Source organism: Scophthalmus maximus, chromosome 15 (assembly GCF_022379125.1).
Source record: "Scophthalmus maximus strain ysfricsl-2021 chromosome 15, ASM2237912v1, whole genome shotgun sequence".
NCBI lineage: Eukaryota > Metazoa > Chordata > Actinopteri > Pleuronectiformes > Scophthalmidae > Scophthalmus > Scophthalmus maximus.
The window spans coordinates 19,737,879-19,882,057 of record NC_061529.1 but is presented as its reverse complement, the minus strand read 5'-3'; the positions used below and the strand labels follow the sequence as shown (position 1 = coordinate 19,882,057).

Below are 144,179 nucleotides of genomic sequence, written 5' to 3'. Positions count from 1 at the left end.
ATGTAAACATGTATGTTATTGTGTATATAAAAAGCATAGTTCAGACATTAGGTCAAAGTTATTATGACAGTCAGTTGATCTTTGTTTTTGTAATGCTCATGGATTTTACTTGGGTGAGTTGAGTAGTCTGATGGCCTGAAGAAAATAGCTGTTCTTAAATCTGTTGGTTTTGCTCAGCATGCTGCGGTCGGCTTGCAGGATGGTAGGAGGGTGAACAGTTTGATTGCTGGGTGGGTGGGGTCTTTGATGATATTGGTAGATCTCTTGCGACAGCGGGATGCGTATAAGTCCTGGATTGCCGATTGGGGTGACTTGATGATCTTCTCTGCTGTCCTCACCACTCTCTGCAGGGCCTTCTGGTCAGCAGCAGAGCAACTGCCATACCACACTGAAAAACTGCTGGTGAGAATGCTCTCAATGGCACCCCTGTAAAAAGTGGTGAGGGCAGAAGGGGGGAGGTTGGCTCTCCTCATCCGGCGAAGGAAGTGGAGGCGTTGCTGTGCCTTTTGACGAGGGAGGTGGTGTTGCAGGACCATGTCAGGTCAACTGTGATGTGTATTCCCAGGAACTTGGTGTTTTGCACAGACTCCACTGCACTGCCATTGATGGTGAGTGGGGTGTGTGGTGTCTGTTTCTTCCTGAAGTCCACAGAAATTTATTTTGTTTTGTTGACCATGAGTTGTTGTACCTCCTCTCTGTAGGCTGAGTCGTCATCATGGCTGATGAGGCCCACCACTGTTGTGTCATCTGCGAACTTGATGATATGGTTCGAATTGTGTTTGGCACAACAGTCATGTGACATCAGCGTGAACAACAGAGGGCTCAGCACACATCCCTGGGGGACCCCGGTGTTCATGATGGTGGTTTGCGAGGAGTTTTTGCCAACTCTTACTGTCTGTGGTCTGTCTGTGAGGAAGTCCAGTAACCAGTTGCATAGTGGGGTGCTGATGCCTTTTTCGCCGAGTTTATTCACCAGGTGTTGTGGGATGACTGTATTGAATGCGGAGCTGAAGTCGATGAACAGCATTCGTAACTGTTATAGTTTTCCAGATGAGCCAGGCTTAGGTGGAGTGCTGTTGCTATGGCATCATCAATGGAACGTTTGGGACGGTATGCAAACTGGAATGGGTCAAGTGTAGAGGGGAGACAGGATGTTATGTGGCCCTGACCAACCTTTCAAAGCATTTCATCATGATGGGCGTGAGTGCTATGGGCCGGTAGTCGTTCAGTGTTGAGGCTGGGGATTTCTTGGGGAGCGGTATGATGGTGGTGGCTTTGAAGCATGCTGGTATGATGGCTTGGCTCAGAGAAGTGTTGTAGATGTGAGAACATCTGTGAGTTGGTCAGCACAGTCTCTGAGCACACGCCCCGGTATGTTGTCAGGACCTGCAGCTTTTCTGGGGTTCACCTTGAGTAGGGTCCTACGCACATCAGCTGGGTCCAGGTGAAGTGCTTCATGGTCTGGGCAGGGAGGGGCTTTTGTTGGTGTGGTGGTGTTGTCTTTCTCAAACCGGCTGAAGAAGTTATTAAGTGTGTTGAGGAAGTCTGTGTTGTCCTGGCACGGTGGGGGTGGTGGCCTGTAGTCGGTGATGGACGGGATGCCTTGCCACAGGCGCTTGGGGTCCTTAGTGTCTGTGAAGTGTCCTTGAATTTTCTGTCCATAAGCACGCTTGGCTGTTCTCACGCCCCGGTTCAACTTGGCCCTAGCAGTTCTGAGGGTGTCTTTGTCCCCGGACTTGAAAGCAGTGTTCCGTGGTCTCAGGAGCTCACGTACCGCCCTGGTGAACCAGGGTTTGTTGTTGGCCCTCGTGGTGATGTTTTTGATGACGGTCACATCTTCCATGCATTTGTTTATGTATCCAGTCACAGATTCAGTTTATTCCGTTAAGTTGACATGCTGGTTGGTAGTGGCAGCCTCCCTAAAAACAGTCCAGTCTGTGCAGTCGAAGCAGTCTCTGAGAGCTGAGGTAGCTCCCTCTGGCCATGCTCTGATCTGCTTCACAGATGGCTTGTTCCTGGTCAATAGAGGTCTGTAAGCTGGAATTAGCATAACAGAGAGATGGTCTGAGTTCCCCAGGTGTGGGTGAGGAGCAGCTCGGAATGCCTGTCTGATGTTGCTGTAGACTTGGTCGAGTATGTTATTTCCTCTGGTTGCAAAGTGCACATGTTTGTAATAATGTGGTAGTACTGTCTTCAGTTTTGCCTGATTGAAATCGCCAGCGATTATGTAGACAGAGTCCGGGTTAGAGTTCTGCAATGAGCTGATAGACTGATACAATGTACACAGTGCTTCTTTTGTGTTCGCACTGGGTGGAATGTACACAGCTGTGATGTTGATGGCTGTGAATTCCCTTGGCATATAGAATGGTCGGCATTTAATTGTCAGAAATTCTATGTCCTCAGAACAATGGCTTGAGACAATTACTGCGTTTGTACACCAGTTGTTTTTGATGAAAATGCATACACCACCTCCCTGAGATTTACCGCTGAGAGCATGACTCCTGTCCGCCCGGAATGTTGTTAGTCCGTCCAGCTGAATGGCGTTGTCCGAAACGGAGTTATTGAGCCACGTCTCTGCGAGGATGATGGCGTTGCAGTCTCTGACATTTCTTTGTGTAGTTAAATCCAGTCTCAGGTAGTCCATTTTGTTTTCCAGCGAGCGGACGTTGGATAGCAGAATAGAAGGAAGTGCAGGTCTGTAGGGGTTAGCTTTTAGCCTGGCGCTGATACCCGCACGGCTGCCTCGCTTGCTAGGTCTAGCACACCGCTTGCAACGCATGCTAGGTCTCTCACTCCGCGTGCGCCGCCTCCAGTGTCGGCCGGTGATGGTAGGGATGTCCGCTGCCCTTGGGTCTTGCCGGTGTAGGATACCTAGCTCGCAGAGTGCCAAAGCCAGTGTAAATCCAGAAGGGTTCTCGGAAAAGTTTCTTAGTCCAGGTATTGTAGTTCTGTTATAAACTATTCTCGCACATGGCTGTGGCGGAACAAACAACAAATTAAACATAAAACGCACATCGCTATTGGGAGCTGGGGTAGCCGCTGCCGTACAGGGCGCCGCCATGTTGAATCCTCATTACTTTTGCAATGCTTCACAAAATGGAGGAGCTGATCATTTGGTCCTTTGTTCCAAAGACAAAGGAACAGACTGGAAAACTCTGATGCCCAGAATGCTTCACTTATCACACCTTGGTGTAAACTCTCCTCCAAGCTCCAGCTACCATTGTTCACTGTGTGCCCCAGACCCCAGGGGGTCATCAGGCCCATAAAATCCCAGCGCACCCATCTTTTCACTCTCTTCCTGCCTCTAACTTCAAGGAGACAATTCAATTCAATTCAATTCAATTTTATTTGTATAGCGCCATATCACAACATACATTGTCTCAAGGCACTTTGCATAGTGAGGTCAATATTACAATATTACAGGGAAAACCCAACAAATCCCACAATGAGCAAAGCACTTGGCGACGGTGGAGAGAAAAAAAAAACTCCCTTTTAACAGGAAGAAATCTCTGACAGAACCAGACTCAGTTGTGGGCGGTCATCTGTCTCGACCGGTTGGGGTGAGGAGAGAGAGGAGGAAGAGAGGAGAGGTGGGCAGAAAGAGGGTGGGAGGAGAGACAGTAGGAGAGAAGAGAGAGAGAGGACAGTTGTACAACCGCCGCTGTAATCTCTACCAGACTGATACTTATAATTAAAAAATACAATTATGTTGTTGTCATTATATAGTGATGATATTAATATTAATATTAATAATAGCAATAATAATAATGACGGGTTTGGGTCCTGCAGCTCTGGGGTCAGAGATACACTAGGAGAGATAGAAAACACAAACAGGGTTAGTGACATGTACTGTAAACATATCGGGGGATGGGGGGGTAGTATAACAGTTGCTTTAATTTCTACCAGACTGATACTTATAATTAGTGAAAACTGATACTTATAAATACAATGATGTTATTAATAATAATGATAGTAATAATAATAATGACGGGTTTGGATCCTGCAGATCTGGGGTCAGATCTACTAGGGGAGAGAGAAAACAGAGTTAGTGACATGTAATGTAGATACATGGGGGCAGAGAGAGAGAGAGAGAGAGAGAGATTGAAAAGGTGGGAGAAGGAGAGAGATATAAAGGGAGAGAAAGAGGGAGAAGGAGAGAACGGGAGAGGGAGAAAGATGCTCATGATATAAGTTCCCCCAGCAGTCTAGGCTTATAACAGCATAATAAAGAAATGGTTTATTAAACACCTGAGCAGTTCTAACTATAAGCTTTATCAAAAAGGAAGGTTTTAAGTTTAACTTTAAATGTAGACAGGGTATCTGCATCCCTGACACAAACTGGGAGCTGGTTCCAGAGGAGAGGAGCCTGGTGGCTGAAGGCTCTGCCTCCCATTCTACTTTTACAGACTCTGGGAACCACAAGTAATCCTGCATTTACAGAGCGAAGTGATCTATTGGGATAATATGAAACTAGGAGCTCTGTAAGATATGATGGAGCTTGATTATTAAGGGCTTTGTATGTTAGGAGCAGTATTTTGAATTCTATTCTAAATTTTACAGGAAGCCAATGCAGAGATTCTAACACTGGAGAAATATGATCTCTTTTTCTAGTTCTTGTCAGAACTCGAGCTGCGGCATTTTGGATTAGCTGGAGGCTTTTCACAGACTTATTGGGGCATCCTAGCAGTAATGAATTACAGTAGTCCAGTCTAGAAGTAACAAAAGCATGGACTAGTTTTTCAGCATCCTTTTGAGAGAGGATGTTTCTAATGTTCTTGATATTGCGCAGGTGAAAGAAGGCTGTCCTAGAGACTTGTTTTATGTGTGAGTCAAAGGACATGTCCTGGTCAAAGGTAACTCCAAGGTTTCTCACAGTAGAGCTGGAGGCCAAGGTAATGCCATCCAAAGTAACTATATGATCAGATAATGTTTCTCTGAGGTGTTTAGGGCCGAGTATAATGACCTCAGTTTTTTCTGAGTTTAGAAGTAAAAAATTATAAGTCATCCAGGCCTTTATGTCTTTAAGACAATCCAGAAGTTTGTCGACCCGATTAGTTTCTTCTGGCTTTATAGATAAATACAGCTGGGTATCATCAGCGTAGCAATGGAAATTGATGCGGCGTTTTCTTAAAGACAACACTCTCTTCTCCAACCTCTCAACGGAGAGCAAAGACCTCTCTTTCTCCTCTTGGAGAAACCACTGCTCTTGGACCCTTACTGCCATGCAGGCCTGCAAAAGCAGACTGCTGCAACTTCCACAGACAGCGATGCGAGAGCCTGCCAACGGACCAACCAAGGCTGGAAAGTCTGGTTTTACATCAGTGGCAGACACAAAGTCTGGTCAACTGATCAAGCTCAGAACCACCAAGCAGAGTTAGTGTTGAGCATCTAACTCTGTGGAGGACACAAAAAGGACACTGAAACCACACCGTACGACTCCTGCATCTTTCTGGACACACAAACAGCATCCCAATAGTAGAGAGAGTAAGTAGTAAGAAACTATTCTTCTTAATAATAATACATTTTATTTGTATTGCACTTTACATTACAGCAGTAATGCAATTAGAAAAAATCAAGGCCAATAAATTAAAATTAAAAAAGATCAAGGTCAATAAATAGTTAAAAGGAAAACCTATAAAATACATTTAGCTGGTGGAGGAGGGTGTTGTGGTCTACTGTATCAAAACCAGCTGTTAGGTCCAGGAGGATGAGTAGAGATGGGGAACCAGTATCTGCTGCCATCAGGAGGTCATTGGTGACCCTGGCCAAGGCTGTTTCTGTGCTATGGCCAGGGCGGAAACCAGACTGAAACTTTTCAAACAGGTTATTGTGTTTGAGGTAATCGTGAAGTTGTGCTGCAACTGTTTTTTCCAGAACCTTTGATAGGAATGGAAGATTTGAAATGGGCTTGTAGTGGTTTTTTTCAGTAGAGGTCTGATGACAGCAGTTTTTAACGCAGATCGGATATGGCCGACCAGGAGAGAGTAGTTTATGATCTTGGTGATGAATGGAGAGATGGCAGAGATGTTGGCCTTCAGCAGGGCTGTAGGGAAAGGGTCCAGGGCACAGGTAGACAGCTTGATTTTTTTTGATGATGTCCTCCACTTCTTCCTGAGTGGCATCGGAGAAAGAGCAGAGGGGCTGGACAATCTCAAACGGTGGGTCGGCAGTTGGGAGAGGCAGGACAGCAGTGGCGAAGAGGTGTGAGCAGATATTATTAACTTTTTGTTTGAAAAAAGTTATGTGCATGTTGCACCTCTCCTCTGTGGTCTCAGAGTGGGAGAGTGAGGGGGGTGTGAAGGTGGTTTATTGTTGAAAAAATTTGTTTGGAGTTACCGGGGCTGTTGTTGATGATGGTGGAATAAAACCTGGACCGTGCATCCCTCAGAGCTTCTGCATACGCCCTCTTGTGTTCCCTGTATGCCTGTTTGTGAACAGTCCAGAGGCCTTGAGCCGTCGCTCAAGGACATGCCCAGCCGCGTTCATCATGTAGCTCGCAGGTGTACCAGGGTGCTGAGCGCGTGAATGAGACTGACCTGTATGTTAAGGGGGCATGGAGGTCCAGGAGACTGCTCAGGAACTGGTTGTAGAAATCCACAGAGTCAGCAACAGAAAGGAAGTCAGTAGAGCCGGAGGAGAGACGTTGAAGGTCCAGGGCCAGGGCTTTCGCATTGATGTTTTTCAGCTTTCTGAAGTGGATCTGTCGTTTTGGTTTTTGTGTGGGGGGAAGGAGTGTGTGTCCCCTGGAATCTGTGTGGACATCAACATGTTGTTGTAAGTTGAGGGAGTCTAGCAGCTGAAGGAAATCCACAGCGGGATGACATGAGGGGTTGTCGACATGAATATTTATATCTCCCAGGATTATGGTATTGGCAGAGGTAGTACAAAGTATTGTGAGGAGATCAGACATTTCCGTGATGAAAGCAGATTTGGGTTTAGGGGGCCGGTAGATAAGGAGAACAGTCATGGGAAAGGGGGGCTTACTTTTAAATGCAAGACACTTGCAGGAAGATGTTGCAGGCAGCGAGATGGGGGACAACTCCAGGTCCTGTTGGTGAATGACAGCTAGGCCACCACCGCGGCCAGTGCTGCGTACTGCCTCCACGTAACTGTAACCGGGGGGACAGGCTTCATTTAGGGCAGAGTTAACCTCTGGCTGGTGCCAGGTTTCTGTCAGACACATGAAGTCACGTCCTTTCTCTCTGATGTGTTCTTCAATCAGTGTGGATTTATTTTTGATGGATTGAGTGTTGAAAAGTTTGACTTTTACCAATGACTGTGGGGTGAATCTCTGTACAGGTCGCAAAACATTAAAATCCACTCCGCGCAGACTGGAATCCACTCTTCTCCATGGACACGGCTAAGCATAGGAATGTTTTAACCTTATAAGCCGACACCTCTGATGCCGCCATTTTGTAGTTTCTTTGTTCACCGCCATCTTGTTTGTAGTACTTCTTAGACCTTTGACTTTTATGGCCACCTAGTCTGTGTACTTGCACACACACACACACACACACACACACACATTCAGACTTAAATATATTTTGTTTGTTAGATTAGATATTGTTGTTTCAACTTGTCTTTTAAATAAATGTTATTAAATATGCAGTCTGGCCTATTAAAGTTGCATAAGTGTGAGTATTGCCAACCTCTGACCGGTAGAACTCCAAATCCTTCAACCTCTTCTAATTACCAAGGTGGTTATTCTGGTGGTAATTATTAATTTAATTATCAATCAGAATTCCAAATTGATAGTTAGCATATTGTTAATGAGACTGAATAACTTGTTTGGCAATCATTTCCCTTCCTTTGAAGGGTAGTGCCACGAGTAACTTTGATATTAATTAAAGTTATTATTTAATATTAACATTTTTAATATTAATATGTTATTATTTTGATAGCCATAACTGATCAATTATATTGCTTAGACAAACGGTACTTTCACCAATGTCCAGGCACAACACTTGTATATATTCAGGCTATCACACCATTTTTTATTGTGTTTTATAAAACTGGAAAGGTTGATTGACCTGTATCATTGTAAACCACTGTTACTGTGAAAACAAGTGTTACCAAAGGAGTTCTGCTTTAGACACATGCTGCCTATGAGCATAAGAAAAGCCTTCTTGAAAAGTTTTTGATGTAAATAACTGTAGAGTGTTATCTTGTCTGTTCCATTTCTGTTTTCTAAAGTTACTGTTGACACATTTCTCCACTGCCCGTTTTGGGTCAAAGAGACCTCTGTGTTGTAGTTTAATTTGGTGATTTCTATTAAAATGGGTTACTTTGGCATCGATTGTTGTTTAAATGCAGTTGTTCAAACATTGCCGTAGTGTTGTTCTTGCACAGTTCCTTTCTCACATCACTTCCTTCTATAAATATTTTGAATTGTTGCCTAAGATTTCCCGAAGCATTTCTCTTGTGATTTTTTGTACAAACGGCACCTATATGCTTTTATAAAGTCAAGAAAGTGTTTAGTATTTTGTGATATTTTAATTTACAACACTGCTGTCAGCGTAGAGGCACTGTTTTGAAGTTCCACCAACCCGTCACAGCAGGAAACGTGAAACGTGGTCAAATGATGAATAACAGGAGTATTTGGGCTGGAACAACCCCCCAACCCCCTGGTGAATGGATGACCCACTCTACCTCCTGTTGGTCTGTGGTGCTTCAGTGAATCTGTGATAGCACAGATTATTTGAGGTTTTTCACAATGATGAGTGCTTTATTTCATCAAGGTAAATGTAACTGAGCACTCACAGCTCACAATGCACTCAGAATGGGCTGGGGGCTTCAGAGGGAACACTGCTCATTCACTTTCAATGAGGTGACATCATCCGTTGTGGTTACGTTGTGAGTGGGAGAAGTTGAGAAAAACAGGATAGCACAGGCATCAGCCAATCAGATCATGTTCAAGCGAATGCAGGTTGCGTCTGACATCAAATGTCCTAATGTGCCTGGAGAGAGAGGAGGCAGCTGGTGAACCTGGTGTTAAGCAACCTGTAAGTGCTCTGTAACTCTACTGGTCTACAATACAACGCATGTGTTAAAACTAGATTACTGAGTAACTTTAACACAACTCAAACTATTTCATCACAACAGCAGTGGTGTGAGCCGTGAGACTCTCTGCATCATCCCCAACAGTTTAGAGAACATGTTTTAGCCTCAGCAGGCTGAACATAAGGTGGATTCCTTTAGGGTTGAATTCAGAATCAGCTCAGCAAATACCTGACACAATACAAAGGTATATCATTTATAACCTTTAAAGGGCCTAAAAACTTATTTCCTCTTGGATTTTAGGATTATTGATGGGATCTTTCTGTGAAAGATTATTTAAAATTTGATTTGTTTCTTTATGTTCACTCAAGTTGGCCACATTTGAATCAGAATGTGATGGAAAACTGGTGGGTCACTGGGTCTGTGTCTGTCAAATCTGATGAAAGCGCGCCCAAAGTCCTGACAATTTTGAGTTTAAACTAAACTTAAATAAACACTGATATTTTTTTTTATAGTTTAATTATGGCTCACTTACACATTAAATTTTACTTTAAATGCTCTCAAAAGTCCACACACACACACCAGTAGGTCCTGGGATGAAATTTCACAGGCAGTTTGGTCTGTCTATTCTCCCCTTTTTGCTCTTGCCACACAAACACACACACACACACACACACACACACACACACACACATAAACACACACAAGGAAAGCTGATGCTCTGTGCGATTCATTACTCACACACAAAGTCACAGACATAGTCCACATATGACAAACATGCAATACTGCATGGTGACGATCCACACGACACACTGCACAAGCAGCACACCACAACACAGAGACCTTCTTACAGTATTAAGTACACAATGTTATCACAAGTGCAGAGCAGATAAGTGCAGAGCAGATAATAATAATAAAATAAAAAGAACTGAGTAATAAACAGCACCATCTAAAGTATTAATACATTTGAATTGTTGAAATAAAAATACAGTGCAGTACTTACATTTTTATGTTGTACATTTGAAATACTGTAAGTCTATATGAGTCTTTTTAATATCTAAAATGCAGCAATTTAACACTAATATCATTACAACAATATTATAATGTAAATTATTCCAATTACCTGCAATATATGCATCCATATAGTATTCTTGAAAAAAATTGACATTTTTAATATTTTCTAATTTCATGCTCAATTTAATTATAGAAACATTTGAAGAGGCAAGAACTGGCTGAGGCTAAGGTGAGAGTATTACTTTGATATATGGGTAAATTGGGAGGGCACACAATTTGCCTGGAAAACTCTTATTACCAGCTGCAGCTAGTGTAGAGCAGGCTTTTGACTTTAATGGCCGTTTTCCACTGGAGAAGTGTATGTCTGGTTTAAGAGAAGGACTAGCTTCAAGCTGCTGTTTCCATAGCAATGCATGGTTTCTATAAATCCCAGTGCTTCCTTCAACAACAATTTGACATTCTCTGTTGTATCACACACACAGACAGATAGATCCTGGACGACAGTCTGTTGAGCTGAATTAGAACCAACCATCAGTAGCTCCTGACACTCAGCAGATTCCTCTGGTTTTTAAAGGAGGAAAAGAAAATATACAAAAGGTAAATCCATCAATCTGGTAAACTTTGATATACATTTAGGAGTTTAGATTCATAATAACTTTATACTGTACCAGGAAACAATTGTGTGATATAGTAAAGAAATAATCATAAACACAACTATGAGTGTGAATGATGATCACCACCATTAATATCCTAACAACCTATATATGTGTAATTTGGACACAGACCACCACCCACATACTATTACAATAACAGGGGAAAGTAGCTATTTTGAAAATATCATTCGTTGCATAATTCTGTCTGTATTATGATTTTCATTTAATATATTCCATGTCTCGAGAACAGTTCATGTCATGTGTGTTTTTAAAGGTCCAAGAAAGTGCAGTGTTGAGTTAGGACATGTGTTACATTCAGTATGATACATTTAAAATAAACAGCTGATCAGCGATGTGGAGCTGAGACTCGTCAATGTAAGACACACTATCCATCACGACTACAGCGCGTTTATGCAACGGTGACAACAGCTGATTCTCCGGTTGAGGGTTCCGTGAAGTCGAGCTTCACCGAACTTTGTTATTCACGCGTGACAGAGAGAGAGCGAGAGAGAGGTGAGGTTGAGACAGAGATGCACTTTCTCCTACATTGTAAATCACTCAATGATATGAGGAAGATCTATTTTAACAAGTTAGACTCAGTGATGTTAGATTTCAAAGAGCCGAATGACATCTCAAAACTAAAAATACTCATGGGAGAAGGAGACAGAGCATGTTGCTGCACAATATGTATCAACATGCCACAACCTGAGGGACAGTGAATGACCGACACACACACCGTACATATAATTAATATACGTTCATGTTACTGTTTATTGTGTTTTGTTTTCTTTTTGTTGTTTAAACTTTCATGCCAATAAAGCTCTTTGAATTGAAAACATTGATAGAGTGAGAGAGAGAAAAGAGAGAGAGAGCTGCTTTGCGGAACCAACGGTGCAAAACACACATTACGGATTGTTCTATTGTTATGAGAAGTGTAAACATGTTTTCGTTTTTTTATGATATAGAAGATTATTAAGGCCCATAGTGAATCAATCAAGAGAATCTAACATGAAGAGAGTCTAAACGAGTACTTTCACTGCAAACAAATTTACCATTGCCCAACTCAAGCCCACCCTGACTGCCTGGCAAAGTTCAACTAACGTGATGTTATTGTTAGAGGGGGAAGTAAAACAGATTGACAAAAACAAACAAACAATATAAAGAAAAGAAAACTAGTCTAAAAACTAACTAATCTTAAAACACCTGGTACTGTGAGCTACTTCCGTACCGTGTATTTGCTGGGTGTCTTCACTGTAGTTATGAGCAAATGTTGTTTGATTTTTTATCTATATTAGCTTTGAACGGGACTTAGCGTTACGTGTGTGTGTGTGTGTGTGTGGAGCAGGAGTAGTGAGAATGGCGGTGTGCGTGGCTAGAGGCTTGTAGTAGCTGGTAATGTGCATGTCGCAGTCTATATGCAATAATAAATGCTGCAACGCCTCAAGTTCCAGCAAGAAGTGTGGTTTTCATAACGCTGTCGGGCAGGTCCCAAGGGCGTCAGCCCTATGTTCCCACAGCCCAATGGTCCCACAGCCATATGTTCCGACAGCCCTATGTTCCCACATTTCTAGAACATTTTCAAAATTAGGGTTAGGGTTAGGGCTTCTGGATAATAGGTTGGGTGTAATTGGCTACCAAATTGTCAGCAGTCAGCAGATTTGTCACTCATTCACAAACATATTAGTGGCAATTTGCATGTCACATCTCATATCTACTGCGGCGAATATGATTTTATAAGTAAGCACAAATTTTCAGTCAAGGTCGTACTATAGAAATAATATCATAATAACAAATCATTACCCACCAACATTGCTGTCAAAGACTGACAACACTACAACTTTGGCAGCATTTCATGCAGTGACAAACATTTATAAGAGTTTTCTGTCACCTTTTGTGGAAGCCAAGAATAATTGTTTTAGTGATTTGTTAGTGCATTTTTGTTGGCAGACAAGACACACTTTCATATGACTGTGCTATGACTTTCTTTAGATAACTATTGTAGATCATAACGAGTAGATCAGAGGTTAAGAATCTGTAAAATATAAAAAAACATCATCTGGCCGAAATGTTAGCATGTTAACAAGTCTTTACAACATAGCCATATGGATTTTAAACTTACTTTTGTACACAAGTTACCACTTCATCTCAACCTACAGTCTCGTAAGCTGATTCACCTAGTCCTTTGCTGACTTGCTTCTCCAACAGCTCCTGGATGGGGGAGGGACACCTGACAGAACCCCATGTTGACGGGGATTGACTGGCCTCATTGCTCTGGTCCATGGCACCCTCGTCATAGCAGGCAACTTTCAGTATTTATAACCTTAAGGTCCTTGACTTCTTCATGCACAACTTGTCGTACCTGGCATGAGAGAACTGAGGTCAACCTTAGTGAAATGTTAATATTACCTTACATTGAACGGTACTTTGCATTTCCACATGAAATGCCATCAGCACACTAAATCTAATGCCTGTCTTTCTCAAATCAATGTAAATTATTGCCTTGACTCAAATGATAGGATTATTGGAATTGAGCCATCATCCTTTCTCTTGGCTGGTCTGGGTATGTGATGATTGTAATCCAGGCCAGCGAACATGGACCTGTGTCAACTTTCCTGGTTTCATCCTCCTCCAACATGACACAGACTCAGTCTCCTGATCAGGCTGCCATGTATCATCTTCCCAGTCAATACTGGGTAAGAAAGAATACTTTCAGTATTATTGAAGTAGTATTTTTTACACAACATAATAATTTCCCCAAAAAGGAAAGTAAAATCAGATGACGTTAGTTAGATTACATACAAGGTATTGATCCCTACGTCCCTTTCAAAGCTAATATAGATAAGCCATCAAACCACATGCTCACAACTATAATGAAGACATCTGGTGAACACTGTTAGCTATAAATTATTCACAAGCTAACGTAACGTTGGCTAACGTTACTGTTACGTCCCAATATGGATTAAGGAGTAACCATTGATGTTAGGTAGAAGGAAGGATGGGAGACATTTGTTGGACAATTTATTAATAAATTGTAACACAGAAACAACAAGGGTCACTGCTCTGCAGAACCTTGAACAAAAAGCGAGCTTGCCACGAACAGGCAGAGGCCGATCTATAATGAGAATACAAACAAAAGGTTAAATAATTAGAGTACAATGTCAATAAGACCTGCAAAACTTAATCACCCTCCTTTTTAGGCAAAAAAGGATTAAAACCAAAAGGTCCACAAACCACACAGGTTTTCACGCAGCACTGTCAGCTGCCAGTCTGCACACCATGCAGGAGAGGAGAGAGGTGAGAGAGATCTCAGGGTGTCCTCCATGCCATTTCTCCAGGAACAGAGTTAGCACACCTGTGCTCACTTAATTAATCACTGGTGCAGCAACCTGGAGAAAGACAGGGAGGAGACACACAACAAAAACATGTACCCCTACGTAACACCCCCCCCCCCCCCCCCCACAAGTACAAACACCTAGTATTTTGTGATAAGCACCACACCGGATGGCTCACATCACCCTCACCGTCCTGCAACAGTACAGCACCGGCCCCAGAGGCGCTAGCATCCACTTGTATTCTGCATTCTGTAGGAGTAAGATACACTTTTCCCCCAAAAATATCATTACCCATTATGAAGTCTACGCCATTGACAGGAAAACGAGACAGAACTGTTACATGGAAGAAACCAGTCTTTATCTTAGAGCTTATGTGCAACCGCTGGAGAGGGGCAGGCACAACTCTCATCCCAATACTTCTGATTAATGTCCTGTAACACAGTGATAGGATGCTGGTCCTCAGGCCTACCTGTAAGAGACACAGAAGCAGAAAAAATAAAAGGTTTGAAAGACTCATCTGGTTCTTCATCAGCAGAACTAGTCCCCTGACTAATAGGGGACACTATCTTAATGATCCCCACACCTTTTGGCTGCTGTGAGGCAGTCACTTGCTTTCGCTTTAAAATCTGACAATCCAATACCACATGCCCAGGCTTGTGGTAATAAAAACACAGCCTTTCATTTTTACAACCTGGCGAGTGTACAGGAGCAAGGTCAACAGGCATATCACCATTTTTTGGAGGAGTGAAAGAGGAAGGCACGTCCTGCTTGGTGAACACCATTCTATGTGTGAGAGCAAACTTATCGGCCAAGTAGGCAGCCTGCTGCAGAGTGGCCCTGAAGTGCAAATCACAACGCCAAAAGAGAAAACACAACGCCAAAAGAGTAAACACTACGCCGAAAGAGTAAACACTATGCCATCAATGTCTACCGGAAAGGTAGTGGTCTGTATCACATGGTTCTCGCCGATTGGACGGGTCTTTCCTGGTGAGGCTGTGTTCACGCTGGTGGAGTTAATGCTCTCTGTAAAACCCGGCTTTTTAGCACAAATGGTCGGTGGTCTTTCCACTGTTGATAAAAGCCCAGGGGCCGTAATGGAGACTCAGAGCTATATCTGTTTTACAACTGGCCTCCTTCAAAGACGAGGCGTAAGATGTGACCCTGGTTGAAATGGCTAATGTTATTAGCAGCACTGCTAACAGGAGCAGCAACCACCGTTCAAGTTACTGGAGAGTGGAGACATAGAAGGTGGACCTCGTAAGTTAAAGTGCGGTAATGTTTTTCCATTTTATTACTGACATTCAAGTTATTCAGATATACAGTGTGCATGTCACTCTCCTTCTGTCTGACTATACTTTTGTGTTTTTTACAGCGTACAGTGGACAGACCAGACCTGATGGTGCTGGACATCCCCTTTGATCCACATCTGTGTTCACTCCGGACTTAGTGGTAGGACCCTGCACAACACATGATAAGATGACCCAGTGTGATCAGATTTGCTACTCCAAGCTCCAAAACATTGCAGATGCTTTGCTTTACACTGGTATTCACACCTTGGACTCTACTTGTCTACCCCAGAAGTTCTGTTTATGGCCTTCAAAACTCATATTTGAATAGTCCGTGGGCCCTTTTGTTTAGACTAAAATGCTATTGAATAGTAACTGAAATCACTTTCTGGCAGACGATCACTTTTTGGCACCACAACTGTGCCACTAGGAGGATCTCGGTGTCAGTCTGGAAAATCGTCTCTGGTGAAAACATGAGTAGGCTTACTTCCAAAGATACACTCGCTGTTATCAAACATTATTTCGATGCAGGTCGTACTTATGACGTGATTGTTGATGTGTTGTCCACCCAAGACGTGCCATCTTGACAGAGCTGCGTGGACCCGGGCAACTGTTCGGTTATCGGACTTTGTGGCAAGTGCTACAGCAAAAACACAAGATACGTGTTAGACGTCATACAGTAATGAGATTGCTGAAACAACTTAATCTGCAAGGGACGGATTTCAGAACACGCCAGAGGTTTGTGAGGCGTACCAACCATTCCATGGGTCCAAACTATATATGGCATGTAGATGGATATGACAAACTGAAACCCCTTTGGCTTGGCCCTCTCAGGATGTATTCATGGCTTTTCAAGGAGGATAATGTTGCTTGTGTGTGGGGCTACCAACAACAACCCATCAGTCATCGCCCACAATTACATTAATTGTGTCAAGAGTGTTGATGTGATCCCACTGAGACTACAAACAGACCTTGGAACAGAAATGGCACAATGGCAGCAATACAGTGTACCCTGAGACATGAGCATACAGACTACTATGCAGGCTTATCAAGCCACAATTATGGCTCATCGGTATGCAATCAAGGCATCGAGGCATGGTGGTCCATTTTCAGGAAAGGAAGGTCGGTAGCCTTTTCTTTGTGATGGATTAAAGATACTGCGTTGTAGCTCTGGACACTGCAGGCAAGTCATGCATTAATTTATGGCCAGTGTCTTTTGTTGAAGACATTGTTTTCAGCTTTATAACTTCTATGTATGCATCCTGGTCAAATTCCTGTCTTATCACATTATCTAATATTTTGTAAAAAAAATAGTAGGCTAACTTTGCATTATAATCCTAGAGCTCAATTTTGGATGGACCTGTTTGGAGACCTGAGAGACTCTGGCGAATTCACTGGCAGTGATGAAAATCAGGGCTTATTGAGATTCTGCAGAAAGACCTGGATGAATGCACCGACCTCTGGAACAAGCACAAGATCAGACCATCCAGACTTGCATCATGTCCTGGGGGCATTCCAAACGAACTGTATCTCTTGCCTCACAGGTAATATAAATCAACTCAAAATTAATAGACCATATTTTCTAAAAATGCAGTGTTATAACATACATTGCACCACACTCATGGGAAAGACATTTTGATTTAGGGACATTTTTTCCTTTGGTGTAAAATGTTTGTGTCATTATGCAGGTTTGGTTCAAGGGACTGTTGGTTTCCTGTTGAAGAGGGCGAACTGGATACAGTCCCCGAGTCAAGGCTAACTCTTCATCAATGCGGTGATACAGACATTCAGGATTATCTTCGACAGGCTGTTGAGCAAAATGGATTACAGCAGCCACATGATTGGGAAATGCATCAGAACTGTACATCACTTTGAAAGCAATAGCTGGGTTCTAAATATGGCCTAACACAATTGTGGTCCAAAGAACCAGAAACAACTTAATTTCATTTATTCATTAATTTAAGACTTTTCTTTTCAAGGAGTGTTTATTTTGCAAAAAAATAATGTTTGGGCTGGGCACTTTAACTCATTATTATAGCGTTATTAATTAATGCCAACAATTATTTTATCGCGCATTAACGCAGGTTTTATTATTTCTTTTATTATTTTAAAAGCCTGTTGCTCACAGGCTTTTATTTTTTAAAAGTCTGTTGCTGACTGCTGTGGAAACGGAAAAGAAAATAATTGGCGGATAAAAAAACATGGAGAAGGGTACGGAACTTTTACATGGCCATTTTCATTTTAAAGTTCTTCCAGACGGCGGAGTCGACAGAACCAAAGTTATTTGTAACCACTGCCAAGTTGAATTTTCTTATCACCGGAGTACTTCCAGTCTGAAGTATCACGTAAATGCAAAACACACAGTTGATACCAGCAAACCATTCAACAAAACGGACAGTGGAGCGAGGCTTCGGCAGACTACGTTAGATGCAGCGTGTGGGACAAGTTTAGACAAACAAAAGCAAGAGAAGCTAACGAATGCCATAGCGAAGTGGATAGCTACAGACTGCAGGCCGATAAGTGTAGTGGAAGACGTCGGTCTGAGAAACACTCTGAGAATCGCAACAAATGACGGCAGGTATGAGATCCCCTCAAGACGCACCATCACACGAAGAATACACAAGTTGTATGAAAAGGAGAGGACTGCAAAAGCGACAACTTTACAACGTGCACCCACTGTGGCTCTCACTGGGGACTACTGGACATCACTCGGTAACCATAACTACCTCGGAGTTACAGCGCATCATATTGATGAAAAGTGGGCGCTGCATTCACATGCTCTGCCTGTAATGAAAACGGACGAGAGACATTATGCTGAAACGTGCGCGGGACACTTTATTGAAGTTGCACAGCAGTGGAATGTGTCAAATAAAGTCACCACACTTAGCGCAGATAGTGCACGAAATATGATCGCTGCTGCGAGAGATCTGCCTTTTGATCATGTCCCCTACTTTGCGCACAGTCTCCAGCGTTCTGTCACAGTATCTCTGCATTACAGTGCGTTTGACAATGTCCTGGCCAAGTGCAGAAAAAATGTGGGGCATTTTAAACACAGTCCTGCAAGTGCAGCAGAATTAGAGCAACAACAAGTTGAACATGGACAGAAGAAGGAGTCGCTTATTCAAGACGTTCCAACAAGATGTAATTCAACTCTGGACATGATAAAAAGCATCCGCAGAAACGAACAGCCACTGAGGGACGTCCTCACCACAAACATCAAGATTGCCATGCCAACTACAGCTGAAATAACTGCAGAGGTTGGAAACGCTACTGGAGCCTTGCAGGTATGTTTTACATCATATTTCTCACTATCCTGTCTGAGTGCATGTAAGAGAGAAATGGTGTAAATGTTTAAATGCAGCAAGAATATGTAGAGGATATTTTTTGTGCATAAGTGAATGCAATTTATTTTTGACTGAAGTGGAGTTGATTTTTCTGTTGCAGGTATTTGACTGAACTTTTGGGAGGAGACAAGTATGTCTCATGCTCTGTGGCCCTGCCTGCTTTTTGTCATCTCTCTCGGTTGATGGAGAGCTCAGATGATGACCCTGCCTACGTGACCACGTTCAAGTCTACATTCAGAAAAGACCTGGAGACACGCAAGGGAAATGCCAACATTGCATATCTGATGATTGCTACTGCATTGGACCGTAGATTCAAGGACCTCAAGTGCATACCCAGAGCTGAGAGAAGTGAGGTGTGGGCCTCAGTCACCAACTTAGTCAAGGAACAGAGAGTTATTGCAGAGAAACCTATGGAAGAAAACACATCAGAGCCACCAAAGAAAAAGGTAACCCTATTGGCTGCTTCATCTGAGTCTGATTCTGAACAGGAAGAAGACTCAATTGAGAACAGTGTGCGTCGATACAGAGCAGAGCCCGCCATCAGTTCAGATTCCTGTCCATTTTAGTGGTGGTCCAAACATGCAGGCACACACAGCCGGCTGGCCTCCTATGCACAGAAGTACTTGGCCACACCTGCAACCTCCGTCCCCTGTGAAAGGTTGTTTTCTCTTGCTGATCATATTGTACAGAAGAAGAGAGCATCTTTATCATCTGAAAATGTAAATAATCTTGTGTGCCTTAGCAACTGGCTTAGTGCAGAGGAGTAAAAAAACATAAAGTTTTAGGAATCTACAAACTGCACTGAAAGGGTTTTCTGGTTCTTTTTTAACCAAAGGAAATCCAGTGTAAACATGGACTTTTCAGACTAGTCCCCTGCAAGTAAATCCCAGCAGTGAACTTCTTTGTGCTTCACCTCACTCTAACAGGGATATTTGGTACTGAACATAGGCTGGTTATGCTGCTCCCTGATAAAAGAAAAATATTTCTGCTGTTACCTCAGAAATTGACTATTTAATGTTATGAATGTGGCTCAGGATTTTGTGGGCAGTTTTTTTTCTGCTACCGTTTAAAATATGCTGATATGTTGTGTGTTTAAAAAGTGTTTGCACAACAAATGTTATGGCACTTTCGTTCATATGGCAGAACATTTAAAATAAAAGTGCGCTATACACTACTTTTGAATTCATTATTGGATTTTGTGTATAAAAATGTGATTAATCGTGATTAATCAGGGAAATAATGTGATTAATCGCGATTAAAAATTTTAATCGTTGCCCAGCTCTAGTTTTTTTTTTTACATTTCCCTATTATTGTAAGGGGGGGGGGGGATTGAACCCAAGAGCAGTACACCACGGGGAGAGTTGGCAGCAGACCAGCAGGTTGGCAGAGAAAACAGGCTAAAGGAAGCTTGTAGCGTATACTAGGTGGAAGAGCAGGCACCCAGGAGCAGTCCAGACGACCGGGGTGTAACACTGCTTACAGTCTGTAAGATGAGGCAACCCACAGCATTGATGGCTGGAAACTCACAACGAAGAGCAGGTGCGGGGAGAAGCCAGGCTGCCGAGCAGACAGGCAGACTGTGCTCCAGAAACACACTGACAAAGCTTGTAGTCGGGGGCAGAAGGCAGAGGTGTTTACCGTGGCAGAGACGAGGGAGGGAAGTCTGGGTGAAGCAGGGTCAAAGCAGGGAAATCAGTCCAAACGCTGGAAAGTCTGTCATTGATGCATAGAACAATCTGGAACTGAGTCTTCTTCTTCTTCTACTTTGAGTTTTCTGGCGGATTGCAATGCCAACTTTAAAGGTGCATACCGCCACCTACTGAACCGGAGTATGAAGGACAGGATTTAGTTTTCCATTAAATTATATTATAGAATAATAATAATGAAACAAAACAAAACAAATACAAAAAAAAACAAAAAAACAACAACCCTCAACCGCTATATTCTGTAAAACAAACCAGTGTTACCTAGGAACTCTATTACCCCTCTCTGCGTCTCCCACACCTTATCTCCCTTAGTTCCCAGTATCCCTGCCAAATTCCAATCTCGTCCTGCCTTTATCACCCTTTGTTGCAACCTTGCCCTTTCTTCGCTATATTTAATACAGTGCATAATTACATGTTCAGCATTTTTTCTATTTTACTACAAACTGTACAAACTTCTGAGTTTACTTTTCCCAATAAAAATAATGTCTAATTTAAACCAGTGTGATCGGACCTTAATCTTGATAAAACTACCTCCTCTCTTCTACTTCGTCCCTTAATACTCTGTGCTCTGAATGTGTTTTGTATTCCATAATAAGTTCTACCCGTACTGTCCTCATCCCACTTCTTCTGCCAAAATTAAGATATTTTCTGTTTGATTAGTGCTTTGCCTTCACCTTTTCCAAATGGAATATCAGTGATACGTCTAGTACTTAGTGCTGTTTTTGCCACTATCTGCACATTCATTACCTTTTATTCCCGCATGAACAGGTACCCAGCAAAATTCTACCTCTATCCCCATTCTATCTCTCCTAGTGTATCTCTGACCCCAGAGCTGCAGGACCCAAACCCGTCATTATTATTGTTATTATTAATATTAATATTAATATCATCACTAATAATAACAACAACATAATTGTATTTTTTAATTATAAGTATCAGTCTGGTAGAGATTACAGCGGCGGTTGTACAACTGTCCTCTCTCTCTCTTCTCTCCTACTGTCTCTCCTCCCACCCTCTTTTCCTCCCACCTCTCCTCTCTTCCTCATTTCTCTCCTCACCCCAACCGGTCGAGACAGATGATCGCCCACAACTGAGTCTGGTTCTGTCAGAGATTTCTTCCTGTTAAAAGGGAGTTTTTTCTCTCCACCGTCGCCAAGTGCTTTACTCATTGTGGGATTTGTTGGGTTTTCCCTGTAATATTGTAATATTGACCTCACTATGTAAAGTGCCTTGAGACAATGTATGTTCATCCATCAAATCTTCCGTGACTGACTTCATAGTCTGTAAGCTCAATACCACTGCTGCAGAGTCAACACACATCACCACCCTGTCTGGTCTGACTTCCTCCACCCACTGAAGCCCAAAAATAACTGCCATCATCTCTGCCGAATAAACTGATAGTTGATCTGTTATCCTATTGCTCAGTTGAATTTGAAAAAGCGGGATGTAAACTCCTGTACCAACACGATCGTTTTGATCTTTTGACCCATCAGTAAATATCTGTAAATACCTGTAAAAATGATTCTTTATGTACTTATTTGCATATTGTCCTATTTCCCTTTCCACCCAATCCTTCTTTAGGTTCATAATACTAAAATCAACTTTAACCTTAGGGAAAAGCCATGGTGGAACATTACTTAATGGCAAAGAGGAATTAAAACAAATTTCTTTAATACCATATTTTTCAATTTTATCTTTTATCTTCCATCCAAAACCATTTCCCTTAAAACTGTTATATTCCCAACATTTGTTTATGACACTTTTGGTGTTTTCATCCCCACATCCTCTTAATCGAATCCAGTGCTAATGAAAGTTTGGCCCTTCTGCGCTCTAGTGGGCTTTCACCTGATTCCACCAGCACAGCATTAGTTGGAGTTGTCCTCATTGCACCAATACAGAGTCTCAAGGCTTTATTTTGCATCCTTTCAATTTTGTTTAAGTGTGATTTATCTTCTGCTCCATAAACAAAACATCCATAATCTATTGCTGATCTCATCAATGACTTATATATATATTATATTAATGCCTGCTTATCTGCTCCCCAGTTATATCCAGATATAGCTCTCATTAAATTCACTACTTTTTTGCATTTTGTTTCTAGTTTTTCAACATGCAACTCCCATGTACACCTTTCATCAAACCAGATCCCCAAGTACTTAAATTCCTTTACTTTTTCTATTGGTTGCCCATATAAATTAAGACTCTGTTCACCTATCTTTCTCTTCCTGGTGAAGTACATATAACAACACTTAGCAGGTGAAAGTTTGAATCCCCAATTGTATGACCATTGTTCTACTTTTAGAATAGCCTCCTTTATCTTTTTCAAAACATTTGTATCATCTCTCCCCCTAATCCCAATAGCTCCATCATCTGCATATAAGGATGAGCAAATCCTTCTATCTAGATTTATAAAAAATATCATTAATCATTATATTAAATAAAACTGGCTCTTCCTTGGGGAATTCCATTAACTATGTCATATTCTTCAGATATCTCCAGCACTACTTTAACTCTAAACTTTCTTTCAGAAAGGAAGTCTAGTACCCAGTTAAACAATCTTCCACTGATACCCATTCTATTCATTTGGATTAACAGTCTTTCTTTCCACATGGAATCACAGGCTTTTTCAATGTCAAAGAATACAATCACCATCAGTTCTTTCATCTTGAATGTCATGAAAGAATGACATTTCATTGCTAACTTTCACAACAGCATCCATAGTTGATCTCCCTTTCCTGAAACCATTCTGATATGATGTTATTAGACTTCTCTGCTCTAGTATATAATTAAGTCTCCGGACCAAGATCTTTTCCATCCATTTACACATATGAGAGGTCGAGGCAATTGGTCTGTAGTTTCCAGGCTTATTTGGATCTTTACCGAGTTTACTAAAAGGCAAAAAAAGTGCAGTCTTCCAACTTTTTGGCATGACCCCTTCTCTCCATATCTTATTAAATAATTCCAGGACAAGTCTTGATACTCGATCAGGCAATTTACGAAACATCACATAACTTAGTTGGTCCTGACCTGTTGCTGTATCCCCAGTGCCATGCAACACTATTTCTAACTCACTCATAGTCAGCTCGGCATCGAGATTTGAGTATACATTATCCTTTTCCTAATTATATTCCGGTTTTCACTTAGTATTTCCTCTTTCCTTGTCTTATGCAGTTCATCCAATTGATTTCCATTATGTACACTGGCCAAACTCTTACCCAGCAAATTAGTCTTTTCTTTGTCATTTATAGCTATTGTTTCTCCATCCTCTAATATTGGTATTTTAGTGTATTACTTTTGCCACTCATCTTCTTTAACATATTCCAAACATCACCTTATTTCACTTATTTGCCTATAGTACCACAGTACTCCCTCCATGTGTCATTTTTACGAGTTTTAATAATCCTACGAGTCAGAGCTTTTTTCCTTTGGTAGTCTATTAAGTTTCCTTGATTCAAGTTACTCCTCAGTACTCGTAAAGCTCTATTTCTTTCTCTAACAGCTTTAGTACATTCTTCATTCCACCATGGCACTACTTTTCTATTCCCAGTTATACTGCTTATGGGTATGCTCTTCAATGCAGCATTCAGAATCAGATTAGTCACTACAGAAGCACATTCTTCTATATTACCATCCATTGAAATCGAACTAGCTTGCTCTATACAGTATTCTCGAAATGTATCCCAATCAGCTTTTTCAAAGCACCATTCCTTTAGCTTGTATCTTTCCTGGGCAAAAACGTTGAGATTTATAGAATACAGAATTGGAAAATGATCACTTCCTATGCTAGAGTTATCATCAACATTCCATTCAGATGAACATACAAAATTTCTGGATACTAATGTTAAATACAGAGAAGATAAGCTATGTATATCTAGTCTTGTTCCTTTGCCATCATTGAGACAGACTAGTGATATTTCTTCCAATAATTCCTGCACCACATTTCCATTATTATCCGTGTGTTTACTCTCCCAGAGACTGTTATGTGCATTAAAATCCGTGCACCATATTTCTTTTCTATTATCATGCTTGATTGTATTAAGCATTTCAACACTCAACTTCTTGCATGGGTTATAAAAGTTGATTATTTTAATGTTGGCATCTGCATTACACACTTCAATAATTACACTTTACATGTCTGATGGTGATGATAAGCTTCGAAACACTATTATCTTTAACAAATGTAACACAGCCACCTCCTTGATTGTCTACTCTGTCATGTCGAGGTATATCCTGGTTAGACAAAATCAAGGTGAAGCCTTAACCATGTTTCTTGCATAGATATGATATCCAGTCGAGATTCTAATTCTGATGCATATCTTTTAAATTCTTGCCCATTAGCAATAATTCAATTCAATTCAATTTTATTTGGATAGCGCCATATCACAACATACATTGTCTCAAGGCACTTTACATAGTGAGATCAATATTGCAATATTACAGGGAAAACCCAATAAATCCCACAATGAGCAAAGCACTTGGTGACGGTGGAGAGAAAAAAAACTCCCTTTTAACAGGAAGAAATCTCTGACAGAACCAGACTCAGTTGTGGGCGGTCATCTGTCTCGACCGGTTGGGGTGAGGAGAGAAATGGTGAAGAGAGGAGACGTGGGCAGAAAGAGGGTGGTAGGAGAGACAGTAGGAGAGAAGAGAGAGAGAGGACAGTTGCACAACCGCCGCTTTAATCTCTGCCGGACTGATACTTATAATTAAAAAATAAAATACAATTATGTTGTTGTTATTATTAGTGATGATATTAATATTAATAATAATATTTATAATAATAACAATAATAATGACGGGTTTGGGTCCTGCAGCTCTGGGGTCAGAGATACACTAGGAGAGATAGAAAACACAAACAGGGTTAGTTACATGTACTGTAAACATATCGGGGGATAGGGGGGTTGTATAACAGTTGCTTTAATTTCTACCAGACTGATACTTATAATTAGTGAAAACTGACACTGATAAATACAATGATGTTATTAATAATAATAATGATGGGTTTGGATCCAGCAGCTCTGGGGTCAGATCTACTAGGAGAGAGAGAAAACAGAGTTAGTGACATGTAATGTAGATACATGGGGGCAGAGAGAGAGATAGAGAGAATGAAAAAGTGTGAGAAGGAGAGAGAAATAAAGAGAGAGAGAGAGGGAGAATGAGAAAATGGGAGAGGGAGAAAGATGCTCATGATATAAGTTCCCCCAGCAGTCTAGGCCTATAGCACCATAATAAAGAAATGGTTTATTAAACACCTGAGCAGCTATAACTATAGCACAACTATATGACACAAACTGGGAGCTGGTTCCAGAGGAGAGGAGCCTGGTGGCTGAAGGCTCTGCCTCCCATTCTACTTTTACAGACTCTGGGAACCACAAGTAGTCCTGCATTTACAGAGCGAAGTGATCTATTGGGATAATATGCAACTATGAGCTCTGTAAAATATGATGGAGCTTGATTATTAAGGGCTTTGTAGGTTAGGACTAGTTTTTCAGCATCCTTTTGAGATAGGATGTTTCTAATGTTCTTGATATTGCGCAGGTGAAAGAAGGCTGTCCTAGAGACTTGTTTTATGTGTGAGTCAAAGGACTAGTCCTAAGGTTTCTCACAGTAGAGCTGGAGGCCAAGGTAATGCATTCCAAGCTAACTATATGATCAGATAATGTTTCTCTGAGGTGCTTAGGGCCGAGTATAATGACCTCAGTTTTTTCTGAATTTAGAAGTAAAAAATTATAAGTCATCCAGGCCTTTATGTCTTTAATACAGTCCTGAAGTTTGTCTACCTGATTAGTTTCATCTGGCTTTATAGATAAATACAGCTGGGTATCATCAGCATAGCAATGGAAATTGATGTGGTTTTTTCTTATAAAATTGCCTAAAGGAAGCATATATTAAGTGAAAAGTATCGGCCCCAGTACAGAACCTTGTGGTACTCCATGTCTCACTTTTGCATGAATGGAAGATTTGTTATTAACGTTAACAAACTGAAATCTATCAGATAAGTAGGACTTAAACCATTCTAGTGCTGTTCCTTTAATCCCAATGTGTTCTCGTCTCTGTAACAGAATTTTGTGATCGATGGTATCAAATGCAGCACTAAGATCTAAAAGGAATAGAATAGAAACATGTCCACTGTCTGAGGCCATGAGAAGGTCGTTGGTAACCTTCTGTTTCTGTACTATGTTTTCTAAACCCTGACTGAAAGTCTTCAAGCAGACTATTCCTGTGTAAATAGTCACATAACTGGTTAGCAACAGTTTTTTTCAAGGATTTTAGAGATAAAGGGGAGGTTTGATATGGGTCTATAGTTAGCTAAGATATCTTGGTCTAGAGTCGGTTTTTTGAGCAGAGGTTTAACTACTGCCACCTTAAAGGCCTTTGGTACATAGCCTGTTAATATAGATAAATTGATCTGATCTGATATGGAATTATTAATTAAAGGTAATACATCCTTAAATAGCCTTGATGGAATAGGATCTAAAAGACAGGTTGATGGCTTGGATGAAGTGACAAGTGAAGTCAGCTCAGCCAGATCTATAGGGGAGAAGCATTCTAAATATAAATTAGGCGATACTATTGGTTCAGAAGCTACTGTACTTGACAGTGTGTCTGTGCTATTAGTGGGAAGAAGCTGGTCAATTTTTTTCTCTGATGGTAATAATCATAATAAAGAAACTCATGAAATCATTGCTACTTAGTGTCAAGGTTGAGCAGGAACTGGACCCAAATGCAGAGGTGGTCGGAAAAAAAAGGATATCTAATAATAAAAGAAAACAGACTTACAATGTCAAGAACAAAATGCAACTGAAGGTGTCCACGAGATTTAGCAAAAAGAGGTAATCCAAATACTGGAGCCAGGGGGAAAAGCACAGAAACAGACCGGGGAAAACTGCAGAAACAGACCAGGGGGGAAACAGACCGGGGAAGACGACCAGGAAAACAACAGGAACAGACGTCGCAGGACAGACTGGGGAAACACAACAGATGACCCAACACAGACAAAGGGAAGCACAGAGACTAAATACACACAAGGAGGGCGGGGCAAATAGAACACAAGTGAGACACATTAGGAACAGGTGCAGACAATCACAGGGGCAGGAGGCACAGGAAAAATAAGACACCAGAAACAAGACACAGGATAGGAAGTGAATCAACACGTGGGAAGGGACTTCAGAATAAAACAGGAAACCAAAACACGGAATCATGACACAGGAGCTCTGGGGGACGGCCCGGAGGCCGGGCATGCAGGCGTAGCAGTTCTGGGGGAAGGCCCGGTGGCCTTGCAGGCAGGCACGACAGTTCTGGGGGAAGGCCCGGTGGCCTTGCAAGCAGGCACGACAGTTCTTGGGGAAGGCCCGGAGGCCTTGCAGGCAGGCACGACAGTTCTGGGGGAAGGCCCGGAGGCCTTGCAGGCAGGCACGACAGTTCTGGGGGAAGGCCCGGAGGCCTTGCAGGCAGGCACTACAGTTATGGGGGAAGGCCGGGAGGCCTTGCAGGCAGGCATGGCAGTTCTGGGGGACGGCCAGGAGGCCTGGCAGGCAGGCATAGCAGTTCCGGGGGACCACCGACGAGGGACGCGTTGATCGCCCCACCAACTGGCGAGAAGGAGCATAGTTCGGCTGGACCACCAACGAGCGACGCGTCGATCGGCCCACCAACTGGCAAGAAGGAGCAGAGTTTGGCCCGACCACCGACGACGTAGAGCAGAGCTTGGCTGGACCACCGACGAGCGGCGCGTCGCTCGGCCCACCGACTGGCGACATGGAGGGGCAGATGTCGACCGGACCACCGACGAGCGGCGCATCGATCGGTCCTCCGACTGGAGACGAGGAGGGGCAGATGTCGACCGGACCACCGACGAGGAACGTGTCGATCGGTCCATCGACTGGCGACAAGGAGGAGCAGATGTCGACCGGACCACCGACGAAGAACCTGTCGATCGGTCCATCGACTGAAGACGAGGAGGATCAGACACTGGCCAGACCACCGACGGGGAACATGTCGATCGGTCCTCCGACTGAAGATGTGGAACAGGCGTCGGCCGGACCAGCGATGACGGACGTGTCGATCGGTCCTGCGACGGGCGACGAGGAGGAGTAGATGTCGACCGGACCACCGACGAAGAACGTGTCGATCGGTCCATCGACTGGCGACGAGGAGGAGCAGATGTCGACCGGACCACCGACGAAGAACGTGTCGATCAGCCCACCGACTGGGGACGAGGACGGTTCGGCTGGACCACTGATGAATGACGTGTTGATCGGCCCCCCGACTGGAGAAGCAGGCGTCGGTCGGACCACCGACGGAGAACGTGTCGATCGGCCCACCGACTGGAGACATGGAGGACAGCTGGAGGCTGCCGACGTTGTTGACCTGTTCGTAGCCCGAGCCGAATAATCCAAAAATCCCTGGAGTTGTCGTATCACGTCATAAAGCTCCTCAACCGAAACGCCACTCTTTGCCCTACCCACTGAGGACGAGGAGGAGCAGACGTCGGCCGAAACAACGACAGGGAATGTGTCGATTGGTCCTCCGACTGGCGCCGTGGAGACCGGCTGTACACTCGAAACCATGATGCTAGCAGGCCTGACGCTAGCCACCTGGGATGCTGGCTGGATGGCACACTGGGAGGATGGCTGGATGCAAGCAGGCCTGATGCTAGCCAACTGGGGTGCTGGCTGGATGGCACACTGGGAGGCTGGCTGGATGCTAGCAGGCCTGATGCTAGCCAACTGGGCTGCTGGCTGGCTGGATGCTAGCAGGCCTGATGCGTATTCAAAAAGTCCTTGAGCCAGCCGGGCAACGAACTCCTCAACCAGGGCCTCAGGGAAACTTCCCTGAGTCCCATGCGCAGAGCCCCCTCCTTGTATTCCCATCCTAAGTGTCTTTTAAATTGTCTATGAATACAAGTAAGGGTGTAAATTAACTCATGAAGATCCAAATCAAAAAAAATCACCTGCTGGGTCCATTTTGTGGTTGGGTCGTTTTGTCAAGGTTGAGCAGGAACTGAACCCAAATGCAAAGGTGGTCGGAAAAAAAAAAGGATATTTAATAATAAAAGAAAGCAGACTTACAACGTCAAGAACAAAATACAACTGAAGGTGTCCACGAGATGTAGCAAAAAGAGGTAATCCAAATACTGGAGCCAGGGGGAAAAGCACAGAGACAGAATGGGGCAAATAGCAGAAACAGACCGCGGGAAAAATGCAGAAACAGGTGAGACACATTAGGAACAGGTGCAGACAATCACAGGGGCAGGAGACACAGGAAAAATAAGACAACAGAAACAAGACACAGGAAAGGAAGTGAATCAACACGTGGGAAGGGACTTCAGAATAAAACAGGAAACCAAAACACGGAATCATGACAGGGGCACGAGACACGAGCAAAGTAAAAAGGAACCGACAAAGGACCGGGAAACAGGAAGTGCAAAACTAATTCAAAATAAAACAGGAAATCAAAACATGAGATCATGACAGAGTTGGAGGAATAGACTGTTCAGTAGAGCTTTTACTCTCTGTCAGCCTGGCTACAGTGCTGAAGAGGAACCTGGGGTTGTTTTTTATTTTCCTCTATTAGTGAAGAATAATAATTGGTTCGGGCATTTCGGAGGGCTTTCTTAAATGTAATTTAACTATTTTTCCATTATAGGTGAGAATCATCTAGACTATTGGAACGCCACTTCCTTTCTAACCTACGTGACGTCTGTTTTAAAGCACGTGTCTGTGCATGGATTACACCATGGAGCTATCCTCTTTTGTTTGACTCTCTTCATTTTCAGAGGGGCGACAGTATCAAGTGTGGAACGTAGTGAGGCTGCTGCACTATCAACAACTTCATCAATTTGTGTGGGAGTAAAGTTTTGATAACTATACTGCACTGTATCGACACATGGCAGTGGAGTAAATAACGAAGGAACTTTTTCTTTGAATTTACTAACAGAGTTTTCTGATAGACACCTGCTGTAATATAACTTTTCACCAAATTCAGTAAAGTTAATAATGGAGAATTCAAATGTAACTAAGTAGTGATCGGACAGAGGGTTTTGAGGAAATACTATTAGATTGTCAATGTCTATGCCATATGTCAGAACGAGGTCGAGGGTGTGATTAAAACAGTGAGTGGGTTTGTTTACATGTTGAGTAAAACCAATTGAGTCTATTAGCGAATTAAAGGCAGAACTAAGACTGTCGTTGGAAACATCCACATGAATGTTGAAATAACTTTATCTGTGCTAAGCACCAACTCAGATAAAAAGTCTGAAAATTAAGATAAAAATTCAGAGTAAGGGCCTGGTGGTCGATATACAACGACTACAAAAACTGTTTGACATATCCAGCTTGGGTGAAAGAGGCTAAGAGTTAGGCTTTGAAATGAGTTAAAACTATGTTTAGGTCGAGGGTTAAGCAATAAGTCTGATTGGTAGATTGCTGCTACAATCTCATATTCTATACTCATATATTCAATACTCGTATTCCTCGGACCACAGGCCGAGGAATATGATTATTGAATATACATGAGTCCTCGGCCTGTGGTCCGAGGAATATGAGTATTATTATAAGAGGGAGGTGTTGATTCATTTAAAGTAACATATTCTTCTGGCTGTAGCCAGGTTTCAGTCATACAGAATAAATCAACGCGCTGATCAGTTATCAGATCATTCACTAACAAAGATTTAGATGGGAGTGACCTAATATTAAATGATCCACATTTTATTGTTCTATTCTTAGGTTCATTAATAGGCTTTGTGTTGATCTTTATTAGATTTGTGTGAATTACACCTCTTTTATTTACCTTTGGTTTAGATAGTTGAAGTGGTCGTGGGGCATAAATAGTTTCTATGGGGTTTTGTGGGGGTGACTGCTGTAATAGAAGCGCAGATAAGTGTGTAAGACTGCAACTCTGCTTCCTGGTCCCAACTCTGAAATGTCACGGGTTTGACAGTCTAGGTAACCGAGTCAGGTTTCTACAAATGAAAGCTGCACCATCCAAAGTTGGATGAATGCCTTCTCTCCGCATCAGACCAGGAATTCTCCAAAAGGTGTGCCAGTTATCTATGAAGCCCACATTGTTATCTGGACACCACCCCGACAACCAGCGGTTTAGTGATGATGTACGGCTATACATGTCACCGCTCAAGCTGGGCAGGGGTCCAGAGAAATCTACAGAGTCCGACATTGCTCTTGCATAAGTACACACCGAACCAATATTCATCTTCATGACCTCCGATTGGCGTAATCGGGTGTCGTTACTGCCGACGTGAATAATAATTTTACCATATCTACGTTTATCCTTAGCCAGCAGTTTTAGGTGGGATTCAACGTCGCCTGCTCTGCCCCCTGGGATACAGACTGTGGTCGCTGGTTTCGCTAACTTCACATTCCTCAAAAAAGAGTCACCAATGATCAGAGTTGTTTCCTCAGCGGGTGTGTCGAGAGGGGAGAATTCATTAGAAACGTGAAGTGGTTGGTGGTAAACCATGAGCTTCAGTTTAGGACTATGCCTCTTATTGCGGACAGTCACCCAGCGGCCCTGTCCTCCCGGCTGCTCGGGAGCTGCTGAGGGAGCTGAAGGAGCTAAACAAGCTACACTGGAGCGGCTCGCACCGGCTAGCGGGGACTGGCTAACAGTATCAGCTAACGACTTACTCTCCATGGTGCGCTTCTAACAGACTGAACCTCGCCTCCATCCTAGCAAACAAACTACACTTACTACAAGTATCATTATCGCTAAAGGTAGCAGAGGAGTAACTAAACATGGAGCAAACAAAGCAGGAGAGGAAGAAGCCATTGTTAGCTGCTAAAGCTAACTAGCTAAGCTACGGTGCGGAGCGCAGATAAGAGAGTGTCAACCGCTGTGAGTTATCGAACGAGCCGCTAAAAGAGGAAGAGAGCTGTGAGTGTTTAGACTAAACAAGGGAGAGTGGAGCGGATAGTTGTCCCAATAGTTAGAGGAAACCGCAGTGTTAAAGAGAGACAAGGAGGAGCGTTGGATAAACACAGTTCACAGAAGCAACAACAACCGGAAGTGACACAATACGTTACCGCGAGAGTTCGCTCTGAAATAAGACTTCTCGCGTTCCATTGTAGCAAATGGATCGCCATAAGAATAATATTAATCATTAACCTCGGACCCTCAATCAGTATTTGTTCTCAGTATTTCATGAATATCCTCTGCTCTTCAGTCTTGAATATCCAGGAACTCTTCTGCTGCATTCAAAAAAAGTGATAGGATTAAGACAGTCTTAATCCTATCACTTTTTTTCTCTTGCTTGGTAGCCACATTAAATATTTTACAGATGAAGGCAACAAACCTTGTCTGATCCACCACCAGTGAATCCTCTTTAACTTTACATGTATGGGAGCACTGCACCAGCTGTGTCATTGGAGCCTTAGCTACTCTGTCTTCTTGCCTTCTAGGCCTGCTTGCTCTCTGTGGTAGAGACCTCAGGGCGCCACTTATTCCTCCTACTTTGCCGCTCATTACTTCTACATATGTTTCTGAAGGCCTACTTAGCATTTCATCATTTACTTTCTTTAACGCTTCTGCATAGGATATGTTATTGCTTACCTTACATTTTTGCACCTCTTGTGCTTTAATCTGTACAGATCAGCCTCCATATGCTGCACTATGTTCTCCTCCACAGTTACATTTCAACTTAGCATCTTTCGCACATTTCCCATATTCATGTTCCCCTCCACATTTTGCACATCTTTGTCTACCGTGGCACTATTGGGCTACATGCCCCATTCTTTGGCATTTAAAACATCTTATCGGCTTTGGGATATATTCTCTTACTCTCCCATTCTGATCTCTTTGGGAAGCGTGCTCTCAAATTGTACCAGCATTGATAAGCTTTCTTTCTTCACCCAATCTTTGTTTGTCTGAAGTCTCTTGACGTCTAGTACTTTCCCTCCTCTTATTTCTTTCTTTCTTGACTTCCTCCTCAGACATTTCTAGCGGCACATTTGCAATTACACCTCTCAGTTAAGCCACTATTCCAGGGATGTGAGATGTAATCTTTACTCCGTCAAGTGTGTTTATGTTGAGAATTCTATCCTTTTGCTGCTTGTTCATAGCAGAAATAAGAACTCTGCGGTTGTTAACAAATCTTATCTTTCCAATTTCTTTTTCAATTGCTTTGGTCATTCGAACTGGATGAAAGTGCCCCGTCTCTTTCCCAAACAAAATAATTGTTTTCCATTCTTTCTCACGTTGCGCTGTGTCTTCCCAATAAGATCTTAATTTTTTAATAGCGCTCTCTTCTTGTTGACCACTTCGATCTGACCAAGATTCGCTTCTGTCTTTCTTATCCTGCCTTTTCCTTCTTCAGTTTGATGCAACACGCCAATCCATACCTTCGTCATCCCATCCCTCTGAACTTTCACCCATCCTACACTCAGGGTTCAGTTGATTGCAATCTACACACACACCTCAAAACACTTCTCCTAGCCCGGGCCTGACGACCTCCTCTCCTACCCAGTTAGCATCCTATGTCTGGCACTGAGTCTGTGAACTGGAGAGGCTTATATACTGGGTTTGATTGTTGATGAGATGCAGCTGAGAGACCAGGTGAGGGGAATGAACTAATGAGGTGGGTGTGGCTGGCTGACAGATAGGAGCAGAGGTTGGGTGAGTGGAAATTTACTGGAGCCAGTATGTAGGTGAGCAGACTGTGACAGTTATTGGTTATATTGACCTGTTATGCTTACTATTAAGCCCAATTAGGGTTAGGGTTAGGTTTACAAAGAACCCACAGTTCTGTGATTCTTTGTAAAACAAGTAAAGAAAAAGAAAATATAACCATAAAAAATGTTTCAAATTGAACTGTGCATTAACTGTTATCAAAATCTAACAAACAAAATGTTGAGCTGCACGTTTAAATACTGTACAGAATATCACAAAGCCTGGAGAATTTTGAATGCCAAACTCCATGTTTGTCTTAAAGACAGTGTATGACTGTAAGAGTGGTAGCTTTAATGTATTTGAACAGGTGTTGGACATGGGGAATGGCGAATCTGTTAAAAACTGGATGCTTGGCGGTGGTGACATTCCAGCAGGTGGAAGTGATGCTAGCTCTGTAGCAAACATCAAGACATCCTCTAGGGCCACAGCAGTCGTTTTTTCTGAAAGGAAAAAGTCAATATTGTTATAATAATATTATTATATGGTCTAAAATATATGAGGTGAAAACAGTGGTAAGAGCGGATTTCACTTTTTACAAACACCTTACACACTTAACAAACCTTCACAATCAAGAAGATAATCTGCCCAAAATCCAAGCGTTTCTCCTTCTTTCTGCCGCCTGTTACTTCCGACCAGACTGAGGTCTGGTCTGAACATGTTGTCCATGTCTGCAGCTGTCAAGTTCTTCCTAGTGTGGCACAAGACCGGGGACAACACACTTGAATGTCGCTGGAGTGCGGTTAAAAGTGCAGACTTGCAAGGCCGTCTGTGAATCTATTACGAACAATGCTAAAGTAACAAATACTTTATCCGTTACCATGGTAACTATCCCAGGGTTTAAGATACCTGTATTAGACACACACACACACACACACACACACACTCACAATCTTGTTTGTAGCCACTTGAAATCATTCAAGTGATAAGCAATAACAAATTATGCCAAATCATGGAACTGGAAAGTATTATGACACGTTTGATGAATGAAGGCAGAGAATGTGTCTTGAAAAAATATATTACCTTTGAATAACACTGTGGTTCCTGTGTATAATGTACCATCTAAGGTACTCCTCCACAAGTGAATGCTTCTCGCCTGATGTCTTTACACATCGGAAACAGCCAGCAGTTTGGAAAATGGTGCTGTTTTGCAGAAGTCCATTTTGCAGAGATTCCACCGATTCTGCTTCCTGGACCTGTTAAAAAAAACTTTGTAAGACTAAGTAAAACCCATACCTGACAACCCATCCCTGTCCCTAAAATGGACCTCTTTTATGTTTTTTATTCTATGGTCAGCCAAATGGTGCACTACTCTGAAAACTGGGATCAATTTCTTTTTATTTAAATTATTTCTTTCTGATAGAAGTGGAGATCTGTCTCATTAAAAAATGAAAAACTTCCAGTCTGATCAAGTCAGTAGGGCCTCTGTCAGTCAAGGTCACTTCATACCTGATGCAGAACTCTCCCTATCTCCTCATCTGTAATGTCTTCCACAGTGGCGCTGAAACTGGGCTTCCCTACAATGTGGTTGACAAGGTCCTTTGATAGGAAATGTGGTGCTGGTCCACCGTGTACAATAGACACAGCAATGATCTTCCCTGCTAAGAAATATTAGTCTTCTCTGACAGCTGTTATGCAGAGAACACAAGAATTATAGATTATACTTATAAACGTTTATTCTTTATTTTCCATTCAAACTATTTTAAAGATTCTTTAAGTGCTGGTAGTTAAGTTCTTAGTTCATGATGTATAAACAAATAAATTATTTGATGTGAAGTTAAAATCTGACATGTAACAGATACAGACAAACATATAATACTGTATTGGTTATTTGTATTATACGCTTCTTGAGGCAGAACTAATGTGTTTTGTTCGTAGCCCCCTGGGGCCAAGATCACTGTGGCACCGCACACTTGCAAGGTGCACATTTGTCACATAAGCTAGCAAAACTATTTAAGTTGTGCATATCTGAACATCTTTTTACGACAAGTGGCCAACAAGGTATGTTTATATTAATGTCGAAGCTGAGCGTCATTTTGTGCTCGCTATATTTGCATAATGTGCCGCGATATGTATTGAAATGTTTTGTACTGTATTAGTTCTAACGGCATAACGTGTAAAGCTTGATCGTGTGGATACGATGGAGAGGGAGAGAGGAGACATGACATTAACTCCCGTTGCCCCCCTCACCTGCGGGGTCCCTCAAGGCTCTATACTAGGTCCCATTCTATTTCTGTTGTACATCTTACCCCTAGGGGAAATCCTGGTCAAACACAACATCTCCTTCCACTGCTTTGCCGACGACATCCAGCTGTATCTCCCCCTAAGGGTTGATGGGCAGGCTGCACTCCATCCATTGCTTGACTGTCTGGCTGACATCAAGGCATGGATGGGTGCAAACTTCCTCAACCTCAATGAGAGTAAGACTGAGATCATTGTTTTTGGCAAATCATCAACGGGCTTCTCCACCGATGCCCTGGGCCCTCTCGCCTCTAACATCAGGCCATCTGTCAGAAATCTTGCCGTGATTTTAGACAGTGCCTTCAAGCTCAAGCAGCAGGTCAGTGCAGTAGTTAGGAAAAGCTTTTTCCACCTGAGAACCCTAGCTAAGATCAAATCCTACCTGCCCCAGAGTGATCTAGAGAGAGTCATCCATGCCTTCATAACATTTCAACTGGTATACTGTAACACTCTTTACACCGGCATTGATCAATCACAGCTCCGCCGCCTGCATTTGGTTCAGAACTCAGCCGCCCGACTTCTCACCTGCACAAAAAAGTGCAAACATATCTCCCCGGTCCTCGCATCACTCCACTGGCTCCCCATCCGCTACCGCATTGATTTTAAACTTCTACTGACTGTTTACAAATCCCTCCATGGTCTGGCCCCCACGTACCTGTCTGATCTTCTCCACCACCACATCCCCTCAAGAGCACTACGGTCAGCTGACCAACTGTTGTTGGAAGTGCCCAGGTCCAAGCTAAAAACCAGGGGGGACAGAGCCTTTGCAGTAGCGGCCCCCAGACTCTGGAACTGCCTCCCCCTGCACATCCGTGCAGCCCAGTCTCTGAATATTTTTAAGTCCCATTTAAAGACCCACCTCTTTTCACTAGCCTTCGATTAGTGTCTCCTTTTTTAAGTGCCAGTGCATAGTGTTCCCTGGTTACCTTTTAAATTTTCTTTTTGCTTTACTTTACCTATTGTATTATTATTTGTTTATTGCACTTAAGCACTTTCTTGTGAAGCACTTTGGTGCGGCTCAGCCGTCTGTAAATCCGCTATAGAAATAAATTTGACTTGACTTAAAAGAACCGACCTGTGTCTCTGTTGTCGTGAGAGGAGCAACAGATTCTATGTATGGCCAAAAAGTATAAAATAAAACTTGGAGTCATGTACATGGTTGGTCCCTGTTGCAAACTGCTTCATCTTGCAGAAAGTGGCACTTAATGTACAACAGAAATTTAACATATCAAAAATACATTAATACTAAAGATCATTAAAAAAGGATACATCAACTGCCATGAAGAAAACCCACCTGTAGAGTTGTACACAAGATTACAACTTGGCTGGAGGTCCATCAAAAATAGGGCGATGCTTCAGGTCTTTCATCTACAGCATGAGGAATTCTCGCCTTGGTCCACCAGTGTCTAACCCTTCTTCAAAGGTGCCAGCATCATCAGTGAACCTCACGAACATGTCATTCTTCTCCGAGTAAGTGCTACGCTGAAATCCTCGAACAGCTCCATCCCATATATTGGATCTGGATACATTGAACCTGCTGACTCTTTTGTGGTCAATGGCAAGCCCCAAATTTGCAATTATTTCAGGGGCAGTTGTAGTCCTAAAACAAAAAAGTGGAAAGGTTACTTCAGGTGTAAAAAAGATGTTCCAAGCATAATTTGTAGCAGATTAACTGAACACAAGTGTGAAGAAGGATTCCATCCTTTCAATATTCATAAATTGTACTCCTAACAGTTGATTGTTGACTCCTACAGACACTCTGTAGGCAGTTATTAAAACAATAAGCTACTTTATAATATATTCAAATGGACGTTCTTACAAAAAGACATATCTCCACTGGAGCTAGAATCAATAGATACTGCTTCAGCAAGTAAAATTAGTGTTTCACTATTCTTAATGAAGTGATGTTAATTTTTTTAAGTGACTACTTAGTTTTAGAAAAAGTCCATTATACAAGGAGAGAGGGTGATGGATAATATGCTTATATGACTCACACAGGTTCTTCAGCAGATGCACGATTGGTTCCATCATCAGTTTGCTCTCCATCATCATCATCATTGTCATCATCATCTATGACAATAGGTGCACAAAGTCTGTGTAGTTGCTGCAAAATTAAAAAACATACACAAAATACAAAATTTTATACATGTATATAATACACATGTATGCATACACATGCAAGGGGTGGAAAAAATTAACTGCAGCACCACACAATAGTTCTCTATTGAATGGCAGCCCTGGTATAAATTCCAGCTTTGTGAAATTCACAATATCAAGTAGTGACTCTATGTTCTTTTGGCATTTTAATTCATTTTGATGGAGTTACAAAGTGAAATCCCTTTTTATGTATGGATATATTTTGTCCACCCTTTATAAAGATTAATTTATATAAAACTAAAAAAACTAAAATCAAACCTGTAACAAGTGCTCTTTGTTGTAATACCTCTTTTGGTACTTGGATGGATATCCTCTGGATCCAAATCTATCACCTTAAAAATATATGGGGAAGAAATTATATAAAGTAAATAATATCAATTATTATAAATAAGCTTTTTAATACAGAATTCACTGTCACCGATTCCCCCGTAACAATACCTAGAAAGAAAGATAATCAAGAAAGATTATCTGGAAATTGTCGGAATCTGTAGTTAAGACACCTTTAATGCTTTCAAGTGGTAGAAAGGACTATGGACTAAGTGTTCTGGTCATATAAACTATTAGTGCTTTCAACAAATTATAAATATCATTAAGTCCATGTCATGCAGCGCAAGCAGGCTCTTTCTAAATTACCAGTGCTGTATTTGTAAAGTAGCGTCTGATTTTAGCTGCTTAGCCTATAATTGAAGTTTGCCCCAAATTTCCATATGAAGTGCTACATCACTTGTGCACTTTGATCATTGTGTTGCTGTCCTAATACTTGTAACTGTAGCTGCCAGTAACCTATGAGCATAATAGATAAAGAAAACATTTGTTATAGTTTATTATCTGTTGTACATCATTGATTTGTGATGGTCCCCCAAGACAATATCTGAGAGGGAACAAATCATTAAAAAAATGTGAAAAGTAGCACAACAGATGATTCAGAGAGTCAATTGAGATAGTACAATTCATTAATAACCTCTCAAAACCAAATACACCCATCTAGATATCACAGAACACATACAAGATTGAATGTATATGTCACATTAAGCCACAAGGCAAAGAGAAAAGAGTGGGTTGGATTCCAAGAACTGTATTTACACTATTTTTTTTTTTTTTAAACATTCTTCCACAATGAAATTTGAGACTCAGTTTCTTCACATATATATTGAAAAACCCTGCTCACCAAATATCAGTCACTTTTGGTATTGGACTGCTTTCATGTAGCGGTTCAAATGGCTGAAATAAAGAAAAAAATGCCCCTAAAATCTAATTACATATCAAACTAGCATTATGTTGATGTATTATTCACTTTTTTATTGACTATGGGTGAATGAACTATAACCGTAACAAAAACCTTGCCCCCTTTTTTTTTCAGTCTCCTATAACTTGGGTCAGTTTTGCTCCCGAGTGTGTTTTCTTTAACCCTGCAGATGCACCAACCATGTCCAATTTTCAGTCTCCTTTATGCAGAGTCTCTGTTTTGGCTAATGCCCAGAATGCTTGCTTATGAGTGTGAAAATGCATGTGAGTAAACCTTGTTGGTTGCAATCTTAACCTCTCCGCTACATAGCACTAGAAATTATATAATGCACCTTTGAAATAGATAAGTTGTTTGCTTGATTCTGCAAGGGTGTAACATGCTTTGAGAAGTAGGGGGACAGAGAAGTGGGGGTCTGGGGGTAGATGGGAATTTTTTTTCAATTTGAATCCCATTTCGTGCATTTCTACATAAATTAAGGGACTCCTTTGTAGCGTTCAGTGTTTCCCATAAGATTTTGTGAGACTATGCTGATGGATGTCAGACCCTGTAGGGGGTCCAAGGTCAGGGGTCATGCTCCCCCAGAAGGAAATTCTGTACATTTTATAGTTAAATCCATCAATCTGGTGAAGTTTAATAGCAATTTAGGAGGCTAGATCTTTAAAGAACTTTATATTCTAACAGTAGTAAACAATTGTCTGCTGTAATTCCAGGAAGAGATTATTTCCTGAGGATATTGCAATGTATTAGAAGATTTTTCCTCATATTTCTAAGACCATAATTCTGTATATATTATGATTTTCCTTTAATTACCCAAATCATGTTTTGTGATCCTCAAAGAAATTAAGATAATTTTCAATTATAAACTTTTTTATATAAGGGCAGCAGAGAGGCTACTCTGACTGTACTGGATGTAATGTTAAGTAAATGTTCTCTCCACTGCTGGAGACATCTTACTAAGAAATCTGTCTGTCTGTCACACACTTGTTGTTGACGGGTCCAAGAAAGTGCAGATTTGAATTTGGACATGGTTATGACCATGATACATTTTTAATAAACAGCTGATCTGTGCTCTGAAGCAGCTGAAGCTGGGACTCATTAACGAGAGACGTTGCCAATCACAACAAAAGGCGTGTTGTTCTTCGGTTCAGGGTTCTACCTGAGTCAATCTCCAATGAACTCTGAATAATCAGGTGAACAGCAGCGGGGCTTCAGAGCTCTGAGGACTCAGTCCTGCACAGGGCACTTCACCCCCCCGGATCCAACAATTCCTCTCTTGTCCCTCGGTCAGTCGGATACAGCCCCACGCCTAGCTGTGCAGCCTCATGGGGATCGTCACTCCCCGTGGGTCTCTCTACCCGCCCGGTCGTGCGCGTCCTCGTGCTGGTCCCCCGTTTACCAGAAGACAATGGGGGAGTCGCACACGGGGCACGCGCATACTGAATTTTGAAAAGTGAGGGGGAAATAAATCCATCCGATATGTGGCAATTTGAGTAGACTGGCATTGGCAAATGCATGAGCTCATGCGACCAATAAACAAGAGGGCTTTCCTTAATGGTGTAACTTCATCACAGAAGCAGCATGATATCCGAATTAGATCTTGGCCATTGGCGGCCCAGCTCTCTAAATATTGGCACCTGCCATTAGTTAGAACATGTTGGTCAATGCTTAATAAATGTTAATCAACAAAACACAATTAGTCATCCAAATATGCTTTAAATTACACTCACCAGCATACCAGCCAAGTCAAACTCCGTGGGACATTTAATTACAATCTCTGTGTCAGATTTGGACAGGTTTGAGACTTCTCCAACCGCAAAACACAACAATTCAAGTTATACAAACATTTAAAAACAACATTTTAAAAACACTGTACCAGAAGCCGTTGGTTTTGGCCTGATTTCATTGGGAAAAAAAATTACACCAATTTTGTTTATTCATCAACAACTCCATATGGCTTGCAGTGATTTGAACATGAAAACATTTTTTGTAAACTTAAATTACTGTGTATCTCAAAAAATGACAACTTACCTTCTTCAAACTCCTTCTTTGAGCAGATGTAAATGTTGATGCGTTGATATGGTTTGCCTATTTCTGCCTTATATTCCTAAAATAAAAGGTCTTTCTGTCACAGGGGTATTAATCACTTCAGATCCATCCGGATACAAAAAGATGAAGGGTCCTTCATCTAAGTCTCTGTTGAAGTCTCTCATTTTTTTCACACTTTTCTCAAAAAGACTTTGAGCATCGATGTGACCGACTGTTGTTAAGGAAACCATTTTCCCATGTAGTGGCTTTATACCAACCTTCTGAACAGTCATCAAGCCTAGATTTATCTGCAATAGAGAACATAGGTACTGGTAGGGAGGCTCTTCATTTGGTTTAAAGTAGAGATGTTCCGCAAAGTTGTTTTTATACAATATTTACAACACAAGTTTACGTGTGTTGTGTAAGTGTGTGTGTGCACGTGTGTATGTATATGTGTTTATGCATAATCTTTTCAGATTTGCCTGTGCGTAAGCCTGTGGCTTTATATGTATGTTTGTCTATATGTTTTTCTATCTGTGTGTCAACGTTCATGCGTGTCTGTGGGATCAATGGTCACAAAATTTGGTTTTGTTTCAGCCAATGTTTTACTTCCCAAAAATGTATCCCTTTTACTGAAAATGATGACTGACCGAATTATGTCTTTTGCTGTGCCACCCTGCAATTGCCATTTGCTGATCCCCTTGTGGTGATTCTATTCGTGTTTGCTTAAGTGACGTGCGGACAAAGCACAGCTGGAGCTAGATGTTCACACATTTGATAAAGAAAACTTGATAAAGCAGTCAAAACTTAGCAGCATATACTTTTTAGAAATTATACAGTGGTGCAACTGTATTTTTTTGAGATCCATTATTTTCAGTGTTTGTTTGTATATTGAGGGAATGGGTTAAACAGTTGACTGGGAAGCTTGGCTCCAAACAGTATAAACACAATACCAAACACAATAAGCTAAATGTGAAAATACCATAGTGTGCATGAACAGTTGAGCTGCCTTATGCAGTATGTGATGTCTTATCATTCTAAAACAGATATGTTTTTACTGTCTTGCATAACTTTTTAATGTGTTTGGCAAATTTGAGTTCGGACTCCAGAATAACAACTAGGAATTCAAAATCACAGACTTCCTTTATTCCATCTTAGTTTAATTAGATTTTAGCTTTTGCTTTTCTTCTAATGGAAAAACACATTGACAGTCTTTTTAAGGTTCAAAGATAAATGGTTACTGTTTAGCAATTTCGATATACCCTTTTTTCATTTGTCAATATCTCTGCTGCTAAAGAAAGTGTTTTAGCTGATACATAAATGATTGTGTCGTCGGCATACATCTGACAGTAAGCTACATTACAGCAACAGAACAGGAAATTCAATATCATTTTATGAGTGAACTGACTACAATACATTTCAAACATTTACATATTTTATCTGGAGGATAACTTGATAAAAGCAAAACTATTTTTTTGCAATTACATTGACCCTACTATGGGGCTTAAGTTTAGAAGGTTCAGATTTAAATCGGTTGTCAACAAGTCAACACAAGAGTTGAGTTGGAACAATTTATCACTCTCCCTCTTAGTTATATCAAAACACATGCTTACCTGCACTTTGCATGTTTCCTTTGTCTGCTTTTTAATGCAGGGTTGGGGTTGGGATTGAATGGAGGATTCTGTGATACTACATGGAAGCAAAAATGATTTTTCATTAAGGGCAAATCATGCATTGTGGGGGCATAAATACAAAAAAAGGTAGAAAAATGAAACACATGAGTAGACTACAAAGGGTTTCCTTTTTAGTGGTCTGACCCAATTCTTCCATTAACTATAAATAATTGTTTGGATAAATATCAGAATGCTGTAATGAAAAGGGTTGAAAACAAGTAGTTATCTTTATACTTAACATTCAAAGAGTTATAAACTATGAAACATGACTCCCACAGTACATTTTTATAAAAGCAAATTGTACATTTATAACAGTATAAAAGGAAAGTACCACTTCCCACCGCAACACATTGCTAAATTATCTTTTCTAAATTATCAATGGAGCTTGTGAGCAAAATGAGACCAAAAACAGGTTTTAACCGGCAGAAGTAAGGGCAAAAAAAATTTGAAATTAATTAAGTAATTTTGATTTTGAGTACTTTTTAAGTGAGACCCTTTTTACAATCACTTTAGTCAATGATCAGTCAATCAGAATTTAGCTTACAGGCTGCTTTTATGTTATGTCAAATGTTCAGAAAAAAATTATGGAATTTATACATTACTGTGGTGCGTGTATGAAATAAAATTTTTGTTATATAAATAAAACATTGTTTACTTTTTAACTGAATAACTTGGGTGAGTTGGAATCACATTAACAAGACACCAGGAGCAGTTAACAAACCTGCAGTGGTGCTTGCAAAAGTTTGACAACCTCTGTTCTTAGTGACGGCATCTAATGTATACAGTTTATATTATGTAAATGAAATGCACAAGTATTAACTATCTGTACAACAGAATAAACATACAAAGAATATTTATCAAATCCATAATTCACAACATTGTTTGTATTTTTTCGAGCATTACTAATTTTTTGTGGGGTCACCTCACGGCAAGAAGGTTTCTATTATGGGAGCTATGGTCATAGGAGCAGCCTGTGAGAGTTATTTGTAAACTTTCATACAGTATGTGGAATTGCTCTTTCAACTTGAATTTTAACAGGGCCTATTTGTCTAGTGTGAGATCATATTGAGGGCTGCATGGTGGTGTAGTGGTTAGCGCTGTCACCTCAGAGCAAGAAAGTTCTGGTTTCGAGTCCTGGTTCAAACCAACCAGGGCCTTTCTGAGTTTGCATGTTCTCCCCGTGTATGCGTGGGTTCTCTCCGGGTTCTCTGGCTTCCTCCCACAGTCCAAAGACATGCAGAATTGGATTAGGTTAAAAATAACGGCTCTTTAACTTACGAGGTCCACCATCTATGTCTCCACTCTCCAGTAACTTGAACGGTGGTTGCTGCCGCTGCTCCTGTTATCAGTGCTGCTAACAACATTAGGCATTTCAACCAGGGTCGCATCTTACGGCTCTTCTTTGGAGGAGGCCGGTCGTGAAACAGATATAGCTCTGAGCCTACGTAACAGTTACGTTAGCTTGTACAGTGTCCTATACTGTAGCTAACTTGGTATTGGCTATTACATGTACAAGCTACCTTAAAGTTATGTCGGCTACACAGTTCAAGAAAATTAACTGTTTTCACCAAAAACAAAGCAGATTATTACCTGTCCAAAAGAAATAGGGCCACCACATCATCAGTTTTCAACCCAGTGTTGAAGAGCCACACTGATGTTTACTCTGGTTTTACCCGTTATAGTATCAAACCTCTTTTTGTTCGTAGCAATCTCAAATACTATCTTTCTTTTGCGATCGAAAACTATTTCTCTGCCATTCTGCAACTCGTCTTTTCTTTTAGTATAGTTTTAGCAACTTGCCTGCTAGCAGTAGCTGTAGCTACAGCTTCAGCCTTGATTGTTTGCCTTGTAGTAGACTGGTCACGTGCCCCAATGTGTGGTGCACAAGCTTAGTGCGCGCATGCATTTAATTTACTTATTGCTATCGGTATGTTATGAGAATTTCAAGTTATATAACGTGCTTCTTAAAAAATGGCCTTCCCTACCTTTGATTTCAGTTTAGCTCTAGCTTTTTTATAACCTTTATCCTGTGCAACAAAACCTTTGATTAAATGACATCTGTCCCAGCAAGGCAGGCAATGTCAGAGATTTAAATTTGTCCTGATCCTAATCCCCCGTGTTGTATTGTGTTCGTTGTATGTGTGCGTTAGACTTAGCCCTCTACCTTTTGGCCCTTACACTGCCCTTTTAAATGTTTTGAAACAAAACATCACATTAAAAGTAAGATAACAAATCAGTGACCAATGAAATGTGGGCCTGAAGTGGTTTGACCATTTGTCGAGGGGTGGGGCAGTCCCTCCAGGAACCAAAGCTAGAAGGGACACAGTGCCAGCAAAAGGCAAGATCAATTTAACTTTTTATCATGGATGGAGATGTATCCGGATTGCATAATCATCACCATCATCAATATTTTTGCTGTACTATTTACTATTACTCACATGAAATGGATACAGGAACATTTTAGGAGCGGAGGGAATGTGATCGAGCAGTTAGGCTCATTCCCTCTGACAGTGAGGCTTTGGAGGGTGACAGTAAAGAAGACTGGACCCCATAATCAGTATTGGGGGACAGTTATGAGGTCAGGGGTCAGACAGTAGAATAACATACAGTCAGCCTTCTCAGTAATTATACTGGAGCACACCCAGCCACCATGGTTGACAGGTCGGATGGCAAGCAAAAGGAGATCATCAAAGTCCCCTGCCCTGCAGTGGTGAGTACAATATGAATATGGGTGGGTTGGAACTGCTGGACTCTCTCATTGCACTATATTGCAACAAAATCAGTTTGAAAAGTGGCACCAAAGGCTGATCTTCATCTTCATCAACAAGACCACAGTGACTGAATGGCTGCTCTACAGGAGAGATTGCAACAGCAATAGACAAGAGAAGAGAGGAACAAATTAAGCTTTAGACATTCATGTTGTATATCGCAGAAAGCCTGTGCTAAAATAGTACGAATCTGGAGTGCAAGAGAGATCATCTAGTTCCACAATTGGGGTTTATAAAAGGAAGAAGAGTAGAGGACCCGTTATACCCATTCCATTCCTTGATGTGTGCCTGGACACCACAGCTCACTGGATCGTCATGGATGAAAAAAGGGGAGATGCAACATACCAGGATGCAAAGGAACACAAAAATAGGATGCTGAAAATAGGATGTCCACCTCTGTTTAACATGCAACTCATTCCTGAGGTTCCAAACAGAAAAGTACAGTGTGCTTTGTAAAAGAAGAGGAAAAACTGATTCAATCAGAAGCACACATTCAGAAACAGATTGATAAACCATTTGTTTGATGAAATAACATTAACCTAAATTTATTTTGCTTGTTTTGTTCCTCATACCACTGATTATATATTATACAAAACCTTGCCATTTTAGGACCCTCATAGTACCAGATAAAACAATATTGGGGGGGGGGGGTCCTGGGGGGCCCATTTTATGATTGATATATTATCAGGGACCCCCAAGCTCCCCAAAATTGGGTAGAAATATTTTTTTCCGCTTAAAATCAAAAGTCATGCCATAGAGGCTAGGGTTTAGGAAGTAGCAGTTATGGTTAGAGTAAGTCTCAGGAAATGAATGAAAGTTAATGAAACATCCTCCGAAGTCATGGTGACACAACATTGTGCGTGTGTGATTCAAATGGAGATTCAAAGAACACTGACACGCAACTGACCAGCTCAAAGTCAGTTGACACCCTGTTATAATTTTAACATCACAGACTACTTGGTAATAAACCTCTTTACATGGCATTGTGTATTTGTATATGGAGGTTTCAGGTGTTATTGTAGATGTGTGTACAACTCCCAATCTCCCTCTCTCTTTCCCTCTCTCCTCCCCCTTCACCCACTCATTAAGCTGCAGTGCACAGCAACAGCTTGCATCCTCTGCACATATATACACACGGAATAGTCAGCTGTTTTTGCAGCAGCTTCATCCTCTTACACACCGCAAACACAACTTTCAACTCTTTGCTTTGAAGGGCTTGGTTGTTTGGATTTTGCATGGATGGTCCTTATTGCTACGACAGAGAGTAACAGGAGTCTGCAGGCTCAAGAGCATAAGGTAAAACTGGACAATGCTTATATTTATTCTGTGAGAAACTACAACTGAACAAACACAAGACATTGAGCAATAATATTGAAGAAATTGTAATTTTGTTATGATCTATATTTAAAATGTTTCCTTCTTTCAGGGAATGAAGATTGATTTCAATCTCCAACCCTGACTCCAAAAAGTATGTATATTTACAACAAATTTGCAACAGGAAAGAATTTTAAAGGAAATTATTCAATTTTTACAGGACATTTGCGAGCAAGATAAGGAAATGTTTTTAATGATAACAAAGCTACTTACTGAACATAACAGCTGAAAAAATTCACTGAAATCATTTCATTTGTTGTGCTAAAGCAAACGTGTTATGAATTTATCATTCCCCTTGTCACACGGACCTTCAGATACATTCCTAATGGAGGTCTCACAGGAGAGATGGGTTACAAAATCCTAAAGTCCCCTGTGGAAGTCCTTTGTGCAAATGTTCTAAAATGTACCTTTGTTCTAAAAAGGTATCAACTCCAATCAAACTGATATGAAAGTAAATCTTTGTACTACTGACTGCCATTTATCAACCTTCATATGATTTACCAGCCAGGCAGTTTCTTTTTACTGTTAAATATACAGCTTTGGAATAAATTAAAAGACCACTGCACTATTATCAGTTTCTCTGATGTTACTATTTATGGGCATGTGTTTGAGTAAAATGAACAGTTTTGTTTCATTTTCTATCAACTACTGACAACATTTCTCCCAAATTCCAAATCAAATTTTGTCATTTAGAGCATTTATTTGCAGAAAATGACAAATGGTCAAAATAACAAAAGAGATGCAGTGTTTTCAGACCTCAAATAATGCAAAGAAAACAAGTTCATATTCATTTATAAACAACACAATACCAAGGTTTTAACTTAAGAAGAGTTCAGAAATCAATATTTGTTGGAATAACCCTGATTGTCAATCACAGCTTTCATGCGTCTTGACATGCTCTCCACCAGTCTTTCACATTGCTCTTGGGTGACTTTATGCCACTCCTGGTGCAAAAATTCAAGAAGCTCAGCTTTGTTTGATGGCTTGTAACCATCCATCTTCCTCTTGTTGTCCCCAATGTCTGCTGCTTGACTTTGTTCTTATGAACTGCTGTCTTCGAAATTTTAAGGATGGAAGCAACCTGACGGTAACTGTATCGCTCTGCCGGTAAAGCCAGAATTGAACCCTTCTTTTCCTCACTGAAAACTTTTCTTTTTAACTCTTTTGGCATGGTCAATAGTTATTTTTTGATTCCAATTACTTTTGAGGTATTACTAGCACTGTTTTTGCCATCCAGCATGTCCTATTGCAAGAGGATAGTGATGACCGCAGCGGTGGTTTTTATACTTTTCCTAATTGAATAAGATTTGGTTCAGGTGATCACCTAATCAGTACCTCATAAAGTAGAATGAGGTGTGCTTGTGTTGGAATTCAACAGACACTGGAATGGAATGGCTGTCAAACATTTAGAGATGCGGATTTCAGAAAAATAAGCAGTGGTCTCTTAATTTATTCCAGAGCTGTATACGTTACTGTATTTAAGATGGACAACTCGTCTCCACTGCTTCAGATTGTACAAACATTAAGCTAAACTATCCCAGATACGGGTGTCAATGCATCCGTGCAAGTTGGCTGAAGCCCTTCCTACTGTCTAAAGTGACAGGTCTTTGAGAAAAATGTGTGTACATTTTTAAGGGCTGGGGTTATGACCTTTAATGCAGCCAGCCCCAAGGGGGTGATCCAGAAGATTTGGCTGTCATGTCATCCATCTTTATAAACAGTCTAGAGTTTAGACTAGCTCAGCACAAAAACAAGGTGAATGAGGAAACAGATTAAAAAATGCACTTAATAGCAACTGTCTCATTCACATAGTACATCTTTGTTGTTTGACCATTAACATGAATGTAAATATAATAATTTGTGATTTGAGAGACCCAGCAGGAGCATTAAATGTATTTATCTAGAACCTTGTTGCAGTGTTTACATCTGTAAGCCCAGGCTTCCACATTAAAGCAGGTTTTTGTCTCTGCATTGGCCGGATTGTACAATACCAGACAATCTGTAATGACAAGCCTTAAGGAATTACCACACAGTCACTGTTGTTCATAGAGAAAGAGCTCTATGTGCTGTACAATCGTCATCTTTACATTTCTGTTTGTGTACAGATTTCACATAATAATTAGCGATTTTTAGAGATGTTGGACGGTGTTTTGTTGAACATGGACCTGTTTCCAGTCCTTTGGTTAGTCAGTCAGAAGATGCACACATTCAATGATACAAATTCTAAAAAGATTAGGAAACATCATAAAACATGCAAGAGCAGTATTAAGTGCAAGAACATGTATTCATACAGAAAAAGAAATGAGAACAATGTATGTGCTACATTGTGAAGAGTGATGAGTGAAGAGAAAAGAATAATAAGCTCAAGAGTTTTAGTGTTGTATAGGCTTTGGGTTCAACAGTGTATAATCGCCAACAAAGATTAAAGGTTGACCCTTGACATAGAGCATAATCAGACTATCTGCTCTGCTGCTGACATGAAATCCTTTTTCATGCTTAAGATTAAATGGGCAGAACAGCCAGTGTAAGAAATCAGGTCAGCATTTTTTAGTGGATGAGCCATACCTAAAATGTGTGCCTTGAATTTGATTTGCTTGATTAGGAAGAGAAAAACCACAAAATTAATTTAGCTACAGTTTCTTTGTCTGAATACACTGAAATATTTTACAAATGATTAATCTCTAAATAATTACTATGAAACAGGTGTCCAGTTAAACAAGAATCTATAGAGGGGATTGTCATGTCATTGATTGGCATTTACAGTAGATTAGCATTACGCCCTCGCACTAGAGTTGAAAGTGACCACTTTCGCCTACACCTGTGTTTGATCTTCCCCAATGGGAGGTTAGTGTTAAAATTTCTATGGTCTGTCACTGCAAGTGGCATGTTTTACATAAAATTAGTCCTGTGGTCCTTTTTTTGTATAAAAATGATGATAATTGAGGATATTGATTATTGTGAGTAAATATTAACATGAAAATTAACTGGGATGAATAGGGATTGGAGTCATTTGTCGAATAGTTTTTGGGAATATTATGTCAAATATTATTGGTACAGAAGTGTTATATTTGTTATCAATGCGCGACATAAAAATGTCCAAAAATGTGTATTTGTGCCTGTACATCTGTTTACATGAATTCATAATTGTAAATAGGATAGCTGTGACAACTTCAAACCTTATAAAAATCTACACTTATTCAATATAGGGCGATTAAATGTGGATTATTCAACATTAGGTCACTTCCATCTAAATCTTTGTTTGTGAATGATCTCATAACTGATTATCATTTTGATTCATTCTGTATGACTGAAACCTGGCTACAGCCAGAAGAATATGTTAGTTTAAATTAATCAACACCTTCGACTTATAATAGTATTCATGTTCCTCGGACCACAGGCCGAGGGGTAGCAGCAATTTTCCAATCAGACTTATTAATTAACCCCCGACCCAAACATAGCTTTAACTCATTGAAAGCCTTACTATAAGCCTCATACACCCAAGCCTGATATCACAAAAAACAGTTTTAATAGTTGTAATATACTGTACTTGGCCCTTGCTCAGAATTTGTTATCTGAATTTTAATTTTTTTTTTATCTGAGTTGGTGCTTACCACATATAAAGTCATTATAGTGGGTGATTCTCATTCTGACATACGACATAGAAATTGAAAATCTAATAATATTTCCTCGAAACCCTCCGTTATATCATTTCTTAGTCACATTTAAATTTCTCAATTATTGACTACACTGAATTCTGACGAATATTCTATTACAGCAGGTGTCTATCAGAAAACACTGAACATGTGTCAGTACAGTGCAGGATCTTGTTTATAGTAGAGCATTCTCATTGAGTACCACACTCTACACTGCCCCCCCCTGAAAAAGAAGAAAGTCAAACAGAGGAGGATACAATGGTAAATGGACTGTATTTATATAGCACTTTTGTAGTCACATTGGCCATTCAAAGCGCTTTACAGGAAAGTCACATTCATACATTCATACAGCGCTGCTATTTACCGCACATTTTTCTGTCACATTCATACACTGTTGGAAGAGCTGTCAGAGGCAATTTAGGGTTAAGTGTCTTGCCCAAGGATGGAATGTGGACTGGCGGAATTTGGGATTGAATTGACAACCTTCGGGTTGGTGGACGAACGACTCTACCTCCTGAGCCACAGCCGCCCAAATGCACAGTTCATGCATGGTGCATGGTACTGTAGTGCCTCACAAAATGGAGGACTTGACAATTTGGTCCTTTGTTCCAAGACAAAGCAAAAAACTGGAAAACTCTGATTCCCAGAATAATTCACTTATCACAACTTGGCTGTGAACTCTCCTCCAAGCTCCAGCTGACATTGGTCACCGTGTGTCCCAGACCACAGGGATGTCAACAGGCTATAAAACCCTCTTTCCTCATGCCTCCCTGAGAAATCACTGCTCTTTTATGACCCTGATCTCCATGCAGCCCTGCCTAAGCAGACTGCTACAACTTCCAAAAGGCAGTGACGCGAAAGCCTGCCAAAGTACCAAACAAGGCTGGAAAGTCCGGTTGCACATCAGTAGCAGACACATGGTCTTGTCAAATGATCGAAGCTCAAGAGACACCAAGCAGAGTTAGTGTTGAGTTGCCAACGTTGCCGAACTAATACATGGCCCAAATACGCGCGAAAAAAAAGTGCTGACTGGCGGAAAACTGAAGCGGTGAAAAATACATCCTTCAGCATATCCTTTGCATACCTTTTTTTAGGTAAGCATTTTTTAAAAAGTGGGAAAAATACGTTTTCGGTGGTCCCCTCTGCAACAGTGGGACTTAAGCTACTTTTATTTCTCCTCCAAACTCCGTTAAATGACATTGCTGATCACCATCTCCATAAGCTAACATATTAACTATGCATAAGTAATTCATACAACCTTCAAAACCACTGAACAATCCCTTCAACAACAAATATTCAATTCATACAAAAGTTTGTCATGGAGTTCCACAAGATTCTGTGCTGGGACTGATACTTTTCACTTCATATATGCTTCCTTTAGGCAATATTATTAAAAAAACACCACATACATTTCCACTATTATGCAGATGATACCCAGCTGTACTTATCCATAAAGCCAGATGAACTAATCAGGTAGAAAAACTTCAGGATTGTCTTAAAGACATAAAGACCTGGATGACCTATAATTTCTTATTTGTATATTCAGACAAAATTGAGGTCATTGTACTTGGCCCTAAACACCTCAGAGAAACATTATCTAAGCATATACGTTACTTTGGATGGCATTGCTTTGTCCTCCAGCTCTATTGTGAGGAACCTTGGAGTTATCTTTGACCATGACTTGTCCTTTGACGCACATTAAACAAGTTTCTCGGACAGCCTTCTTTCACCTACGCAATATCAAGAACATTAGAAACATTGTATCTCAAAAGGATGCTGAAAAACGAGTCCATGCAATTGTCACTTCCAGACTGGACTGCTGAAATTCCTTTCTGCTAGGATGCCCCAATAAGTCTGTGAAAAGCCTCCAGTTAATCCAAAATGCTGCAGCACGAGTTCTAACAGGAACTACAAGTACATAGTTTCATATTTTCCTGATAGGCCCTCTGTCTTACAACCTCTTCTCTGAGCTCCAGAGCTGCAGGATCAAAATCCGTCATCAGTATTATTATAATTAATTACAACATAATTGCATCCATTTCAATCCAAGTGTCTGTATTATTTTTCAATTCAATTCAATTCAATTTTATTTGTATGGCGCCAAATCACAACACACATTGTCTCAAGGCACTTTACATAGTAAGGTAAATATTACAATATTACAGAGAAAACCCAACATTTCCCACACTTAGCAAACACTTGGAAAAACTCCCTTTCAACAGGAAGGGAGTTCTTGAAGAAATATCTGTCAGAACAGGTCATAGTTGTGGGCAGCCAGGAGGAGAAAAATGGGGGAGAGACTAGACGAGCGACATGAGGAGAGAAGAGAGAGTTGTACAACCGCCGTTTTAATCTCTACCAGACTGATACTTATAATTACGTAATGATACTGACACAAATAATAATAATAACTAGAGCTGGAATAATATGTCATCCCATGCAGTTTTCAAACTGTGAGGTGTGTCAAGCGGGCCCTCACTTACGTTTCACATGTCTGAATGTGTCGCAGATTTCACATCCCGTGTCCGCGTACATGATGCGTTGAGTGCACCACGTAAATCAGATGATGTTTGTCACATGGGTCATACTCTCTGTTGTCAGTAGGTGGCGCTATGACAATGGCTCAATATTGACATGCAAATGTGTTGAGGGTGGGACTATTATCATTCCTGAGAAATTTGGTGAACATATGAGTATGTTAAATTGAGTTATGGTAGTCTGATGTTTCGTGGTGGCACATCGAAATTCGCCACCAGTTTTTTTGTAGGTTGTCACATGATACATGTGCATGCCAAATTTCGTTCATCTACATCAAATTTAAAGGTGAGGCCCTTGACTTTTAAATGTTATAGGGGGCGCTAGCGAGCCATTTTGCCACAATTAGACTAAAGAGCCATTGCAGACATGAAGATTCACCGCTCTTAACCCCTCTGCCAAGTTTCATGAGATTCTAAGCACCCGAAGTCCCTCAGACATACATGCATATTTGATGGCTAATAATTCGTTGCCATGGAACAGTATTTGACAGATGGTCAAACCTTTCAGAATATATCATCTGCAACGTCTCACAACTTTACTGACTTTGAGGTGGTTTTGGTGAACCTGCAAGGCAGAAGACGTTAAAGAACAAAAATTTTAACTTCCTGTTGCCAGTAGGTGGCACTATAACCCTGGTTCAATATTGACATGCAGATGTGTTGAGGGTGAGACTGTTATCATGCCTGACAAATTTGGTAAAGATATGACCACATATGGCCGAGTTATGACAGTTTGATGTTCCACGCCCTCTGATGAAAAGTCAGAAGTTTTTATCTAATAGGTCTTTAGAGGACACACACCAAATTTGGAGTAGGTCATGTGAAATCTCTAGGAGGAGACCCTAACTCCAATGGAGTTTTAGGTGTGTTTGGACATGATAAACGTCCCTGCCAATTTTCATCCATTTAGTTGAAACTTGAACTAGATTTTCTAAATCTAATAGGGGACACTATAGATGCATTTTGCCACGCTCATGCTAAAGATTCATTTTATGCAAATTACATCCAATATCTGTCACGTGTGCAAATTCTGGGTACTTTTTATGGACGTTCAATTAGTGAAAAGTGCGCAAGAGTATAATAATAAGAATCCCAGCACATACAAGAGGGCCTTTGCCAGCCTCCTGCTGGTCGGCGCTCGGGCCCTAATGATCCTTGCAAATACAAGTGGGCCTTCGCCAACCTCCTGCTGGTCGGTGGTCTGGCCTTAATAATAAGAAAAATAATCTGAGCAATTCCGATAGGGCCGACACTATGAGATTGTTGAGGTATCGTACATGGGTATGGACTTTTGAGCAGTAAGGAACAGTTTCAGGGCACATTTGATAAACAAATGTATCCCTTGATGAAAGATTTAACTAAGAACTCTGCTTTGATCCCAGCTGGGTGACACCTGTTTGCATGTAGCTGCTCGCTACAACAACTTGACCCTGGTGAAAATCCTGGTGGGCTCACTTTGCTCTGTGACAATGCAAAACCAGGTAGAGTATGTCAATCATCAACAGGAACTCAAAATGTAAACAAGTACCGGAGAAGCCTCTCACATTCTAGGGATTTTTTTGTGTAAATGTAATAGGGTGCGTATTAAATTTGTTTTAAGTTGTTTACCTTGGGTTCCTGCACGACTGGCCATTGTGTACAACAGTCCCAAATGAACTCCACCTATGGACTATTAGTGAAGCCCGTTAGAGGGCAGAGCAAACATAATTTACATAGAGTTACATTGAGTAACTAGTACTGTATATACAGTGTTGGCTGTGAACATTTTACATATTTGAGTCTTATGAAATCCGCAGGTCAAAGGGATAGTTCAGTGATTTTAAGGTGGGGTTGTATGAGGTACTTATGCATGATTAATGTTTCCTTATGGAGATGGTGATCAGCGCTGTCATTTTACGGAGTTTGGAGGAGAAGTGGAAGAAGTGAAAGTCAGAGTCCTACTGTTGCAGAGGGGACCACCGAGAAATTTTTTTTTCGCCACATTTTAAATGCGTACCTAAAAAAAAAAATCAGTTTAATTGTACGCAAAATAATGTATTTTTCACTTTTTTTCAAGCGTACTTCGGCTTAGTGTTACTACACCAACTCACGACGGTGCAGACCAGCAGCGTATCACTCCGCAAATCAGCTGATTGTAGTAAGTGCTACGGCAGCTGATTCGAGAGACACAAGAAAACAAAAATTTGTGATTATGAAAGCGATGAAGATATGCCATTCACTGTGGATGTAAGAGGATACCTTTATGAACCAGAGTATACAGAAGAAAAAATGTGTAGTGATTCGCTGCTGCTCTGCACCAGCGTGAGTTGGCGTAGTAATACATGGCCAGGGTACGCTTGAAAAAAAGGCAAACTAAAGCAGTGAAAAATACATTATTTAGCGTACAATTGAACTGATATTTTTTCAGGTAAGCATTTAAAAATGTGGCGAAAAAAAATAAATTTATCGGCAGTCCCCTCTGCAACAGTAGGACTTACTCTACTTCCACTTCTTCTAAAAACTCCGTAAAATGACAGTGCTGATCACCATCTCCATATGGTAAACATATTAACTATGCATAAGTACCTCATACAACCCTACTTCAAAATCACTGAACTATCCCTTTAACAATGTATTTTCAATTGCATATTCTTTTTATACTATCATAAGTTCGAGGAGACAGTGCTTATGTTTGTGTTTTTCTGTAGGGAGGGGACACTGCTCTCCATATGGCTGCTGCTCTGAACCATAAGAAGACAGCACAACTCTTATTGGAGGCAGGGACAGATGGGAAAATCAGAAACAATGTAGGTTTCATTAGACACAAGTTAAACACAGTAGATTATGTCTCAAAATATCCTAATTAGCTATCTTGTATCTTCCATTTTTGTTACACCTTGGAGCTACCTCAATAAGGAAACATGCATCATCAATTATTTGTATGCCAGGGTGCCTTAAAAGCAATGCTAGGTGTGGATAACATTATATATCCCCAATATATCTCTCCAAAGGCCATTAAAATGTGACTCAGACACAGATTGTTGCTATGGCTAATAAAATGGCAGTGTGTATTCTTTTAGGCAGGGAAAACTGCACTGGACAAGGCCAGAGAAAACAATCATAAAGATCTGGCAATTCTCCTGGCCAGAGCTCCTCAGGTCGGTATTTTTTAATATAGAATTAATCAGCATTTTATTAGCTCATGTTCTTTGATAAGATAAATAATTTGAACTAAAAAAAATTTGATAGCACTAGGACTTGTGTTGTTGCCAAGCTTGTTGTTAGCAGTTTATCTCTTCAGGTACATCGCTTCATGAGAGGAAGAACAATAAGGAAGCGACAACAAAGACTGATAGCTGAGCGCAGGACGCAGTCTGTTACCAGAGTAGAAATACTGCCAAACAAAGTAAGAAACTACCAAAAATAAACACCTTGTTGTCACGGTGGTGCAGGAACTGGACCCAAATGCAGAGGTGGAACCTAAAGTAGAAATTTAAATAATATAAAAGAAAAACAAACTTACAACTTTAGGAACAGGTGTGGACAAGTACAGGAGACACGAAAAGTAAAGTGAACAGAAACAAGACAAAGGTAAAGGAAGTGCAGACACCAAGAAAAGGGACTAAAGAATAAAACTCAAGAAATCATCAGGAGCCAACAACAACAAAGAAAAGTCTCTGGAGAACTGGGCACTGGGTCTGGTTGGGCGGACGGGCGTAACAGTTCTGGGGGACGGCCCAAGGCTGGCTGGAGGCTAGCAGGCCCGATACTAGCCGAATGGGAGGCTGGCTGGAGGCTGGCTGAATGCTAGCAGGGCCAGTGCTAGCCGACGTGGTGGCTGGCTGGAAGATAGCAGGCCTGCTGCTAGCCGATGTGGTGGCTGGCTGGAAGCTAGCAGGCGAGATGCTAGCCGATGTGGTGGCTGGCTGGAAACTAGCAGGCCAGATGCTAGCCGAATGGGAGACTGGCTGGATGCTAGCAGGGCCGGTGCTAGCCGACGTGGTGGCTGGCTGGAATATAGCATGCCTGCTGCTAGCCGATGTGGTGGCTGGCTGGAAGCTAGCAGGCGAGATGCTAGCCGATGTGGTGGCTGGCTGGAAACTAGCAGGCCAGATGCTAGCCGACGTGGTGGCTGGCTGGAAGCTAGCAGGCTCAATGCTAGCCGACGTGGTGGCTGGCTGGAAGCTAGCAGGCTCCATGCTAGCCGACGTGGTGGCTGGCTGGAAGCTAGCCGGCTCAATGCTAGCCGACGTGGAGGTTGGATAGAGGCTAGCAGGCCTGAGGCTAGTCGACCTAGAGGCTGTCTGGAGGGCACACTGGGAGACTGGCTAGGAGTCTGTGGTGTTCAAAAAGCCCCGACAGTCGAGCAATGAACTCCTCAACCAGGGAACCAGGGAACCAGGGAACCTTCCCTGCATGCTATGTGCAGAGCAGCCTCCTTGTATTTCACCCCACAGTCTCTTTTAAATTGTAAATGAATACAAATCAGTATGTAAAGCAAATCACGGAGTTCCAAATCAGTCAGTTCGTTCTGTCACGTGGTGCAGGAACTGCACCCAAATGCAGAGGTTAAACTTAAAGTTGTAATTTAATAAATATAAAAGAAAACAAACATGCAACTTTACAAAGTAGAACAAAAACCAAAATTCAACAAAGGGTGTCCATCGGTATGGGAACGGAAACAGGTAATCTCTGACAGAACGGGTAGCAAACACAGGAACAGACTGAGGAAAACTCAGGTTGTTGGAAGAAATCAACAGTCGAACTAACCAAGACAAAGGGAAGCAAAGAGACTAAATAGACACAAGGTGGCACAGATGATGAGAAACAGGTGAAGCACAGTAGGAACAGATGTGGACAATCACAGGGGCAGGAGAACAGAAAAGTAAAGTGAACAGAGGAAAAGGAAGTGCAGACACCAGGAAATGGACTTCAGAATACAACAGGAAACTCAAGAAATCACAGACGGGATAACAAAGGTAACTAAACAGAGGTACACAAGGAATTTTAAATGAATAAATCAGAGTTCAGAAGTAATTAAAACATGATTAACAGACTATAAAGCAAAACAAAGACTTCAAGAGTCCAATGGGCGGAATCGTGACACTTTTTGTGTTAACAGGTTGGGCCTCATGAGAGTTGTGTGCAAGTCATCATCATCATCCAAAAAAAATATTCAATCATGTTCCATCATTGGTTCTTTGACTGCAGTTTTTATTTTGCAATTGAATTGACATGAGGCTGTTCCTGGTGTCCTGAGGAGGACAGCAGTTCTGTGGTGGAGGAATGTCCCAACAGTGAACAAATGGAGAGCAGAACTGCAGTTAAGGTGGATCCTCAGCGACGGCAGCAGCAGCAGTTTTATCACAAGACCCCAGCAGCCATCGGCAGCCCCTGCAGCCACCACAAGAGGACAGACAGGAAGCAGGTGAGTGGACAACAGAGACACCAGGACCAGCATGCTGGTGTTCTCTTGAGTTTTCCTTAAGAGAACACTGAATTCTAATATGGGGTTTGTCGTGGTAGTAATGCATTGACTTCAGTGATTGATTCTTTGGATCAGCTGCTTGGCAACTGTTTTATTTTGTAATTCATTTCCTACTGGTGATTCAAAATTTGGTCAACACAACACAATTTGAAATATTGTGACTGTATTGAAAATAGAAGTATCTATTTACACTACTGGAACTACAAACTAAAAGGTAAAGCCTCAGCAGTGAAGCTGATTTGTGAAACTAATCTTTTGAAATGTTCTTGCATTTGTTCCTGTGGCTAGCTAAAATAAGCTAGTGGGACTAAGCTATAGTTTGTAGTGATGAGCAGCTAAGCACGGACACTTAAAAGTTTGCCCCTGTTCTAAGACCACCCTCATGTCATAATGCCTTTGCATATAATATTACCAAAGGGAATTTTATTAGAAAAAAATAAATTAAGCATTTTTTAGCGACAGTATGTTATTTTTATTCCTCTGAAGGTTCTGGATGAAGATGATGCAAGAAAAGGAAAGACTAACTTCCACATTAAGAGGGATCTACTCTGTGATGATGGATTCACACACATTTACACACTGTATCGGGACGAGGACGGCAACATTCGACAGGTAACTGATGAATACCTTTTTTTTAAACCATAAACCAGGAGAGAGCTTAATTCATAAACCAGACGGTTCCAGAGCAGGGGACAATTTCATGAAACTCATCAAGTGCCTGGGGCAGAGTTTATAAAATTTGACCATGCTGGGCTATACTGAACAAATGTGCTATAAAAGATGTAGGGAACACTATTTGCTGACTGACTGATTTTATTACTTGTGTCGTTCTCTTTAGGCACCAGCCAATGAATGCCACTGTAAGCACTTACTGAAGAAGCTGGAGGGTCAAATGAAAGCCACGCAGAAGGAGTTGAGGCTCCACATTCTGACTGTCCAGGAGCGGGTCAACAGCAGAATGGGCAAAAAGGACGAATGGACCAGACACCAGGTCTGTCTCTGTTAACAGATCATGGCTTCAAACTACATTTATAGTACATTTTCAATGCCTTAAAATAATGATTCAGTTCATTGTCCACGTACTTTTTGGTAAGGAAATGTAAACTTCACTACTATTGTGCATATTTCTTAACAAGAATCGAAATGTTTTTGGACATTCTAAATATCGTGTTTAAGCACAGCAGAAAATGTATCAATTGGTTCCATTTGGTTCCATAAATTTGCACCCGCCGGAGAACATCAATTGAAGGGGCACAATTGTCGCAGAAGAATTAATCAACATTTTTCTTTTTTGATAATGATATACAGTGTGTTGAGCTGTTGACAAAATTGAAATTTCACATTAGTCATGCCAGAATTCCCAAAATCATAACATCATTGGGGGATTGAGCATTTTCCACTGTCAGATTTTCTACTCTGTGGTTTTGGGCAGATTAAATTGTTGGATGTGCCGAATAAGGAAAGAGCAGCAGCAGAGAGAAAGAACATGATTTACAGGATGGAGTGGAGAGCTGCTCAGGACAGAGAGGAGGCTCTGAAGACACAGGTATCACTTTTTAACTTACAGCCAACTCTGGATTTATTTCATGCATGGACCACATACGATCTAATGCTATTTGTTTTTGTTGTTTGTTTGTCTGAGATTAATTTCGGAATCCTGATAATAAAGCTAAATTCTTTGATTAGTTGTTTCAGCACTTGTGATTCAAGTCTCAGCCCATAATGATACGTATCTTTTTGGGTGCAATTGATGTGAGACATGATTCATCCTTGAACTCTCAATCTTGACAATGAAGTCAGACATTGTGATAATTTTGGAGTTTTGTTTTGTTTGGCACTCTACAGACAGACGCTTATGATAAAGTGAGAAATACCACCTGTTAAGTTCTACTGAGCCTAATCTGTGTCTTGTTTAAAGCTAAATGATATCATAGAGCAGCTTTGTTTCTTATCTCAAGCAGGCAGCAGTAAGTCATGAACTGAAGAGGTGGTGGATGTCTCACATGAAAGACATGGATGTCCACATCCCAGCCAATGGCCAGTATTACAAACTCCTCCCCTCACCGTCTGTGGAGCAGTCAGAGGGAGACGCTGATCTTGAATCACTGCCCCTGCTGTCTGTGGTTTCTGGAGACAGCAGTACTTCACTGACTAACTACGTCAACATCCTGCCATCCAAATCTGCCTACAGCCTTGGGAGCCTCGAGCATGGGCAGATGGGGGGGGGGGGGCATACTTTAAAATGAAAGCGGAAAGGTCACCAGGTATGTTTGAAAAAAGCTTCCACAATAAAACAGAACGCCATTTTAAAGAGAGGCATTCATCACTTATTTATGGCTGTTATCACTTCAAAATGACTTGTGATTGACACTGGGATGGTTTCTGATTCCAGTGCAAGGTTTCCTTCAGCAGGTGGATTTAAGTCGGTTTCACGTGGATATAGCATAGATGTAGTAGTAGATCAAACATGAGCCATCCTCATCACAATAAAGGCAATTACATATGTTGAGGAAGACCACAGGGAACATTTCATAAAAAGTTAGTCAGCAAACTTCGAGTTAACTCTCTGGAATCTACAATCACGAGGTAGGATTAAAATCAAATTTCCATTAATTTATGAAAAATATATGCAAGCATTATAGCCCTTTGGGATCAATGATTTAGTTAGGTGAAACATATCAAAATGTCGAGGCAGGTCCAGCTACCTGTTAAAGTTGCCGACTCCTGAAGGTTAAGATTGCTTTAATGTTTTTTTTGCATTTTCTTTAAGTATTTATTAGAAACCACAGAGTAGAGATATGATAGGAAATAAAAGGAAAGAGGGATGACATGCAGCAAACACACTCAGCTGTGTCAGGAATTAGCACTATTTGAAGTGACTTTTATGTATCTACTTAATAAATGCTTGTCGTTTGTATACTGTGCTTATTTGCTACATTAGACAAATCTTATTTACTCAACATGTTCTCTTTCCATTTTGTGTTACGTTGATGATTTTTTTCCCCCCCAACTTCTATCAGATGATTATGAAAACACCGCTCTGTTTCCTTTGCCCACCAACCACATCTCAGACGCCCCGCAGGGCTCTGCTGACCACCTCTGGCAACGTCCAGTAGTGCAGGACGGTCCTGTAGCTGCAGTGGTGCCATTGTATGGGGAGGGCATCTCAAGCAGCAGCAGTCAGTCCAGCATCAGTGAGCAGGGACCAGGACTGATCCCACAGCAAGAACACAGATATGACAGGAAACACTTTGGAGACCTGACGAGTCCCTGCAGGCATGAAGGGATACACACTGACAGCACCAGAACACTGCAGTGTTTCATTGAACCCACTGAACCATCATTCAAACAGGAGAGGAACTATCTGCATGCTATGGAGGTGAGTGTATTCACAAAGAAAGACAATGAGCACATTTCCCATAATGTTGGAATGTTCCCTCATGGATATAATTTCTGCATGGATATAAAATCTGAATTAAAGCTGATCTTAAGAGTAAAGAACAGTTTATGGGTGTTGTTGCTTCTCTGTCAGGTGACTCAGCATTTCTTTGACACGGTGTCGACTCAGTTGGAGCGTTGGTACGAGAGGAAGCTTGTGGAGGTGAAGCAGCAGATGGAGCTCAAGGCCCAGCAGGACAGGAAGGAACTGTTGCAGCGAATTAGCTTGCTTGAGGAGGAGCTTGAGAGGCTGAAGATCAATGAGAGTGCAGAAAGCTATGTACCCTGACAGTGACCAAGACTGAAAGGAGAATGGTTTAACTTTTTTCACTTTCATCCAACGGTTACCTAGTTCGATCAACTTCAACTGTGAAGGCAACACAAGGAAACTTAACCCTAATAAACAAATTATAGTACAAAAGTTCAAAATACAAAAGCTGCATCATTATCAATCCATTCTTATATATTGACTTGTTTTTCGATACAATACTTATGTTCCATGTAATACAAGAGTCAACATGAAATTAACACATTGTTTGAAAGCTGCAAACTGCCCGATTGGGGCCTAAATTAGGTAACGAAACATGAACTTTGTCATGATAACTTCTGTTACAATAACATTAACACTTAGCTATAAACTTGGTGATTTGTAGGTTGCCACTTGGTTGACCATAATATTATGCAAAGTTTTAGACAACTCAGGGATCATGAATTCTTGACCTCCTAGAAAAAGTACACGGGAACGCTGCGCAAAAACAGAGTTCAGAGTTCACAGAGTGAACTTAGATCCATCGACCCTGATTTAATGCAGAACAGTCACACATCGATGGACCTGTACACTGTAAATCAAAATCCAACAGCTCAAAGGCAACTTAAATTATACTGGCCTGAATTTAATTAAAATAATACAAAATATCATAGCAAAACCTGGTTATGAGTTGATGTCAAATATTGAATCAGGTTCTGTAAAGGGTGGGGAGAAAAAATAGATTTTTATGTTTTTTAATGTTGACGTGTATCATACATGAAAAACCTTCTACTTCTTTTTCTATAAAATCTTATGAGAGACAAGTTGATGTAACGGTCCCGACTACTATTGCCAGAAATTAAGGTGTTTAATGTATTCCGAAATTTTGTTTCTTTTATAATTGTCATATAATTTGTTAACACCTGACTGATTTTTAATATTGTGTCAGGGATGTCTTAATATCACTATTGTGATTAATTAAAATTTCATGTATATAGTTTATGGACAGCACAGGGTGTGGAGAGGCAACAGCTTACTGGTCACCCCTGCAGACCCCTAATCGCGGATCCAACTGTCCAGACCTCCTATGACTTGATGCAAAATTAACAATAATCTGGACCTATTTTAAATAGGTCGCCTTATGGACAATTACAGATCATGGACCCTCCAATGAGAGATGTCTATTGACAGGCTTGCATGGGACATTCCTCAGTTCAAAATGTTCAAGATTTACAGTTTACAGTCCATTGTCTGATTGATATTATCTGCACCATATTATTGCCCATTTTCCATCAAGTTTAGTAATAGGTGCTTATTTTGCTGTACTTTACCCTCTGATAGAGGTCATCCCTCTTTCGCTGCCCTTGGCTTTGCGGCTCTTATGTTCAGTGCTACAACAAATACATTATTTAAAATAACAATAGTTACAACTCTGTTTGACCACATACTCTAAACTAATGACATTTTCTCTTTTGTTTGTTTTTTGCCTTCAAATACACTAATACGATGAAGAGTTTTCATTCTTTCCCAGGAAGCAGTTGGGCAAAAAGATTCCAACATTCCTTCAATGTTATGAATATTAAAGTCATTAGCTAATTATTTAGATAGCCAGTTCATATTTACAGTCAAAAATAAGGTATGGTATGCAAACCCAAACACTGTGTGTAAACATGCATTGTACACTGTGCCACTGCAGCACATAGACACTCATGTAACACTGGTCTGTCCCAAATGAGAAATGAAAAAACAAAACAATAAAAAACAAAAGCAAACAAAAAATGTACCACAGGATTTTTTAATATTTAATTTTTTGGAAATTACTTAAAATGTATTCATGTAAAATCTGAACTTGCATAGTAGGTGCAGTCATAAGTAATTACACCAATTAATTAGAGAAATAGGTAAAGTTTGAAATGTACATAGCTACATTACATTTGTCAAGGTAAGCGACAGTCCTCACAAACATATGAAGATCAAGATTTGGATGAGTTTAGGCCCAGTGTCATACAACAAACAGACAAATTGGACAACCTCCCGCCCTCCCAGTTCAGTCCGTCGGGCTGAGCAGCCGTTGGTTGTGTAACCCAATGATCCTGGTATGACATCTGGCATCTGGCCTCAGTGACCACAGCAGAAGCTTCTGAAGGGAAAATAAAATCAATGCTACATTGACTCTGTCAGAGCGTGATGGAAACCTAATTAAAGGCCCTCCAGGCACAGCTGGTCATTTTATGCAGCCAGGCACCAGGGCTCTAAAATTAAGCCAGTAATATGTACTATTGCCTTACTCTGAACAACAAGGGAGGGGTGTGTGCATTGGCCTCCCTGAGCAGGCAGCACAGTGTCCGCATTCAATGTTCTTAAAAACTTTTTTTTAACATAGGAGAGAAAACATAACCTCCTTGGCAGATGTAACAAACAAGACACAAAGGGACAAACACGCGGTTGTAGATTTATGTTTGAAATGAGCCATGCTAGCTGTTTGCCCCTTAAGTAATTCCCAGTCTTTATACTGAGCTAGGCTAACTGTGATACGTGGTACATAATACACAAGTATAAAATTGAAAAAAAAAGTGAATGAGTGCATTTACCAATGTTGAACTTTAAGAAAATAAAAAACAAAAAACAAGAAGCATATCACTTTTATTAAGTGGTTGCTTTTTCACAATTTCTATTCAAAATCCATATGATAGTCAAAAGTAATCCCTAAACCCATCACAATCTTAATTTGTTTTTTTTCACTACTGAGTAATATTTGACATGAGGACTTTTACAATGTTTCTTGTTCAGACGGTGGTGGATTGAATTTACACAACAGGCATGCATGAATATCCCCAACCCACCAAAAACCTGTGCAAGAAGGCAGGTATATGAAACTTTAGAGTGGTTTAACTACCTCTCTGCTGGTTCTAACATCTTTATGTTGAGGGCAGACGGTAGTAGGCCCTACATGAAAAAGCAGCCACGAACAAATATCAAATCAGAGAGGGTGATATTGATGGCACTGGTTGGAGTTGGTACTGCTGGCATGGGAGAGGGGAGGGGGATGGTGGACATTGTCCCGTCGGGAGGCGATCGATGCTTTCATCCTGTGAACCCAGCATGTAACACGGGAGAGCACTCCCAGCACATAAGCATACACAGATTATACAGGATTAGAGACAGAAGCGAGCAAAGGAATGTGGACTGGCACAAGAGGACCTTCCAAAACATCTTCATGGGGTAGCCATGCAGACACTGTCACTTCCTAGAAACACAATGAAGTGCATCAAGAGGCAAAAAGGGATCCCAAACCAGTGATATGTAAGTGCTTACTGAAATAGATGATTCATAGAATGCCTTTTGTGTTATGTTATGCATAAAATTGTGCAACACATGCATCCGGAGTTTCCTCAGACAGCATTCATAGTAACTGTAGATGTTAAAGTTTTATTTTTATAGTGCAATTTTATAAAGAAAAGGTTCCTGGCAAATTTCCAACAAAATTCTCAGAAAACTACTATGACTACACCTGTCACATTTCATTTGCATATTTATGAAAGGGAAAATCCACCATGATTAGAACTATCGTGTCATTTCAGTGGTCAAAGCTCTGTTTCATTTTGTCCTGTGTTGCACACCAAAGATTAAGTGCTGGTGGAAAGTCTGTTGAAGACTGTGCAGGGTCATGAAGTCTTGTTGCAACAGGGATGTTGCCATCTGCAGAACCATCAAGTCTGTGCAGAGACCTAAGCTAAAACTAAATTCTCACTATCAACCCTTACTTTAACCAGAGACCTGGCACAGAACGAGCAGATAGATAAACTGTTATTCAGTGATATGTTTGTTTCACCAACAATCCCTCACATGGTGAAACATTGTGGTTTTTGTTTCAACTACACATTTTTCAAGACCAACCGGTTCAAACTGTGAAATGCTAAAATCATTGGAACTAAGACATTCTTTTCAATAGACTGTAGATTGTAGTGATGATGTCACCCAGAGATGACTTCTGGAGCTGGTCTGTGCTACAAAAATAAAACCCAAGTTGTAATAAATGGGCCTTCCGCTTAAAGGAAGACCGACCTAATGTGTTGTTTGACTTTCTGGGGCTATCATGGAACAAGCCAAGGGGGGCAAAAGCCCATGGGCCAAATCTTCCACATGAAGAGAGTTTATATTTCTTTTTAGAAAGTCAAAGAGCAAAGTTAAAAGACAAAACGATCATAAATAGACACAAAACAGCTACAAACTAGAAGGCCCCTCAAAGAGCGTATACCTTTCCAGCCCTATCTCTCCATGTTGAGGAAATTGGGTGAAAGTATCTTGGATTTGCTTGTTTATCTGGATTGACTCCCAGATTTAATGGGTTCTTCTTTGGGCCATGCCCCAACCCTCCCTAAAATTTCATGCAAGTAATTTCAGTAGTTTTTGTGTAATCCTGCTGACAGACAGACAAACTGACGAACCAAAAAAAAAAAAAATCATTTGTGAAGGTAACAATGTGCTTGCATTGCTTGTGTCTCTTTCAGTCAGGGGGTATATGGAAGGTGTGTGTTGCCTTCTTCCATCTGTGTGCAAGGACAAATTTCTTTCATAATTTTTCCGTCTCCACAGTTTGGGGACATGAAGTAGTGAGAAGCTGACCATGGGTGACTGGAACCTGCTGGGCAGCATCCTGGAAGAGGTCCACATTCATTCTACCATCGTGGGAAAGATATGGCTTACAATACTCTTCATCTTCCGCATGCTGATCCTGGGTGCGGCCGCCGAGGACGTATGGGATGACGAGCAGTCCGAGTTTGTTTGCAACACTGACCAGCCAGGCTGCAAGGCAGTCTGCTATGACCGTGCCTTCCCCATCTCGCTAATTCGCTTCTGGGTCCTGCAGGTGATCTTTGTGTCTGCGCCCTCACTGGTCTACATGGGCCATGCCCTCTACTGCATCCGAGCACTGGAGAAGGAACGGCACCGCAGGCGAGCCCAGTTGAAGGACGAGCTGGATGAGGCTGAGTTGGCGTTGGATGACCATAAGCGCATGGAGAGGGAGCTGAGGAGGCTGGACGAGCAAAGGAGAGTGAAGAAAGCTCCTCTCAGAGGTTCTCTGTTGAGAACCTACATCATCCATATCCTATCACGCTCTGTGGTGGAGGTCTGCTTTATCCTGGGCCAGTATATACTCTATGGTGTCCAACTGGAGCCACTCTATAAGTGTGAGAGGCTGCCTTGCCCCAACAGTGTAGACTGTTACATTTCCAGGCCCACAGAGAAGACCATTTTCATGGTCTTCATGATTGCCATTGCTGGTGTTTCACTTTTTCTCAACATTCTGGAAATATCTCACCTGGGCATAAGGAAAATCAAACAGGCGCTGTATGGACAGAGGTACGCAGAAGATGACAGTTTGATTTACAAGTCCAAGAAGAAGGCATCCTTACCCCACCTTTGTGTAATGAGCAATTCATCACCTCACAACGGGCCTTTGACTCAAACCTTCAAGGTGATTCCAGAGGTGGATATGAAGCTTCCTCATTACAGCACTGCGCTTAAAGTGCACCAGGATGCACAGAGACACAACAGTTTAGCTCCTCTGGGACAAAGTCAGACAAGTTATATCTGCCCCCAACCTAGGATGCCACCCAGGTATGGCCAGATCTGCACAATAAAAGCCCCCCAAACCCATGATGGTCCAGAGGGTCACACGGCCATGGTGGACCACCATTCACCCTGGGCCTCAACTGTATCCAATGTAGAGGAAAGTACAACAAGCCACCTTGAAACCCAGGAGAGAGAACACCCTCACCACAGCCATTTTGAGGGTCTGCTGTCCTGTAACACCTTCAGACCTGGCACTTTCAGGGACCTTGATGAGGACAAGCGAAGAGAATCAATGGGGAGTGAGGTCCTTATCCCCAACCCGAGAAAGACCAGTTTCATGATCAGACCACCCTCTGAGAGCTTGTCCTCTATCAGTGATTCCATGAGCACTTCCTTACATACCTCAGAGGAGTCAGACGAATTAGGCTCCCTGCATGGAGACATGCCCATGATGCCGCCTTCCGGAGGCCGGAGAATGTCAATGGTAAGTAGAGACAAGAGATGTGTCATAAAACTAACTAATTACTAATAAGTAATTATTTATATTTATTTCATGACCAACAAATTTGGCCAAAACACTCAATTAGAGAGTATCAATGGAAAAAAGATTTGATAAATAAAGGAAGATTTGAAATTGTGTACTGAGGAAGAAAAGGGAAAGAATAAAAGAAAGAGAGAAAGCTAATTTTTATTTGGACAATGGTCAAGAGTGACCACCTGGCAGTCTGTTCTCAGTGGAAATACTGAGAAGAAATCAAACTGCTCTAACAGTATTTCAGATAATGACAACAGACCTATAAACGCTTTATGATAAGGAAAACAGCAACAACAATAGAGAGGAGGCATATGGAACTGACAACACTGATCAGAGGATTTCAACAATATACTTAGAATAAGTTAATTGAATTAGATTTATATTATATTCAAAATGAAATATATTTCAGAAAGGGAAAAAGCTGAAGCTATTATCCTATCCAAGCTTTTTTCATGTGGGCCACCTCATTTATCAATAGATAGCAACTTGACAGACATGTATTTAAATTAAAATGTTCAAGATTGCCACCTTGTCAAAGAGAAGATTTGGAAATAAGATTTAATCTCTCAAACAATGACTAAATAAAGTGTTAATGTTATGTACAACTGCTCTTTCAACTGTTCTTGTTACCAGCCAGGCTCCCTCGATTTCAATTTTTTTCTTATTTAAGAAATAACAAAAAACTTTGATAGGTCACAGACAGTGGCATGGAAAATAAACCCATGATGACATGCATAACGAAGCATCAATAACAGTTCTTCAGAACACATTGTTCTTCTCACATAAACTATTTTTGAAATGAATGGATGTAAAGGGTTGATTCATCATTATTTATGTATGTCTTTAAGTTAACAGTAATGTGTTTGTGTACTTGAGGAACATTGAACATGAATTGCGGGTAAACACTATGCATTTTAATGTCTTCTTTTCTTTCTTAGAGTATGTTTCTGGATATCTCCTCTATCATGAAGAAGTGACGAGACATGGCTAACATCATGTCCATAAGAGCTGTGTTACACAGCTCTGCTGGGTCACAAACAGGGGGCAAAGTGTATCAGTGATCCAGCCATCAACATTGATCCAACAATCAAGTCACATGGAGCCAAAACCAGTAACAGTCAGCCATGATAAGACAGCCAAAGCCCTTATTTGAGATACCGTTTTGAAGCACCTTAAAATTCCTGCATGTGGGCACTAACAAGACAGAGTGGTGAAATTTAAAAAAAAATGGGGACATCATTCCATGTATCGGCATAATTTCTCCATACTGGAGTATGGGGCATTCTCCTCAGAGGATCTGTGTACTTCTTGCAACGTGGAGTTTAAGTACATGTCAAAGACTTGATTAGAATATGTTTGTATGTGTCTGTATAGTCATTTATATACAGCTATTTCAAGAGAAATGACGATACTTTATATTATATTCAGATTAAATGCTTCTTAACTAAACAGCAGCATCTTCTCCACAGGGTTTTCATCAAAATCCACACACCAACACATAGAATTCTCATACTTTTTGTTTTATTTCTCAACAAAACAATTGGCCAGAAAAATATTTTTTTTCTCTAAAAAACGTTTTAATATGAAATTTACAAAACATGACTTGTTGCACAATATTTAGATAATCTAAACAAAACAGGACTCTTGAACTTTCAAAGGTAAAAAAAATAGGAACTCAAAAATGATTAATATTCATATAACAGTCATGTTGCATGTATTCAAGAAAAGAAATGAACACAAGAAAAATGGCTGACCAAAATTTACAAATACAATGATGTTAATAATAATAATGATAATAAATTTCATTTATAGAGCACTTTTCATTGCTAAAAGCAATCTGAAAGTGCTACAGAGTGGAAACAAGATAAAAGAAGGTTTAAAAAGAAAAAACATCAGTGGAAGAAAAAGTAAAAAAATTTAGTGGAATGCTTGTTTAAAAGAAAGGTTTTCAGGCCCTTCTTAAAAGAGAGAGTGCTTTGTCGAGCCCTCAGGTGGTCTGGAAGGGAAATCCACAGACGAGGAGCGGCTGAGCAGAAGGTTCGATTCCCCATGGTGCGCAGCCTGGTCCTTGAGCAGTGAACGGTGAAGGTTTTGTTTCCGGAGTGGAGGTTGGATGAGGAGGTTTGTGGTGAGAGTAGATCTTTCAGGTAGGGAGGGGCATTGCCATGGATGCAGTGATAGGTGAGTAGGGAGATTTTGTAATCAATCATGAAAGAGACAGGAAGCCAGTGGAGTGAGTGAAGGATGGTAGTAGTCCAGCCTTGAGGAGACAAAGGTGTGGACAAGGTTTTCGGCATCTGACGGACAGAGTGTGGGACGGAGTTTGGCAATGTTCCTGAAGTGATAGAAGGAGGTCTTTTACAGATGTTTAATGTGGGTGTCAAATGTAAGATGAGGGTCAAATCTTACACCCAGGTTGATGACTGTTAATGACGGGTATATTTTGACCAGAGAAGGTGATTTGGGTTATGGGGGATGATTGGACCTGGTGTGGTGTGCCAACTAAAGTAGCTTCTGTTTTGGAACTATTAAGCTGTAGGAAGTTTTCTGTCATCCACTCCTTTATTTCCTCAAGACAGGAGCTCAGTGATGATGATGACCATGACGTGAGCCTGCAGATGAGATAGGGTCAGTTTTTTATGTAGAGCTGTATGTCATCAGCGTTGCAATGGAATGATATTCCATGCTGGAACCAGCTCAGGGTGGAGTCAGAGAACCCGATGGTGTGTTGGAGGCGCTAAAGGAGGATGTTATGGTCAACCATGTCGAAAGCTGCAGTCAGATCCAGAAGGATGAGGAGCGATGGTGATCCAGTGTCAGCCGCCATCAGCAGGTAATTTGTGACCCTGACCAGGGCTCTTTCGGTGCTGTGGGCGGAACGGAAGCCAGACTGGAACTTCAGAAATAGGGAGTGAGACTTTAGGTGGTCCTGAGGATGTGCGGCGACTACTTTTTCCAGCACTTTGGACAGAAATGGGATTTTGGAAATGGGCCTGTAGTTGGCGAGGATTTCTGGGTCTAAGGTTGGTTTTTTGAGGAGGGGTCTGATGACAGCAGTTTTGAGATCAGATGGAACATATTCAGCCTGGAGTGAGTGGTTGATGACTTGGGTGAAAAATGGTCCAGGGTACAGGTGGAGGGTTTCATCCTGCGGATGATGTCCTCAACCTCTCGCTGAGAGATCTTGGGGAAGCAGCAGAGAGGCTGAAAAATCTCGGCAGTAGGGACTGACAGAGCAGGAGAGCTGGAGAGAAGAGAGCGGATGGTGTTGACTTTTTTCCTGAAGAAGATGATGAAGTTATTGCACTGCTCTTCTGTGGTATCGGTGTGTGAGAGGCTTGAGGAGATGATTTATAGTAGAAAAAAGCTGCTTGGAGTTTCCAGGACTTGTATTTATGATGTTGGAGTAGAACTGTGACCGTGCTTTTCTAAGTGACTCTAAGTAGGCCTTTTGGTGTTCTTGATAGGCCAATCCGTGCACAGTGAGTCCAGTTATTGCAACACGCCGCTTGAGTACACGCCCAGCTGCTTTCTTGTTCTGTAGATCTGAAGTGAACCAGGGCGCTGAGCGTGAAAAGGTGACTGTTTGTGTTTTCACAGGGGCGTGGAGGTCCAGGATACTGCTCAGGGTGTTGTTGTAAAAATCCACTGATTCATTTGCAGATGTGAATTTTGTGGAGGGTATTTGCTGGAGGTCCAAAGTCATGTTGTCCAGGTTGATGTTTTTTAGGTTTTTGAAATTAATTTGGCGTTTTGGCTTGGTGTGGTGAGATAAGTTCAACTCCAATGAAATGGCTTTTGTGATCCGACACTCCCAGATCGTACACCAGCAGATTTTTGATGGGGGCAGTTTCAATCATGACCAGGTCGAGCGTGTGCCCTCTGTTGTGTGTGGGGACGTCGACATGCTGTTTGAGGTTGAGACAGTCCAATAATTGTAGGAGTTCAGCTGCAGGGTGACAGGGGGGGTGTCAACTTGAATGTTAAAATCAAGAGTATGATAATATTTGAAGATGTGGTACAGAGTGAGGTGAGAAGAACTTCTCACCTCATTCTGTACTCTGTCACTTATTTCTGGGATGAAAGCTGGGTTTGATCTGGTAGGCCGGTAATGAGAAGAATAGTCAATGGGGATGGGGGTTTGCATTTGAAAGCAAGGCATTCAAAGGAGGACAGTTCAGGCAGAGACAGAGGGGTGAGTTTCAAGTCACAGCGGTGTATTACTGCTAAGCCATCACTGTGACCAGTGGGGCTTTTTCCAAATAATGATAGCCAGACGGACAGGCTTCATTTAGTGCAAAATAGTCCTCTGGCTGATGCCAGGTCTCAGTAAGACAAATAAAGTCAATTATTTTGTCTAAGATTGTAATCATGTATGAGACTGGATTTATTTGTTAGATACTATGTGTTTAACAGATCAATGTTGAGGCTTGAGGTTGGGTTGGTGGACTGCAGAGGCCGAAGTAGACAGAAATCCACTCCACGTCTTCTGTACCTCTTCGTGTGAGCAGGTCTCGCGGTGTTTGCATCGCTACTACTAGTCCCAGATGGGATGTTTAGATGATGTGGTAGTAGTGAGACAAAAGATGGGATGGAGTCAACAGACTGGGAATAAACAAACTTTCTGCGGCAGCTTCTATGGATGTAGCGGGGTCGGCGTAGAAGTCCAAGTTGTTTAATGGCTGAGCTACATGTTGGAGTGCTGTAGTTTCTTAAGTTGAGCAGTTGCTGGACGGAGTACTTTAACGTCATGCCGGTGTGGCGCTGGGTCAGGACGGATGCAGAGTTTATAGCCAGGTGTGTTTACCATGGACTTGCTGACTGAAGATGGGATAGATGGGATAGAGTCAGACACACAGCGGGATGATCCACAGCATGGCAGGTGATCCTGACTGAGCGGAGAGTTTGGCTGATGTTTTTGAGGGGGAGCGATAGTTGCTAACGTAACGGCCACCGTTAGCCACCACGTTAGTAGCCGATCGCTCGCTGACTGGAGGTGGCTGGCTAGGTTCCCAGGCAGCAGGGTTTAACCGCACCGAGGCAGTTGAGAGGATGTCCGGAGGTATGCCTCTCAGTAGCAGGGAGCAGTGGTATCCAGTGGTCCGCTAACGGCAGGGAGGAGAAGTTTCCAGCCGGCTAGCAAGAGACTGTTCGCTCAGCCGATGGTGTTTCCATGCCCAGCCGACGAGGGCTAACCGGGCAGTGGATTGTTGTCCGGGAAGGAGCCGGTATTGGTACTGGTGTTGGTGGATGATGGCAAAAACGGCAGGACCCAGCAGGCAGTAGTACAAGGTCCTGTGACAGCTGTGCCCAGACTCGTATTTCAAGTGTGTGACAGATAATCTGTGAAACGGCTCGAGTGCAGGCGATGGTGTAGGAGGAAGGTTCCAACAACAACAGGTCGGATACAAACATCTGTACAATTCCGTGCAAAAAAAAAAAAAAAGCTACAAAGTAGATATCAGACAATATGACTAGTCGCAAAGTAGTTTTCTAGGGTGTAGAGAGAAACACAAAAGAGAAATAAATTGGATTTCAGAGGGAAAAGCGGCAACAGTCAGTGCCAGTGACCTCTCCCCTGCAGTCATCATAACAACTTGTGTTATCCAGTGTTATCACTGTCAAAAGTTAGAAACACATGACAGAAATTTTCTACATGTCTATCATACAGTCCATAAAAAGAGGTATGCTGAATCATCCAGTTAGATAAGTTTTAAGAGTCTGTTCAACAGAGGATTAAAAGAAACATCCTTTCTAGGGTGTTTCTCATCCTGTAAAAAGATTGGATTAAATAAGTACTGTCATAAAGTTGTCATTGCAAATTGAAGGCATTTGATTCCAAAACACTAACATCCATGATAACCACAGCTCAAGATTTAAACTACTAACTAGAACTGCTGGACCTGAATCAGCACTGCATTCAGAGATGTTGGAAAGTTGGAACCTCAAACACATGAAATCTCTCGCCAGTCACAAGTGTGTGGACATGACTAATCTGATGTCATCTTAATAGTGCTGCATTATAGTGTTTGACAGTGTGGTTGTCAGTCATATGCTATAGTAGCAAAAGAGTCTGCAGGGGTTTCCTCAGATCAGCTTTAACATTGAGAAATCAGCAACTGCAGCTTTGAACACATGTAGGTACTACTATACAGAAGCAAGCCAGTGGTTTTTGCAGCACCTACATTACTGCATTTTTTCAAAATGTTGATTTTTTTTCAATGTCACCCAGACTGATGTTTCCTCAGTTCTCTCAGTACGGTCTGATAATTGACTTGCAGAGTAAACATCATGGTGGTTTTACATGCTGTCAGTTTTTTTTGTGGCATAGGTATAAGTTGCAGGTATAAGTGATGACTGATCTGAAAATTCTGCTCAGAAACAATAGTGTACCCCTGTAAACAATAAACACGTGAAGAACCACCTAACTCAAGCAAGTTTTAAGTCTGCAGTTAATTATTGTACCGTACTGAAATGAAATGAAATCTCATCAGAACATAATTCAGGGATCTAGAGTGTACTGCTAAGACTGATTAGTGATAAAAGTAATTGGAAATAATAAAAGTGAATGGAATATCCAGACATTGATCTAAAACAAGATTTAAAAAACAATGTGGTCCTTAAATTCTATTTAGAATTAACATTAATGTCAAATTTGGTTAAATCTGTTCCCAAATTCAAAATTACCCAAAAAGTGACCGTTCCTCAAAATTCTACATCTTTGGTCTGTTCTTGTTCCATTTATGAGGAATCTTGTGCTTTTCACAGCTGTACTTTTGAAAAATGCAGAGCAACCAACTTCAGAATATTTTTTCAGAAGAGAAAATCGAGGGGAACATGTTTTTCTGGTGAACCTAAAAATTAAAAATGAGGCACATAATAATTTCATGCCATTTATTCATATGTCCTATGTTCTGCACAAAGTACACAGGTGAAAAAAATGCAGAAACAAAAAAAAACGATAGCAAATTTAATCTTTGCTAGCACATTTTCACCAGTTTTTACATTATTTGCAGTTTTCTATATATTGCTTCTTATAGATCTTTACTCCAATGCCTCTGATTCATTACAACAAATCTATTTTCAGTTGGTTCTCTTCCAAGTGGTATTTGGTTTTTCCATATGGAGACCCACAGTACTCAGTACTCAAGAAATAAATAAGATGTAATGGAACAAATAATCATTCTAGTAAATATTAACAAAATATATATGAAGCCATTTAACTGTAAAATAATGTATACATTAAAATACATTTAAACCTTGCGACTATTCTAAATTGTTGCTTATTTTTGAACAACTGAACAACAATTTATCACAGATAATGTGTTATTTCAAAACTGCTTTCATTATATGTTGGCTTTTTTTTCATTTATCCAGAACTACACTGAACACTTTGGGTCTGCATATTGGGTTAGATGTACCTATCACAAAAATAAGCTTAATGAATTGTTTACTTTCTACTGAATACAATCATTTCTTCTGTTGCTAGATAGTTTGGCTTCTGTAACCTCTAAGGCAATAATTTGTAGCTGCACTTGTCAGATTCAGTCATAAACACTTACAGTAGAAAAAAATACAGTAGAACTGTAAAAAGCTTTAGCAGCTTGCCTACTCAAAATAAATTTGAGGTCAAAATGTTATCTTTACAAAACAAAAAGAACAGGCAATTCACAAAATTGTAAACACACTAACTCCCTTTTAAGTTAAAATATTTAAACTTAATTAATGTGTGATTTTTTTAATGAAATTTTCAACAATAACAAACCACAACCATGAATAAATCCTTTCTAAGAAAGGGTGGCGACCTACATTTTATATCTTAGCAATTTTCTACACACAAATCACACAGGGAAAAGCTGCTCCTGATTTTCAGGGTCATCTCTGAAAAATCAAGTTCAGTTAAATATTGTCAGTTTCAAATTGTAGTTTGACCCTCCTATGTTAAAAGCGACTCCACCCTGACCCTGTTAGATGAAACAAGACCAGACACATCCAGTATTAGAACGCCGACGACATCCTCCTGTGTGCAGATGACATCACTAACCACTGCCACATGCAGCCACCCTTGACTTTTCAGCAGCAGAGGAATTTTGCTCCACCCTGAATCAATAATCCACCAGTGTTTTTGTTTGGAGCTTCAAACTTCATACCATGCACAAGGAATACTGATTGGTTGGTGGGAAATGATCACATTGTGTGTTTTGTGTTTGAACAGATTTACATATGATTTGTGAATTTTAAAATACTGGTATGTGACACTAGCATTCTGGAGCAAATACTTTAAATAGGGATTTTTTTCTTATCTCTAATACTAGAACATTGTAGCAAAATAAATGATTGCCATAAGTACAAACATTAAATTCTTACTACTTTTAAGAGAACAAATCAAACATGCTCGTTTGGTCAATAGCAAAACAGCCTAAATCATAATTGGTCTTTTTTTACATATGTAAAAAAGAGCAATTATGATTTAGGGTGTTTTGCTATTGACCAAACGAGCATGTTCAATATTTAGCCTCTTTAAAAGGGATCATGTTTACATTGCTACCATCCAGTGACCAAAGCATAACATAGTGTTGTAGATTTTTTTCTACTTTCCAGGCAGCTATTGGTTTACATTAATCCATATGCATGTATATTTGGCTTCAGAAATTATTCAGAAAACTTTATTTTTGCACACTTGATTGTGTTTCTTTAAAAACACAACAGTTTACATTTTTTTAATTGTATTCTTCCCGACTAATCCTCTCAGGTCTGATTGTATTGAAAGTGTCTGTCAAATGACATCTTCAGGTCTCTCCACAGATGTTGTACTTTTTCCCATTAAGGGCCTTTTCAGTTTTTATATCATCCTTCCCAGGCCATTCTAAATAATTTAACACATATTCAATATATTTTGTCCAACTAATTAGGTACTTTTATTTAAAACAACATCCTGCATGGTTTAAAACCCTTGATGCCTTGCTACATTTGTATTGCTCATGTCCACAGACAGGTTCTTGGACTTCATGGATTGGTTTATCTCCTGACATGCCATGTAAATTGTGGGATCTCATAATGACAGGTATGTGCTGTTCTGGATTATGTCCAGTCAATTCAGGTGGATCAATCAAGATTTAAATATAACTCAAGGATAATTAAAGCAAACAGTTTGAACTTGACCATAGTTGCGAGCCACAGCAATGCATCTGAATCCTTCCATAATTGCGAGATTCCACTTTGTGATTTTTAACAAATTTACAAAAACACATATATCTAAACATAAAAGTTTGACTTTGTCATTTTCTTTAATTGAGAGTAGATTGATGGAAAAAATGAAGAGGACTGACTACTTTTTGAAGCCTCTGTAAATAAACCTGCTGCAGATCAGAAATCCATCTCTTATTTCACACATATTTTTATTGATGTTCAGTTTCTGTTTTTTCTGTACCAATGTAAACACTTTTTTAGTCAATCTTCTGCTTTAGGTTCAGGTAGCATGTTATTTAATAGCACCCATAGTTCCTACAATTACTAATAGTTACTATAGCATGCTTTGGAAAATGGTTTGCAGAAAAGTTAATTGGTGTGGCCATATTTGCTCATATTCAGTGCCAGGCGTTACCTCTTGGAGGATCTTAGCAGTGCTTACATTTTGTAGTGTTTTATCTCTTAGCACAGATATGGAAAAAAGGCAAACGAAAAAATGCGTGGAAATGTCCATCTGAGTACAAGAAAAAGTAAGAGTGAAGTTTTTCAAATGAGACTTTGCATAATGAGAATTATTTTTAAAAAAAAGCATACCTTTGGTAACATTTTACTTGGAAGTCCTGTGTCACTATTGAGATGTTAAAGGTGCAGTGTGTGGGATTAAGGGAGATCTATCTGCAAAAATGGAAAATAATATCCATAGTATAGTTTTCATTAGTTTAGAATTACCTGACACTAAGAACCTTTGTTATCGTTATCTTATATCTACAACGAGATTGGGTCCTTTTCCACAGAGTCGGCCATGTTTCTACAGTAATGAGGTATTTAGTTGGCTACAATATACAACCTCACCGCTGGACACCACTACTAAGGTTCTTATCTTTGTGATAAGAACCTTTAAGTCTTATCACAAATGGTAGGTTGTTTGATGTTATACCATGTATTTAATAATTTAAAGGATAAGTGCAACATTTTAGGAAATATGTTTTTCTTCTCAGAGTGAGGTGAGACAGAGATAGTCTGGACGTTGTTATCCTTGCTTTCGCATAAAAACATATTGGAATTTTTATGTAGTAAAAAAAAAACAGTTTGAAGTAGCAGCTTTCTAAAGCCATGTTCACATCATATTGTTCAGGCCATAATTAGAAAGTAGCAGAGAACTAAAGTAGTGTCAAAATAACTGCAAAGTTAAATCTACTGCAAATAACATCTAATTATACAACTGCAAGGGAATATTTCTACAATCAGCTATGTTCATGCATTTTTCTTATCCATCAATTCTGTCACTCCTGGACACCAAAATCAACCTTAGCAGTAATGCACCAGTAACACTCAACCGGGCTGCTGTGCTAGAAATGTATGACTCTCCAAATACTTCATCAACACTACTATGAGAAACAGGTAGTGGAGAGAGATTCTTTTTATATTTCCCTTGCAGCAAAAACAAGAGCATATACTGCAAAATTGCAATTAATGAATTACAAGCTATCACATTTCAATTAAATATTACAATTAAAAATAATTAACCCCCATTTATTTCCACCAGCAGAGATATAACAACTATGAACAAAATCATGCACATTGTTGTAAATCTACTTCAGTGCAATAAAGAGGATCATAACAATGTTAAAGAATCATACAGTATCCGCAAGCCATGAAAGATGCTTTCCAAACATTTTATAGAAGTCTGAATGTAACCCCAGAACTATCCACTAATTTCTAGATAATCTGCTGTTAACAGAAATATTCAAAGATCAAGCAGACATTTTAGACGCTGCAGTCATCCACTGGCCTGAACTACACAAAGCTCTTACAATGCCTGGACCAGATTGATGAAAGCTGAAAACTAAAGAAACTTTATGATGTTGGCTCAAAGAAAAGAGAAAGGGGCAGTATATCTTCCATATAGCCCCTTCAAAGTTATTTAAAGGCCTTTTTTTTTCATCCTTGGCAGAACCAGGCTTGCTATTTCCCCCTGCTACCAGTCTTTATCAGGGATGCCCGATGTAGTCTATTCCTATTCGATGCAGCACAGCAACGCAAGATTTGTGATTTTTAATTTGTGTATACATTCAAATGTCCAACAACATATAACACCAGTTTTAGAACATTTTACACAACAGGCAGCAAACTTGGCTTTAGGGCCGTTGAAGAAGTAAGAGACTCTTTTTGAGATATATCTACCCCACTAAAAAACCCTCAAACTGCGTGCAGTGTCAAGCAGCCCCTCACTCACGTGTCGCAAGTCGGGGCGTGTTGTGGATTTCACAACCCGCGTCTGCTAACGTTGAGTGCATCGTGTAAATTGGATGATGTTTGGCACATAAGTCATACTTTCTGTTGTCAGTAGGTGACGCTATATCCATGGTTCAATATTGACAAATGTGCAAATGTGTTGAGGGCGGGACTGTTATCATGTCTGAGAAATTTGGTGAAAATATGACCACATATGGTCGAGTTATGACAGTCTGATGTTTCATGGCAGCACATAGGAGTTCGCCGCCACGCCACGGGGAGGATGTCTCACAAAAAGTCACAGATTTCTGTACATCACATCATCAACGTGTTTGGGGTTTTCTGAGCAATTTTGAGGTGGATCTGGTGAACCTGCAAGGCAGAGGACATGAAAGTATAACACGTCACTTCCTGTTCCCAGCGGGTGGCGCTATGACGTTTGGTCAATATTGACATGCAATTGTGTTGAGAGTGGGACTGATATAATTCCTGAGAGAGTTGGTGAAGATATGAGCACGTCAAGTGGAGTTATAATAGTCTGATGTTTCATTCAGCACATCGATATTCGCAGCCACGCCACGGGGAAGGCATCAGACGAAACGTCAATGACGTCTCCACATTACCTGGTCAATATGGTCAACGTGCAAGGCAGAGGAGGGGGCCTTAACTTTGAAATGTTATAGAGGGCGCTAACGAGCCAATTTGTCACCATTAGACTAAAGAGACATTTCAGACATGTGGATTTGCCCCTCTTAACCAGTCTGCCAAGTTTCATGAGATTCTAAGCACCCAGAGTCCCTCAAACACACATTCATATTTGATGGTGAACTATAGGTCACCATGGCAACAATGTTTAACATATGGTCAAACGCTTCATAATATAACATCATCAACGTCTCACATTACTGATTAAATTGGAGGTGGATCTGGTGAAACTGCAAGGCAGAAGACATAGAAGTACAAAACTTTTAACTTCCCATTGCCAGTAGGTGGCGCTATATCCATGGTTCAATATTGACATGTAAATGTATAGAAGGCAGGACTGTTATCATCCCTGAGAAATTTGATGAAGATATGACCAAATATGGTAAAGTTATAACAGTCTGATGTTTCATGGCGGCACATCAGAGTGCGCCGCCACGCCAAGGGGAGGGCGTCTGACGAAAAGTCACAGATTTCTGTACATCACATCATCAACGTGTTTAGGGTTTTCTGAGCAATTTTGAGGTGGATCTGGTCAACCTGAAAGGCAGAGGACATGAAAGTATAACACGTCACTTCCTGTTCCCAGCAGGTGGCGCTATGACGTTTGGTCAATATTGACATGCAATTGTGTTGAGGAAGGGATCATTATCATGAATGAGAAGTTTGGGTCAGATCGGACCATGTGCCTTCGATTACGAGCAACTTCCTGTTTCATGGCGAATGACTGAAATTCAATAATAGAGGATCTTCACTCTGCCTTGCAGGTTGACCAGATCCACCTTAAACTTCCTCAGAAACACTTTGATGATGTGATGTGGAGAAGTCTGTGACGTTTCTTCAAACGCCCTCCCTGTGGTGTGGCGGCGAATTTCGATGTGCCGTCAGGAAACATCAGAATGCCATAACTCCACTCCACTTCTTCACCAACTTTCTCAGGAATGATAACAGTCCCACCCTCAACACATCTACATGTCAATATTGACCGAACGCCACCTGCTGGGAACAGGAAGTGTCATGTTTTATACTTTCATGTCCTCTGCCTTGCAATTTCACTAGGTCCACCTCAAACTTGCACAGAAAACCTTCAGCACTTGGTTGATGTGATGTAGAGAAATTTGTGACATTTCGTCTGACACCGTCCCAATGCCGTGGCGGCGAAATACAATGTGCTGCCATGAATAATCAAAATGCCATAATTCCACACCAGACTCTAATATCTTTACAAACCTACTCATGCATCATAACAGTCCCACCCTCACCACATGTACTTGTCAATATTGAGCCATGGTCATAGCGCCACCTGCTGACAACAGGAATTCAGACTTGACTTCAAACATCGCCCCATTTACATTAAATTTACATGGTGAGCTCTACACATCATGTACAATAACATGTTGTTCAATTAGTGAGTGTTTTTTAGCACCACATATGTGACGCACAAAGTGATATTTTCCTTCTTCGTATAATGCATGCTATTTAGGAAAATTAGTTCTTTTTGTTCTATGTACGTTTGTGACATTTGCTATAGAAACTTAATTGAGTCTGAATACTGGCTTTCACGTAAATGTCAAAATCATTAGCAGGACACTGCAGGGAATCGAACTCCATCCCAGTAAAACAGGAGTACCATTACCAGTGCCTTTTACTTTTTGACACTACATGGAAGGTAAAGCAAAACCTGTATTAGCAACAGCGGATGAGTCGTCGCAATCACATAGAATGCCTAATTTCACTTTATAATTTGTCCTAATGTGGACAATCATGTACATCTCTACACTTTTGAGAAAATCCTCAGTCATAACTTAACAACATTCATCTTGGTTAAGTTAATCCTGGGGGAAACACTGACTGCTATGTATGAGACAAATTTTCGTCAATACCTAGTTTACTTATAAATACTGTTGTAATGCAGGAAACGAAACCCGTTATCTAAAAGTTTACCACAGTTGTTAGTTTGAATGTTTTATGACCTTTGTAAGATGAAAAGAGGAGAATTGCACTAAATAAACCAAGGAAAAGAATGAACTAATAATGTGGTGTGAATGACCCTGTGACCGGCTGGCTGTAAGGAGGTGGAGGAAGGGTCTTTTGTAAGTAACCCATCACAAGTTACATCCAGGACAGTTTCACAGCATTCCTGCAGAAATAACTGATAAAGACTTGTTAGACAAGTTCATAACGATAATACTAATATGAATAACAATTCATATTATTGCCTATCAAGGGACCCAAGGACACTCAGACTTTAAACACACAACATTGAATGACTGAAAAGTTAGATGTTTGTCTAGTCAACATGAATACAGGGCCAGAGGACTGCACTATGAAGTAAGGTTACTGGCTTACCATGGTAAGCTCAGGAGTAACTTCATGATGTCGGGGGTAGCTTTACCATTTTACCAACAGGATCAGAACTGATTGACCCTAAACCTCCATCATGAGCCTTCATTTATTATTTGCAATGACCAACTGATCTGCCTGTGGAAACGTTGCAGGAGGTTTTCTCCTCCAGTTCAGCTGATTTCAGTTTCTTAAACACATCACAAGGTTTTAATAAATGTAGATACATATCACATCTGTACTCAGAACTGATGATGACAACTATTAAAGATGTTTTCAGCTACTTAAACATTTATGTCCACATCACATTTTAAAGCAGTTAAAGCACAGGCTGAGACAGAATCACACTGTACAATGATGACTCACAAAATATTAAACACCTGCAGTAAAAATGTCCCTCAAACATCACAACTTGTGATCAAATGAATATATTCTCTTAACCAATCATTACACAGTGATCAATAAAATACAGCATCAATATGAACCAGTTCAGCCATTCAGTCATTTGTGCCATATGAGCCAAAAGAGTCAAGCAACATTTTTTCATGAATTTACTCGGTTGACAATGTGTTGTTAACAATCCTCCCAGACTCTGCTACTGCCACAGAGTCACAATTCACAGTTAAAGCTTATTTCAACTCTCGTATCTCAGTATCAGAATCACTGTGTGCTCTTCCTCTGAGAAATACGCTGCACGGACCTGCGCTGCCAAACACAACCCCTTTAACCATGTGCTCTTCCACGCCCACTTACTCAGGGTCAGTTAACTCCGACTTGACAGACGAACATCATAACCACCTTCGTAGTACCGTTTACCTCAAAGTCGGGGAGAGTTTTGTCAACCTCGAGGTTTGTGGTTAACCCTGCGTTGAATCGGAGTACATTAACCTTGCTTCTTAGTACAGGCCTCAGGTTCAGGAAAAGGGAGGAGTTAAGGAGAAAATCAGTGTTTTTTTAAGAAAACCTGCCATCCAGCAGGTTAGGTTCACAGCGTCAGCTACTATGGTAACTGACCTACAGTTTAAGTTCACTCGCTTTCTGGAATGGAAAACCCAGAGTTTCCTTCTTTTCAGAGTAAAGATACTCAGAGTTTAAGCAAAACCTGCTTCCTGGAACAGTCCCCAGTGCTACACCCTCTCACAATATTGACCAACTTCCTTTGACATGAGGGGGAGGCGGGGCCTTGCTTAATTTGCAGGGCCGACTCTGGTCTCATTGTCTTAATCAGCTGGTGCTCCCCCATTGGCTGGTGCCCCAGGGCACTTGCCTGATTCTATATATGGATAATCCGGGCTTGCCTATGAAACACCTTTTAAGGGCACATAGCCAGAAACACTTAGCTAGAACCTTTTTATCTCCTCAGGGAACCCATTATACTCCAAACCGTAATCCGTCAAGGACGCTTTCCTTTCTACACAGATCCCTGGAGCACCGTCAGAAACTGCAGTGATCTGTTCGCAGGACTCTGAAATGCCACGTTCCTGTTGAATTCCAGAAGAATTCAAAACAAGTCAAATGTCTGCCATTTGATCTATTGTTTAGTCTAGAGCAGTGGCTGTGCAAACTAGGGCAGTGGTGCACAAGATCACGCAAGAAATGATGAGAGAAACTCAGGATGAGTAGATCCTTTCCACTATTACTTTTATCCACACCTTTTAAAATGGAATTTATAACACACATTTTTACATTACATTACAGTTTGTCAGTACCCTACTGAAGTTCTGTTGTTGTATACTATATGATTTTTAAAGCAGGCATTTTAAGGTGTCACTAATAATGCTTAATTTTCCATCATTAATGTATTAAATCCCACCTGCACTTCACAGCTGTAACAAGTCAAAATGAGTTAAAAATTACAATTACAAATCAATTACAAATCTGCTCCAGCTGACCAGGACCAGAAAAAGAAAACACATTACTCCTGTTTTTACGTCCTTACATTGGTTGCCTGTCAGTTTCCATATTGATTTTAAGATTCTTTCACTTGTTTTTATGGCACTCAATGGTCCATTGTTAACGAACTTTTGTTTAGACCTTCACTCAAATCTCAGCATTACTTCAACTTGCCACCAATTGTTTGTTTAAATTGTATTCTTCCTTTTTTTTTCTTTTTACTGCATGCGAAAACTCATCAGACAGTTTCTCAAGAGAGGACAGAAATTCCTCAACAGTTCCTCCCTCTTGACTTGAGAAACACACTAACATTAATAAAGATAAGGACTGGGACAGGTGTCAATCTAGAAACACCTAGCACTTTAAAGAAAAGACAAAAATTGCGCTCACTAAATTTGAACCCCCCTCAACGACAGAGCCAGTCTTCAGGAGAAAGCACGCAGGGTGAATATAAGTGGGCAATCACTCCCAAACCTCTCTGCACTGATGCAGAGTAAAAGACATGTGACCACCAATTAAACTTCTGCTGTTTTTTTCTTCTCTTATTGTATAAAAAATGATACATCATATACAGGGATACAATGAAACATCAACAGAAAACAGATGGCATACACAGTAAAAAAAAAAAGGATTTATCAGTAGTGAACCTATGTGTAGTGAAATTATGTGTAGTGAAAATATGTGTATTGAAGCAATGTGTATAAAAAATTATCTCCAGGGAATTTGTGGTTTAGGCACTATTTAGCAGGTGACAGTGAACCTAAATACAAATCATCAAGTCATTTTTATTCAGATAAATCAATGCATGATATTCGAAATCTTAGAAAATTCAATCAATAGGCATTGAACACTTTCTCGATGGTCCTGAGGGGCATGTTGGAACTGACCTGTGGATTTTTAAAACCCAGTAGCCGCTGTCGTCCTGAAGACGTCTTCATTTGTTATATGTCAACATGAATTCATTATTTTATTTAATTGGATCTTTATTCATTGGATCATCACATCATCGATTCCTTATCTCATAGTCAGGTTGCAATCACAAATCTAAAAAGATATGCTCAGGTGTTCAGGGGGATGATGAAGATGTCAAACACACCCCCTAATATAACCACCGTAGCTGAGATCCAGTTAACATGGTGCAGCCACTGAACACATCAGTCATTTCACTTTATGATCACATGCTGATTTTTTAGCAATTAAGACATCAATTAAGGCTGCTATTGAAATAATCAATGAATGGATCAATTAATCAATTGAGTCTAGTTAAACAGAATCAAACGGTGATATAACACTGTATATTTTACTTTTTTCCTTATCTGTTTTTCTTTTATCATCATAAATGTATTATGATTATTTTTACTTCATGTTATGATTAATATATGACAAAATATTCCTATTGGGGAAATCTGGGTGTAAGAACAGAAAAATGGATTACAGAAATAAAAGCAATCAGATATTTATAAAATATAACATACATACAATAATTGAACTTCCTTCAAATTACTATATTAGTTATTCGGTTTGTATGTGATTTATACTCATCCTCCTTCTCTTCAGTTGGAAATCGGACCTTTGCATTTCTCTGATTGCTCCTACCATTTCATTATCACAAGAAAATCACTCCAACACAGTTTTGACAGTTATAATCAGTCCTGGGCCATTTCCGGCCTCTTACCACATCATTGTCTGCTCGACCTTTGAGGTGGTCCTCGTCGTCAGTTAACAACTGAGATGGTTCTTTTCACCTGTGAGACAGGGAAACATTCTCAAGAGATTGGGGAGATTTGATTAACACACATTTGTCTGGTTTAAAGTTTATAGATGAAACATGAAATCCCCACGATGTTTCCTGGAAACAGGGGAGAAGCTGTAAATGAAATTTTATTTAGCATTATGGTTAGTTTGTTAGTTTTGTTATCATGCAATATACATGCAATGCACATACAATATCATACACTCATATATACTCATTTCCTCATCAGTCCAGAGAAGAGTGACATTTTGGGGTGATGCTCTGTTAGGACTCCTGAGGACTTAGTTCAGTTCCAGCATTCTCTGTACTGTTGATGAAATATAGAACAATGATCAAGTTCATTCACTCATTCTGACTTTCATTCATAGCCTTGACATATTGATATTGACATATTGGAGATGGAGGCAATTTATCTTGGGCACGGCCTACCAGTTTCTTGGAGTCCAGACACTGGTAGGGATGGTGATGTTTACCTGAGTTTGATGAGATTTAGATGAGAAACTGCTGAGATCGGGCGGTGGAGGGTGCGCATACCCATGGCAGCATGGAGGAACTAGGCAGGGAGAGAGAATCATATTTAAGCAAACAGCATTGAATTGATAGGTTAACGATGCAAGAGTCTTACCGAGCTATTGGATAGACGAGACCAGCTGGTAACTGCTAGATGATGCTGCTTGCTGAGTTATGCCCAGGGAAAATGACAGCAGGATATGAGCCTGCGTGAGAGGCTAACTCGGGATGACTAAATGATGAGCTGCTACCAAGTGTGGGCATGATAGTAGTCTTCCTTACTGAACTCATGCCAAGCTACATAATTCATCCCCCTTTTCATACATGTCTCGGACTGCGTGAAAACATTGGCCTAATCATTAAGGAGGGAACCTTAATCTTTATACCAAAATGCAGGCTCTAATGAGATCATATAATTCTGCTGCTTGTTGAAGTGCCTTTAGAGAGTGAATTGCTTCCATAACTTTACTGGATGTGTCCCCAAGGTGGGACACATCCAGTACATGTGAAAGAGAGATGCAGGTGCGCTCTTATAGCTATCACAGGTCGGGTCAACATCAGGGAACATAGATATGTTTTTAGATATGTGGATACGATGTACTACCTTAAATTGCACAAGAGCATGTTGGGCGCACATGGAGGTAGAGTGTATCCGATCCAGGACCGAATCCCACATGTGATCTGTGAAGGAAGAACCTAGGTCCTGCTCCCACATGGTTCTTATAGCTGCTAATGAGGGGCTATGCAACTTCAAAATAAGGTTGTAAACGACAGAAATTGTGCCTTTTAATGTGGGGTTAAAAGAAAGAAACATATCGACAGGATTGGCTGGGGGTTTATTAAGGAATTGGGGAATTAACTTCTGTATATAATGCCTGATTTGTAGAAATCAAACAAATGATTAGCTGCAATTGGGCTGAGAAGTTAAAAAAGTCTGGGGTCCAAAATTCTTCCTAAACTGGGTCCAGATTTGAAGGGAGTGCTTAATCACGGGATTACTGTTGGGAATAGCAGAAGAAAGTGGGAGCGCGGCGCTTAAGGCTGAGTCGTCGAGTTGAAAATGCACCCAATACACTAAAGAACGAATATTTGCAGCCCAGTAATAGTATTGGAAATTAGGGAGGGCCATTCCACCTGTTTGTTTGGGTCTTTGAAGAAAACCTTTCCGTAACCGAGGGTGTTTACCATTCCAAATATAATTTATCATTAAAGAGTCAAGGGCCTTAAAAAAGGATTTGGGGAGAAAAAAGGGGACACATTGGAAAAGATATAGGAACTTTGGGAGTAGTGTAATTTTATTGAGTTTATTCTGCCTATAAGAGAAAAAGACAGAGGAGACCACTTCGATAAAATTTGCTTCGCCCGATCCAATAATTTGAGGAAGTTCGAGTTAAATAGATTTTTAAAATTTCTGGTAAAACATACCCAAGGTAACTCAGATTATCTGTCACCACTTTGAGTGGAAGAGCTGTATAATTAAGTTTAAGAGCTTCTGTATTAATCGGAAAGAGTTCGCTCTTACTCAAGTTAAGTTTATAGCCTGAAAACCGACTAAAGATCTCCAATACAGAAAGTGCCTCCAGAAGGGAGGTGGCTGGCTTTGAGACAAACAAAAGTAAGTCATCAGCTTATAATGATACCTTATGTTCGATTCCTCCTCCCCATATCCCCCGTATCCGTTCGTTACTGCGAATGGCAATCGCAAGTGGTTCGATTGCAATAGCAAAAAGGAGTGGGCTCAAAAGGCAGCGCTGTCGGGTCCAACGATGCAAATCAAAACTACTCGAGTAACGGCTGTTTGTTAATACTGAGGCAGAAGGGCATGCATATAATAGTTTAACCCAAGAAGTAAAAACAGGACCCAAACCAAATTTTTCAAGGGTAAAAAACAAATAATTCCACTCCACTCTATCAAATGCTTTTTCAGCATCCACAGAAGCGGGGCATTCTGATTCAATATTTTTGGGGGAATATAAAATGTTCATTAACCGGAGTTTTTTTTTTTAAATGAGTGGCGTCCCTTTATAAACCCAGTTTGGTCAGGGGATATGATAGAGGGAAGAATAGATTTCTCTGGACCCCTGCCCAACTTGAACAGCGATGACATGTATAGCCGTACATCATCACTAAACCGCTGGTTGTCGAGGTGGTGTCCAGATAACAATGTGGGCTTCATAGATAACTGGTGCACCTTTTGGAGAATTCCTGGAATGATTCGGAGAGACAGCATTCATAAAACTTTGGATGGTGCAGCTCTCATTTGTAGAAACCTGACTCGGTTACCTAGACGGTCAAAGCCGTGACATTTCAGAGTTGGGACCAGGAAGCAGAGTTACTTACACACTTCTCTGCGCTTCTATTACAGCAGTCGCCCCCACAAAACCCCATAGAAACTACTTATGCCCCACGACCACTTCAACTTTCTAAACCAAAGGTAAATTAAATGTGTAATTCACACAAATCTCATAAAGATCAACACAAAGCCTATAAATGAACCTAAGAATAGAACAATAAAATGTGGATTATTTAATATTAGGTCACTCCCATCTAAATCTTTGTTAGTGAATGATCTGATAACTGATTAGGGCGTTGATATCTTCTGTATGACTGAAACCTGGCTACAGGAATCAACACCTCCCTCTTATAATAATACTCATATTCCTCGGACCACAGGCCGAGGAGGAGGAGTAGCAGCAATCTACCAATCAGACTTATTGCTTAACCCTCGACCTAAACATAGTTTTAACTCCCCCCAAACCCTCTGTCCGATCACTACTTTGTTACATTTGAATTCTCCATTATTAACTTTACTGAATTTGGAGAAAAGTTCTATTACAGCAGGTGTCTATCAGAAAACTCTGTTAGTAAATTCAAAGAAAAAGTTCCTTTGTTATTTACTCCAAATTGATGATGTTGTTGATAGTGCAGCAGCCTCACTACGTTCCACACTTGACACTGTCGCCCCTTTGAAAATGAAGACAGTCAAACAATGGACGATAGCTCCATGGTTTAATGCATGCACAGACACGTGCTTTAAAACAGACGTCACGTAGGTTAGAAAGGAAGTGGCGTTCCAATAGTCTAGATGATTCTCACCTAGACTGGAAAAATAGTTTAATTACATATAAGAAAGCCCTCCTAATTGCCAGAACCAATTATTATTCTTCACTAATAGAGGAAAATAAAAACAACCCCAGGTTCCGATTCAGCACTGTAGCCAGGCTGACAGAGAGTAAAAGCTCTACTGAACAGTCTATTCCTCCAACTCTAAGTAGCAATGATTTCATGAGCTTCTTTACTAATAAGATTATTACCATCACAGAAAAAATTTACCAGCTTCTTCCCACTAATAGCACAGACACACTGTCCAGTACAGTAGCTTCTGAACCAATAGTATCACCTAATTTATATTTAGAATGTTTCTTCTCTCCTACTGTCTCTCCTCTCACCCTCTTTCTGCCCACTTCTCCTCTCTTCCCCATTTCTCTCCTCACCCCAACCGGTCGAGACAGATGACCGCCCACAACTGAGTCTGGTTCTGTCAGAGATTTCTTCCTGTTAAAAGGGAGTTTTTTCTCTCCACCATCGCCAAGTGCTTTGCTCATGGGATTTGTTGGGTTTTCCCTGTAATATTGTAATATTGATCTCACTATGTAAGGTGCCTTGTAACAATGTATGTTGTGATATGGCGCTATACAAATAAAATTGAATTGAATTGAATTGAATATCCTCCAATCTGTGAGAATTTTGTCAAGTATCTTTACATCTGTATTTAAAAGTGAAATTGGTCTGTATGATGCACAATCTAGAGGATCCTTATCCTTTTTTAGCAACAGGGAGATACAGGCCTGATAGAACGAAGGGGGGAGTTTACCTGAGTCAAATGAGTCTGAGAATACTGAACATAGAAAAGGTGACAATTCGGCAGAGAATTTCTTAAAAAAGTCAGATGAAAGTCCGTCTGTGCCAGGAGATTTACCCGATTGCATAGATGTTATTGCTGCAATAATTTCCTTCTGAGTAATAGGTGCCTCAAGGCTATGTCTCAGGTCTTGAGAAAGGGAAGGCATGTTTAGGTTACTGAAAAAGGTTTCCATAACAGTTACGTCTACTGTACAATCCGAGCTATACAAATTTGAATAAAATATTTTGAACTTTTTGTTAATCAATTTCTGATCTGATGTTGTACACCCATTGTCTGTCCGTATTCCAGGGATAAATTGCTTCGCTCTAAATCCGCGCAGTCGATTAGCCAGGAGTTTACCAATCTTGTCACCATGCTTGTAAAAGGTACTGCTGCTCCTAAGCAACTGGTCGGCAACTTGACGAGAGGAAAGAAGGTTGAATTCTGTCTGAAGTTTTAAACGTTCTTTGTGAAGTTCAGCTGAGGGCGAATTAGCATATTGTCTGTCTATGTTCAGAATCTGATCAGCAATTTCAGTTTGTTTCTGTTTTGTGCACTTATTTTTGTATGCTGCAAATGAAATATTGTCTCAAATAGGCTTTCAGGGCCTCCCAAATTGTTGCATTGGACACATCTGGTGCTTTATTTATACTCAAAAAAGTTTTAATATTTGTGGAGATGTGAGTAACAAAACTCTCATCTGTGAGCAACAATGGATCCAGTCTCCACTGCCTTCTTGTACACTCAGAATTAGAGAAAGCCAGTTGAAGGAGCAGAGGAGCATGATCTGAAATCACAATACCTTCATAACTGCATGACTTAAGGTCTGACATTAATGAATTATCAACAAAAAAATTATCTATTCGGGAGTAGGTGTGGTGGACATGTGAAAAGAATGAATATTCTCTTCCTGTGGGGTATAAAAACCTGTATGGATCAGAGAGGCTATAATCAGCAAGAAATTATTTGATATAACCTGCAGATCTGCTAGGGGTGGCAGGGTTAGGGGAAGAGCGGTCTAATACTGGATCTAAATAACAATTAAAATCGCCACCAAGAATAAGAGAGTGAGAATTGAAATCAAGGAGTCGAGAAAAAAAATCTCTTAAAGAATTGTACATCATCAACGTTAGGCGCGTAGACGTTGGCCAAGAGGACTGACTTATTGTAAAGTTTGCCTGAAACAATAATAAAATGTCAATTTTTATCTGATATAATGTTTGAGGACTCAAACATTATATCAGACCAGCTGGTAAGGCTAGCTGTGCCCCTAGTCTTACCCCTGAAATTAGAATGGAAAAATTGTCCACGCCAGTATTTACCTAATCGCCATTGGTCAGAGTCATGTAAGTGGGTTTCCTGAGCCACTTTAGGTGGGTGAAGACTTTACCCCTTTTCACTTGGTGATTTAGCCTATTGACATTCCAACAAATTAAATTAAGATTGCCCTTCATCTAGCTCAGTTATAGTGAGAATAAAAAGAGTTGCTCCGATGAGAAAAAGAAAGGCACCAGGACAAAGTATCAAAAATTTTTTAAAAAAAACACAAAAAAAGGAACAAAACATAAAATAACTGAAAACGCAGCAGGTGATGGCTTATCAGCTAAGGCCCCAGTTAACTCCAACCCATCCTACCCTGACCCCACACAATATATTGCTCTAAACAGCAAACCTCAAAAGACCCTTACTAGTCTCACAACAAACATTCCAGGCTTTTACTTCCTGATTTGTGCTAGCTCCCATATAGATCTTGTGCAATTCACCCTATAGCAGCCTATTAACACTATGAACAATCATATATACCCAGCAAACAGTCAAAATGGCAACAAACTAAACAGAAATGCCATGCTCATCAAGCAGATTCAAAATACAAACGAAAATAAAGGCCCATTCCTCATACTTACACATTCACTGCATGCACATTATGACAAACAACACAAATCACAAACAACATACATGTCTCCAAAATAAATAGTGCTGCTGAATCAAAAGGTCCCCCACTTTTAACACTATCGAGCTTCCATAACAAAACTCTGTGGTGCCACCCAACAAAACTTGGAAACCTAGGTTTTACTCCTGTGGGTGGAGTGCAGGCGTGGCTGGCACATCTGAGGTTATAATAACACAACAGAGCCTGGGCCTCCGTTTTAAGATCTTAACTTTAGCTCAAAGTTATTATTATTTCCAACTCCTTTAACTGATTTAGTTCATACATTTTAGAACAATTTGTCACAGGCCAATTGAAACTTATCAACTTCATCCAATTTTTCCAAAGGTAATTTTTGATTCCGTGACTAGGCAATTAACAAATAAACTTTAAATTTGCACTTACCCATCTTGCTGTGTGGAATCCTGTTAGTGACGCCAGTCGTGAGCTCAATATATATCAAGGAGATTTCTGGTTCGTTACACAGATCAACAAGGTGGTCAGTGTACAGCGTCCCAAGACAGTCTCCTTATCTCCGGTCTCTGTAGGTGTATTTAGCATTGTCAGAGTAGTGTCGTCATATCACAAGCAGAATAGCTATCATCATGGTAACCCTCTGTCTCTGTCGGAGTATGTTTTATATTTACCACTACGTGCCTCCAAGGTGTTACCTAAATTCTTCAACTATGACACCCCGAGACAGCCTTAAGCCACCCCTTGACTCAGCCGGCCATGGATAAGATGGCCTTGCTTGGTGCGTGTGAAAACTCATCAGACAGATTCTCGAGAGGATAGAAATTCCTCAACAATGATAATGGAAACATAACCTAATATCTCCTAAACACTCATGGTTTGTGTCTGTGTTAAGTGGAGATTCAGAGATTAAATTATTCTCATTCAAAAGTGTTGTAAACTTTACATTTCCATTTGAGGTTATACAGTCGGATCAAATATCTCCTAAATTTGAGGAAATGACCCTGAAAGTGTCATTTAGCTAACTCCTCTCATCACATAGTGTCAGTGCATCGTCTGAATTTTAGGGATTCTGAGCGTCTCAAATGTTAAACACATTGTAAACAGCATTAAAACTCACATCTGCCATGCTGGATCAGTTTCTGTGCATCTCAGTCGATGCTCAGTCATTGTCTTGGTGGAAAAGTACTGGATAAAGCTCATCTTCATGAAGACATATTTGAGTTAAAACTCAGAAAATTATTTTAAGCTGATTTATTTTTATTATTTTCATAACTATTTCCTAAAATTACGTTTCCATATATCCAGATACCTCTACAGTTTCTCTCGAAATTTTTTTGACATTACATTACATTCATTCGTAGACGCTTCAGCCAAAGGGACTTACAATAAGCGCATTTAACCACGAATGTATTACCCAAAGCTTAAACAAAACACCAAACAAAAAAAGGCCAGAAGATTTGCACAGACAGGTGACTATATACAGCATACTTATTATTTTTTTTCAGGTGAGTCATACATTTTTTAGCCCCTTTGAAACCAATTCACAGATCTAAACCAAACCTATGTTTGAGGCTCATCACAGTACAGACAATTTTCATGATTATCATCTTACATCACAAGTAACAGACAATGTTTGCAGCCTTATATCTTAGTGCTGCATTTGACACCATTGATCACCAGATTCTATTACAGAGACTAGAACACATTGGGATTAAAGGAACAACACTAAAATGGTTTAAGTTTTACTGATCTGATAGATTTCAGTTTGTTAACGTGAACAACAAATCCTCCAATCATACAAAAGTGAGTCATGGAGTTCCACAAGGTTCTTTGCAGGGACCGATACTTATCTCTTTATATATGCTTCCTTTAGACAATATTATAAGAAAACACCACATAAATTTCCGTTGCTACGCAGATGATACCCAGTTGTATTTATCTATGCTGCCAGATGAAACTAATCAGGTAGACAAACTTCAGGACTGTCATAAAGCCAAAGGCCTGGATGACTTAGTTTTTAATTCTAAATTCAGACAAAACTGAGGTAATTTTACTCGGCCCTAAACACCTCAGAAAAACATTATCTGATCATATATTTACCTTCGATGGTATAACTTTGGCGTCCAGCTCTAATATAAGGAACCTTGGAGTTATCTTTGACCAGGACATTCCTTTGACTCGCACGTAACACAAGTCTCTAGGACAGCCTTCTTCCACCTGCGCAATAACAGGAACATTAGAAACATCATATCTCAAAAAGGATGCTGAAAAACTAGTCCACGCATTTGTCACTTTGAGATTAGACTACTGTTATTAATAATTGTAAGGATGCCCCAATGAATCTGTGAAAAGCCTCCAGTTAATCCAAAATGCTGCAGCACGAGTTCTGACAGGAACTAGAAAAAGAGATCATATTTCTCCAGTATTAGCGTCTCTGCAATGGCTTCCTGTAAAATAATATAATTCAGAATCCTGCTTTATTATGCTGCTATAGCCCTAGAATGCTGAGGGAAGTAATATCATGAGCATCTCTCTCCCTCTCTGCCCCCATGTACTAACATTACATGTCACCAACTCTGTTTTCTCTCTCTCCTGGTGTATCTCGGACCCCAGAGCTGCAGGATCCAAACCCGTCATTATTATTATAGCTATTATTATTATAACTAGCATCATTGCATTTATAGGTGTCAGTATTTCTGTAATTATAAGTATTAGTCTGGTAGGGATTCAAGCAACTGTTATACAACTCCTCTCTCCCCCAATTTGTTTACATTACCTGTCACTAACCCTGTCTGTGTTTTCTGTCTCTCCTAGTGTATCTCTGACTCGAGCTGCAGGACCCAAACCTGTCATTATTATTTTTATTGCTAATAAAAACAACATAATTGCATCTATAAGTGTCAGTTTATTTTTGTAATAAGTATCAGTTTGGTAAAGATTAAAACGGCGGTTGTACAACTGCCATCTCTCCCACCTCTCCTTTCTCCCCATTTCTTTCCTCACCCCAACCGGTCAAGACAGATGGCCGCCCACAACTGACTTCGGTTCTGCCAGAGATTGCTTCCTGTTAAAGGTAGATTTTTCTCTCCACGGTCGCCAAATGTTTTGCTCATTGTGGGGTTTTCCCTGTAATATTGACCACACTATGTAAAGTGCCTTAAGACAATGTAGGTTGTGATTTGCATTTATTGAATTATTATAATTATTACTTATTTTTCTCCTTGTCAACGCTTACATTTAGAGTAAGGGTGCACTATTAAATGTTTTCCCTGAAAAAAACAAAACAGTAATCAGCTGGCAGCAGTTGTTACTGTAAAATTAACATTTATCTACGATCACTAAAATTTACATTTTTGTACTGTTATTCAAAAATACAGTATGAACTTGTTTTTTCAACTCACTGGCTGGCTGTTTTTTTATTTAACAGTATGAACGACCATTTTACTTATTTTTAAAATACAATTATTTTCTTAGATGAATTTATCCAGAGGTAGGTTAAATACACATGAATAGTTGCACTTCTTGAGTAAAACAACTTTTGTTAAGAAAAATAAAATAATAAAATAGACCTCCCAAAATCTGGCTACAAGCACAGAGCACAAACCACAACAATATGTTCTCTCAAAGTCGAGAGCTAAATCATTGATTTTTCAATCATATAATTACAATGTGAGAGAAAAAAATCACAACCTCTTATTGTAATTTACTTTTTATATTAATAAAAAGCTGGAAACTGCACATCCAGAAACAACTGCATATTAAACTCGAACCAACACGAACCTGGGACAAAACATTAGACAATACAATGCTGTATCAAAACAATTTAACGAACACTACCATATTATCATTTCCAAAAATGAACTGTACAGGATCTAACAAGGTACTTAAGTTTAAGTGCAGAAGTCCAAGAGTTGAATGATGGCAGAGGAATAACAGACTTTTGGTCTTCTCAAACCAGACAATCTAACCTTGTTGCCCTCTGGCTCTGTGTGAGAGAGAAAGAAAGAGAAATAAATGAGTTCGAAGAATTAGAGAAACAAGACAATCTGGTGTTTTCACAGGTGTAAATGAGTTATGGGGCTGAATTAGCTCATCATCTTAGATGAATTCCCAATCGTAATCCATGATTCTCCTCAGCAGAGTGGACATGTGGATTGACTCTTGTTGTCTTCTTGTTGGTGACTTTGCACCGTCTATCCTTGGTTCCTCTCTTTGGGTTTATGCCAAAGAAGTTGTCAGGGTTATGCAGGAACTGGACCTAAATGCAGAGGACAATTTACATAATGGTTTTAATAATCAGAAAAAAAACAGACTTACAGTGTAAAGTAAAACAAAATCCAACTCCAAGTATCCAAGAATGTAGCAAAAGGAATCACAGAACATTACAGCGAACAGCACCGGGCAGGAATCACAGACTGGGGGAAAAATCACAGGAATCACGTTGGGGCAAAAATCACAGAGGAAGGGAGGCACAGAGACTAAATAGACACAAGGTGGGCAGGGCAAATTGAACACAGGTGAAACACATTAGGAACAGGTGCAGACAATCACAGGGCAGGAGACATAGGCAAAGTAAAGTGAACAGACAAAAGACAGGGAAACAGGAAGTGCGGAAACACAAGAAACATTACTTCAAAATAAAACAGGAACCAACAACAAGGGATCAGGGAACTAATATAACAGATACACAAGGAAACAAGGGAATAACCAAATCAAAATCCACAAGCAAGAATAACTGTCCATGAAGAAAAAAAAAGACCTTAGGAATCAACAAAAGTCATTGGGGCAGAGTCGTAACAGAAGTGCCTGAAAAAATACTGTGTGAAAGTGAAGTTGTGCGAACCTTCTTCCGCTGAATAACTAGCATGAATGTAAGGGTTTGTGTTACTTCAACTGATGTAATGGTTTTCATTGGTTTACACTGTAAAGACTATTATGCTTTATTCACTGGCAAAATATGTGTTCACAAGGTAACTTAATCATAAAAATGAGCTTATGTTGTCTGACTAAGCAGTCTATGAAACTCTAGCTAGCTGCCTAATCCATCTATGATGACACATGCATCACTGATAGACGTTTCACTGATTTATGGATTGAATAAAATTAATACTCAACAAATAATTACACAGATGGGGATAGATGAAGAAAACAATGGATCCCAGCTCCACATGTGCGGGGGAATTTTCTCTTCCCAGAATGCAATAAATACTGTATGACACTGTTATCCCTTGTGCTACCCTTTTGCATACTCGGTCCACCAGGGGAGGGTGTTTTTAAATCGCCAACTGGCTGCGCGCATAGGCCCAAGGCAGAGATCAGGCGAAGGCCTTGATCGCGAGAGCGCCCGCCTGTGTCCCTTTTGTGATTTTTTTTTGGAGTTGGGGCACCCTCTATCACTCGTGTCCAGGGGTCGCCGCTGTTTCTTTCTTTCTTTCTGTGTGTGTGTGTGTGTGTGTGTGTCTCTCTCGCTCTCTCTTTCTTGGGGGGGGGGGAGTTGGGGTCAGAGAAGCCCCGACCCGACCCCAAGGCTCCGGGGCGGTTTGTCCGACTCGGGGGGTCAGAGAAGCCCCGACCCCGAGGCTCCGGGGCGGTTTGTCCGACTCGTGGGGTCAGAGAAGACCCGACCCCGAGGCTCCGGGGAGGTTTGTCCGACTCGAGGGGTCAGAGAAGACCCGACCCCGAGGCTCCGGGGAGGTTTGTCCGACTCGAGGGTTGGGGTCAGAGAAGCCCCGACCCCGAGGCTCCAGGGCGGTTTGTCCGACCCGGGAGTTGGGGTCAGAGAGACCCAGAGGGCCTCTGAAAATTACACGCGTGGCAAGCGGGAGGGTTAAGTATAAAGTAACTTAAAATTGTAACTCACACTCTGTACTAAGAAAGACATGTAATATCAAGAAAATATAATATGATTTTGATCACCTGTAGTAGTTTTTGTCTCTGGCCTTTGAAGTAATTCGTAGAAATGAGAAAGATCCATTAGTTTATTTTATAATTATTTTCATTTAGAACGAAATGTTCCAAATGATTGTATGTATAATTGAAAATCACATAGTGTCTTTGAACGCCACAGAGTCAAGCCAGACAAGGAGGCGTGATCTTCTTTTACAGTGCCCTGATTGGTTGAAATTGATTTGAGTTTTTTTTTTCCACTGCCTAGTCTTTATGAGGTCTGTTTGGCGCGAAAACAGCCTCTTCTATTTGTTACCAAGTAGCAAGGGACATTGATCACACACAACAGAGAGATTTGAGACTTTTCTTGAGACTTCCAAAAGATTTTCCAAGGATTTCCAAAGGATTTCATCCAAGGACTTATTCATTCTTCTCAGGACTTGTTCGCTACACACGGTAATTGGCTCAGTGGACATAATTTATCGACAGGCCACTACCATGCTAGTGCTAGTTTTTAGCAGCTAATGTCGGGAGACGAGCTAACTGCTAATACAAAGCAAACAGGTGTTAATTGAAAGCATTGCTATTTTTAGAAGGGGGCAGTAAGGCCAAGGTACCAGGTCTGCTGAGCGTGTAGTAAGCAGAAGCAGTGAAGCGCTAATGTGCTAGCCGTTAGCAGCTAATGGCTAACTGTGGGGTTTTTTTAGTTTTTTTTTTTAGCAGAGTTTCAAAGCAGATGAGTAGTGGTGTATGAGATCACATGCCTTCGCATCAATTAATTGCCTTTTTATTTTAGTGGAGTTTGACTCAATGCAATTGCTGGCAATGATTGTGTGTGTGCGTGGGTGGCCGCGCCCATGTCAGGGTTTGGTGCACTGAGGTAGCTATAATTGTGTGTTAGTTTGTGTGCGTGTTAGTAGCTGCAGCCCTACTGTAGATTACTGGTGTGTGTGTATTTCGGGGGGTCCTTTTGTATTACTGGTGATTGTAGAGAAAATAAATGTTAATTGGAAGCAATGCTATTTTTAGGGGGCAGTAAGGCCAAGGTACCAGGTCTGCTGAGCGTGTATTGAGCAGAATCAGTGAAGCGCTAATGTGCTAGCTGTTAGCAGCTAATGGCTAACTGTGGGAGTTGTTGTTTTTTTTGTGTGTGCGTGTGTGTTAGTAGCTGCAGCCCTACTGTAGATTTCTGGTGTGTGTGTCTGGGGGGGGGGCATTTTGTATTACTGGTGATTGTAGAGTAAATAAATGTTAATTGGAAGCATTGCTATTTTTAGAAGGAGGCAGTAAGGCCAAGGTACCAGGTCTGCTGAGCGTGTATTAAGCAGAAGCAGTGAAGCGCTAATGTGCTAGCCGTCAGCAGCTAATGGCTAACTGTGGGAGGGTAATTTTTTTTTATTATTATAATTTTTTTTTAGCAGAGTTTAAAAGCAGATGAGTAGTGGTGTATGAGATCACATGCCTTCCCGCAAATGAATTGCCTTTTTTTTTTGTGGAGTTTGACTCAATGCTGCAATGCAATTGTTGGTAATGATTGTGTGTGTGCGTGGGTGGGCGCGCCCATGTTAGGGCGTGGTGCACTGAGGTAGCTATAAGTTGTGTGTTAGTTTGTGCGCACTGTGTTAGTAGCTGCAGCCCTACAGTAGATTACTGGTTTGTGTGTGTGGGGCGGGGTCTTTTTGTATCACTGGTGATTGTAGAGTAAATAAATGTTAATGCGAAGCATTGCAATTTTCAGAAGGGGGCTGTAAGGCCAAGGTACCAGGTCTGCTGTGCATGTATTAAGCTGAAGCAGTGAAGCGCAAATGTGGTAGCCGTTAGCAGCTGATGGCTAACTTTGGGATTTTTATTTTTTTTTTAATTTAAGAGCAGATGAGTAGTGGTGTAGGAGATCACATGCCTTCCCACCAATTAATTGGCCTTTTATTTTAGTGGAGTTTGACTCAATGCAATTGCTGGCAATGATTGTGTGTGTGCGTGGGCGGCCGCGCCCATGTCAGGGTGTGGTGCACTGAGGTAGCTATAAGTTGTGTGTTAGTGTGTGTGTGTGTGTGTGTGTGTTAGTAGTTGCAGCCCTACTGTAGATTTCTGGTTTGTGTGTTTGTGGGGGTCCTTTTGTATTACTGGTGATCATAGAGTAAATAAATGTTAATTGGAAGCATTGCTATTTTTAGAAGGAGGCAGTAAGGCCAAGGTACCAGGTCTGCTGAGCGTGTATTAAGCAGAAGCAGTGAAGCGCTAATGTGCTAGCCGTCAGCAGCTAATGGCTAACTGTGGGAGGGATTTTTTTTTTAATTATTATTTTTTTTTAGCAGAGTTTAAAAGCAGATGAGTAGTGGTGTATGAGATCACTTGCCTTCCCACAAATTAATTGCCTTCATTTTAGTGGAGTTTAACACAATGCTGCAATGCAATTGTTGGTAATGATTGTGTGTGTCAGGGCGTGGTCAGGGCGTGGTGCACTGAGGTAGCTATAAGTTGTGTGTTAGTTTGTGTGCGTGTGTGAGAACTGAGTGAAAGGCGAGCTTCATTCATGATATGTTTGTCTTACTCACACACACACCATAATGCCTTGTCATGTTTTGCAATTCTTGGATTCTAGAGGAGTTTGAGGCAATGCTGCAATGCAATTGTTGGCGATGATTGTGCGTGGGCGGCCGCGCCCATGTCGGGGCGTGGTGCAATGAGGTAGCTATAAGTGTGTGTTAGTTTGTGTTTAGTGTGTTAGTAGCTGCAGCCCTACTGTAGATTACGTGTGTGTGTGTGTGTGTGTGTGTGTGTGTGTGTGTGTGTGTGTGTGTGTGTGTGTGTGTGTGTGTGTGTGTGTGTGTGTGTGTGTGTGTGTGTGTGTGTGTGTGTGTGTGTGTGTGTGTGTGCTTTTGTATTACTGGTGATTGTAGAGCAATGTATTTGCTTCAGTAAATGATATGGTTAGTTATTCGTCTATTTTTATTTTTGTGACACCAGATGCTGACTTGTTTAGTATTCTTTGACTCGTTAAGTTTGGTGTGAGTAAATTCTTGATTTAGTTATAGATGTTTATATATAAATGTAACTGTTCAAGTACTGTAGAGTAGAAGCATATAGTAATAGAAATGAATAATCACTTGTGCCAACATATACTTACAGATGCCTCGGGGCAAGTCCTCTCGTCGTTCCCAGGCCGCTCGGAGGAGAATGGTGGAGCGGCAGCCGCTGAACGTCGATACTGCACCGCCTGCTACTCCTGAATGTATGTAGCAACCATTTATTTCATCAAATGTTGTCCTTAAATATGATTTTGATTTGAGTCAACTTACTTGGAAATCTGCCATTTTGTTGTGCGTGAGCTAATTTTGGAGTCAGCCATTTTGATTTGAGGAAATCGGCCATTTTGTTGCGAGTGAGCAAATTTAGGAGTCAGCCATTTTAATTTGACTGGGTTGTATGTTTTTTTAATTGAACACAGATCATATACTGAATATTTGGCATTAAGATGTTAATATTGAACCTGAAACAAGAGGGGAAAATATAAGATAAGATAAAAAATATGCAAAATAAACAGATACATTTCTTTGTAAATATTAAAAGAAATATAATGACAATTAGATTGAAATCTGTCTGTCTGTCTGTTGGTCACATCTGGAGAACTGTTCTTCTTATCAGCCTGACACTTGGCATGTGTGTTGTTTATGGACCAAGAGAGTGCAGTGTTGATGTACAAGGTTTTTTTTTTATGGTTAATGCCAAATAATAATAATAACAAATTTTTATCTCTGTTTTGTTGTATAAATAGGCCGTGGTACAGGTTACCGCCAGGAATGGCCAATTTCAGCTTTGACTGGTCGTCGCCACAAGCTGGTCTTACCTGCTGAGTCACCCGCAGGGAATAAGGTACTGCACATTTAGAATTGATGAACAACTTTTTGGATCTAGGGGAAAATGGATTAATTCCTTTTCAAGAAATGAGTAAATCATAATCCTTTGTGTCGTTTCAGTTTGTTATTGTGGTCGGGGACTCCCATCTACGAAGCCTCGTAGATGGATTTGTCAAGATGCCAGAGGGACGGCTGTCCTTTGGCTTCATGTCAACCCCGGGGGCCTCTGTGGCTGAGTTGAGGACGGAGTTACTGAATGGTACTGTAACTCCGACACCCGACCTGGTCTGCCTGTTGGCCCCTAGCAACAACCTGACTGCCAGCAGGACCTTTGGCGAGGCAGGTGTGGACTTTGCCAAGCTTTTGCGCAGTGCGTGCAACCTCTTCCCTGAGGCAAGTTCTTCTACAAATATGTAATGATGATTATGTTTGGTACTACAAATTTGTGTGTTTGTGTGGCTGTGTGTGCATGCAGGTGATTTTTGAGAACTTTAGTAGATAACAATTACTGTTTTGTACAGGTTGTGGTCTGGACTTTCCTCCACGCTTGACTGATGATGCAGATCATCACAAGTTGATGCGGGAGGAGTTCCATCGTGTGGCAGCTGGAATGGGTATGTTTAGAAAAAAGTGTGGATTAAGTGTAGTTGCATGTATGGAAAAGATTATTTTTTCGTAAGTCAACGGATAAAATGAAAATTATTAATGTCCATAATATTGATTGATTGTTTTATAAAAGATGGTAATTCATATTTAAAAGGTGTGAATTGAGCTGACAATTAATGGGGGGAAATTGTTGGAATGTGTGATTTAAAAAAATATGTATATCCTTTTTTTTTTTTTTTTTTTTTTTTTTAAGGTGTCAAGTACTTGTCCACTGCAGAGCACTTCCCTCTGGACTGCCCTGGGATTTGGTCTCGAGATGGTGTAAGTAGAATGACATTCCATTTATGGGATTGTGTAGTTGTTATGGCAAATGGCAAAAAGATTAATGACAATACATGTGTTGAGAGTAAAATGTGTATTGTGTAAATTCATTTTTTACTGCAGGTACACTTGAGTGACAGTCTTGGGATGCCGATCCTGTCTCAGTTGTTCTGGCATGCAGCCTATGTGCAACTGGAGGCAACAGCGCCAACGGAAGCAGTGCTTCCCAGGGTCTCTCCTAGGACTTCACCGCCACGATTCTGTCCACGAATCGTTGTGAAGGGGGAGGTCATCGTGCCTCGTCGCTCCAACCCCTTCGAGTGGACAGTTGTGGGACAGGGCAAGAAGGTAATGGGTTGCACACTGTAATTGTGTATTTGAGAGTCTTTTTCTTCAAAAGTCATATTCCCTAAGCATCATGGTCATAGGAGCACTATTAGTGAAATTGAAATATTTGTCGTTACAGACGCACCAGCCAGAGGAGGTTGAGCAGGAGTGTTCCATCCCGCTAAACCCAGTCTGGTTTAGCAGTGCCGTGATGGATGCGATGGATGCAGTTGTTCCATCACATCTGTCCAGCCCTGTGAAGAGCAGTGATGCAAAACGCACTAAGGTAATTTTATTACAAAGTGTCTTCTTTGTGTAGACAGTCTTTTAGGGGAAAAACAATGTTGACAGTTGTAACATTTGCCTGAAATTTGTTTTTCTGCCACTAGACATCAGTTTTGCGACATCGGTCGAGAGCAGCTGCTTCTAAACCGAGAAGACTTCCTAAGCAGCAGGTTAGTACTAAAAAATTGTCTTTTGTGCTTGTAGCGCTAAAAGCAATATTGGATTCATGTGGAGTTGTGTTACTGTACAGTTTGAGTAGACGGGTAGCAACAAGTGTTTCTGGGGTGATTTTATAATACTACAGGGGGGAAAATATTTTGTTTCTCTTAAATAGTGGTATTTCTTATGTTATTTCTTTCAAGGCGGAGGTCACACCAACCGTTGGGTCTCCACAGCCATCGCCTGCCGGTGCTGTGGAAGTGTTCGAGGAGGGGGGGCTTCCTGCGCAGCGCACGGCGAGACCCGTCAAAGGTGAGATCGCTGCTGACGAGACATGCGTTTGCTCTGTTTCATTGCCTTTGCCTGTTGTTGCCGGTCGTGATGTCAGATGTGAATCGTGGCATCTGAAGTACAGGCGTGTAGTGTTGTGGCTGCAATCAAACACGCGATGGCTCCGGTGTGTACATGGCAAAAGGCGGATATCGGAACGATATGTGCAGAGGGGAAGAAATTGGTGGCATTTGTAGCAAAGGAAATCAGGAAGAGCGATTCACAATGTGTTATGCAGCTCAATGTGTTTGGCAGGAAGTGGAGCGTAGAAGTGGGTCGGCCAATGTACACAGACGTGGATTTCTTGGAAGACGACAGTGAAGTGTACGAGAAGATGCAGGAACATCTGTTGTGGGGTGGAATGTATCTGGCGTACCTTCAAGGGTCCATTTGTGCCATTATTGATCATGGGGAATATTATGCGTTTGTTGATAGTGGCACACGTAGCGCATCAGGGTTAACAGCAGGCATTGGCTCGCCTGTGGCTGTGTTTAACACATGCCTCAATGACCTGATGCTTCACATCAGGAATTTGAAGAAGTCGTTGAATGTCAATTGGATTGGCATTGGTTACATGTCTGTGAAGGAGATGGCTGATGGTGCTTCAAAGGAGGTCGCAGAAGAACAAGGTGGCAGAGTACCAGTTGTACACGGGTTTGCATGTCAATGAGATGATCGGCGCGTCGTCAGAGATGTTGTGTGTTCCAGAGCTGCCTGAACAGTCAGTTATAGGGGGTCAGAGCTTCAGTTTTGAATATGGAGATTTTGCCAGTGGTGACATCAATATGGTAGACGGTGATCATATTGAGAAGGGGACTGTCAGTTTAGCAAATGGACTGGAAAAGATTTTTATGCAGTACAGTTCATGTCTCCTGACAATGTGTGGTACTACATGTGCAATTGGAAAATGGACAGTACGCACTTGTTGACTCCCATGCACGCAGTGTTAATGGCATGGTTGATGGAAATGGAACAAGTGTTGTGATGTATTTTGATTCACTTGGTGATTTGTTCAATCACATTTGCAGTTTGGCTTCAGAGCTTAGTGGTAAGGACAGGCCTTTTGAAATAGCTGGCGTGTGTGTACGTCTTACAGCGGCAGAAAAGATTCCAACAGCGAGTTGCAAATTGTCTGAGCAGACTTTAGCAGCTACTGATTTATTGTGCGGGTCATCGCAAGCTGTGAGCGTTTTGGGATTGACAGAGAGTAGTGAGGATTCTGAGCTGATATCTACTACTCAGGAGTTGGGCTGTGGTTCAGAAGAAGGTGTAAAGTGTAAAGTCCCTGCAAGAAAGCGCAAGATTTCAATTGGCAATGGTAAAGAGGCAAAGAGATTGAGAAGAGATGATGTTTCTGAAATGGGTTCAGATGTGAAATTTGTTTGTGATGGAAAGGGTAAAGACCATTACTATAATCCAGTTTGTGAAAATGTGTCTCGAGCTTTATGCACACAGTTAAATGTGGAGTTTGAGAAATCACATGTACCAGTCTCTGTTTTTGTTGGTTTGTTAGGTGTACCGTGCAAAAATTAGAGCATAGTGGCTGACGGTAACTGTTTCTTTCGTGCCATCTCTCAATCTGTGAGTGGAAAACAAACTGATCATAGAAAAATAAGACTAGCTGTTGTCAAGCATCTAGAAAATAATGCTGTCAAGTATGAAAACATTTTGAGAAGTGAGTATTGTTCAATGGCAGATTACATTAGCAAATCAAAAATGCGTTATGTGCACAGCTGGGCTAAAGAGGTGGAAATACAAGCCACTGCTGATTATTTAGGAATCAATGTTTTCACATTTCATGATGGTCGTTGGCTTAAATACAGTTGCAACAGTGAGCTTTTGTCACAACATGGCATTTATTTAGAAAATCGCTCTGGAAATCACTATGAGACTGTGGTTTGTGTTCATGAGCCAGAACTGCAGAGTTGTTATGGCAATTGTGAAATGGTTAAACCTAATGTCAAAGGGTGCAGTACTAGATGTCACCTTGAAGAACAGTTGGTTCAGCATCAGAGTGAAGTAAAGAGCATAGCGAATGATGCATGTTGTGCAGCTGCAAAACGATTAGCTACTGATGTAGAAATTGTGGATAATTTTGTCGTTGAACTTGTAGAGGATTTTGATGTTGTGGATGATGCAAGTAAAAGCACATTCCAATTTAGCTCTCTATCGGATGTAGTTGCACAGACATTATGCAGTCAATTCAATTTGGAATTTGAAAGACAGATTGAAAAAGTGCACAAAAAAATATGGGTCTTTAGGTAGAGTGTGTAAGACCAATAAAATCATAGTGGATGGTGATAGCTTTTTTTAGAGCAGTATCTGAAGTTGTATGTGGCTCTCAGAAAGAGAGTCACAGTGAAAGGCACATGGAGTTAGTGGGAAAAGAATATGCTTCAATGTCCGAGTATATTGAGAAGTTGCAGATGAAGAAAGTTGGAAATTGTGCATCAGATGTAGAAATTCAGGCAACAGCAAATGCTTTGGGAATAGACATATTTACATACAGTGGTGAGAAATGGGTCAATTACAGGTGCACGAGTAAAATGTTGACGGATGAAGGCATATACTTGAAATGTGGTAATAATAATCATTTTGAGCCAGTTGTTTGTGTTCAACATGGTGATAAAGAGGTTTGCTTTGATTTGTGCAAAGTGGGTAATTCAAGCGATTCATCGTACATACGCAGAAGGAGGGCAAGAGTAGAGGCAGAGATTACTGCAACTATCAGTAGTTCAAATATTGATTATCTTGTTTCAAAGTATGTGAAAAGTAAGAAAACTATCCAGAAGATGATGAAATATAAGAGCATTTTTTCACATAGGAAGATGGCTAAGACGATGAGTAGTGAAAAATACCAGGACAGTGTTTTCTTTAGAGAGAATGTTAAAAAAATGAGCATAGCAAAATATCAGAAAAATGTGTCATTTCAGGAGAAAGTAAAGAAGATGAGTACAAGAAAATATCAGGAAAATGTGTCATTTCGGGAGAAAGTTAAGAACATGAGTACAAGTAAATACCGTCAAAATAAAATACACAGGCAGAATGTAAAGTCCATCAGTAGAAGGAAGTATTGTGTAAATCCAGAGCAAAAGAAGCGTGTTACAGAAGGTAACAAAATGAGGAGGAAACAAACAAGAGAAAGGGGAGAGAAGTTTAATGTCTTTATGCAGCAGTTTTTGGAGAAAGTAAGGAATAGGCCAGAGTTTGTGTGCAGTGTTTGCCATCGATTGCTGTTTAGTCATCAGGTTTTGCAGTGTGAAAGAGATCATTATAAGAAGAGGAATGATGTAGCTTTGATAGCAGATAAATGTGTTACGGAAGACTATTTACACAACTGTAATGAGGACTGTGTAATGAATTGTGAGAGGTTGGTTACAGCTAGAGGTCAGCTGTGGGTATGTTACACATGCCATTATGAAATTAACAAAGGACAAATGCCACCAGAAAGTGTAAAGAACAATTTAGGAGTAGATGTCATTCCAGAAGAATTGGCATGTTTGAATAGCTTAGAGCAACATTTGATAGCTTTACATATTCCTTTTATGAAAATGTTAGCGTTACCTAGAGGCGGACAGAATGGAGTACATGGACCGGTGACCTGTGTTCCAGCGAATATTGTACAGACCAACAATGTGCTACCTCGCTCCAATATGGAGGGGTCATTGTTGCCTGTAAAGTTAAAGCGTAAATTGATGTATAAAGGGCATTATGAATATCAGTACGTTGACAGTATGCACGTAAGGCAAGCGTTGCAATTTTTAAAAGAGACAAATCTGCATTATGGAGATATAGAGTTTAATGAAGCTTGGCTAAATGAGTTTTGTAGGGAAGAAGATGATGAGGTTGAAGAAGATGGGACTGGTGGTAGGGTAGAAGGTGGTGAAGCATCTGCAGATGTTGTTGAAGATGAGGTTGTAGTAAACCAGGTAAATGAGGATGTAGACGGTGGTGAAGCACCTATAGATGGTGGTGAAGATGAGCTGTTGCATGACAGAGAGCAACATTGTATGTTCCAGGACACTTGTCTTATGCCGGTTGATATTGGTCAGGAAGCCCTGGGCCAATATTTTGATGATATTTTGAATGTGGCACCAGCAGAAGGAAATAATCCTGTTCAGTTGCTTATTGATCACAATAACGAAGCAAAATGCTTCCCGGTGTTGTTTCCTAAGGGGCGGTTTGCATTCTATGAAGTAGGCCGTATCGTTTGACGTTGTCGCGTTATTTGAATAACAGGATCCTGCATGCTGATGGGAGGTTTGCCCATAATGTAGAGTATATCTTTTTTGGTCAGTACATGTCAGAGATTCAGCAGGTTGGTTCGAGTGTGTCGATAGCATTGCGAAAAGGAAAAGGAGGTAGTGTGTCACGTGAGGTGAATAGTAATTTGTTGACAGATGGGGAGTCTCTGAAGCAGTTGTTGGAGTTTGAAGATGGGTATCGGTTCCTAAAACCTATTAGAGGTACCCCAGCTTTTTGGCAAGGAGCACAGCGTGAACTGCTAGCGTGTGTTCGTCAGCTCGCTGTCCCTGTGTGGTTCTGTTCTTTTTCTTCAGCTGATTTGCGTTGGACTTATCTCCTCGAGAGTATTTTGAAACAGGAAGGTAGATGTGAGACAGTAGAGGATTTAGAGTGCGCAGAGAGGTGTGAGCTGTTGCGGCGTAATCCTGTAACCGCAGCAAGGATGTTTGATTTTCGTTGGCATTGTTTTTTGGGGGAGGTGCTGATGTCTCCATCACACCCAATTGGCAAAATTAAGGACTACTTTTATCGGGTGGAATTCCAGCAGAGGGGTTCACCCCACGTGCATTGCCTGTTTTGGATCGAGAATGCCCCGTTAATTGGTAAAAACACAGACGAAGAGGTAGTTGAATTTATCGACCGATATGTAACATGCGAGTTACCAGCAGAAGATGAGTCATTATTGGACATTGTCTCATCTGTGCAGCAGCATTCAAAGCGACATTCAAAATCGTGTAAGAAGAACAACACAACTTGTCGTTTCAATTTTCCCATGCCAGCGTCGGCAAATACATTCATATGACGAAACAGATTTGAAGAAGAGGAAGAAAAGAGGAAAAGGGGAGAAAAGGCACGTGCGGCTTCTATGGAGGTAGACGATGCCAAAATGTGTGCATGTGTTGATCAGGTTGAGCAGAGTGCTGATGTGGTTGATGATGGAAAACCACTGTGTCCAGGGATAAGAGAGTTTGTGAAAGAGGTTTTAGGGCAAGGTGAGAAAAGAGAGGAAGCAGCTGCTCTTTTATATGGACTTAAGAAGGCTCTGTCTGATGACAGCAGGACATATGAAAGTTTGGAAGAGTTGTTCAAGGAGTTTCACATAGATCAAGCACAGTTTGAGGCTGCATATAAACTGGTTGGTCGTAAGAAACACAGTGTTGAAAAGGGAAGTGAATGAAATCTGGGTGAATCAGTACAACAAAGAACTTTTAAAATGTTGGAATGCTAATATGGACATCCATTACATTGTTGATGCATATGCATGCGTAGTTTACATCATTTCATATATTTCAAAGTCTGAAAGAGAGATGGGATTGTTGCTCGGGAATGCTAAAGGAGAAGCCGCTAAAGACGGAAATGTCAGTGCAAAGGAGGCATTGAAGAGTCTAGGGAGTGTTTATCTCCACAACAGAGATGTTTGTGCTCAGGAAGCGGTGTATAGGTTGTCAAATATGCATCTGAAGGAGTGTTCTAGGAAAGTTGTATTTATACCAACGGGGGACAACGTTGAGGCAAAAGGCAGCATCATGTGATCTTACAACGGAAGACATGTGGATGACTAGTTTAGTTGATCGGTATAAGAGTAGGCCAGAGGATGGCACATTTAATGACATGTGTATTGCAACGTTTGCATCGGAATACCGTGTCCTCTCAAAATCCGAGAACTGCAAGAACGCGATTCAGTTAGGAAACCATTGCGGTTCTGTGACAAAACGAACACGAACACAACCTGCAGTTGTTTGTTATGCTCGTTTTTCGGAGGATAAATATCGGGAAGCCTTTTGCCAGAGTATTTTGCAGTTGTTTCTTCCTTATCGTGTGGATGAGCAGCTTAGACCTCCGAGCTTTGAAAAATTTCAGCAGTTTTACGAGAACGGTCACGTCAGGCTTAGTGACGGATCAATGCATTCCGTCAAGGATGTAGTTGATGTAAATCGAGGTTCGTTTGAAATAGAAGCCGATGAATTGGATAAGATCCAGGACATTATTGATTCAGAGGGCTTATTTGAAGATGCCTGGTGTGAGTTGTGCCCAGAGAAAGAGTTGGAGCGTTTAGAGTGCAAGGAGGAATTGAAAGATAGGGAACCGTTGGAAGAATACGAGGTAAACCCTACAGGTGAGGGAAACGTTCCAGATTTAGCAGCTGTTGGCGAACCGGTTGCACAGGTTGCAAATTTAGAAAAAAAGAACAACATGTGTAGAAGTGACGGTTTGGCTTTAATTAGGTCTTTGAACGAGATCCAGTTGTCTGTTTTTTATCAGGTCCGGCAATGGTGTTTGGAGAAGGTAGCGGGTAAAAAACCTGATGCGTTGCACGTGTTTCTAACAGGTGGTGCAGGCACAGGAAAGAGCCATTTAATTAAGGCTATTCAGTATGAAGCCACAAGGTTATTGTCAACAATGTGTCGTAATCCTGACAACATTTGTGTAGAGTTAACGGCTCCTACGGGGATTGCTGCATACAATTTGCATGCAGCAACCATTCACAACACATTCGGCATAGGGATAGATGTCCGGTTACCGTACACCCCATTGGGTGAAGAAAGGCTGAGTACTTTGCGTGCGAAATATAGTGATCTGCAGCTTGTGATAATTGATGAAATATCCATGGTTGATCACAAGCTGTTGGCGTACGTTCACGGTAGACTGAGACAAATTAAACAGGTTGGTGACTTCTCCCCATTTGGAAATGTGAGTGTAATTGCTGTGGGAGATTTTTTCCAATTGCCTCCGGTGAAAGGCAAGGCCCTGTATGTGGAAGACGAATGTTGCAAGTCTGTTTAAGGTTGTCGAACTAAAGGAAATTGTTAGGCAAAAGGATAGACTGTTTGCAGACCTGTTGAACAGGTTAAGAAGTCGATCGAAAGGGACCCCAATGTTAGACAGGGACGTGGAAATGTTGAAAAGTTGCGAAACAGGTGAAGCGAGCTTGGCTTTACACATTTATCCTACAAATAAACAGGTCAACAAGCACAATTTGGAGCGGCTCTTTGAGACGTGTCCCGACCATGTGGCGATAGATGCCCAGGATTTTGTTAATAATAAGACAACGTGGAAACTGGAATTAAAAAGTGGACAGCATGCCAAAGCGGATAGGACAAGTTTGGCAGAGCGGCTATTGTTGGGTAAAAATCCTCACGTCATGTTGTGCAAGAACGTGGACGTGAAAGATGGACTGGTGAATGGGGTGTTTGTGTGTGTTTGTGCAGATGCAGAGGGTTGTGTTGCTATTGAACCAGAGGAAGAAAGGGCCACAAAGAAAGGTGGAATGCGACGGCAATTTCCCCTTAAGCTGGCTTGGGCCTGTACTGTGCATAAAGTGCAAGGCATTAGTGCAGATAGGGCTGTGGTCTGTCTGAAAAAGACGTTTTCAGCAGGACAGGCGTACGTTGCACTAAGTCGCGTGAGAAGTTTGGCTGGATTGGTGATTGAAGAATTCGAGGAAGAAACTATCTATTGTAATGACCAAATTAAGGATGCCCTTCAGTGTATGCCCCCGTTGTTGATGCAAAATATAAGGAGGCCCAAATTGAATACACATAGCTTTAATTTGTATTTGATGAATGTCCAAAGTCTGACTAGACATGTAGCAGATTTGGCATTGTGTACACAGCAATTGCAGCTTAACTGTATTGCTGTTACAGAGACATGGCTACCAGACAGTTCCTCATTGGAAACCATAAAGATGGATGGGTATATTTTTCACAGTAGTCCACGTAGTTTATCATACAGTAGCAACCACCCAGCATTGTTAACATTACAAGGGCAACAACATGGTGGAGTTGGTTTCTATATTGCTGATGATGTGGCATATGATATTATGAAAGTACCAAATTTGAATTTAGAGTGTTTGATTTGCAACTGCGTGACCCCTAAAATATTAGTAGCAGTTGTTTATCGTCCACCATCTTATCCAATGTCTCTGTTTAGAGAAAATCTAGGCAAGTTACTTCATTTGCTAGATCCAAAAAGTAACACAATTGTTGTCATGGGAGATTTTAATGACGACATTTTAAAATCATCTACAATCGGCAAACTTTTCACAGACAAAGGTTATGTTCAAAATGTAACAACTGCAACTACAGAGAAGGGAACATTAATTGACCATGTGTACGTTAAAACGACACAGTATGACATAGCGGCAATAGTGGTGCCAACCTATTTTAGTGATCACGAGGGAATTGTATGTAGTCTGACGGTTCATGACGGAGATGAACAATAATTGGTTACCCTCAGCATTGAAGTTAGGACTTGTTGTGATGTGAACACCCAGATAAATGACGTGTGTGTGTGTGTGTGTGTTTGTATTAGTCAATGCTTGAGAATATGTTGTGCTGTATTGACCCTTTTTCCCCCAGTTTGAGTTGCAGGTGGTGGCTGCTGATTCAACTGGACACTGATGGCACCTCCTCGAAGCGTTATTTTTAATAGGGGCATATATAATTAGAGTAGGATATATAATATAAGTTATTTATAGCTGTGTACAATCATGTATTGACCACTTGTTAATTGATTTATAGCTGTGTACAATCATGTATTGACAACGTGTTAATTTATCTATAGCTGTGTAGAATGATGTGTTGACAACTTGTTAAGTTATATATAGCAGTGTAGAATCGTGTATTGAGAACTTGGCAAGTTATTTATAGCAGTGTAGAAAATGGTTTCTTTACCTGCATTAGAAACAGCTTTTATCCGAGTTATGTTTTGCCAAAATGTATAAATGTTGAACATACATAGCAGTTGATTAGAACTGCAAGTTTCGGCATAATATAAATACCTCCCACTCGTAAGCTGTTGCTAATGCAGGTCTTGCTTTTTCCAAGTAGCCGCAAAAAGCAAAGGCACTGGTAATGGCTACTCCTGGTTTTACCAAGGATGGGGTTCGATTCCCTGCGGTGCCCTGCTGATTGTTTGACGTTTAATTGAAAGAGGTTTTTTATTTTACTGAATGAATCGTCTGTAACAATGGTCACTAACTTCCCAAATTTGGTGAGACTAGTAGATATAATGGATCATGCTGAAAATAAACAATTTGTAACCTTCAGCATTGAACTTAGTTACATGTTGGGTACATGTTAAAACCCTGATTCAGAGTGCGTTTTTATATTTGTCTATGCTATTAAAAGTTCTTGTGTGGTTTTTCCTCAGTGCCTGAGGGCAGTGCTGTTCACCCTATTGACCTGAGTATTTTTTTCCCAGTATGTTGAGTTGCAGGTGGTGGCTTGTGATTCAACTGGAGACTCTTACTCTTCAAAATGGAAGCTTTAGCTTTATTTAGGGGCATATTTCTATGGAAACAGGTATGGACCAACTGTCATAGACAAAGCATGTATAGACAACGACTAATGTTATACATGGCACTGTAGAAAATGGTTTATTTCCCTGCATTAGAAACAGCTTCTATCCAAACTATGTATTGGCAAAATGTATAAATGTTAAACATATTTGTCATGATCTTGTGTTCTCATTTCCGGTTTTATTTTGAATTAGTTCATTGTGTTGTTTCACTTCCTGTCCTGTGTCTTGTTTCTGGTGTCTTGTTTTTTCCTGTCTCACCTGTGTTCTAATTGCCCTGCCCTCCTTGTGTGTATTTAGTCTCTGTGCTTCCCTTTGTCTGTGTTGGATCGTCTGTTTTTTCATGTTGCCTGGCCCGGTCTGTTCCTGTCTGTTCCTGCTCTTTGCCCCGGTCTGTTTCTGCATTTTCCCCCGGTTTGTTTCTGGATTTTTCCCCCTGGCTCCAGTGTTTGGTTTGCCTTTGTTTGCTGCATTTTGTGGACACCTTTAGTTGTATGCTGGTTTTTGTTTTATTATTAAATATTCTGTTTCCCTACATCTGCATTTGGTTCCTGCTTTCTGCTCAGACGTGACAATATTAGGAGAACGAGTAAGCTTATACATAGCAGTTAATTAAAAACTGCATGAAAAACTTGTATGCTGTTGCTAATGCAGGGTTTGCTTTTCCAAGTAGCCTGAAATGTAAAGCATGTATTGAGAAACATGAAGCACAAACATGGCAGTGAATCGAAACAGCGTGAAAAAGACGAGTACAATTATGGCATAGTATAAAAATCTGCCAGTTGTATGCTGTTGCTACCTCCTGTTTCCAGCAGGTGGCGCTGTGACGTATGGTCAATATTGATACGACGCTGTGTTGAGGCCCGCACTAGTATGAGGTTTGACAATTTTGGGACAATTCGGACCAACGCATGTGAAATGAAGAGCCACTTCCTGTTCACTTCCTGGTTGACGGGAAGGCCTCGGCGGAGGTTAAAAGTTCATCAAGGAATAATGCCAAGGCCCTCTGGTGAAAAGTCAGGATTTTGTCTTATGTCGATCCCACGGATGTGGAGATGACGCGCACCAACTTTGAAGTCGCTGGTGTGAAATGTTTCCGAGCTGTTGGTGAAGAATGGTGATGGAAATGTTCCGGATATGGGCAAATTTTGCTGATGGAATCCGAAATGGTGGAGTCACTGTAGATTAGAGCTCATGGGTGCAAACGTGTTTTCTGTAGGTCTTGGGATATTACACGCTCACCGATTTTCGTACATTTTGGCGAAACTGTGATTTTTTTGTGTTTTTCAACTTCTAGGTGGTGCTAGCGAATATTTTGCACCACTATTGCCCGGGACGCCTAAAATACGACATTTTCACCAGTTCTGATGTATGTTAAGCGCCTCTAATTAGCGATTCACTGGAGAATATAATGCTGGAGAATTTTGGGACAGATCAGACAATGCATGTGTGATTACGAGCCACTTCCTGTTGCCAGCAGGTGGCGCTGTAGTGTGTGGTCAATATTGACATGTAGCTGTGTTGAGGCCGGGCCTATTATGATGCTTGAGAATTTTGGGACAGATCGGACCTAGTAGTGTAGAGCATACTACTTCCTGTTGCCAGCAGGTGGCGCTGTGACGTGTGGTCAATATTGACATGTAGGTGGCTCGAGGGCCGCACTTGTATCATGCTGGAGAAATTAGGGACAGATCGGACCTAGTAGTGTAGAGCATGCTACTTCCTGTTGCCAGCAGGTCGCGCTGTGGCTTGTGGTCAATATTGACATGTAGCTGTGTTGAAGCCGGGCCTATTACGATGCTTGAGAATTTTGGGACAGATCGGACATAGTATTGTACAGCATGCTACTTCCTGTTGGCAGCAGGTGGCGCTGTGACTTGTGGTCAATATTGACATGTAGGTGGCTTGAGGCCCGCACTAATATCATGCTTGAGAAATTAGGGACAGATCGGACCATGCATGTGTAATTACGAGCCACTTCCTGTTGGCAGCAGGTGGCGCTGTGACGTGTGGTCAATATTGAGATGTAGCTGTGTTGAGGCCGGGCCTATTATGTTGCTTGAGAAATTTGGGACCGATGGGACCTAGTAGTGTAGAGCGTGCTACTTCCTGTTTCCGGCAGGTGGCGCTGTGACGTGTGGTCAATATTGACATGTAGGTGGCTTGAGGGCCGCACTAGTATCATGCTTGAGAAATTAGGGACAGATCGGACCATGCATGTGTGATTACGAGCCACTTCCTGTTGGCAGCAGGTGGCGCTGTGACTTGCGGCCAATAATGAAATGTAGGTGGGTTGAGGGCAACATGCTACTTCCTATTGGTAGCAGGTGTTGCTGGAGTAATTCGTTATAGTAAAATGTGAAAAAATACCCCAAAGTCGTACTCGCTGGATCCAATATGGCCGCTTTTCCTCAAAGAGCACTACATTTGTAGAAACTGGATCCAAAATGTCGCCCGTCGGTCGTCAGAGATGAACGTGGAAGTTTGCAGCGAACCCACGGCCACACCGTTGCAGTGAATGAAATTCTTTTGATATCGTTTGATCACCAAATTCTGTAGATAATACCGAGCAAATATGGAGTTACTGCGATTAATCGCCTAAGAGGAGTTCGATCAAATAGGACGTCTGAAAATGGCCCGTAAAGCAAGAATTTGGCTAATATTGACATGAGGATGTGTTGAGGGTCCCCCCAGTATCATGCTTGAGAATTTTGGGGCAATTCGGACCAATGGATGTGAAATGAAGAGCCACTTCCTGTTTACTTCCTGGTTGGCGGCGAGGGTTCGGCGGAGGTTAAAACTTTATCAAGGAATAACGTCCAGGCCCTCTGGTGAAAAGTCAGGATTTTCTCTTGATTTGATCCCACGGATGTGGAGTTGACGCGCACCAACTTTGAAGTCGCTGGTGTGAAATGTTTCCGAAAAAATAATAATAATAATAAGAATCATTAAAGCTGCGAGCAGCGATGATCGGGCCCTCGCACTCTCGCCGTCGGGGTTGCGCCGGCAGCCGCTCTCCACGCGTACGCCGAGTACCGCGACGGCCGGTCGGGACGCGCCGATTTCTCTTCCCCGTGTCCTCACTTTGAAAATGCCGTCTTCCCGACGGGTTCAGTTCGTGTCACCGACAGACTTCAGGTTGAAAAATAAAAACGGTCAACTTCCGGTTGACACACGGTTAAAACTTTCACAGTACAGTATCAGCATTGTCTCACAATTAAGCCGACCGAATTTGAGTTTTCTCCAGTGAACCTGCCAGGCAGAGGAAGTAAAAGTCAAATTTCTAACGACCTGTTACCATTAGGTGGCGCTATTACTTTTGTTCAATTATGACATGTAAATGTGTTGAGGGTGGGACTGTTATCATGCCTGAGAAGTTTGGATCAGATCAGACCATGTACCTTTGATTTGGAGCAACTTCCTGTTCATGGCGAATCGCGCTTCACCACGGCCACGCCTTTCGATGTAGACTAAATCTTTTGATATCGTTTGATCAGGGAGGCCTCCTCTACGTGTTGCTAAAGTTTGAGACAGATCCGAATAAACGCCTAAGAGGAGTTTGTCAAAGTGCGTCGCCTTCCGTTCACTGCTTAGGGATAAAATAAAATCCAATAGGGGTAAGGTAAAATCCAAAATGGCTGACTTCCGGTTGGGCGGAGCTAATCGCTCCAAGAGGCTTTTTGGTAGGTCGTCGGGAGGTACATGAGCCGACCGAATTTGGTTCTTCTACGTCAAATTTAAAGGTGGGATAATTGAATTTTAAATGTTGTAGGGGGCGCTATGGAGCCATTTTGACACAACTGGACAAAAGACACATATTGGACATATTGTCTTGCCACTCTGAACATACCTGCCAAGTTTCGTGAGACACAAATCATCCCAAGTGCCTCAAACATGTATTCGTATTTGATGGCGAACAGGGCGTCACCATGGCAACAGCGTTTGACACATGGTCAAAACTCTCACAGTACAATATCAGCCATGTCTCACAACTAAGCTGACCAAATTTGAGGTTGCTCCGGTGAACCTGCGAGGCAGAGGACGTAAAAGTACAATTTCAAACTTCCTGTTACCATTAGGTGGCGCTATGACTTATGTCCAATATTGACATGTAGATGTGTTTAGGGCAGGACTGTTATCATGCCTGAGAAGTTTGGATCAGATTAGACCATGTACCTTTGATTTGGAGCAACTTCCTGTTCATGGCGAATCACGCTTCACCGCGGCCACGCCTTTCGATGTGGAGTAAATCTTTTGATATCGTTTGATCCGGAAGGCCTCCTTTACGCGTTGCTAAAGTTTGAGGCGGATCTGAATAACCGCCTAGGGGGAGTTCGTCAAAGTACGACGCCTTCCGTTCGCTGCTTACGCCAAGGTAAAATCAAAATGGCGGACTTCCGGTTGGGCGGAGCTAATTGCTCCAAGAGGCTTTTTGGTAGGTCGTCGAAAGGTACATGAGCCCACCGAATTTGGTTCTTCTACGTCAAATTTAAAGGTGGGATAATTGACTTTTAAGTGTTGTAGGGGGCGCTATGGAGCCATTTTGACACAATTGGACAAAAGACACATATTGGACATATCGACTTGCCACTCTGAACATGTCTGCCAAGTTTCGTGAGAAACAAAGCATCATAAGTGCCTCAAATATGTATTCGTATTTTATGGCGAACAAGGCGTCACCATGGTGACAGCGTTTGACATGTGGTCACCAATTTCATAGTACCACGTTAGCAACTTCTTACAACTTAGCTGACCAAATTTGATGATGATGTGGTCAACCTATAAGACAGAGGGCGTAAAAGTGTACACACATGTTACTTCCTGTTGCCAGTAGGTGGCGCTATGACCTATGTCCAATATTGACATGGCAATCTGTTCAGGGCGAGATTGTTATCATGCCTGAGAAGTTTGGGTTCGTTCGGAGCATGTACCTTCGATTACGAGCGACTTCCGTTTTCATGGCGAGGGATCGAAATTCGCCAAATTTTCGCCAAGCCGTCACAGCATGGGCCTCTGACGTACACTCAAGCTTTTGATATTGTTTCATCCCATGGGTCTTTAGATGACACACAACAAATTTGAAGTTGCTCATGTGAAATTTGTAGGAGTAGTTCATTAAAATATGGCATGTGAAATATGGATTTTGAAACAAAATGGCCGACTTCCTGTTGGTCATAGGAAATTTTGCCAAGAGGTTTTTTGTCAGGTCCGACAAGATGTATCTGCCTCCCAAATTTCAATTATGTAGGATATGCCAAATTTTTTTTTCCTATACCTGCTGATTTTTCCAGGGGGCGCTGTGGAGCCCCTGGGCCACACCCAGTGCCGGGCCTCTGGGCCTGAGTAGCGGGAGCACTTCTTAACGTGTGTGCCAAGTTTCAGTCGTTTTCGTATATGGGAAAGGCCTGAAAAGTGAGTGAACGATGCTGAATAAGAATAATAAGAATAATAAGAATAATAATAATTAAAGCTGCGAGCAGCGATGATCGGGCCCTCGCACTCTCGCCGTCGGGGACGCGCCGGCAGCCGCTCTCCACGCGTCCGCCGAGTCTCGCGACGGCCGGTCGGGACGCGCCGATTTCTCTTCCCCGTGTCCTCACTTTGAAAATGCCGTTTCCCGGCGGGTTCAGTTCGTGGCACTGACAGACTTCAGCCTGTAGATACGTTCGCCGGTGATATTTCATACGCGCGGGTGGCTTGGTTTTTTTGTATTGTAATGGACGCTATGGAGCTGCTTTGCAACGGCCGAACTCAAAACTCATGTCCGATCGAACCTGTCCTCGTTTGTAATATGTGTGCTGTGTTTCGTGCCTGTAGAAGCATCCCCGACACAGTGAAAAAACACCTCACGTTTCGTGGCGAATCGCGCTCCGCTGCGCCCGCACCTTTCGTCGTAGACTATAAAACCCCGTATGCCGTTTGATCGGGAAGATCTCATCTACGCGTCGCCCAAGTTTGAGGTGGATTCGATTAACCGCCAAGGAGGAAGTGGTAAAAGTGCGTCGCCTTCCATTCACTGCTTACCTTAAGGTAAAATCCAAAATGGCTGACTTCCGGTTGGGCGGAGCTAATGGCTCCAAGAGGCTTTTTTGTAGGTCGTTGGATGATACACTAGCCGACCGAATTTCGTTCATCTACGTCAAATTTAAAGGCGGGGGCCGTGACTTTGAAATGTTGTAGGGGGCGCTATGGAGCCATTTTGACACAATTTGACAAAAGACACATATCGGACATATTGACTTGCCACTCTGAACATGCTTGCCAAGTTTCGTGAGACACAAATCAACTCAAGTGCCTCAAACATGTATCCGTATTTGATGGCGAACAGGGCGTCACCATGGCAACAGCGTTTGACACATGGTCAAAAATTTCACAGTACAATATCAGCCACGTCTCACAACTACGCTGACCAAATTTGAGGTTGCTCCAGTGAACCTGCGAGGCAGAGGACGTAAAAGTACAATTTTAAACTTCTTATCACCATTAGGTGGCGCTATGACTTATGTCCAATATTGACATGTAGATGTGTTGAGGGTGGGACTGTTATCACGCCTGAGAAGTTTGGATCAGATTAGACGATGTACCTTTGATTTGGAGCAACTTCCTGTTCATGGCGAATCGCGCTTCGCAGCGGCCGCGCCTTTCGATGTGGACAATAAAACCCCATGCGCCGTTTGATCGGGAAGGTCTCATCTATGCGTCGCCCAAGTTTGAGGTGGATTCGATTATCCACCAAGGAGGAGCTGGTGGTAAAATACGACACCTTTGTTTTTCCATCGTTTTCCATCGTTTGCCTATTAAAATCAAAAAGGCGGACTTCCGGTTGGGCGGAGCTAATTGCTCCAAGAGGCTTTTTGGTAGTTCGTTGGGAGGTACATAAGCCGACCGAATTTGGTTCTTCTAAGTCAAATTTAAAGGCGTTAGAATTGACTTTGAAATATTGTAGGGGGCGCTATGGAGCCATTTTGACACAATTGGACAAAAGACACATATTGGACATATTGTCTTGCCACTCTGAACATGTCTGCCATGTTTCGTGAGAAACCAAGCATCATATGTGCCTCAAACATGTATCGGTATTTGATGGCGAACAGGGCGTCACCATGGCAACAGCGTTTGACACATGGTCAAAAATTTCACAGTACAATATCAGCCACGTCTCACAACTACGCTGACCAAATTTGAGGTTTCTCCATTGAACCTGCGAGGCACAGGATGTAAAAGAAGAATTTCAAACTTCCTATTACCATTAGGTGGCGCTATGACTTATGTCCAAAATTGACATGTAGATGTGTTTATGGCGGGACTGTTATCATGCCTGAGAAGTTTGGATTAGATTAGACCATGTACCTTTGATTTGGAGCAACTTCCTGTTCGTGGCGAATCACGCTTCACCGCGGCCACGCCTTTCGATGTGGAGTAAATCTTTTGATATCGTTTGATCCGGAAGGCCTCCTCTACGCGTTACCCAAGTTTGAGGCGGATACGATGAATCGCCTAGGAGGAGTTCGTCAAAGTACGTCGCCTTCCGTTTGCCACCTACGGCAAGGTAAAATCCAAAATGGCTGACTTCCGGTTGGGCGGAGCTAATTGCTCCAAGAGGCTTTTTGGTAGGTCGTCGGAAGGTACATGAGCCGACCGAATTTGGTTCTTCTACGTCAAATTTGAAGGTGTTAAAATTGACTTTTAAGTGTTCTAGGGGGCGCTATGGAGCCATTTTGACACAATTGGACAAAAGACACATATTGGACATATCGCCTTGCCACTCTGAACATGTCTGCCAAGTTTCGTGACAAACAAAGCATCATAAGTGCCTCAAATATGTAACGGATTTTATGGCGAACAACGCGTCACCATGGCAACAGCATTTGAGTCGTTTCAAAAATTTTCACAGTATAACATCAGCCATGTGTCACAACTAAGCTGACCAAATATGGAGTGGATCCAATGATCCTGAAAGGCACAGGATGTAAAAGAAGAATTTCATACTTCATGTTACCAGTAGGTGGCGCTATGACTTATGTCCAATATTGACATGGGAATCTGTTCAGGGTGCGACAGTTATCATTCATGAGGAATCTGGTAAAGATTTGTCCAAATATGGTTGAGTTATGATGATTCCAATTTTGTTAGCCGTTAGCTCGTAGTTTTTCAATAGCCGCGCGGACGGCTTCCGACGAATCGTCACCGATTTTTTTATATGAGATTGTCCAATATGTATAAGTGTACTGAGCAAGTTTGAGGTTGATCGGGCGAATCTGCGAGGCAGGGGAAATAAAAGTAGGATTTGTCACGTGAAATTGCCAGTAGGTGGCGCTATGACTTATGGCCAATATTCAGATGGAGATGTGTTAAGGGCGGTCGTCTTATCATACCTAAAAAGTTTCGTTCAGATCAGACCAAGCACCTTCGATTCAGAGTTGTCACTATATGCCCCCGAAAAGACTCCCTTACATAAGGGGGCGCTATGGAGCCCCATGGCCACACCCAGTGCCAGGCCTCTGGGTCTGAGTAGCGGGAAGAATTTCTGACGTGTGTGCCAATTTTCCTTCGTTTTCGTGTATGGGAACAGTCTGAAAACTGAGCGAACGATGCTGAAAAATAAGAATAATAATTAAAGCTGCGAGCAGCGATGATCGGGCCCTCGCACTCTCGCCGTCGGGGACGCGCCGGCAGCCGCTCTCCACGCGTCCGCCGGGTCTCGCGACGGCCGGTCGGGACGCGACGATTTCTCTTCCCCACCCTAGGGAAGTGGGCTCCGGAAACCGTCCAGTGGCAAGAAGCGGCCCATGTCGCGGAGTGGACGTCCCCAACCCCCCCTTGCCCGGCTCCCCGGGGGTCCTAAAAATAGGCGGCGAAGTGTACGTACACTTCAAAATACCTTAGAGCTGAGGTCAGGGTATTCCAACTGGACAAAGGCAAGGTGGTCTCTTCCACCCGGCCAGCACAGTCCTCCTCAGTGGGGGGAACATGTCCACTCGGTGGAAGTGCAACCTACCCCGGGGGCCCCCGGGGGCCCCTTGTGCCAAAGCCCCCGGTGTCGGCAAGTGAGTTCTGGGCTAATTGGACTTTTGGCCCCCGGGGGCCCCTGGTACTCCCGGGCCCCCCTCAGGCCTCTCCCCCCGATGTCGGCAAGTGAGTTCTGGGCTAATTGGACTTTTGGCCCCCGGGGGCCCCTGGTACTCCCGGGCCCCCCTCAGGCCTCTCCCCCCCGATGTCGGCAAGTGAGTTCTGGGCTAATTGGACTTTTGGCCCCCGGGGGCCCCTGGTACTCCCGGGCCCCCCTCAGGCCTCTCCCCCCCGATGTCGGCAAGTGAGTTCTGGGCTAATTGGACTTTTGGCCCCCGGGGGCCCCGGGGGCCCATGGTACCCCTCCCCAGAGTCGGCAGGCGAGTTTTGGGCAAAAGGGGGCCATTTACCCAGAGTGGACAAATATTCCTCCGATTGGACATATTTACTGTACCGTACTGTACTACCATGACAAGTTCTGCAATGTCGACAAATGTACCACGAAGCGGACACCCAAAAATTTACAAAGTGAATGAAGTGGACAAAAAGGTCCATCAGTTGGACAGGTGTACGAGTTAGGGAAGTGGTAGGGGCCCCTGTGTCCAACGGCAATACCCGGGGCCCCCCCCCCCAGCCCAGAAAGGAGTGATAGCGCCACCGACAGGCGCAGTGGCTTCAGCACACTTTGCGTCCAATTCGTGATCTTAGTCACAGCCATATGACACCCTAACAGGGACGCAAGTCCATTGTGACGACCTTTGACCAATGGCAGGAAAATGCCCATTCATTCTCAGCCACGAAGTGGAAAATTCCCTTACCCGTGTCCCGTAGGAGGAGTTCGTCAAAGTGCGTCGCCTTTCGTTCACTGCTTACCCCAAGGTAAAATCCAAAATGGCTGACTTCCGGTTGGGCGGAGCTAATTGCTCCGAGAGGCTTTTTGGTAGGTCGTCGGGAGGTACATGAGCCGACCGAATTTGGTTCTTCTAAGTCAAATTTAAAGGCGTTAGAATTGACTTTGAAATGTTGTAGGGGGCGCTATGGAGCCATTTTGACACAATTGGACAAAAGACACATATCAGACATATTGTCTTGCCACTCTGAACATGTCTGCCAAGTTTCATGAGAAACAAAGCATCATAAGTGCCTCAAATATGTAACGTATTTGATGGCGAACAGGGCGTCACCATGGCAACAGCGTTTGACATATGGTCAAAAATTTCACAGTACAATATCAGCCATGTCTCACAACTAAGCTGACCAAATTTGAGGTTTCTCCAGTGAACCTGCGAGGCAGAGGACGTAAAAGAAGAATTTCAAACTTCCTATCACCATTAGGTGGCGCTATGACTTATGTCCAATATTGACATGTAGATGTGTTTAGGGTGGGACTGTTATCACGCCTGAGAAGTTTGGATCAGATTAGACCATGTAGCTTTGATTTGGAGCAACTTCCTGTTCATGGTGAATCACGCCTCACCGCGGCCACGCCTTTCGATGTGGAGTAAATCTTTTGATATCGTTTGATCCGGAAGGCCTCCTCTACGCGTTGCTAAAGTTTGAGGCGGATCCCATGAACCGCCTAGGAGGAGTTCGTCAAAGTACGTCACCTTCCGTTCACTGCTTACACCAATGTAAAATCCGAAATGGCTGACTTCCGGTTGGGCGGAGCTAATTGCTCCAAGAGGCTTTTTGGTAGGTCGTCGAGAGGTACATGAGCCGACCGAATTTAGTTCTTCTACGTCAAATTTAAAGGTGCGATAATTGACTTTTAAGTTTTGTAGGGGGCGCTATGGAGCCATTTTGACACAATTGGACAAAAGACACATATCGGACATATTGTCTTGCCACTCTGAACATGTCTGCCAAGTTTCGTGACAAACAGATTATCATAAGTGCCTCAAATATGTAACGTATTTGATGGCGAACAGGGCGTCACCATGGCAACAGCGTTTGACACATGGTCAAAATTTTCAAAGTATCATATCAGCCATGTCTCACAACTAAGCTGACCAAATTTGAGGTTGCTCCAGTGAACCTGCGAGGCAGAGGACATAAAAGAAGAATTTCAAACTTCCTATCACCATTAGGTGGCGCTATGACTTATGTCCAATATTGACATGAAGATGTTTTCAGGGCGGGACTGTTATCATGCCTGAGAAGTTTGGATCAGATTAGACCATGTACCTTTGATTTGGAGCAACTTCCTGTTCATGGCGAATCACGCTTCACCGCGGCCACGCCTTTCGATTTAGACAAAATCTTTTGATATCGTTTGATCTGGAAGGCCTCCTCTACGCGTTGCCCAAGTTTGAGGCGGATCCCATGAACCGCCTAGGAGGAGTTCGCGAAAGTACGAGGCCTTCCGTTCGCCCCTTACGCCAAGGTAAAATCAAAATGGCGGACTTCCGGTTGGGCGGAGCTAATTGCTCCAAGAGGCTTTTTCGTAGGTCGTCGGGAGGTACATGAGCCCACCGAATTTGGTTCTTCTACGTCAAATTTAAAGGTGGGATAATTGACTTTTAAGTTTTGTAGGGGGCGCTATGGAGCCATTTTGACACAATTGGACAAAAGACACATATCGGACATATTGTCTTGCCACTCTGAACATGTCTGCCAAGTTTCGTGAGACACAAAGCATCATAAGTGCCTCAAATATGTATTCGTATTTTATGGCGAACAAGGCGTCACCATGGCGACAGCGTTTGACATATGGTCACAAATTTCATAGTACCACGTTAGCAACTTCTTACAACTTAGCTGACCAAATTTGACGATGATGTGGTCAACCTATAAGACAGAGGGCGTAAAAGTGTAGACACATGTTACTTCCTGTTGCCAGTAGGTGGCGCTATGACCTATGTCCAATATTGACATGGTAATCTGTTCAGGGCGAGACTGTTATCATGCCTGAGAAGTTTGGGTCCGATCGGAGCATGTACCTTCGATTACGAGCGACTTCCATTTTCATGGCGAGGGATCGAAATTCGCCACATTTTCGCCACGCCGTCACAGCATGGGCCTCTGACGTACACTCAAGCTTTTGATATCGTTTCATCCCATGGGTCTTTAGATGACACACGACAAATTTGAAGTAGCTCATGTGAAATTTTTAGTAGTAGTTCATTAAAATATGGCACATGAAATATGGATTTTGACACAAAATGGCCGACTTCCTGTTGGTCATAGGAAATTTTGCCAAGAGGTTTTTTGTCAGGTCCGACAAGATGTATCTGCCACCCAAATTTCATTTATGTAGGATACTCCAAAAAATTTTTTCCTATACCTGCTGATTTTTCCAGGGGGCGCTGTGAAGCCCCTGGGCCACACCCAGTGCCGGGCCTCTAGGCCTGAGTAGCGGGAGCAGTTTCTGACGTGTGTGCCAATTTTCATCCGTTTTCGCATATGGGAACAGGGTGTAAAATGAGTGAACGATGCTGAATAAGAATAATAATAATAATCCTTACGGAAACAATAGGGCCTTGCACCTCGGTGCATGCGGCCCTGGTGCATGCAATGCCCCAGGTCCGCGCACCTCGTGCTCGGGCCCTAATAATAATAATAATCCTTACGGAAACAATAGGGCCTTGCACCTCGGTGCATGCGGCCCTGGTGCATGCAATGCCCCAGGTCCGCGCACCTCGTGCTCGGGCCCTAATAATCCTTACGGAAACAATAGGGCCTTGCACCTCGGTGCATGCGGCCCTGGTGCATGCAATGCCCCAGGTCCGCGCACCTCGTGCTCGGGCCCTAATTAAAGCTGCGAGCAGCGATGATCGGGCCCTCGCACTCTTGCCGTCGGGGACGCGCCGGCAGCCGCTCTCCACGCGTCCGCCGGGTCTCGCGACGGCCGGTCGGGACGCGACGATTTCTCTTCCCCACCCTAGGGAAGCGGGCTCCGGAAACCGTCCAGTGGCAAGAAGCGGCCCATGTCGCGGAGTGGACGTCCCCAACCCCCCCTTGCCCGGCTCCCCGGGGGTCCTAAAAGTAGGCGGCGAAGTGTACGTACACTTCAAAATACCTTAGAGCTGAGGTCAGGGTATTCCAACTGGACAAAGGCAAGGTGGTTTCTTCCACCCGGCCAGCACAGTCCTCCTCAGTGGGGGGAACATGTCCACTCGGTGGAAGTGCAACCTACCCCAGGGGCCCCCAGGTACCCCCTGGGGGCCCCTGGTACCCCTGGGGCCCCCAGGGCCCCTGGTACCCCTGGGTTACCCCCCGGCACCCCTCGGGCCCTCCTCCCAAAGTCGGCAAGTGAGTTTTGGGCCGATTGGACTCTTGGCCCCCGGGGGCCCCCGGGGGCCCCTTGTGCCAAAGCCCCCGGTGTCGGCAAGTGAGTTCTGGGATAATTGGACTTTTGGCCCCCGGGGGCCCCTGGTACTCCCGGGCCCTCCTCAGGCCTCTCCCCCCAATGTCGGCAAGTGAGTTCTGGGCTAATTGGACTTTTGGCCCCCGGGGGCCCCTGGTACTCCCAGGCCCCCCTCAGGCCTCTCCCCCCGATGTCGGCAAGTGAGTTCTGGGCTAATTGGACTTTTGGCCCCCGGGGGCCCCTGGTACTCCTGGGCCCCCCTCAGGCCTCTCCCCCCCGATGTCGGCAAGTGAGTTCTGGGCTAATTGGACATTTGGCACCCGGGGGCCCCGGGGGCCCCGGGGGCCCCTGGTACCCCGCCCCAGAGTCGGCAAGCGAGTTTTGGGCAAAAGGGGGCCATTTACCCAGAGTGGACAAATATTCCTCCGATTGGACATATTTACTGTACCGTACTGTACTACCATGACAAGTTCTGCGATGTCGACAAATGTACCACGAAGCGGACACCCAAAAATTTACAAAGTGAATGAAGTGGACAAAAAGGTCCATCAGTTGGACAGGTGTACGAGTTAGGGAAGTGGTAGGGGCCCCTGTGTCCAACGGCAATACCCGGGGCCCCCCCCCCCAGCCCAGAAAGGAGTGATAGCGCCACCGACAGGCGCAGTGGCTTCAGCACACTTTGCGTCCAATTCGTGATCTTAGTCACAGCCATATGACACCCTAACAGGGACGCAAGTCCATTGTGATGACCTTTGACCAATGGCAGGAAAATGCCCATTCATTCTCAGCCACGAAGTGGAAAATTCCCTTACCCGTGTCCCGTAGGAGGAGTTCGTCAAAGTGCGTCGCCTTTCGTTCACTGCCTACCCCAAGGTAAAATCCAAAATGGCTGACTTCCGGTTGGGCGGAGCTAATTGCTCCAAGAGGCTTTTTGGTAGGTCGTCGGGAGGTACATGAGCCGACCGAATTTGGTTCTTCTAAGTCAAATTTAAAGGCGTTAGAATTGACTTTGAAATGTTGTAGGGGGCGCTATGGAGCCATTTTAACACAATTGGACAAAAGACACATATCAGACATATTGTCTTGCCACTCTGAACATGTCTGCCAAGTTTCATGAGAAACAAAGCATCATAAGTGCCTCAAATATGTAACGTATTTGATGGCGAACAGGGCGTCACCATGGCAACAGCGTTTGACATATGGTCAAAAATTTCACAGTACAATATCAGCCATGTCTCACAACTAAGCTGACCAAATTTGAGGTTTCTCCAGTGAACCTGCGAGGCAGAGGACGTAAAAGAAGAATTTCAAACTTCCTATCACCATTAGGTGGCGCTATGACTTATGTCCAATATTGACATGTAGATGTGTTTAGGGTGGGACTGTTATCACGCCTGAGAAGTTTGGATCAGATTAGACCATGTAGCTTTGATTTGGAGCAACTTCCTGTTCATGGTGAATCACGCCTCACCGCGGCCACGCCTTTCGATGTGGAGTAAATCTTTTGATATTGTTTGATCCGGAAGGCCTCCTCTACGCGTTGCCTAAGTTTGAGGCGGATCCGAATAACCGCCTAGGAGGAGTTCGTCAAAGTACGTCACCTTCCGTTCACTGCTTACACCAAGGTAAAATCCGAAATGGCTGACTTCCGGTTGGGCGGAGCTAATTGCTCCAAGAGGCTTTTTGGTAGGTCGTCGAGAGGTACATGAGCCGACCGAATTTAGTTCTTCTACGTCAAATTTAAAGGTGCGACAATTGACTTTTAATGTTGTAGGGGGCGCTATGGAGCCATTTTGACACAATTGGACAAAAGACACATATCGGACATATCGACTTGCCACTCTGAACATGTCTGCCATGTTTCGTGACAAACAAAGCATCATAAGTGCCTCAAACATGTATCGGTATTTGATGGCGAACAGGGCGTCACCATGGCAACAGCGTTTGACACATGGTCAAAAATTTCACAGTACAACATCAGCCACGTCTCACAACTACGCTGACCAAATTTGAGGTTTCTCCATTGAACCTGCCAGGCAGAGGACCTAAAAGAAGAATTTCAAACTTCCTATCACCATTAGGTGGCGCTATGACTTATGTCCAATATTGAAATGTAGATGTGTTGAGGGTGGGACTGTTATCATGCCTGAGAAGTTTGGATCAGATTAGACCATGTACCTTTGATTTGGAGCAACTTCCTGTTCATGGCGAATCACGCTTCACCGCGGCCACGCCTTTCGATTTAGACAAAATCTTTTGATATCGTTTGATCCGGAAGGCCTCCTCTACGCGTTGCCCAAGTTTGAGGCGGATCCGAATAACCGCCTAGGAGGAGTTCGCGAAAGTACGTCAGCCTTCCGTTCGCCACCTACGCCAAGGTAAAATCAAAATGGCGGACTTCCGGTTGGGCGGAGCTAATTGCTCCAAGAGGCTTTTTCGTAGGTCGTCGGGAGGTACATGAGCCCACCGAATTTGGTTCTTCTACGTCAAATTTAAAGGTGGGATAATTGACTTTTAAGTTTTGTAGGGGGCGCTATGGAGCCATTTTGACACAATTGGACAAAAGACACATATCGGACATATTGTCTTGCCACTCTGAACATGTCTGCCAAGTTTCGTGAGACACAAAGCATCATAAGTGCCTCAAATATGTAACGGATTTTATGGCGAACAACGCGTCACCATGGCAACAGCGTTTGAGTCGTTTCAAAAATTTTCACAGTATAACATCAGCCATGTGTCACACCTAAGCTGACCAAATATGAAGTGGATCCAATGATCCTGAAAGGCACAGGATGTAAAAGAAGAATTTCATACTTCCTGTTACCAGTAGGTGGCGCTATGACTTATGTCCAATATTGACATGGGAATCTGTTCAGGGTGGGACAGTTATCATTCATGAGGAATCTGGTAAAGATTTGTCCAAATATGGTTGAGTTATGATGATTCCAATTTTGTTAGCCGTTAGCTCGTAGTTTTTCAATAGCCGCGCGGACGGCTTCCGACGAAACGTCACCGATTTTTTTATATGACATTGTCAAATATGTATAAGTGTACTGAGCAAGTTTGAGGTTGATCGGGTGAATCTGCGAGGCAGAGGAAATAAAAGTAGGATTTGTCACGTTAAATTGCCAGTAGGTGGCGCTATGACTTATGGCCAATATTAAGATGGAGATGTGTTGAGGGCGGTCGTCTTATCATACCCAAAAAGTTTCGTACAGATCAGACCAAGCACCTTCGATTCAGAGCTGTCACTATTTGCACCCGAAAAGACTCCCTTACATAAGGGGGCGCTATGGAGCCCCATGGCCACACCCAGTGCCAGGCCTCTGGGTCTGAGTAGCGGGAGCAATTTCTGACGTGTGTGCCAAATTTCCTTCGTTTTCGCATATGGGAAGTGCCTGAAAAGTGAGCGAACGATGCTGAAAAATAAGAATAATTAAAGCTGCGAGCAGCGATGATCGGGCCCTCGCACTCTCGCCGTCGGGGACGCGCCGGCAGCCGCTCTCCACGCGTCCGCCGGGTCTCGCGACGGCCGGTCGGGACGCGACGATTTCTCTTCCCCACCCTAGGGAAGCGGGCTCCGGAAACCGTCCAGTGGCAAGAAGCGGCCCATGTCGCGGAGTGGACGTCCCCAACCCCCCCTTGCCCGGCTCCCCGGGGGTCCTAAAAATAGGCGGCGAAGTGTACGTACACTTCAAAATACCTTAGAGCTGAGGTCAGGGTATTCCAATTGGACAAAGGCAAGGTGGTCTCTTCCACCCGGCCAGCACAGTCCTCCTCAGTGGGGGGAACATGTCCACTCGGTGGAAGTGCAACCTACCCCAGGGGCCCCCAGGTACCCCCTGGGGGCCCCTGGTACCTCTGGGGCCCCCGGGGCCCCTGGTACCCCTGGGGTACCCCCCGGCACCCCTCGGGCCCTCCTCCCAAAGTCGGCAAGTGAGTTTTGGGCCGATTGGACTCTTGGCCCCCGGGGGCCCCCGGGGGCCCCTTGTGCCAAGGCCCCCGGTGTCGGCAAGTGAGTTCTGGGCTAATTGGACTTTTGGCCCCCGGGGGCCCCTGGTACTCCCGGGCCCCCCTCAGGCCTCTCCCCCCGATGTCGGCAAGTGAGTTCTGGGCTAATTGGACTTTTGGCCCCCGGGGGCCCCTGGTACTACCGGGCCCCCCTCAGGCCTCTCCCCCCGATGTCGGCAAGTGAGTTCTGGGCTAATTGGACTTTTGGCCCCCGGGGGCCCCTGGTACTCCCGGGCCCCCCTCAGGCCTCTCCCCCCCGATGTCGGCAAGTGACTTCTGGGCTAATTGGACTTTTGGCCCCCGGGGGCCCCGGGGCCCCTGGTACCCCGCCCCAGAGTCGGCAAGCGAGTTTTGGGCAAAAGGGGGCCATTTACCCAGAGTGGACAAATATTCCTCCAATTGGACATATTTACTGTACCGTACTGTACTACCATGACAAGTTCTGCGATGTCGACAAATGTACCACGAAGCGGACACCCAAAAATTTACAATGTGAATGAAGTGGACAAAAAGGTCCATCAGTTGGACAGGTGTACGAGTTAGGGAAGTGGTAGGGGCCCCTGTGTCCAACGGCAATACCCGGGGCCCCCCCCTCCCCAGCCCAGAAAGGAGTGATAGCGCCACCGACAGGCTCAGTGGCTTCGGCACACTTTGCGTCCAATTCGTGATCTTAGTCACAGCCATATGACACCCTAACAGGGACGCAAGTCCATTGTGACGACCTTTGACCAATGGCAGGAAAATGGCTGACTTCCGGTTGGGCGGAGCTAATTGCTCCAAGAGGCTTTTTGGTAGGTCGTCGGGAGGTACATGAGCCGACCGAATTTGGTTCTTCTAAGTCAAATTTAAAGGCGTTAGAATTGACTTTGAAATGTTGTAGGGGGCGCTATGGAGCCATTTTGACACAATTGGACAAAAGACACATATCAGACATATTGTCTTGCCACTCTGAACATGTCTGCCAAGTTTCATGAGAAACAAAGCATCATAAGTGCCTCAAATATGTAACGTATTTGATGGCGAACAGGGCGTCACCATGGCAACAGCGTTTGACATATGGTCAAAAATTTCACAGTACAATATCAGCCATGTCTCACAACTAAGCTGACCAAATTTGAGGTTTCTCCAGTGAACCTGCGAGGCAGAGGACGTAAAAGAAGAATTTCAAACTTCCTATCACCATTAGGTGGCGCTATGACTTATGTCCAATATTGACATGTAGATGTGTTTAGGGTGGGACTGTTATCACGCCTGAGAAGTTTGGATCAGATTAGACCATGTAGCTTTGATTTGGAGCAACTTCCTGTTCATGGTGAATCACGCCTCACCGCGGCCACGCCTTTCGATGTGGAGTAAATCTTTTGATATCGTTTGATCCGGAAGGCCTCCTCTTCGCGTTGCTAAAGTTTGAGGCGGATCCGAATAACCGCCTAGGAGGAGTTCGTCAAAGTACGTCACCTTCCGTTCACTGCTTACACCAAGGTAAAATCCGAAATGGCTGACTTCCGGTTGGGCGGAGCTAATTGCTCCAAGAGGCTTTTTGGTAGGTCGTCGAGAGGTACATGAGCCGACCGAATTTAGTTCTTCTACGTCAAATTTAAAGGTGCGATAATTGACTTTTAAGTTTTGTAGGGGGCGCTATGGAGCCATTTTGACACAATTGGACAAAAGACACATATCGGACATATTGTCTTGCCACTCTGAACATGTCTGCCAAGTTTCGTGACAAACAGATTATCATAAGTGCCTCAAATATGTAACGTATTTGATGGCGAACAGGGCGTCACCATGGCAACAGCGTTTGACACATGGTCAAAATTTTCAAAGTATCATATCAGCCATGTCTCACAACTAAGCTGACCAAATTTGAGGTTGCTCAGTGAACCTGCGAGGCAGAGGACATAAAAGAAGAATTTCAAACTTCCTATCACCATTAGGTGGCGCTATGACTTATGTCCAATATTGACATGAAGATGTTTTCAGGGCGGGACTGTTATCATGCCTGAGAAGTTTGGATCAGATTAGACCATGTACCTTTGATTTGGAGCAACTTCCTGTTCATGGCGAATCACGCTTCACCGCGGCCACGCCTTTCGATTTAGACAAAATCTTTTGATATCGTTTGATCTGGAAGGCCTCCTCTACGCGTTGCCCAAGTTTGAGGCGGATCCCATGAACCGCCTAGGAGGAGTTCGCGAAAGTACGAGGCCTTCCGTTCGCCCCTTACGCCAAGGTAAAATCAAAATGGCGGACTTCCGGTTGGGCGGAGCTAATTGCTCCAAGAGGCTTTTTCGTAGGTCGTCGGGAGGTACATGAGCCCACCGAATTTGGTTCTTCTACGTCAAATTTAAAGGTGGGATAATTGACTTTTAAGTTTTGTAGGGGGCGCTATGGAGCCATTTTGACACAATTGGACAAAAGACACATATCGGACATATCGCCTTGCCACTCTGAACATGTCTGCCAAGTTTCGTGAGAAACAAAGCATCATAAGTGCCTCAAATATGTATTCGTATTTTATGGCGAACAAGGCGTCACCATGGCGACAGCGTTTGACATATGGTCACAAATTTCATAGTACCACGTTAGCAACTTCTTACAACTTAGCTGACCAAATTTGACGATGATGTGGTCAACCTATAAGACAGAGGGCGTAAAAGTGTAGACACATGTTACTTCCTGTTGCCAGTAGGTGGCGCTATGACCTATGTCCAATATTGACATGGTAATCTGTTCAGGGCGAGACTGTTATCATGCCTGAGAAGTTTGGGTCCGATCGGAGCATGTACCTTCGATTACGAGCGACTTCCATTTTCATGGCGAGGGATCGAAATTCGCCACATTTTCGCCACGCCGTCACAGCATGGGCCTCTGACGTACACTCAAGCTTTTGATATCGTTTCATCCCATGGGTCTTCAGATGACACACGACAAATTTGAAGTTGCTCATGTGAAATTTGTAGTAGTAGTTCATTAAAATATGGCACGTGAAATATGGATTTTGACACAAAATGGCCGACTTCCTGTTGGTCATAGGAAATTTTGCCAAGAGGTTTTTTGTCAGGTCCGACAAGATGTATCTGCCACCCAAATTTCATTTATGTAGGATACTCCAAAAATTTTTTTCCTATACCTGCTGATTTTTCCAGGGGGCGCTGTGAAGCCCCTGGGCCACACCCAGTGCCGGGCCTCTAGGCCTGAGTAGCGGGAGCAGTTTCTGACGTGTGTGCCAATTTTCATCCGTTTTCGCATATGGGAACAGGGTGTAAAATGAGTGAACGATGCTGAATAAGAATAATAATAATTAAAGCTGCGAGCAGCGATGATCGGGCCCTCGCACTCTTGCCGTCGGGGACGCGCCGGCAGCCGCTCTCCACGCGTCCGCCGGGTCTCGCGACGGCCGGTCGGGACGCGACGATTTCTCTTCCCCACCATAGGGAAGCGGGCTCCGGAAACCGTCCAGTGGCAAGAAGCGGCCCATGTCGCGGAGTGGACGTCCCCAACCCCCCCTTGCCCGGCTCCCCGGGGGTCCTAAAAATAGGCGGCGAAGTGTACGTACACTTCAAAATACCTTAGAGCTGAGGTCAGGGTATTCCAACTGGACAAAGGCAAGGTGGTCTCTTCCACCCGGCCAGCACAGTCCTCCTCAGTGGGGGGAACATGTCCACTCGGTGGAAGTGCAACCTACCCCGGGGGCCCCCGGGGGCCCCTTGTGCCAAAGCCCCCGGTGTCGGCAAGTGAGTTCTGGGATAATTGGACTTTTGGCCCCCGGGGGCCCCTGGTACTCCCGGGCCCCCCTCAGGCCTCTCCCCCCGATGTCGGCAAGTGAGTTCTGGGCTAATTGGACTTTTGGCCCCCGGGGGCCCCTGGTACTCCCGGGCCCCCCTCAGGCCTCTCCCCCCCGATGTCGGCAAGTGAGTTCTGGGCTAATTGGACTTTTGGCCCCCGGGGGCCCCGGGGGCCCCTGGTACCCCGCCCCAGAGTCGGCAAGCGAGTTTTGGGCAAAAGGGGGCCATTTACCCAGAGTGGACAAATATTCCACCGATTGGACATATTTACTGTACCGTACTGTACTACCATGACAAGTTCTGCAATGTCGACAAATGTACCACGAAGCGGACACCCAAAAATTTACAAAGTGAATGAAGTGGACAAAAAGGTCCATCAGTTGGACAGGTGTACGAGTTAGGGAAGTGGTAGGGGCCCCTGTGTCCAACGGCAATACCCGGGGCCCCCCCCCCCAGCCCAGAAAGGAGTGATAGCGCCACCGACAGGCGCAGTGGCTTCAGCACACTTTGCGTCCAATTCGTGATCTTAGTCACAGCCATATGACACCCTAACAGGGACGCAAGTCCATTGTGACGACCTTTGACCAATGGCAGGAAAATGCCCATTCATTCTCAGCCACGAAGTGGAAAATTCCCTTACCCGTGTCCCGTAGGAGGAGTTCGTCAAAGTGCGTCGCCTTTCGTTCACTGCCTACCCCAAGGTAAAATCCAAAATGGCTGACTTCCGGTTGGGCGGAGCTAATTGCTCCAAGAGGCTTTTTGGTAGGTCGTCGGGAGGTACATGAGCCGACCGAATTTGGTTCTTCTAAGTCAAATTTAAAGGCGTTAGAATTGACTTTGAAATGTTGTAGGGGGCGCTATGGAGCCATTTTGACACAGTTGGACAAAAGACACATATCAGACATATTGTCTTGCCACTCTGAACATGTCTGCCAAGTTTCATGAGAAACAAAGCATCATAAGTGCCTCAAATATGTAACGTATTTGATGGCGAACAGGGCGTCACCATGGCAACAGCGTTTGACATATGGTCAAAAATTTCACAGTACAATATCAGCCATGTCTCACAACTAAGCTGACCAAATTTGAGGTTTCTCCAGTGAACCTGCGAGGCAGAGGACGTAAAAGAAGAATTTCATACTTCCTATCACCATTAGGTGGCGCTATGACTTATGTCCAATATTGACATGTAGATGTGTTTAGGGTGGGACTGTTATCACGCCTGAGAAGTTTGGATCAGATTAGACCATGTAGCTTTGATTTGGAGCAACTTCCTGTTCATGGTGAATCACGCCTCACCGCGGCCACGCCTTTCGATGTGGAGTAAATCTTTTGATATCGTTTGATCCGGAAGGCCTCCTCTACGCGTTGCCCAAGTTTGAGGCGGATCCGAATAACCGCCTAGGAGGAGTTCGTCAAAGTACGTCACCTTCCGTTCACTGCTTACACCAAGGTAAAATCCGAAATGGCTGACTTCCGGTTGGGCGGAGCTAATTGCTCCAAGAGGCTTTTTGGTAGGTCGTCGAGAGGTACATGAGCCGACCGAATTTAGTTCTTCTACGTCAAATTTAAAGGTGCGATAATTGACTTTTAAGTTTTGTAGGGGGCGCTATGGAGCCATTTTGACACAATTGGACAAAAGACACATATCGGACATATTGTCTTGCCACTCTGAACATGTCTGCCAAGTTTCGTGACAAACAAATTATCATAAGTGCCTCAAATATGTAACGTATTTGATGGCGAACAGGGCGTCACCATGGCAACAGCGTTTGACACATGGTCAAAATTTTCAAAGTATCATATCAGCCATGTCTCACAACTAAGCTGACCAAATTTGAGGTTTCTCCAGTGAACCTGCGAGGCAGAGGACATAAAAGAAGAATTTCAAACTTCCTATCACCATTAGGTGGCGCTATGACTTATGTCCAATATTGACATGAAGATGTTTTCAGGGCGGGACTGTTATCATGCCTGAGAAGTTTGGATCAGATTAGACCATGTACCTTTGATTTGGAGCAACTTCCTGTTCATGGCGAATCACGCTTCACCGCGGCCACGCCTTTCGATTTAGACAAAATCTTTTGATATCGTTTGATCCGGAAGGCCTCCTCTACGCGTTGCCCAAGTTTGAGGCGGATCCCATGAACCGCCTAGGAGGAGTTCGCGAAAGTACGAGGCCTTCCGTTCGCCCCTTACGCCAAGGTAAAATCAAAATGGCGGACTTCCGGTTGGGCGGAGCTAATTGCTCCAAGAGGCTTTTTCGTAGGTCGTCGGGAGGTACATTAGCCCACCGAATTTGGTTCTTCTACGTCAAATTTAAAGGTGGGATAATTGACTTTTAAGTTTTGTAGGGGGCGCTATGGAGCCATTTTGACACAATTGGACAAAAGACACATATCGGACATATCGCCTTGCCACTCTGAACATGTCTGCCAAGTTTCGTGAGAAACAAAGCATCATAAGTGCCTCAAATATGTAACGGATTTTATGGCGAACAACGCGTCACCATGGCAACAGCGTTTGAGTCGTTTCAAAAATTTTCACAGTATAACATCAGCCATGTGTCACACCTAAGCTGACCAAATATGAAGTGGATCCAATGATCCTGAAAGGCACAGGATGTAAAAGAAGAATTTCATACTTCCTGTTACCAGTAGGTGGCGCTATGACTTATGTCCAATATTGACATGGGAATCTGTTCAGGGTGGGACAGTTATCATTCATGAGGAATCTGGTAAAGATTTGTCCAAATATGGTTGAGTTATGATGATTCCAATTTTGTTAGCCGTTAGCTCGTAGTTTTTCAATAGCCGCGCGGACGGCTTCCGACGAAACGTCACCGATTTTTTTATATGACATTGTCAAATATGTATAAGTGTACTGAGCAAGTTTGAGGTTGATCGGGTGAATCTGCGAGGCAGAGGAAATAAAAGTAGGATTTGTCACGTTAAATTGCCAGTAGGTGGCGCTATGACTTATGGCCAATATTAAGATGGAGATGTGTTGAGGGCGGTCGTCTTATCATACCCAAAAAGTTTCGTACAGATCAGACCAAGCACCTTCGATTCAGAGCTGTCACTATTTGCACCCGAAAAGACTCCCTTACATAAGGGGGCGCTATGGAGCCCCATGGCCACACCCAGTGCCAGGCCTCTGGGTCTGAGTAGCGGGAGCAATTTCTGACGTGTGTGCCAAATTTCCTTCGTTTTCGCATATGGGAAGTGCCTGAAAAGTGAGCGAACGATGCTGAAAAATAAGAATAATAATAATAATAATAATAATAATAATAATCCTTGCGGAAACAATAGGGCCTTGCACTTCAGTGCATGCGGCCCTGGTGCATGCAATGCCCCAGGTCCGCGCACCTCCGTGCTCGGGCCCTAATAATCCTTACGGAAACAATAGGGCCTTGCACCTCGGTGCATGCGGCCCTGGTGCATGCAATGCCCCAGGTCCGCGCACCTCGTGCTCGGGCCCTAATTAAAGCTGCAAGCAGCGATGATCGGGCCCTCGCACTCTCGCCGTCGGGGACGCGCCGGCAGCCGCTCTCGACGCGTCCGCTGAGTCTCGCTACGGCCGGTCGGGACGCGCCGATTTCTCTTCCCCGTGTCCTCACTTTGAAAATGCTGTCTTCCTGGTGGGTTCAGTTCGTGGCACTGACAGACTTTGGCCTGTAGATACGTTCGCTGGTGACATTTCATACGCTCGGGTGGCTTGGTTTTTTTGTATTGTAAGGAGCGCTAAGGAGCTGCTTTGCAACGGCCGAACTCAAAACTCATGTCCGATCGAACCTGTCCATGTTTGTAATATGTGTGCTGTGTTTCGTGCCTGTAGAAGCATCCCCGACACAGTGAAAAAATAGCTCACGTTTCATGGCGAATCGCGCTCCGCTGCACCCGCACCTTTCGTCGTAGACTATAAAACCCTATAGGTCGTTTGATCGGGAAGATCTCATCTACGCGTCGCCCAAGTTTGAGGTGGTTTCGATTAACGGCCAAGGAGGAGGTGGTAAAAGTACGTCACCTTTGATTTTCCATGTTTAGTCATATAAAATCCAAAATGGCTGACTTCCGGTTGGGCGGAGCTAATGGCTCCAAGAGGCTTTTTTGTAGGTCGGAGAAAGATACACTAGCCGACCAAATTTCGTTCATCTACGTCAAATTTAAAGGCGGGGGCCATGACTTTGAAATGTTGTAGGGGGCGCTATGGAGCCATTTTGACACAATTGGACAAAAGACACATATCAAACATATCGACTTGCCACTCTGAACATGTCTGCCAAGTTTGGTGACATACAAATCATCCCAAGTGCCTCAAACATGTGTCCGTATCTGATGGCGAACAGGGTGTCACCATGGCAACAGCGTTTGACACATGGTCAAAAATTTCACAGTAAAATATCGGCCATGTCTCACAACTACGCTGACCAAATTTGAGGTTGCTCCAGTGAACCTGCGAGGCAGAGGACGTAAAAGTAAAATTTCAAACTTCCTATCACCATTAGGTGGCGCTATGACTTATGTCCAATATTGACATGTAGATGTGTTTAGGGCGGAACTGTTATCGTGCCTGAGAAGTTTGGATCAGATCAGACCATGTACCTTTGATTTGGAGCAACTTCCTGTTCGTGGCGAATCAGGCTCCACCGCGGCCACGCCTTTCAATTTAGACAAAATCTTTTGATATCGTTTGATCCGGAAGGCCTCCTCTACGCGTTGCCCAAGTTTGAGGTGGATCCGATGAACCGCCTAGGAGGAGTTCGCGAAATTACGGCGCCTTCCGTTCGCCGCCTACGTCAAGGTAAAATCAAAATGGCTGACTTCCGGTTGGGCGGAGCTAATTGCTTCAAGAGGCTTTTTGGTAGTTCGTCAGGAGGTACATGAGCCCACCGAATTTGGTTCTTCTACGTCAAATTTAAAGGTGGGATAATTGACTTTTAAGTGTTGTAGGGGGCGCTATGGAGCCATTTTGACACAATTGGACAAAAGACACATATCGGACATATCCACGTACCACTCTGAACATGTGTGCCAAGTTTCGTGAGAAACAAAGCATCATAAGTGCCTCAAATATGTATTCGTATTTGATGGCGAACAAAGCGTCACCATGGCAACAGTGTTTGACACATGGTCAAAATTTTCATGGTATCATATCAGCCTTGTCTCACAACTAAGCTGACCAAATTTGAGGTTGCTCCAGTAAACCTGCGAGGCACAGGACGTAAAAGTAACATTTTTTAACGTCCTCCTACCATTAGGTGGCGCTATGACTTATGTCCAATATTGACATTGGAATCTGTTCAGGGCGGGACTGCTATCATGCCTGAGAAGTTTGGTAGAGATATGACCAAATATGGTTGAGTTATGACGTTCACAATTTTGCTAGCCGTTAGCACGTTTTGTCGGACACCCCCCGGGGGGGGGCGTCGCACGGAACGTCGCAGAATTTTTTATATTACATCGGCCCATTGGTATAACTGTTGTGAGTAAGTTTGAGGTGGATCAGATGAATCTGCAATGCAGGGGAAATAAATGTAGGATTTGTGACGTTATGTGTTCAGTAGGTGGCGCTATGACTTATGGTCAATGCGAACATGGCGATGTGTTGAGGGCGGGACTGGTACCATGCCTGAGAAGTCTCGCACAGATTGGACCATGCGCCTTTGATTTATAGCAGATGCTATATGCACCCGAAAAGACAAAGTGACAGAAGGTGGCGCTATGGAGCCCCTGGGGCTCAACTTGTGCCGGGCCTCTGGGCCTGAGTAGCGGGAGCAATTTCTGACGTGTGTGCCAATTTTCCTTCGTTTCGCCATATGGGAACAGGGTGCAAATTGAGCGAACGATGCTGAAAAATAAGAATAATAATAATAATTAAAGCTGCGAGCAGCGATGATCGGGCCCTCGCACTCTCGCCGTCGGGGACGCGCCGGCAGCCGCTCTCCACGCGTCCGCCGGGTCTCGCGACGGCCGGTCGGGACGCGACGATTTCTCTTCCCCACCCTAGGGAAGCGGGCTCCGGAAACCGTCCAGTGGAAAGAAGCGGCCCATGTCGCGGAGTGGACGTCCCCAACCCCCCCTTGCCCGGCTCCCCGGGGGTCCTAAAAATAGGCGGCGAAGTGTACGTACACTTCAAAATACCTTAGAGCTGAGGTCAGGGTATTCCAATTGGACAAAGGCAAGGTGGTCTCTTCCACCCGGCCAGCACAGTCCTCCTCAGTGGGGGGAACATGTCCACTCGGTGGAAGTGCAACCTACCCCAGGGGCCCCCAGGTACCCCCTGGGGGCCCCTGGTACCCCTGGGGCCCCCGGGGCCCCTGGTACCCCTGGGGTACCCCCCGGCACCCCTCGGGCCCTCCTCCCAAAGTCGGCAAGTGAGTTTTGGGCCGATTGGACTCTTGGCCCCCGGGGGCCCCCGGGGGCCCCTTGTGCCAAGGCCCCCGGTGTCGGCAAGTGAGTTCTGGGCTAATTGGACTTTTGGCCCCCGGGGGCCCCTGGTACTCCCGGGCCCCCCTCAGGCCTCTCCCCCCGATGTCGGCAAGTGAGTTCTGGGCTAATTGGACTTTTGGCCCCCGGGGGCCCCTGGTACTACCGGGCCCCCCTCAGGCCTCTCCCCCCGATGTCGGCAAGTGAGTTCTGGGCTAATTGGACTTTTGGCCCCCGGGGGCCCCTGGTACTCCCGGGCCCCCCTCAGGCCTCTCCCCCCCGATGTCGGCAAGTGACTTCTGGGCTAATTGGACTTTTGGCCCCCGGGGGCCCCGGGGGCCCCTGGTACCCCGCCCCAGAGTCGGCAAGCGAGTTTTGGGCAAAAGGGGGCCATTTACCCAGAGTGGACAAATATTCCTCCGATTGGACATATTTACTGTACCGTACTGTACTACCATGACAAGTTCTGCGATGTCGACAAATGTACCACGAAGCGGACACCCAAAAATTTACAATGTGAATGAAGTGGACAAAAAGGTCCATCAGTTGGACAGGTGTACGAGTTAGGGAAGTGGTAGGGGCCCCTGTGTCCAACGGCAATACCCGGGGCCCCCCCCCCCCAGCCCAGAAAGGAGTGATAGCGCCACCGACAGGCTCAGTGGCTTCGGCACACTTTGCGTCCAATTCGTGATCTTAGTCACAGCCATATGACACCCTAACAGGGACGCAAGTCCATTGTGACGACCTTTGACCAATGGCAGGAAAATGGCTGACTTCCGGTTGGGCGGAGCTAATTGCTCCAAGAGGCTTTTTGGTAGGTCGTCGGGAGGTACATGAGCCGACCGAATCTGGTTCTTCTAAGTCAAATTTAAAGGCGTTAGAATTGACTTTGAAATGTTGTAGGGGGCGCTATGGAGCCATTTTGACACAATTGGACAAAAGACACATATCAGACATATTGTCTTGCCACTCTGAACATGTCTGCCAAGTTTCATGAGAAACAAAGCATCATAAGTGCCTCAAATATGTAACGTATTTGATGGCGAACAGGGCGTCACCATGGCAACAGCGTTTGACATATGGTCAAAAATTTCACAGTACAATATCAGCCATGTCTCACAACTAAGCTGACCAAATTTGAGGTTTCTCCAGTGAACCTGCGAGGCAGAGGACGTAAAAGAAGAATTTCAAACTTCCTATCACCATTAGGTGGCGCTATGACTTATGTCCAATAATGACATGTAGATGTGTTTAGGGTGGGACTGTTATCACGCCTGAGAAGTTTGGATCAGATTAGACCATGTAGCTTTGATTTGGAGCAACTTCCTGTTCATGGTGAATCAAGCCTCACCGCGGCCACGCCTTTCGATGTGGAGTAAATCTTTTGATATCGTTTGATCCGGAAGGCCTCCTCTACGCGTTGCTAGAGTTTGAGGCGGATCCGAACAACCGCCTAGGAGGAGTTCGTCAAAGTACGTCACCTTCCGTTCACTGCTTACACCAAGGTAAAATCCGAAATGGCTGACTTCCGGTTGGGCGGAGCTAATTGCTCCAAGAGGCTTTTTGGTAGGTCGTCGAGAGGTACATGAGCCGACCGAATTTAGTTCTTCTACGTCAAATTTAAAGGTGCGATAATTGACTTTTAAGTTTTGTAGGGGGCGCTATGGAGCCATTTTGACACAATTGGACAAAAGACACATATCGGACATATTGTCTTGCCACTCTGAACATGTCTGCCAAGTTTCGTGACAAACAGATTATCATAAGTGCCTCAAATATGTAACGTATTTGATGGCGAACAGGGCGTCACCATGGCAACAGCGTTTGACACATGGTCAAAATTTTCAAAGTATCATATCAGCCATGTCTCACAACTAAGCTGACCAAATTTGAGGTTGCTCCAGTGAACCTGCGAGGCAGAGGACATAAAAGAAGAAT

The 144,179-nt window shown here is 42.5% G+C and overlaps 6 protein-coding genes, 1 long non-coding RNA gene and 2 pseudogenes across 9 annotated transcripts; 5 read left to right on the top strand and 4 right to left on the bottom strand.

Annotated features, from left to right (window-relative positions):
• Nucleotides 1-4,258: 4,258 nt before the first annotated feature.
• Nucleotides 4,259-7,183, bottom strand: LOC118286550. The gene is made up of 4 exons (XM_047337818.1): nt 6,985-7,183; nt 6,537-6,750; nt 5,976-6,111; nt 4,259-5,155 (listed from the first exon to the last, which is right to left on the bottom strand). Exons 1-4 carry the CDS (start codon nt 7,181-7,183, stop codon nt 4,259-4,261), a joined length of 1,446 nt encoding a protein of 481 aa, XP_047193774.1.
• Nucleotides 7,184-8,985: 1,802 nt separating this feature from the next.
• Nucleotides 8,986-21,104, bottom strand: LOC118286679. Of its 2 annotated transcripts, XR_004785431.2 has the most exons (5): nt 20,265-21,104; nt 15,821-15,922; nt 15,390-15,453; nt 12,784-14,465; nt 8,986-10,572 (listed from the first exon to the last, which is right to left on the bottom strand). It is a non-coding gene; the product is annotated as an uncharacterized LOC118286679 (long non-coding RNA). The 2 variants fall into 2 exon arrangements; XR_004785430.2 differs by lacking the exon at nt 15,390-15,453 and having other exon boundaries at nt 20,265-21,103.
• Nucleotides 21,105-25,469: 4,365 nt separating this feature from the next.
• LOC118286277 lies at nt 25,470-26,220 on the bottom strand (the record flags this gene model as incomplete). Its single annotated transcript, XM_035610593.2, is given in 2 exon segments — nt 25,470-25,924; nt 25,927-26,220. Coding segments are annotated over 2 exon segments (609 nt in total), but the record flags the coding sequence as incomplete, so codon positions are not given.
• Nucleotides 26,221-34,558: 8,338 nt separating this feature from the next.
• Nucleotides 34,559-41,974, bottom strand: LOC124851040 (annotated as a pseudogene).
• Nucleotides 41,975-56,711: 14,737 nt separating this feature from the next.
• Nucleotides 56,712-63,762, top strand: LOC118286554 (ankyrin repeat domain-containing protein 6-like). Its single transcript, XM_047337817.1, has 9 exons — nt 56,712-57,071; nt 58,926-59,093; nt 59,640-59,765; nt 59,992-60,144; nt 60,586-60,699; nt 61,112-61,383; nt 61,546-61,603; nt 62,095-62,532; nt 62,686-63,762. Exons 1-9 carry the CDS (start codon nt 56,979-56,981, stop codon nt 62,878-62,880), a joined length of 1,617 nt encoding a protein of 538 aa, XP_047193773.1. The 5' UTR covers nt 56,712-56,978; the 3' UTR covers nt 62,881-63,762.
• Nucleotides 63,763-65,589: 1,827 nt separating this feature from the next.
• On the top strand, nt 65,590-70,441 carry LOC118286571 (gap junction alpha-10 protein-like). 2 transcript variants are annotated; one of them, XM_035611087.2, is made up of 3 exons: nt 65,590-67,594; nt 67,709-68,899; nt 69,889-70,441. In XM_035611087.2, the coding sequence occupies exons 1-3, from the start codon at nt 67,466-67,468 to the stop codon at nt 69,925-69,927; spliced, it is 1,359 nt and encodes a 452-aa protein (XP_035466980.1). In that variant the 5' UTR covers nt 65,590-67,465; the 3' UTR covers nt 69,928-70,441. The 2 variants fall into 2 exon arrangements, with proteins under 2 accessions (XP_035466980.1, XP_035466979.1); XM_035611086.2 differs by having other exon boundaries at nt 67,455-68,899.
• A 12,934-nt stretch (nt 70,442-83,375) lies between these two features.
• LOC118286555 lies at nt 83,376-95,840 on the top strand (annotated as a pseudogene).
• Nucleotides 95,841-105,271: 9,431 nt separating this feature from the next.
• On the top strand, nt 105,272-110,259 carry LOC124851039. Its single transcript, XM_047337816.1, has 2 exons — nt 105,272-105,790; nt 107,499-110,259. The coding sequence occupies exons 1-2, from the start codon at nt 105,272-105,274 to the stop codon at nt 109,365-109,367; spliced, it is 2,388 nt and encodes a 795-aa protein (XP_047193772.1). The 3' UTR covers nt 109,368-110,259.
• Nucleotides 110,260-110,765: 506 nt separating this feature from the next.
• On the top strand, nt 110,766-112,305 carry LOC124849374. The gene has a single exon (XM_047327349.1). It carries the CDS (start codon nt 110,947-110,949, stop codon nt 112,180-112,182), a length of 1,236 nt encoding a protein of 411 aa, XP_047183305.1. The 5' UTR covers nt 110,766-110,946; the 3' UTR covers nt 112,183-112,305.
• Nucleotides 112,306-144,179: the final 31,874 nt, after the last annotated feature.

Coding starts and splice junctions, on each gene's coding strand:
- LOC118286550 (XM_047337818.1), bottom strand. CDS start 7,183: ATGTGTCTGACAGAAACCTGGCACCAGCCAGAGGTTAACTCTGCCCTA. Junction 6,751..6,984: donor CAAGTGTCTTGCATTTAAAA/GTAAGCCCCCCT, acceptor ATGTCCACACAG/ATTCCAGGGGACACACACTC. Junction 5,156..5,975: donor TCATAAACTACTCTCTCCTG/GTCGGCCATATC, acceptor CTCTCCGTTGAG/AGGTTGGAGAAGAGAGTGTT.
- LOC118286554 (XM_047337817.1), top strand. CDS start 56,979: ATGAGAGGAAGAACAATAAGGAAGCGACAACAAAGACTGATAGCTGAG. Junction 59,766..59,991: donor AGGACGGCAACATTCGACAG/GTAACTGATGAA, acceptor CGTTCTCTTTAG/GCACCAGCCAATGAATGCCA. Junction 61,384..61,545: donor GGGCAGATGGGGGGGGGGGG/GCATACTTTAAA, acceptor TTCTGATTCCAG/TGCAAGGTTTCCTTCAGCAG.
- LOC118286571 (XM_035611086.2), top strand. CDS start 67,466: ATGGGTGACTGGAACCTGCTGGGCAGCATCCTGGAAGAGGTCCACATT. Junction 68,900..69,888: donor GAGGCCGGAGAATGTCAATG/GTAAGTAGAGAC, acceptor TTTCTTTCTTAG/AGTATGTTTCTGGATATCTC.
- LOC124851039 (XM_047337816.1), top strand. CDS start 105,272: ATGGCTCCGGTGTGTACATGGCAAAAGGCGGATATCGGAACGATATGT. Junction 105,791..107,498: donor CAGAAGAACAAGGTGGCAGA/GTACCAGTTGTA, acceptor TGTGGCTCTCAG/AAAGAGAGTCACAGTGAAAG.
- LOC124849374 (XM_047327349.1), top strand. CDS start 110,947: ATGTGGATGACTAGTTTAGTTGATCGGTATAAGAGTAGGCCAGAGGAT.